General features: G+C 44.1%; 6 protein-coding genes, 1 long non-coding RNA gene and 1 pseudogene across 18 annotated transcripts; 4 read left to right on the top strand and 4 right to left on the bottom strand.

The window, feature by feature from the left end:
• Window positions 1-14,128: 14,128 nt before the first annotated feature.
• On the top strand, window positions 14,129-37,680 carry LOC112238473 (signal-transducing adaptor protein 2). 4 transcript variants are annotated; one of them, XM_024407197.2, is made up of 14 exons: window positions 14,129-14,570; window positions 25,012-25,083; window positions 25,226-25,345; window positions 25,432-25,488; window positions 31,844-31,995; window positions 32,091-32,222; window positions 32,453-32,522; window positions 33,277-33,379; window positions 33,546-33,647; window positions 33,994-34,065; window positions 34,173-34,250; window positions 36,349-36,492; window positions 36,628-36,711; window positions 37,292-37,680. In XM_024407197.2, the coding sequence occupies exons 1-13, from the start codon at window positions 14,478-14,480 to the stop codon at window positions 36,681-36,683; spliced, it is 1,251 nt and encodes a 416-aa protein (XP_024262965.1). In that variant the 5' UTR covers window positions 14,129-14,477; the 3' UTR covers window positions 36,684-36,711; window positions 37,292-37,680. The 4 variants fall into 4 exon arrangements, with proteins under 4 accessions (XP_024262965.1, XP_024262905.1, XP_024262850.1 ...); XM_024407137.2 differs by having other exon boundaries at window positions 37,266-37,680; XM_024407082.2 differs by having other exon boundaries at window positions 36,628-37,680.
• A 63-nt stretch (window positions 37,681-37,743) lies between these two features.
• Window positions 37,744-45,501, bottom strand: LOC112238378 (fibronectin type III and SPRY domain-containing protein 1). 2 transcript variants are annotated; one of them, XM_024406989.2, is made up of 12 exons: window positions 45,096-45,501; window positions 44,060-44,155; window positions 43,747-43,878; window positions 42,233-42,334; window positions 41,758-41,780; window positions 41,194-41,315; window positions 40,458-40,667; window positions 40,159-40,257; window positions 39,854-40,007; window positions 39,430-39,764; window positions 39,036-39,124; window positions 37,744-38,902 (listed from the first exon to the last, which is right to left on the bottom strand). In XM_024406989.2, exons 1-12 carry the CDS (start codon window positions 45,108-45,110, stop codon window positions 38,792-38,794), a joined length of 1,488 nt encoding a protein of 495 aa, XP_024262757.1. In that variant the 5' UTR covers window positions 45,111-45,501; the 3' UTR covers window positions 37,744-38,791. The 2 variants fall into 2 exon arrangements, with proteins under 2 accessions (XP_024262757.1, XP_042163837.1); XM_042307903.1 differs by lacking the exon at window positions 45,096-45,501 and adding an exon at window positions 44,986-45,083.
• Window positions 45,502-46,426: 925 nt separating this feature from the next.
• LOC112219684 lies at window positions 46,427-51,613 on the top strand. Of its 4 annotated transcripts, none has more exons than XM_024382323.2 (5): window positions 46,427-46,773; window positions 47,776-48,159; window positions 48,323-48,361; window positions 50,079-50,222; window positions 50,807-51,613. In XM_024382323.2, exons 1-5 carry the CDS (start codon window positions 46,731-46,733, stop codon window positions 51,091-51,093), a joined length of 897 nt encoding a protein of 298 aa, XP_024238091.1. In that variant the 5' UTR covers window positions 46,427-46,730; the 3' UTR covers window positions 51,094-51,613. The 4 variants fall into 4 exon arrangements, 3 of the variants coding, with proteins under 3 accessions (XP_024238091.1, XP_042163721.1, XP_024237246.1); XM_042307787.1 differs by having other exon boundaries at window positions 46,431-46,773; window positions 47,776-48,078; window positions 50,753-51,610; XR_002948955.2 differs by having other exon boundaries at window positions 46,432-46,773; window positions 47,776-48,098; window positions 50,753-51,610.
• A 484-nt stretch (window positions 51,614-52,097) lies between these two features.
• LOC121841156 lies at window positions 52,098-53,527 on the bottom strand. Its single transcript, XR_006080162.1, has 2 exons — window positions 53,378-53,527; window positions 52,098-52,342 (listed from the first exon to the last, which is right to left on the bottom strand). It is a non-coding gene; the product is annotated as an uncharacterized LOC121841156 (long non-coding RNA).
• A 98-nt stretch (window positions 53,528-53,625) lies between these two features.
• Window positions 53,626-84,272, top strand: si:ch211-129c21.1 (semaphorin-4E). 4 transcript variants are annotated; one of them, XM_024406685.2, is made up of 16 exons: window positions 53,643-53,751; window positions 59,850-60,053; window positions 75,375-75,760; window positions 75,970-76,112; window positions 76,324-76,386; window positions 78,244-78,342; window positions 79,632-79,731; window positions 80,101-80,211; window positions 80,493-80,644; window positions 80,834-81,006; window positions 81,276-81,432; window positions 81,571-81,793; window positions 82,225-82,337; window positions 82,723-82,895; window positions 82,977-83,029; window positions 83,140-84,272. In XM_024406685.2, exons 3-16 carry the CDS (start codon window positions 75,652-75,654, stop codon window positions 83,877-83,879), a joined length of 2,409 nt encoding a protein of 802 aa, XP_024262453.1. In that variant the 5' UTR covers window positions 53,643-53,751; window positions 59,850-60,053; window positions 75,375-75,651; the 3' UTR covers window positions 83,880-84,272. The 4 variants fall into 4 exon arrangements, with proteins under 4 accessions (XP_024262324.1, XP_024262453.1, XP_024262510.1 ...); XM_024406556.2 differs by lacking the exon at window positions 59,850-60,053 and having other exon boundaries at window positions 53,626-53,751; XM_024406742.2 differs by lacking the exons at window positions 53,643-53,751; window positions 59,850-60,053 and adding an exon at window positions 74,103-74,248.
• A 591-nt stretch (window positions 84,273-84,863) lies between these two features.
• Window positions 84,864-88,927, bottom strand: LOC112238225 (secretory carrier-associated membrane protein 4). 2 transcript variants are annotated; one of them, XM_024406892.2, is made up of 7 exons: window positions 88,806-88,927; window positions 88,253-88,280; window positions 87,788-87,916; window positions 86,947-87,103; window positions 86,747-86,796; window positions 86,374-86,474; window positions 84,864-86,216 (listed from the first exon to the last, which is right to left on the bottom strand). In XM_024406892.2, exons 2-7 carry the CDS (start codon window positions 88,260-88,262, stop codon window positions 86,034-86,036), a joined length of 630 nt encoding a protein of 209 aa, XP_024262660.1. In that variant the 5' UTR covers window positions 88,263-88,280; window positions 88,806-88,927; the 3' UTR covers window positions 84,864-86,033. The 2 variants fall into 2 exon arrangements, with proteins under 2 accessions (XP_024262660.1, XP_024262591.1); XM_024406823.2 differs by having other exon boundaries at window positions 86,374-86,491; window positions 86,747-86,848; window positions 88,806-88,913.
• Window positions 88,928-90,152: 1,225 nt separating this feature from the next.
• LOC112237836 lies at window positions 90,153-109,028 on the top strand (annotated as a pseudogene).
• Window positions 109,029-109,826: 798 nt separating this feature from the next.
• LOC112237743 (UBX domain-containing protein 6) lies at window positions 109,827-120,997 on the bottom strand. Its single transcript, XM_024406374.2, has 11 exons — window positions 120,794-120,997; window positions 119,671-119,828; window positions 116,605-116,669; window positions 116,372-116,494; window positions 116,095-116,192; window positions 114,871-114,946; window positions 114,083-114,167; window positions 113,712-113,931; window positions 112,921-113,051; window positions 111,382-111,530; window positions 109,827-111,263 (listed from the first exon to the last, which is right to left on the bottom strand). Exons 1-11 carry the CDS (start codon window positions 120,874-120,876, stop codon window positions 111,138-111,140), a joined length of 1,314 nt encoding a protein of 437 aa, XP_024262142.1. The 5' UTR covers window positions 120,877-120,997; the 3' UTR covers window positions 109,827-111,137.
• Between the last annotated feature and the right edge of the window lie 1,449 nt (window positions 120,998-122,446).

Raw genomic sequence — 122,446 nt, 5'->3', positions numbered from 1 at the left:
TATCTCAAAGTGCTGTACAGAAACCCAGCCTAAAACCCCAAACAGCGAGCAATGCAGGTGTAGAAGCACGGTGTCTAGGAAAAACTCCCTAGAAAGGCCAAAACCTAGGAAGAAACCTAGAGAGGAACCAGGCTATGAGGGGTGGCCAGTCCTCTTCTGGCTGTGCCGGGTGGAGATTATAACAGAACATGGCCAAGATGTTCATAAATGACCAGCATGGTCAAATAATAATAATCACAAGCAGAACAGTTGAAACTGGAGCAGCAGCACGGCCAGGTGGACTGGGAACAGCAAGGAGTCATCATGCCAGGTAGTCCTGAGGCATGGTTCTAGGGCTCAGCTCCTGCCAGAGAGAGAGAAAGAGAGAATTAGAGCATACTTAAATTCACACAGGACACCGGATAAGACAGGAGAAGTACTCCAGATATAACAAACTGACCCTAGCCCCCCGACACAAACTACTGCAGCATAAATACTGGAGGCTAAGCCAGGAGGGGTCAGGAGACACTGTGGCCCCATCCGATGATACCCCCGGACAGGGCCAAACAGGAGGGATATAACCCCACCCACTTTGCCAAAGCACAGCCCCCACACCACTAGAGGGATATCTTCAATCACCAACTTACCATCCTGAGACAAGGCTGAGTATAGCCCACAAAGTTCTCTGCCACGGCACAACCCAAGGGGGGCCGCCAACCCAGACAGGAAGATCACATCAGTGACTCAACCCACTCAAGTGACGCACCCCTCCTAGGGATGGCATGGAAGAGCACCAGTAAGCCAGTGACTCAGCCCCTGTAATATGGTTAGAGGCAGAGAATCCCAGTGGAAAGAGGGGAACCGGCCAGGCAGAGACAGCAAGGGCGGTTCGTTGCTCCAGAGCCTTTCCGTTCACCTTCACACTCCTGGGCCAGACTACTGTCACGCCCTGGTCAAAGTATTTTGTGTTTATCTTTATGTATTTGGTCAGGCCAGGGTGTGGCATGGGGTTTTTGTAATTGTGGTGTGTTTGTCTTGGGGTTTTGGTGGTTGTCACGAGTCCGACCGAGGGTGTTTCCTTTTCCCGGGCGGGTGGCGCTCGGCGGTCGTCGTCACCGGCCTATTAGCTGCCACTGATTGTTTTTCCTCCCCCTCCTTGTATGTTTAGTGGTAGCACCTGTGTAGGGTTAATTAGTTTGTCTTTATTAGACAGCCGGCCCGCCTGGTTGTTGTGCGGGATTATTTCTATGTAACCTTCGGCTCTGTTGTGTTTGGAACGTTACTTTTTGTGAGCACCCTGTGGTGTGTTAAGCGCTATTAAAAGACGCACAGCATTGAAATCTCTGTTTCCTGCATTTGACTCCACACCCACGACACCCGGAGCATTACAGAATCCCGCACCTATCAAATTGAATGGAGTCAGCAGGAGCAGCAGCCAACCCTCTCCCATCGATGGAGGAACGGGTTCTCCACCACACCACCGTCCTCCATCGGATCGGATCCGCGATGGATCAAGTGATGGAGAGAATGGACCGATGGGAGAGGAGTGGTCTCCTCTCTCCACCTTCGGCACCCACGGTTCCGGACTCTCCATCTCCCGACTCCAGCACCCTCCGTCTGACGCTACCGAAGGCTTATGATGGAGCTGCGGCGGGTTGCCAGGGGTTTCTGCTTCAGCTGGAGCTATACCTGGCCACCATCAGACCCACTCCCTCAGGAGCAGAGAGGGTGAGTGTCCTCATCTCCTGCCTCACGGGTCGTGCTCTGGAGTGGGCGAACGCAGTCTGGAATGGCCCAGACTCAGCGCGGGAGCACTACCCAGAGTTTTCCCGCCGCTTCCGTGCCGTGTTTGATCACCCTCTAGACGGCCGAGCGGTGGGAGAACGACTATTTCATCTCAGGCAGGAGAGGAGGAGCGCCCAGGATTACGCGCTGGAGTTCCGGACCTTGGCAGCCGGATCTGGGTGGAACGACAGGGCCCTCATGGACCACTACAGGTGTAGTCTCCGAGAGGACGTCCGCCGGGAGTTAGCGTGTCGGGACACCACTCTGTCACTGGATCAGCTGATTGACATGTCCATTCGACTGGATAATCTGCTGGCTGCCCGCGGGCGTTCAGAGAGGGTCCTGTGCATTCCACCACCCAGCCCCTCCGCTCCCATTCCGATGGAGTTGGGAGGGGCTGCGCCGAGGGGTACCGGAGGAGGAGGCCTTCCCTGCACCAACTGTGGTCGGAGAGGACACACGTCTGATCGGTGCTGGGGGGTCCGTCTGGGAGTAGAGATGGCAGGCGGAACGCTTCTCGGTCACCCCAGGTGAGTCAGCATCAAACTCACCCAGAACCCCTTGTTGGCCACATGTTTGTCTTAACCTTTTTCCTTCACTTTTTCCCTCTTCCCAGCATAGGGCGCTAGTCGATTCAGGCGCAGCTGGGAACTTTATGGATCGCGGACTCGCCCTTAAGTTAGGGGTTCCGCTGGTGCCGATAGATTCTCCCTTCCCCGTGCACTCCCTAGATAGCCGGCCATTAGGGTCAGGGATGGTCAGGGAGACCACGGTCCCACTGGACATGGTGACGCAGGGGAATCATAGGGAGCGTATCAGTTTCTTTATTATTGATTCGCCTGCGTTTCCAGTGGTGCTGGGGACTCCCTGGTTGGCCCGGCACAATCCTAAAATTTCGTGGAGACAGGGGTTCTCCAGGGGTGGTCAGAGGAGTGTTCTGGAAGGTGTTTGGGAGTTTCCATCGGTGCCACGTCGGTGGAGAGTCCAGACCAGGGTTCCACGGTGTGCATTCCCCCGAGTATGCCGATTTGGCAATCACTTTCAGTAAAGTGAAAGCGACTAAATTACCACCTTATCGACCGGGAAGGGATTGTACGATAGATCTCCAGGTAGACGCTGTGCTTCCCAAGAGTCACGTGTACCCGCTGTCCCAGGAGGAGACGTTGGCAATGGAGACATATGTCACGGAGTCGCTGGGACAGGGGTACATTCGGCCCTCCATTTCACCCATCTCCTCGAGTTTCTTTTTGTGAGGAAAAAGGAGGGAGGTTTGCGTCCGTGTATCGATTATAGAGGTCTAAACGCCATCACAGTGGGGTATAGTTACCCTCTACCTCTCATCGCTACGGCGGTGGAATCGTTCCACGGAGCGCAGTTCTTCACAAAACTGGATCTCAGGAGCGCGTATAGTCTGGTGCGTATTCGGAAGGGAGACGAGTGGAAAACCGCATTTAGTACTACATCAGGCCACTATGAGTACCTCGTCATGCCGTATGGGTTAAAAAATGCTCCAGCCGTTTTCAATCCTTTGTAGACGAGATTCTCAGGGACCTGTGCGGGCAGGGAGTGGTTGTTTATATCGATGACATTCTGATCTACTCGGCCACTCACACCGCGCATGTGTCTCTGGTGCGCAAAGTGCTTGGTAGACTGCTGGAGCATGACCTATACGTCAAGGCTGAGAAATGCGTGTTCTCTAAACGAGCCGTCTCTTTTCTGGGATATCGCATTTCCACCTCGGGGGTAGTGATGGAGGGTGACCGCATTAGTGCCGTGCGTAATTGGCCAACTCCGACCATGGTAAAGGAGGTGCAGCGGTTTTTGGGTTTTGCCAACTACTACCGGAGGTTTATCCGGGGTTTTGGCCAGGTAGCGGCTCCCATTACCTCACTGCTGAAGGGGGCCCGGTGCGTTTGCAGTGGTCAGCCGAGGCGGACGGAGCATTCAACAAGTTGAAGGCGCTGTTCACTGAGGCGCCCGTGTTGGCGCATCCGGACCCCTCTCTAGCATTCATAGTGGAGGTGGACGCGTCCGAGGCTGGGGTGGGTGCCGTGCTATCACAGCACTCGGGTACACCACCAAAACTCTGCCCCTGCGCTTTCTTCTCAAGGAAGCTCAGCCCAGCGGAGCGTAACTATGATGTGGGGGACCGGGAGTTGCTAGCGGTGGTTAAGGCACTGAAGGTGTGGAGACACTGGCTTGAGGGGGCTAAGCACCCCTTTCTCATCTGGACCGACCACCAGAATCTGGAGTATATTCGGGCAGCTAGGAGACTTAACCCACGTCAGGCAAGGTGGGCCATCTTCTTCACCCGGTTCCGGTTTACTTTGTCTTATAGACCGGGCTCCCAGAACGTAAAGGCTGACGCACTGTCCCGCCTTTACGACACGGAGGATGGGTCCACCGAACCAACTCCCATCCTTCCCGCCTCAAAGTTGGTAGCCCCAGTGGTATGGGAGGTGGACTCGGACATCGAGCGGGCGTTACGGGCTGAACCCGCGCCTCCTCAGTGTCCAGCGGGGCGAAGGTACGTGCCGCTTGGTGTTCGGGACAAACTGATTCGGTGGGCTCACGTCCTACCCTCCTCGGGTCACCCTGGGGTGACGAGGACAGTGGGGAGCCTTCGGGGAGGTATTGGTGGCCTACGTTGGCTAAAGACGTTAAGTCTCCTCCTGTTCAGTGTGCGCTCAGAGTAAGGCTCCTAGGCACCTTCCTAGAGGGAAGCTACAACCCCTCCCCGTTCCACAGCGGCCATGGTCACATCTGTCCATAGATTTCCTGACCGATCTTCCGCCGTCTCAGGGGAACACCACGGTTCTAGTGATTGTGGATCGGTTCTCTAAGTCCTGCCGTCTCCTCCCGTTGCCCGGTATCCCTACAGCCCTACAGACTGCGGAGGCGTTATTCACCCATGTCTTTCGGCACTACGGGGTGCCGGAGGACATCGTTTCTGATCGGGGCCCCCAATTCACGTCTCGGGTATGGAGAGCGTTCATGGAACGCTTGGGGGTCTCCGTCAGCCTGACCTCCGGTTATCACCCCGAGAGTAATGGGCAGGTGGAGAGAGTGAACCAGGAGGTGGGTAGGTTTCTGCGGTCGTATTGCCAGGATCGGCCAGGGGAGTGGGCACGATACATTCCCTGGGCTGAAATGGCTCAGAACTCACTACGCCACTCCTCTACTAACGTGTCCCCTTTTCAGTGTGTGTTGGGGTACCAGCCGGTCCTGGCACCATGGCATCCGAGCCAGACCGAGGCTCCTGCGGTGGAGGAATGGGTACAGCGCTCCAAGGAGACCTGGAGGGCCGTCCAGGACTCTCTACGACAAGCGAGTGGACGGCAGAAGAGGAGTGCTGACCGCCACCGCAGTGAGGCCCCCGTGTTTGTACCGGGGGACAGGGTCTGGCTCTCGACCCGAAACCTACCTCTCCGCTTGCCCTGCCGGAAGCTGGGTCCGCAGTGTGTAGGGCCCTTTAAAGTCCTGAGGAGAATAAACGTGTGTTATCGATTACAACTCCCTTCCTATTATCGTATTAACCCCTCGTTTCATGTGTCTCTCCTCAGGCCGGTGGTGGCTGGTCCCCTGCAGGACAGTGAGGTACCGGAGGTCCCTCCCCCTCTGGACATCGAGGGGACCCCGCGTACACGATCCGGGCCATTCTGGACTCAAGGCGCCGGGTGAGGGGCCTGCAGTACCTCGTGGACTGGGAGGGGTACGGTCCGGAGGAGAGGTGCTGGGTACCGGTGGGGGACATCTTGGATCCCTCCATGTTGAGGGATTTCCATCGCCTCCATCCGGATCGCCCTGCACTCGTCCTCCGGGGCGACCTCGAGGCCGGTGTCGGCGCGCTGCGGGAGCCGCGCGTCAGGGGGGGGGGTACTGTCACGAGTCCGACCGAGGGTGTTTCCTTTTCCCGGGCGGGTGGCGCTCGGCGGTCGTCGTCACCGGCCTATTAGCTGCCACTGATTGTTTTTCCTCCCCCTCCTTGTATGTTTAGTGGTAGCACCTGTGTAGGGTTAATTAGTTTGTCTTTATTAGACAGCTGGCCCGCCTGGTTGTTGTGCGGGATTATTTCTATGTAACCTTCGGCTCTGTTGTGTTTGGAACGTTACTTTTGTGAGCACCCTGTGGTGTGTTAAGCGCTATTAAAAGACGCACAGCATTGAAATCTCTGTTTCCTGCATTTGACTCCACACCCACGACACCCGGAGCATTACAGTGGTGGTATTGGGATTGTAGCTTAGTGGGTTATCTAGCAAAGTCTATGGCTGTCTGGAGTGGTTCTCAATCAGAGGCAGATGCTTATCGTTGTCTCTGATTGGGAACCATATTTAGGCAGCCATATTCTTTGAGTTTGTCGTGGGTGATTGTCCTTAGTGTCCTATGTGTACTCTCTGTTAGTTTGCACTAGATTTTCGGTTTCGTTTATTGTTTTTTGTAAGTTCGTGTTTCTTTGTTGTATTAAACATGGATCGCAATCGACACGCTGCAGTTTGGTCCGACTCTCCTTCATCACCACTAGAAAACCGTAACAGAATCACCCACCACCAACGGACCAAGCAGCGTGTTAACAGGCAGGAACCACAGGAGAGGCAACAGAGGCAGCAGCAGCAGGAGCAGCAGCAGCTGCAGTGGGAGAGGCTGCACCACCTGGAGAAATGGACATGGGAGGAAGAACTGGACGGTAAAGGACCCTGGGCTCAGCCTGGAGAATATCGCCGCCCCAAGGAAGAACTGGAGGCGGCGAAAGCTGAGAGGCGCAGATATGAGGAGGCAGCACGGCGTAGCGGATGGAAGCCTGAGAATCAGCCCCAAAAATTTCTTGGGGGGGGCTCAGGGAGAGTGTGGCAGAGTCAGGAGTCAGACCTGAGCCAACTCTCCCTGTTTATCGTGAGGAGCCAAGGAGGAGACCAGAACCAGAGACTGTGAAGGAGTTAATGGGGAAATTGGAGGAGAGAGAAATGAGGGAGTTGCTGTGTTGGTGCTTTTTGCATGGAATTCGCCCGACGGAACGTGTTGGGGATTTGATGGCACCTGGGTTAGCGCTCCATACTCGTCCTGAGGTGCGTGTTAGTCGGCTGGTGAAGTTGGTGCCAGCCTCACGCACCAGGCCTCCTGTGCACATCCCTAGCCTTGCACATCCTGTGCCAACACTGCTCTCAAGATCTCCAGTACGCCTTCACGGTCTAGCCCATCCTGTGCAACCTCCACACTCCAGTCCTCCGGTAGCAGCTCCCCGCACCAGGCTTCCTGTGCGTGTCCTCGATCCAGTACCACCAGTTCCAGCACCATGCACCAGGCCTTCAGTGTGCCTCGCCTGTTCAGCGCAGCCAGCGCTTTTCTCCTCTACAGCGCTGCCGGAGCCTCCCGCCTGTTTAGCGCAGCCAGAGCCTTTCTCCTCTACAGCGCTGCCGGAGCCTCCCGCCTGTTCAGCGCAGCCAGAGCCTTCCTCCTCTACAGCGCTGCCGGAGTCTCCCGCCTGTTCAGCGCAGCCAGAGCCTTCCTCCGACACAGTGCTGCAGGAGTCTCCCGCCTGTTCAGCGCAGCCAGAGCTGCCAGTCTGCATGAAGCAGCCAGAGCTGTCAGTCTGCATGAAGCAGCCAGTCTACATGAAGCAGCCCGAGCTGCCAGTCTGCATGAAGCAGCCAGTCTACATGGAGCAGCCAGAGCTGTCAGTCTGCATGGAGCTGCCAGTCTGCATGGAGCTGCCAGTCTGCATGGAGCTGCCAGTCTGCAAGGAGCTGCCAGTCTGCAAGGAGCTGCCAGTCTGCAAGGAGCTGCCAGTCTGCAAGGAGCTGTCAGTCTGCAAGGAGCTGTCAGTCTGCACGGAGCTGTCAGTCTGCAAGGAGCTGTCAGTCTGCAAGGAGCTGTCAGTCTGTAAGGAGCTGCCAGTCTGCAAGGAGCTGCCAGTCAGCACGGAGCCGCCAGAGCGGTCAGTCTGTAAGAAGCCGCCAGAGCTGTCAGCCTATATGGAGCAGCTAGTGCCGCCAGTCTGCCCAGCGCCGCCAGTGCCCCCAGTCTGCCCAGCACCGCCAGTCTGCCCAGCGTCACCAGTCTGCCCAGCGTCGCCAGTCTGCCCAGCGTCGTCAGTCTGCCCAGCGTCGTCAGTCTGCCCAGCGCCTGCCAGTCTGCCCAGCGCCAGTCCAGTCTGCCCAGCGCCGCCAGTCTGCCCAGCATCGCCAGTCTGCCCAGCGCCGCCAGTCTGCCCGCCGCCAGCTGCCCAGCGCAGTCTGCCCAGCGCCGCCAGTCTGCCCAGACAGATCTGCCAGTCAACCAGACTCTTCCAGATCTGCCAGTCAACCAGAATCTTCCAGATCTGCCAGTCAATCAGACTCTTCCAGATCCGCCAGTCAGCCGGGATCTGCCAGAACTGCCAGTCAACCAGGATCCGCCAGTCGACCAGGATCCGCCAGTCGGCCAGGATCCGCCAGTCGGCCAGGATCCGCCAGAACTGCCAGTCGGCCAGGATCCGCCAGTCTGCCAGGATCCGCCAGTCTGCCAGGATCAGTTAGATCCGCCATTCAGCCAGGATCCGCCAGTCTGCCAGGATCCGCCAGTCAGCCAGGATCCACCAGTCAGCCAGGATCCGCCAGTCTGCCAGGATCCACCAGTCAGCCAGGATCCGCCAGAAGTGCCAGTCAGCCAGGATCCGCCAGTCTGCCAGGATCCGCCAGTCAGCCAGGATCCACCAGTCAGCCAGGATCCGCCAGAACTGCCAGTCGGCCAGGATCCGCCAGTCTGCCAGGATCCGCCAGTCTGCCAGGATCCGCCAGTCTGCCAGGATCCGCCAGAACTGCCAGTCGGCCAGGATCTGCCAGGATCTGCCAGTCAGCCAGGATCTGCCAGTCTGCCAGGATCAGTTAGATCCGCCATTCAGCCAGGATCCGCCAGTCAGCCAGGATTCACCAGTCAGCCAGGATCCGCCAGTCTGCCAGGATCCACCAGTCAGCCAGGATCCGCCAGAAGTGCCAGTCAGCCAGGATCTGCCGGAACCACCAGCCAGCCAGGATCAAACAAGCTAAGCGCCAGTACAGAGACAAAGTAGAATCTCAATTCAACGGCTCAGACACAAGAGGTATGTGGCAGGGTCTACAGTCAATCACGGACTACAGGAAGAAACCCAGCCCAGTCACGGACCAGGATGTCTTGCTCCCAGGCAGACTAAATAACTTTTTTGCCCGCTTTGAGGACAATACAGTGCCACTGACACGGCCTGCAACGGAAACATGCGGTCTCTCCTTCACTGCAGCCGAAGTGAGTAAGACATTTAAACGTGTTAACCCTCGCAAGGCTGCAGGCCCAGACGGCATCCCCAGCCGCGCCCTCAGAGCATGCGCAGACCAGCTGGCCGGTGTGTTTACGGACATATTCAATCAATCCCTATACCAGTCTGCTGTTCCCACATGCTTCAAGAGGGCCACCATTGTTCCTGTTCCCAAGAAAGCTAAGGTAACTGAGCTAAACGACTACCGCCCTGTAGCACTCACATCCGTCATCATGAAGTGCTTTGAGAGACTAGTCAAGGACCATATCACCTCCACCCTACCTGACACCCTTGACCCACTCCAATTTGCTTACCGCCCAAATAGGTCCACAGACGATGCAATCTCAACCACACTGCACACTGCCCTAACCCATCTGGACAAGAGGAATACCTATGTGAGAATGCTGTTCATCGACTACAGCTCGGCATTCAACACCATAGTACCCTCCAAGCTCGTCATCAAGCTCGAGACCCTGGGTCTCGACCCCGCCCTGTGCAACTGGGTACTGGACTTCCTGACGGGCCGCCCCCAGGTGGTGAGGGTAGGCAACAACATCTCCTCCCCGCTGATCCTCAACACTGGGGCCCCACAAGGGTGCGTTCTGAGCCCTCTCCTGTACTCCCTGTTCACCCACGACTGCGTGGCCATGCACGCCTCCAACTCAATCATCAAGTTTGCGGACGACACAACAGTGGTAGGCTTGATCACCAACAACGACGAGACGGCCTACAGGGAGGAGGTGAGGGCCCTCGGAGTGTGGTGTCAGGAAAATAACCTCACACTCAACGTCAACAAAACTAAGGAGATGATTGTGGACTTCAGGAAACAGCAGAGGGAACACCCCCTATCCACATCGATGGAACAGTAGTGGAGAGGGTAGCAAGTTTTAAGTTCCTCGGCATACACATCACAGACAAACTGAATTGGTCCACTCACACAGACAGCATCGTGAGGAAGGCGCAGCAGTGCCTCTTCAACCTCAGGAGGCTGAAGAAATTTGGCTTGTCACCAAAAGCACTCACAAACTTCTACAGATGCACAATCAAGAGCATCCTGGCGGGCTGTATCACCACCTGGTATGGCAACTGCACCGCCCTCAACCGTAAGGCTCTCCAGAGGGTAGTGAGGTCTGCACAACGCATCACCGGGGGCAAACTACCTGCCCTCCAGGACACCTACACCACCCGATGCTACAGGAAGGCCATAAAGATCATCAAGGACATCAACCACCCGAGCCACTGCCTGTTCACCCCGCTGTCATCCAGAAGGCGAGGTCAGTACAGGTGCATCAAAGCTGGGACCGAGAGACTGAAAAACAGCTTCTATCTCAAGGCCATCAGACTGTTAAACAGCCACCACTAACATTGAGTGGCTACTGCCAACACACTGTCAATGACACTGACTCTACTCCAGCCACTTTAATCATGGGAATTGATGGGAAATGATGTAAATATATCACTAGCCACTTTAAACAATGCTATCTTATATAATGTTACTTACCCTACATTGTTCATCTCATATGCATACGTTGATACTGTACTCTATATCATCGACTGCATCCTTATGTAATACATGTATCACTAGCCACTTTAACTATGCCACTTGGTTTACATCCTTATCTCATATGTATATACTGTACTCGATATCATCTACTGTATCTTGCCTATGCTGCTCTGTACCATCACTCATTCATATATCCTTATGTACATATTCTTTATCCCCTTACACTGTGTATAAGACAGTAGTTTTTTTTGGAATTGTTAGATTACTTGCTTTTTATTACTGCATTGTCGGAACTAGAAGCACAAGCATTTCGCTACACTCGCATTAACATCTGCTAACCATGTGTATGTGACAAATAAAATTTGATTTGATTTGGTAGATCCATCAACCTGCCTGAGCTTCCTATCACTCCTGAGCTTCCTCTCACTCCTGAGCTTCCTCTCACTCCTGAGCTTCCTCTCGGTCCCGAGCTTCCCCTCGGTCCCGAGCTTCCCCTCGGTCCCGAGCTTCCCCTCGGTCCCGAGCTACCTCAGTCCAGTGGGGCCCGTTGTTAGGTTTCCTAGGCCAAGGTTAGCGGCGAGGGTCGCCACTCAAGGGACACTCAGGAGGTGGACTAAGACAATTATGGAGTGGGGTCCACGTCCAGCACCAGAGCCGCCACCACGGACAGATGCCCACCCAGACCCTCCCCTACAGGTTTAGGTTGTGCGTTCGGGAGTCCGCACCTTAGGGGGGTTCTGTCACGCCCTGGTCAAAGTATTTTGTGTTTATCTTTATGTATTTGGTCAGGCCAGGGTGTGGCATGGGGTTTTTGTAATTGTGGTGTGTTTGTCTTGGGGTTTTGGTGGTGGTATTGGGATTGTAGCTTAGTGGGTTATCTAGCAAAGTCTATGGCTGTCTGGAGTGGTTCTCAATCAGAGGCAGATGCTTATCGTTGTCTCTGATTGGGAACCATATTTAGGCAGCCATATTCTTTGAGTTTGTCATGGGTGATTGTCCTTAGTGTCCTATGTGTACTCTCTGTTAGTTTGCACTAGATAGGCTGTTTCGGTTTCGTTTATTGTTTTTTGTAAGTTCGTGTTTCTTTGTTGTATTAAACATGGATCGCAATCGACACGCTGCAGTTTGGTCCGACTCTCCTTCATCACCACTAGAAAACCGTAACAACTACACTCAATCATCTGACCCACTGAAGAGATGAGTCTTCAGTAAAGACTTAAAGGTTGAGACCGAGTTTGCATCTCTCACATGGGTAAGCAAACCATTCCATAAAAATGGAGCTGTATAGGAGAAAGCCCTGCCTCAAGCTGTTTGCTTAGAAATTCTAAGGACAATTAGGAGGCCTGCGTCTTGTGACCGTAGCGTACGTGTAAGTATGTATGGCAGGACCAAATCAGAGAGATGGGTAGGAGCAAGCCCATGTAATGCTTTGTAGGTTAGCATTGCCTTGACAGGAAGCCAGTGTAGGGAGACTAGCACTGGAGTAATATGATCAAATTTTTTGGTTCTAGTCAGGATTCTAGCAGCCGTATTTAGCACTAACTGAGGCTTATTTAGTGCTTTATCCAGGTAGCCGGAAAGTAGAGCATTGCAGTAGTCGAACCTAGAAGTAAAAAAAGCATGGATTAATTTTTCTGCATCATTTTTGGACAGAAAGTTTCTAATTTTTGCAATGTTACGTAGATGGAAAAAAGCTGTCCTTGAAACAATCTTGATATGTTCCTCAAAAGAGAGATCAGGGTCCAGAGTAACGCCAAGGTCCTTCACAGTTTTATTTGAGACGACTGTACAACCATTAAGATTAATTGTCAGATCTCTTTGTTTCTTGGGACCTAGAACAAGCATCTCTGTTTTGTCCGAGTTTAAAAGTAGAAAGTTTGCAGCCATCCACTTCCTTATGTCTGAAACACAGGCTTCTAGCGAGGGCAATTTGGGGCTTCACCAAGTTTCATTGAAATATACAGCTGTGTCATCCGCATAGCAATGAAAAGTAACATTATGTTTTTGAATGACATCCCCAAGAGGTAAAATATATAGTGAGAACAATAGTGGTCCTAAAATGGAACCTTGAGGAACACCGAAATGTACAGTTGATTTGTCAGAGGACAAACCATTCACAGAGACAAACTGATATCTTTCCGACAGATAAGATCTAAACCAGGCCTTTCCTCCTCACGATGTTCCTTCAGCTCTAAAAGAAGAAAATTAACCAAACAAATCAGGTGGAGGCCAGCAAAACCACCTACAAGTAAACCCTCACTGTGACAATAGGCCTAGGCTACTTATTGGCACCATACATTCGGTTTGGGCCTATTACATTTCCAAACTCGCACTCCACACTGCCCTTTCCCACCTGGACAAAAGGAACACCTATGTGAGAATGCTGTTCATTGACTACAGCTCAGCATTCAACACCACAGTGCCCACAAAGCTCATCACTAAGCTAAGGACCCTAGGACTAAACACCTCCCTCTGCAACTGGATCCTGGACATCCTTACAGGTCGCTCCCACATCTGTCACACTGATCCTCAACAGAGGCCCCTCAGGGGTGTACTCCCTGTTCACCCGCGACTGCGTAGCCAAGCACGACTCCATCATCATCATTACATTTGCTGACAACTAAACAGTGGTAGGCCTGATCACCAACAACAATGAGACAGCCTATAGGTTAGGAGATCACACTGCCAGGACAACAACCTCTCCCTCAACATGAGCAAGACAAAGGAGATGATCGTGGACTACAGAAAAAGGGGGGGGGCGAACACGCCCCCATTAACATCAACAGTGCTGTAGTGGAGTGGGTCGAGAGTTTCAAGTTCCTTGGTGTCCACATCACCAACAAACTATCATGGTCCAAACACACCAAGACAGTCGTGAAGAGGGCACAACAACACCTTTTCCCCCTCAGGAGACAGAGAGATATTTGGCATAGGTCCCCAGATCCTCAAAAATCTCTACAGCTGCACCATTGAGAGCATCCTGACCGGTTGCATCACTGCCAGGTATGGCAACTGCTTGGCATCCTACCATAAGGACCTACAGAGGGTAGTGCGTACCGCCCAGTACATCACTGGGGCCAAGCTTCATGCCATCCAGGACCTATATACTAGGTGGTGTCAGAGGAAGGCCCAAAAAAATGTCAAATACTACAGCCACCCAAGTAACTACAGCCACCCAAGTAAATGTACAAATTACCTCGACTAACCTGTACCCCTGCACATTGACTCGGTACAGGTAGCCCCTGTATATAGCCTCGTTATTGTTATTTTATTGTGTTACTTTTTAATTTATTTTTTACTTTCGTTTATTTCGTAAATATTTTATTTTCTCTATTTCTTGAACTGCATTGTTGATTAAGGGCTTGTAAGTAAGCATTTCGCGGTTGTATTCGGCGCATGTGACAAATCAAATTTTATTTGAATTCCAACCCTTTGACTGGGTGTAGAAAGTGAGAATACCCTGCAATTATGGTTTTTTTTGTTACGGTAGTTCCCGCACTCGCGGAAACGTTTTGTTAAAATGTCAGAGCCCGTCCTTACCTGGAAAATGTGTATGGCCCAATGTGTGAAATAGACCAAGGAGTGTTTAGCCTGTTGTGGGCGTGTTTGGAGACAGACACTTGCCTTGAGTCGAGTGTCACCTGCAGTCGCCTGCCTACTACAGATCAACGGAGAGTGCAATTACCAGCAAAAATAGTTTCCAGTCGAGAGGAATCTCAGATGATAATTGAGCAGAAAACAAAAGCTTTTCCAAATTTCACCTTGGACTACTAACCAAACCTTACGGTGCTACTCTGACAGGAACTCTCGCACTGAAAATATATATTTACAATTTCTCACTTTTTTTGAAGCCATTACTCCACCCAGGTGTTGTCAAATCACTCAACCAGGAGAGCAGGAAACTATTGTCCCCGTGCGTAAACTCTGCGTCCTTGCACGACACTGATGGCGACCCCCAAGCGAGCCAGACGACGGAGCAACCGTTTTACACACTGCTACTACGAAGGATACCTGGAGAAGAGATTATTCAACGACACGGTATAAGGATTTTGTGATAGATACATTTCGTCTATGTTTGTTGTCAGTAGCGGTGTGTGGTTAAAATCACTGGGGTAATTGCGTTGTTTGCTCTATGCCCTTTTAGTTCATACTCCGTGATATATAGGCAGGGCCGGATTTGGCACACTGTGACTAGCCTAATGATGAATATGAGGCCATAGGCTACTCACAGGGATGGTCGATGTGCTCATCGTGATAATAGACTATCTCAAGATGAGCTACTTTGAAAAACAGAGCTGCGGTTAGCTTCAAATTGGAGGTTGATGAAGATTTTTTTGTTGTTTCTACAGGCAGATTAGTCTTCTCTTTTCAGCAGTTAGGCATGTGCTTTTCAACCTACATTTTTCACAGCATTGTATTTTGAAATCTCCAAAAGACAAACTGACAGCTGCAACCAGCAATAGAAATATATTCCACATATGGCAGGACTGGCATACTTTGCTAGTGTACGGATCATGGCGCGCATACTGCCCACACAGCGGTCTTTCTGACTGTAGGCGTACCGGTAACTGCCAAAATAAAGGAAACACATGAGTAAACAAGAATATAAAGTACATGTTATGGTGGGGGGTGCCTTTTCCTGGCATGGTTTAGGTCCACTTGTAAGAATATTTTCAAAATTGGATTGAAGCTGTTCTGGCAGCTTGTGGTGGCTCAACACCCTTTTAAGACACTTGTTGGTGTTTCCTTCATTTTGGTAGATACCTGTATGTGCTTCATAAAACTTAATCCGCATATTTTTTTATAAACTATTGATCCTCTGTGGCTAAATTATGCTCTCTGGTGTATTTTGAAAATTGAGAGCATGGTTGTATAAAAAATTATAATAAAATAATAAAAAAAATGTCACAAATTGCTATACAGAAACCCAGCCTAAAACCCCAAACAGCAAGCAATGCAGATGTAGAAGCACGATGACTAGAAAAAACTCCCTAGAAAGGCAGGAACCTAGGAAGAAACCTAGAGAATCAGACTCTCAGAATGAGGGGTGGCCAGTCCTCTTCTGGCTGTGTGGGTTGAGATTATAACAGTACATGGCAAAGATGTTTAAACATTCATAGATGACCTGCATGATCAAATAATAATAATCACAGTGGTTGTAGAGGGTGCAACAGGTCAGCACCTCAGGAGTAAATGTCATTTGGCTTTTCATAGAAGAGCATTCAGAGTTAGAGACAGCAGGTGCGGTAGATAGAGTTGAAAACAGCAGGTCCAGGACAAGGTAGCACGTCCGGTGAACTGGTCAGGGTTCCATGACCAGGTGGACTGGGGACAGCAAGGAGTCATCAGGGCAGGTAGTCCTGAGCAATGGTTCAGGGCTCAGATCCTCTGGGAGGGGAGGGAGAGAGAGAGAATTAGAGGGAGCATACTTAAATTCACACAGGACAACGAATAAGACAGGAGAAGTACTCCAGATATAAGACTGACCCTAGCCCCCCGACACAAACTATTGCAGCATAAATACTAGCGGCTGAGACAGGAGGGGTCGTGAGACACTGTGACCCCGTCTGACGATACCCCCGGACAGGGCCAACCAGGCAGGATATAACCCCACCAACTTTGCCAAAGCACAGCTCCCATACCAACTAGAGGGATATCTTCAAACCACCAATTTACTACCCTGAGACAAGGCTGAGTATAGCCCACGAAGATCTCCCCCACGGCACAAACCCGAGAGGGACACCAAACCCGGACAGGAAGATCACATCAGTGGCTCAAGTGACGCACCCCTCCTAGGGACGGGATGGAAGAGCACAAGTGAGCTAGTGACTCAGCCCCTGTAATAGGGTGAGAGGCAGAGAATCTCGGTGGAGAGAGGGGAAACGGCCAGGCAGAGACAACAAGGGTGGTTCGTTAATCCAGTGCCTTTGCGTTCACCTTCACACCCCTGGGCCAGACTACAGTCGTAGCCAAAAGTTTTGAGAATGACACAAATATTCATTTTCAAAGTTTGCTGCTTCAGTGTCTTTAGATATTTTTGTCAGATGTTACTATGGAATACTGACTTATAATTACAAGCCTTTCATAAGTGTCAAAGGCTTTTATTGACAATTACATGAAGTTGATGCAAAGAGTCAATATTTGCAGTGTTGACCCTTCTTTTTCAAGACCTCTGCAATCCGCCTTGGCATGCTGTCAATTAACTTCTGGGCCACATCCTGACTGACGGCAGCCCATTCTTGCATAATCAATGCTTGGAGTTTGTCCGAATTTGTGGGTTTTTGTTTGTCCACCCGCCTCTTGAGGATTGACCACAAATTCTCAATGGGATTAAGGTCTGGAGAGTTTCCTGGTCATGGACCCAAAATATCGATGTTTTGTTCCCCGAGCCACTTAGTTATCACTTTTGCCTTATGGCAAGGTGCTCCATCATGCTGGAAAAGGCATGGTTCATCACCAAACTGTTCCTGGATGGTTGGGAGAAGTTGCTCTCAGAGGATGTGTTGGTACCATTCTTTATTCATGGCTGTGTTCTTAGGAAAAATTGTGAGTGAGCCCCACTCCCTTGGCTGAGAAGCAAACCCACACACGAATGGTCTCAGGGTGCTTTACTGTTGGCATGACACAGGACGGATGGTAGCACTCACCTTGTCTTTTTTCCGGATGCTCCAAACAATCGGAAAGGGGATTCATCAAAGAAAATGACTTTACTCCCGTCCTCAGCAGTCCAATCCCTGTACCTTTTGCAGAATATCAGTCTGTCCCTAATGTTTTTCCTGGAGAGAAGTGGCTTCTTTGCTGCCCTTCTTGACACCAGGCCATCCTCCAAAAGTCTTTGCCTGACTGTGCGTGCAGATGCACTCACACCTGCCTGCTGCCATTCCTGAGCCAGCTCTGTACTGGTGGTGCCCCGATCCGCAGCTGAATCAACTTTAGGAGACGGTCCTGGCGCTTGCTGGACTTTTCTCGGGCGCCCTAAAGCCTTCTTCACAACAATTGAACCACTCTCCCTGAAGTTCTTGATGATCTGATAAATGGATGATTTAGGTGCAATCTTACTAGCAGCAATATGCTTGCCTGTGAAGCCCTTTTTGTGCAAAGCAATGATGACTGCACATGTTGCCTTGCAAGTAACCATGGTTGACAGAGGAAGAACAGTGATTCCAATCACCACCCTCCTTTTGAAGCTTCCAGTCTGTTATTCAAACTCAATCAGCATGACAGAGTGATCTCCAGCCTTGTCTTCGTCAACACTCACACCTGCGTTAACGAGAGAATCAGTGACATGATGTCAGCTGGTCCTTTTGTGGCAGAGCTGAAATGCAGTGGATATGTTTTTTGGGGATTCAGTTAATTTGCATGGTAAAGAGGGACTTTGCAATTAATTGCAATTCATCTGATCACTCTTCATAACATTCTGGAGTATATGCAAATTGACACCATACAAACTGAGGAAGCAGACTCTGTAAAAATTAACATTCATGTCATTCTCAACTTTTGGCCACGACTGTACACTCAATCATATGAACTACCGAAGAGATGAGTCTTCAATAAATACTTAAAGGTCGACCGAGTCTGCGGGCCCAGCCCCTGACTCACACATTTGAACAGTCACATTTATTTATGATGCAGTTTATAATTTATTTTGTATAGGTAAGTTACCCACGTAAGCCCCCTACCTCCTCTCCTCCCCATCTGATGATGAGCAGAGTGACATCAGGCTGTCTACACTCATTGAGAGCAGCTCCTGAGTCTTCATGTGGTTTGCGGTTGCAGTGAAAAATTGTTTTTAATATACACTGCTCAAAAAAATAAAGGGAACACTAAAATAACACATCCTAGATCTGAATGAATGAAATATTCTTATTAAATACTTTTTTCTTTACATAGTTGAATGTGCTGACAACAAAATCACACAAATTATCAATGGAAATCAAATGTATCAACCCATGGAGGTCTGGATTTGGAGTCACACTCAAAATGAAAGTGGAAAAACACACTACAGGCTGATCCAACTTTGATCTAATGTCCTTAAAACAAGTCAAAATGAGGCTCAGTAGTGTGTGTGGCCTCCACGTGCCTGTATGACATCCCTACAATGCCTGGGCATGCTCCTGATGAGGTGGCGGATGGTCTCCTGAGGGATCTCCTCCCAGACCTGGACTAAAGCATCTGCCAACTCCTCGACAGTCTGTGGTGCAACGTGGCGTTGGTGGATGGAGCGAGACATGATGTCCCAGATGTGCTCAATTGGATTCAGGTCTGGGGAACGGGCGGGCCAGTCCATAGCATCAATGCCTTCCTCTTGCAGGAACTGCTGACACACTCCAGGCCACATGAGCTCTAGCATTGTCTTGCATTAGGAGGAACCCAGGACCAACCGCACCAGCATATGGTCTCACAAGGGGTCTGAGGATCTCATCTCGGTACCTAATGGCAGTCAGGCTACCTCTGGCGAGCACATGGAGGGCTGTGCGGCCCCCCAAAGAAATGCCACCCCAGACCATGACTGACCCACCGCCAAACCGGTCATGCTGGAGGATGTTGCAGGCAGCAGAACGTTCTCCATGGTGTCTCCAGACTGTCACGTCTGTCACGTGCTCAATGTGAACCTGCTTTCATCTGTGAAGAGCATAGGGCGCCAGTGGCGAATTTGCCAATCTTGGTGTTCTCTGGCAAATGAAAAACGTCCTGCACAGTGTTGGACTGTAAGCACAACCCCCACCTGTGGACGTCGGGCCCTCATACCACCCTCATGGAGTCTGTTTCTGACCGTTTGAGCAGACACATGCACATTTGTGGCCTGCTGGAGGTCATTTTGCAGGGCTCTGGCAGTGCTCCTCCTTGCACAAAGGCAGAGGTAGCGGTCCTGCTGCTGGGTTGTTGCCCTCCTACGGCCTCCTCCACGTCTCCTTATGTACTGGCCTGTCTCCTGGTAGCGCCTCCATGCTCTGGACACTACGCTGACAGACACAGCAAACCTTCTTGCCACAGCTCGCATTGATGTGCCGTCCTGGATGAGCTGCACTACCTGAGCCACTTGTGTGGGATGTAGACTCCGTCGCATGCTACTACTAGAGTGAAAGCACCGCCAGCATTCAAAAGTGACCTAAACATCAGCCAGAATGCATAGGAACTGAGAAGTGGTCTGTGGTCCCCACCTGCAGAACCACTCCTTTATTGGGGGTGTCTTGCTAATTGCCTATAATTTCCACCTGTTGTCTATTCCATTTGCACAACAGCATGTGAAATTTATTGTCAATCAGTGTTGCTTCCTAAGTGGACAGTTTGATTTCACAGAAGTGTGATTGACTTGGAGTTACATTGTGTTTAAGTGTTCCCTTTATTTTTTTGAGCAGTGTATATAAGGCTTGACTATGCCGTTCGGCCATCAGTCATCCATATATTTATATGTACATATTCTAATTAATTCCTTTACACTTGTGTGTATTAGGTAGTTGTGAAATTGTTAGTTTTCTTGTTAGATATTACTGCACGGTCGAAACTAGAAGCACAAGCATTTCGCTACACTTGCATTAACATCTGCTAACCATGTGAATGTGACCAATAAAATTTGATCAGAAATACAGTGTAGACATTGTTAATGTTGTAAATTACTATTGTAGCTGGAAACAGGTAATTTTTTTAATAGAATATCTACATAGGCGTACAGAGGCCCATTATCAGCAACCATCACTCCTGTGTTCCAATGGCATGTTGTGTTAGCTAATCCAAGTTTATAATTTTAAAAGGCTAATTGATCATTAGAAAACCCTTTTGCAATTATGTTAGCACAGCTGAAAACTGTTGTCCTGATTAAAGAAGCAGTAAAACTTGCCTTCTTTAGACTTGTTGAGTATCTGGAGCATCAGCATTTATGGGTTCGATTACAGGTTCAAAATGGCCAGAAACAAAGACTTTCTTCTGAAACTCGTCAGTCTATTCTTGTTCTGAGAAATGAAGGCTATTCTATGCTAGAAAAAATAGCCAAGAAACTGAAGATCTCGTACAATGCTGTGTACGACTCCCTTCACAGAACAGCGCAAACTGGCCCTAACCACAATAAAAAGAGGAGTGGATGGCCCCGGTGCACAACTGAGCAAGAGGACAAGTACATCAGTGTCTAGTTTGAGAAACAGACACCTCACAAGTCCTCAACTGGCAGCTTCATGAAATAGTACCCGCAAACACCAGTCTCAACGTCAACAGTGAAGAGGCGACTCCAGGATGCTGGCCTTCTAGGCAGAGTTGCAAAGAAAAAGCCATACCTCTGTCTAATGTCTGTGTTCTTTTGCCCACCTTAATCTTTTCTTGTTATTGTTCAGTCTGAAATATGGCTTTTTCTTTGCAACTCTGCCTAGAAGGCCAGCATCCCGGAGTCGCCTCTTCACTGTTGACGTTGAGACTGGACAGACTATTTTTATGCGCTTCAGCACTCGGCGGTCCCGTTCTATGAGCTTGTGTGGCCTACCACTTCGCGGCTGAGCGGTTGTTGCCCCTAGACATTTCCACTTCATAATAACAGCACTTACAGTTGACCGGGGCAGCTCTAGCAGGGCAGAGATTTGACGACCTGACTTGTTGGAAAGGTGGCATCCTATGATGGTGCCATGTTGAAAGTCACTGAGCTTTTCAGTGAGGCCATTCTACTGACAATGTTTGTCTATGGAGATTGCATAGCTGTGTGCTCAATTTTATACACCTGTCTGCAACAGGTGTGGCTGAAATAGGCAATTTCACTAATTTGAAGGCTTGTCCACATTTGTATATATATTTTTTAATTAAAAAAACCTGAATCAAATCTAATTTTATTTGTCACATGCGCCGAATATAACCGGTGTAGACCTTCCCGTGACATGCTTACTTACAAAGCCCTTAACCAACAATGTAGTTTTAAGAAAATAGATGTGAGAAAATATTTACAAAATAAATTAAATAAATATATTTTAAAAAGTAACACAATAACAATAACGAGGCTATGTACAGTGGGTACCTGTACCGAGTCAATTTGCGGGGGTACAGGTTAGTCATTTATATACTGCTGCTCTACTAATCATTAGATTGGGGGAGGAGAGGAGGTAGGGGGCCCACATGGGGAACTGGGGGGCCTGTCTTGATTGGGTAACTTATAAATACAACATTTAAATCATCTGCATAATAAATAAATGTGACTGGTCAATTGTGTGAGTTGGGCTGGGGTCCAAGAGGCAAAAAACATACAAATACCAACCACAGGAGCCCGCTCTCAATGTTCACAATACAGCAGAGAGCATCATTTAGCCACAGAGGATAAATAGTTTATAAAAAATAACTAAGTTTTATCACAAGCACATACAAGTATCTGCCAAAATAGTAATGTCTCTCCTTCACTGCAGCCGAGGTGAGTAAGACATTTAAACGTGTTAACCCTCGCAAGGCTGCAGGCCCAGATGGCATCCCCAGCCGCGCCCTCAGAGCATGCGCAGACCAGCTGGCCGGTGTGTTTACGGACATATTCAATCAATCCCTATACCAGTCTGCTGTTCCCACATGCTTCAAGAGGGCCACCATTGTTCCTGTTCCCAAGAAAGCTAAGGTAACTGAGCTAAACGACTACCGCCCCGTAGCACTCACTTCCGTCATCATGAAGTGCTTTGAGAGACTAGTCAAGGACCATATCACCTCCACCCTACCTGACACCCTAGACCCACTCCAATTTGCTTACCGCCCAAATAGGTCCACAGACGATGCAATCTCAACCACACTGCACACTGCCCTAACCCATCTGGACAAGAGGAATACCTATGTGAGAATGCTGTTCATCGACTACAGCTCGGCATTCAACACCATAGTACCCTCCAAGCTCGTCATCAAGCTCGAGACCCTGGGTCTCGACCCCGCCCTGTGCAACTGGGTACTGGACTTCCTGACGGGCCGCCCCAGGTGGTGAGGGTAGGCAACAACATCTCCCCCCGCTGATCCTCAACACTGGGGCCCCACAAGGGTGCGTTCTGAGCCCTCTCCTGTACTCCCTGTTCACCCACGACTGCGTGGCCACGCACGCCTCCAACTCAATCATCAAGTTTGCGGACGACACAACAGTGGTAGGCTTGATTACCAACAACGACGAGACGGCCTACAGGGAGGAGGTGAGGGCCCTCGGAGTGTGGTGTCAGGAAAATAACCTCACACTCAACGTCAACAAAACTAAGGAGATGATTGTGGACTTCAGGAAACAGCAGAGGGAACACCCCCTATCCACATCGATGGAACAGTAGTGGAGAGGGTAGCAAGTTTTAAGTTCCTCGGCATACACATCACAGACAAACTGAATTGGTCCACTCACACAGACAGCATCGTGAAGAAGGCGCAGCAGCACCTCTTCAACCTCAGGAGGCTGAAGAAATTCGGCTTGTCACCAAAAGCACTCACAAACTTCTACAGATGCACAATCGAGAGCATCCTGGCGGGCTGTATCACCGCCTTGTACGGCAACTGCTCCGCCCTCAACCGTAAGGCTCTCCAGAGGGTAGTGAGGTCTGCACAACGCATCACCGGGGGCAAACTACCTGCCCTCCAGGACACCTACACCACCCGATGTTACAGGAAGGCCATAAAGATCATCAAGGACATCAACCACCCGAGCCACTGCCTGTTCACCCCGCTATCATCCAGAAGGCGAGGTCAGTACAGGTGCATCAAAGCTGGGACCGAGAGACTGAAAAACAGCTTCTATCTCAAGGCCATCAGACTGTTAAACAGCCACCACTAACATTGAGTGGCTGCTGCCAACACACTGACACTGACACAACTCCAGCCACTTTAATAATGGGAATTGATGGGAAATGATGTAACTATATCACTAGCCACTTTAAACAATGCTACCTTATATAATGTTACCTACCCTACATTATTCATCTCATATGCATACGTATATACTGTACTCTATATCATCGACTGCATCCTTATGTAATACATGTATCACTAGCCACTTTAACTATGCCACTTTGTTTACATACTCATCTCATATGTATATACTGTACTCGATACCATCTACTGTATCTTGCCTATGCTGCTCTGTACCATCACTCATTCATATATCCTTATGTACATATTCTTTATCCCCTTACACTGTGTATAAGACAGTAGTTTTGGAATTGTTAGTTAGATTACTTGTTGGTTATTACTGCACTGTCGGAACTAGAAGCACAAGCATTTCGCTACACTCGCATTAACATCTGCTAACCATGTGTATGTGACAAATAAAATTTGATTGATTTGATTTAAAAAGGTGTTGGGCCACAAGCTGTCAGAACAGCTTCAATGCGCCTTGGCATAGATTCTACAAGTGGACCTAAACCATGCCAGGAAAATGCACTGCACACCATAACATATACTTTGGATTGAGTTTTTTTAACAGAAAAAGTTCAAAAATCACCGGAGAACATCTTTAAGATAAGACCAGGCTGTTGTGACAGATTAGATCGAGATATTGACCAACCTTTATTCTTCTCTTTGCAGACATGAGTTGACAGTGTTGAGGCTCTGCTCTGGGTCATTGGCATCGCGTGATAGTATACGGTTGTTTTATCAACAGAAGAAGCTGAAAGACATATGTTGTTTACCACCGTTTCATTATACATTTCACCAAATCTTTCCCAGTTTGTACTTTTTAGTTGCAGGATAAAACTGTCACAAAGGTAGGCTTGATGGGAACTAGGCTTTTTTAATTTGATTTATTTTACCTTTAACTAGGCAAGTCAGTTAAGAACACATTCTTAGTTTCAATGACAGCCTAGAAATGGTGGGTTAACTGCCTTGTTCAGGTGCAGAACGACAGATTTGTACCTTGTCTGCTCGGGGGTTTGAACTTGCAACCTTCCGGTTACTAGTCCACCGCTCTAACCACTAGGCTACCCTGCCGCCCCGAACTGGATTTGCATAAATTACTGGGTGATCAATTCTCAAAAATAATCGAATGTGTCACTTTGTGCTGAAAGCCACCTGCTTACCTCAATAACATTTACATTCGAGCCATATAGCGTACGCTCTTATCCAGAGCGACTTCCAATTAGTGCATTCATCTTAATATAGTTAGGTGAGACGACCACACATCACAGTCGTAGCAAGTACATTTCCCCTCAAAGTAGTTATCAGCAAAGTCAGTGCTAGTAGGAAAAATCAAGTGCATGTTTAATTTTAATTTTTGTGTCAAGAGAGTATAGACTGATGGCTCAAATGATGCACATTTTCCTTACTGAGAAACATACTGTGATTTCCATAACTGATTGGAACTAGCAAACCAGTTCAGTCAGCTCCAATGATTACTGTCAACACTCTTTATAATGTCAGTAGTCCAGCTGTTACACAACGGTATGACATGAACTATGGATAATGAGTTAAAGGTTATCTGAATCATAAATTATTGTCAATTGTCATTGTCTTGGGTATCTTTCACCATCTCTTTGTCAACAAGTCTTAAATCTGTCTGTCTGTCCAGGCATCTCGGAGACTATGGACATGCTTGTGTGGGAACACTCTTTTCTTCTTCAACAACACTAAAGACAACGATGTGAGTTACCTGAATGTAATGGGCAAGAGAAGGGGGCTATGATGGGACAGTGGTACATTAAATAGAGAAAAGAACAGTGGTGAATGTACTGCAGTTGGGGACAATCCAATATTTCACCTACTTGTGTGTGTGTTTTTAATAGTATGTTGAGAAACTGGATCTCAGTGACGTCATGTCCTTGACAGATGACTGCAGTGGAGACAGAAACCTGGAGGCAGCAGGATTCCTCCTGTACATGAAGGACGAAGAGATCCAAATCACTGTAAGGACATAGGGGACCGTTTTCATCGTCTTTATGCAACATTATTGTGTTTAATGGTTTGACTCCCTCCCTCCCTCTCTCTACAGGCCCCAAGTCTAGAGGCTCGAGAACTATGGAAAGGTTTCATCTATTGTGTAGTTGAGGTTAGTGAATCAGGATACAGTTCATTCACAACCATACCGCATATTTTCAGTATGATCGTTTTTCCTGCTAATACCTGGTCAGTAAACTGAGAATAATATCTTTATCTCTGCTCTGATTGCCCTGGTGAACAACAAACAATGATATCAAAAGCGAATTATGCTATCACAAAGGGACTTTTCCTTTTCCTGGCAGTGATTACAATAATACCTTTTTAAGCGTGACCTTCCTCCTCTCTATTTCTCTTCCTCCTCTCGCTCTTTCTCCTTCCTCCTCGCTCTCTCTTTTTCATCCTCTCTCTTTCCTCTTCTCCTTCCTCATCTCTCCTTCCTTCCTTCCTCCTCTTTCCTCCTCGCGCTCTCTCTCTCTCCCTTTCCTCCTCGCGCTCTCTCTTTCTCCCTTTTCTCCTCGCGCTCTCCCTTTTCTCCTCGCGCTCTCCCTTTTCTCCTCGCGCTCTCCCTTTTCTCCTTCCTCCTCTTTCTCCTTCTTTATCCTTCCTCTCTTTCTCCTTCTCTGTCCTTCCTCATCTGTTCTCCTTCCTTCTCCTCCTCTCTTTCTCCTTCTCTCCCTTCCTCCTCTCGCTCTTCCTCATCTTCTCCTCTCGCTCTCTCTCTTTTCTCCTCGCTCTCTCTCCTCCTTTTCTCCTCGCTCTCTTTCCTCCTCGCTCTCTTTCCTCCTCGCTCTCTCTTTCCTTCCTCTTTCCTCCTCGCTCTCTTTCCTCCTCGCTCTCTCTCTTTCCTCCTCGCTCTCTCTCTTTCCTCCTCGCTCTCTCTCTTTCCTCCTCTCGCTCTCTCTTTCCTCCTCTCGCTCTCTTTTCCTCCTCTCGCCCTCTCTTTCCTCCTCGCTCTCTCTTTCCTCCTCGCTCTCTCTTTCCTCCTCGCTCTCTCTTTCCTCCTCGCTCTCTCTTTCCTCCTCTCGCTCTCTTTCCTCCTCTCTCCTTCTTTATCCTTCCTCTTCTCACTTTCTCTTTCCTCCTCGCTCTCTCTTTCCTCCTCGCGCTCTCTCTTTCCTCCTCCTCGCTCTCTTTATCCTTCCTCTTCTCTTTCTCCTTTTCCCTCCTTCCTCCTCTCGCTCTCTCTTTCCTCCTCGCTCTCTCTTTCCTCCTCGCTCTCTCTTTCCTCCTCTCGCTCTCTCTTTCCTCCTCTCTCCTTCTTTATCCTTCCTCTTCTCACTTTCTCTTTCCTCCTCGCGCTCTCTCTTTCCTCCTCGCGCTCTCTCTTTCCTCCTCTCTCCTTCTTTATCCTTCCTCTTCTCTTTCTCCTTCTCCCTCCTTCCTCCTCTCGCTCCCTCTTTCCTCCTCTCGCTCTCTCTTTCCTCCTCTCGCTCTCTCTTTCCTCCTCTCGCTCTCTCTTTTCCTCCTCTCGCTCTCTCTTTCCTCCTCTCGCTCTCTCTTTCCTCCTCTCGCCCTCTCTTTCCTCCTCGCTCTCTCTTTCCTCCTCGCTCTCTCTTTCCTCCTCGCTCTCTCTTTCCTCCTCTCGCTCTCTCTTTCCTCCTCTCTCCTTCTTTATCCTTCCTCTTCTCGCTTTCTCTTTCTGCTCTCGCTTTCTCTTTCTCCTCTCGCTCTCTCTTTTCCTCCTCTCGCTCTCTCTTTCCTCCTCTCGCTCTCTCTTTCCTCCTCTCCTCCTCTCTTTTCCTCCTCGCTCTCTCTTTCCTCCTCGCTCTCTCTTTCCTCCTCTCGCTCTCTCTTTCCTCCTCTCTCCTTCTTTATCCTTCCTCTTCTCGCTTTCTCTTTCTGCTCTCGCTTTCTCTTTCTCCTTCGCTCTCTCTTTCCTCCTCTCGCTCTCTCTTTCCTCCTCTCGCTCTCTCTTTCCTCCTCTCGCTCTCTCTTTCCTCCTCTCGCTCTCTCTTTCCTCCTCGCGCTCTCTCTTTCCTCCTCGCGCTCTCTCTTTCCTCCTCTCTCCTTCTTTATCCTTGCTCTCCTTCCTCCTCTCGCTCTCTCTTTCCTTCTCGCTCTCTCTTTCCTCCTCGCTCTCTCTTTCCTCCTCGCTCTCTCTCTTTCCTCCTCGCGCTCTCTCTTTCCTCCTCGCGCTCTCTTTCCTCCTCGCGCTCTCTCTTTTTCCTCCTCGCTCTCTTTCCTCCTCCTCGCGCTCTCTCTTTCCTCCTCCTCATCTCTCTCTTTCCTCCTCGCTCTCTCTTTCCTCCTCGCGCTCTCTCTTTCCTCCTCGCGCTCTCTCTTTCCTCCTCGCTCTCTCTTTCCTCCTCGCTCTCTCTTTCCTCCTCGCGCTCTCTCTTTCCTCCTCGCTCTCTCTTTCCTCCTCGCGCTCTCGCTTTCCTCCTCTCGCTCTCGCTTTCCTCCTCGCGCTCTCGCTTTCCTCCTCGCGCTCTCGCTTTCCTCCTCGCGCTCTCTTTCCTCCTCTCTCCTTCTTTATCCTTGCTCTCCTTCCTCCTCGCTCTCTCTTTCCTCCTCTCGCTCTCTCTTTCCTCCTCTCGCTCTCTCTTTCCTCCTCTCGCTCTCTCTTTCCTCCTCTCTCCTTCTTTATCCTTCCTCTTCTCACTTTCTCTTTCCTCCTCCTCGCGCTCTCTCTTTCCTCCTCGCGCTCTCTCTTTCCTCCTCGCGCTCTCTTTATCCTTCCTCTTCTCTTTCTCCTTCTCCCTCCTTCCTCCTCTCGCTCCCTCTTTCCTCCTCTCGCTCTCTCTTTCCTCCTCTCGCTCTCTCTTTCCTCCTCTCGCTCTCTCTTTCCTCCTCTCGCTCTCTCTTTCCTCCTTTCTCGCCTCTCTCTTTCCTCCTCGCTCTCTCTTTTCTCCTCCTCTCTTTCCTCCTCGCTCTCTCTTTCCTCCTCTCGCTCTCTCTTTCCTCCTCTCTCCTTCTTTATCCTTCCTCTTCTCGCTTTCTCTTTCTGCTCTCGCTTTCTCTTTCTCCTCTCGCTCTCTCTTTCCTCCTCTCGCTCTCTCTTTCCTCCTCTCGCTCTCTCTTTCCTCCTCTCGCCCTCTCTTTCCTCCTCGCTCTCTCTTTCCTCCTCGCTCTCTCTTTCCTCCTCTCGCTCTCTCTTTCCTCCTCTCTCTCCTTCTTTATCCTTCCTCTTCTCCTTTCTCTTTCTGCTCTCGCTTTCTCTTTCTCCTCTCGCTCTCTCTTTCCTCCTCTCGCTCTCTCTTTCCTCCTCTCGCTCTCTCTTTCCTCCTCTCGCTCTCTCTTTCCTCCTCTCGCTCTCTCTTTCCTCCTCGCTCTCTCTCTTTCCTCCTCGCTCTCTCTTTCCTCCTCTCTCCTTCTTTATCCTTGCTCTCCTTCCTCCTCTCGCTCTCTCTTTCCTTCTCGCTCTCTCTTTCCTCCTCGCTCTCTCTTTCCTCCTCGCGCTCTCTCTTTCCTCCTCGCGCTCTCTCTTTCCTCCTCGCGCTCTCTTTCCTCCTCGCTCTCTCTCTTTCCTCCTCGCGCTCTCTCTTTCCTCCTCGCGCTCTCTCTTTCCTCCTTTCTCTCTCTTTCCTCCTCGCGCTCTCTCTTTCCTCCTCGCGCTCTCTCTTTCCTCCTCGCGCTCTCTCTTTTCCTCCTCGCGCTCTCTCTTTCCTCCTCGCGCTCTCGCTTTCCTCCTCGCGCTCTCGCTTTCCTCCTCGCTCTCCTCTGCTTTCCTCCTCGCGCTCTCGCTTTCCTCCTCGCTCTCTTTCCTCCTCTCTCCTTCTTTATCCTTGCTCTCCTTCCTCCTCGCTCTCTCTTTCCTCCTCTCGCTCTCTCTTTCCTCCTCTCTCTCTCTCTTTCTTTCTCCTCTCGCTCTCTCTTTCCTCCTCTCTCTTCTTTATCCTTCCTCCTCTCGCTCGCTCTTTCCTCCTCTCTCCTTCTTTATCCTTCCTCTTCTCTTTCTCCTCTCGCTCTCTCTTTCCTCCTCTCGCTCTCTTTCCTCCTTTCGCTCTGTCTTTCCTCCTCTCGCTCTGTCTTTCCTCCTCTCGCTCTGTCTTTCCTCCTCTCGCTCTGTCTTTCCTCCTCTCGCTCTCTCTTTTCCTCCTCTCGCTCTGTCTTTCCTCCTCTCGCTCTCTCTTTTTCCTCCTCTCGCTCTCTCTTTCCTCCTCTCGCTCTCTCTTTTCCTCCTTTCTCGCTCTCTCTTTCCTCCTCTCTCTCTCTCTTTCCTCCTCTCGCTTCTTTTCCTCCTCTCGCTCTCTTTCCTCCTCTCGCTCTCTCTTTTCCTCCTCTCGCTCTCTCTTTCCTCCTCTCGCTCTCTTTCCTCCTTTCGCTCTGTCTTTCCTCCTCTCGCTCTGTCTTTCCTCCTCTCGCTCTGTCTTTCCTCCTCTCGCTCTGTCTTTCCTCCTCTCGCTCTGTCTTTCCTCCTCTCGCTCTCTCTTTCCTCCTCTCGCTCTCTCTTTCCTCCTCTCGCTCTCTCTTTCCTCCTCTCTCTCTCCCTCTTTCCTCCTCTCGCTCTCTCTTTCCTCCTCTCTTCCTCTCTTTCCTCCTCTCTCGCTCTCTCTTTCCTCCTTTCTCGCTTTCTCTTTCCTCCTCTCTCTTTCCTCCTTTCCCTCTGCTTTCTCTTTTTTCTTTCCTCCTCTCGCTCTCTTTTCCTCCTCTCGCTCTCTCTTTCCTCCTCTCGCTTCTCTTTCCTTTCCTCCTCTATGTCTCTTTTTCCTCCTCTCTCGCTCTCTTTCCTCCTCTCGCTCTCTTTCCTCCTCTTTCTCCTCGCTCTCTTCTCTTTCCTTTCCTCTCGCTCTCTCTTTCCTCCTCTCGCTCTCTCTTTCCTCCTCTCGCTCTCTCTTTCCTCCTTTCCTCGCTCTCTTTCCTCCTCTCGCGCTCTCTCTTTCCTCCTCTCGCTCTCTCTTTCCTCCTCTCGCTCTCTTTCCTCCTCTCTTTTCCTCCTCTGCTCTCTCTTTCCTCCTCTCGCTCTCTCTTTCCTCCTCTCGCTCTCTTTCTTTCCTCCTCTCTCTTTCCTCCTCTCTCCTTCTTTATCCTTGCTCTCCTTCCTCCTCGCTCTCTCTTTCCTCCTCTCGCTCTCTCTTTTCCTCCTCTCGCTCTCTCTTTCCTCCTCTCTCTCTCTCTCTTTCCTCCTCTCGCTCTCTCTTTCCTCCTCTCTCCTTCTTTATCCTTCCTCCTCTCGCTCGCTCTTTCCTCCCTCTCTCTCCTTCTTTATCCTTCCTCTTCTCTTTCTCCTCTCGCTCTCTCTTTCCTCCTCTCGCTCTCTTTCCCTCCTTTCGCTCTGTCTTTCCTCCTCTCGCTCTGTCTTTCCTCCTCTCGCTCTGTCTTTCCTCCTCTCGCTCTGTCTTTCCTCCTCTCGCTCTCTCTTTCCTCCTCTCGCTCTCTCTTTCCTCCTCTCGCTCTGTCTTTCCTCCTCTCGCTCTCTCTTTCCTCCTCTCGCTCTCTCTTTCCTCCTCTCGCTCTCTCTTTCCTCCTCTCGCTCTCTCTTTCCTCCTCTCGCTTTCTCTCTTTTCCTCCTCTCGCTCTCTCTTTCCTCCTCTCGCGCTCTCTCTTTCCTCCTCTCGCTCTCTCTTTCCTCCTCGCGCTCTCTCTTTCCTCCTCCTCTCTCTTCTTTATCCTTGCTCTCTTTCCTCCTCTCGCTCTCTTTTTCCTCCTCTCGCTCTCTCTTTCCTCCTCTCTCCTTCTTTATCCTTGCTCTCCTTCCTCCTCTCGCTCTCTCTTTCCTCCTCTCGCTCTCTCTTTCCTCCTCTCGCTCTCTCTTTCCTCCTTTCGCTCTGTCTTTCCTCCTCTCGCTCTCTCTTTCCTCCTCTCTCGCTCTCTTTCCTCCTTTTCGCTCTCTTTCCTCTTCTCTTTCTCTTTCCTCCTCTCGCTCTCTCTTTCCTCTTCTCTTTCTCCTTCCTCCTCTTGCTCTCTTTCTTTCCTCCTCTTGCTCTCTCTTTCCTCCTCTCGCTCTCTCTTTCCTCCTCTCGCTCTCTCTTTCCTCTTCTCTTTCTCCTTCCTCCTCTCGCTCTCTTTCCTCCTCTCGCTCTGTCTTTCCTCCTCTCGCTCTGTCTTTCCTCCTCTCGCTCTGTCTTTCCTCCTCTCGCTCTGTCTTTCCTCCTCTCGCTCTGTCTTTCCTCCTCTCGCTCTCTCTTTCCTCCTCTCGCTCTCTCTTTCCTCCTCTCGCTCTCTCTTTTCCTCCTCTCGCTCTCTCTTTCCTCCTCTCGCTCTCTCTTTCCTCCTCTCGCTCTCTCTTTCCTCCTCTCGCTCTCTCTTTCCTCCTCTCGCTCTCTCTTTCCTCCTCTCGCTCTCTCTTTCCTCCTCTCGCGCTCTCTTTCCTCCTCTCGCGCTCTCTTTCCTCCTCTCTCTTCCTCTTAGTTCTTTTTATCTCTCTGCATTCACAGACAGTAAAATGTCAGTGTTTATTGGCATTGTATAATTATATATGTGGGGAATTTGATAGGATTATACAACACAGCTCAGCCAATGTGTTTCATGGTTTTTGGTCTAAATTACAGTATTAAACAGTCCCTGTGTGTCTCTCCCTCCAGCTGTCAGTACCCAGCTCACTCAACCTGCTGCCTGGCCAGATCCACATGATGAGGGAGACAGTGGAGACAGAGCGGGAGAGACGGAACAACCTGTCCCTTACCCTTGCTGCAGCATCCAGCTCCAACCTCAGTCTCGTTGAGGACATGCCTGCGTAAGCATACACTAAACTAATGGATTTTGCCTAACTCTGTATAGGCTTTGATTTCCTCTGTTCAGATGTGTTATATGTGGATGGTCTGTGTGCAGGTGTTACCAGCCAGTGTCTCGTATCGAGGCAGAGATTATGTTGGAGAGACACTCTGACCGTGGGAACCTGCTCTTGCGGCCCAGCAGGGACGGAGTCTCATTGGCTGTCACCACTCGACAGGACCTCAATGGGTATGCCCCCTTTCCCCTCAATTCCCGACAATGATATCTGCAGTACAGTCAAAGAAAATGCATGTCACATGATCATTTGATTAATAGTCCATGATAGGCCACACATGCTGAGTCACGTGAAGAGAACTGCATACTTATATGTTGATGTGACAGATTCCAGTAGATAGATTGATTATTACTTATAATTCATTAATGTGCCACTCCTTGATAACATATCTCTCTTCGGTCAGGTCTGTATTCAGACACTATCGCGTGGATAGGAAACATGACGGAGGATACACATTCGATGTAGAGACTCCAGTGAGTATTTCAAAGGGATTCCTGCTTCCTCCTTCCTAAATACACATGCTTGTCAACTGCCACACACAATATTTTAATGCAAAATAATACATTTAAAGAAAGTTATTTTCTTTATGGCAAATAACAATGTTGCACTTTTCCTCAATCTAAACTTATGAAAGTGAATTCTCGTTATGACCCTAGAGAGGCATTGAACCTCAGGTTAACTCAAAAGGAGGGCGTGATAAGGGAGACTGATGAAATATTCCACAGGTACTCACAGGACAATAAACCATAACAGATTGTCTTTGCCTGCCCCCGTTTTCTCCTGATTTACAGACAACTCAATCAGTATGATAATACATCTTCCCTTTATTGATCCTTTCTGAAGTGATGAGCGTGACAAGGCCTGAGTTCCGCTGTAGGCGATCTCTGAGATTTTAACTCTGATTGATTGCTGGAACAGTGTGTACTAAATGTTTCGCTAAATGAGTCATGTTGACTCAGTCTGTTTTCAGGCATAGGCTGCACTCACACAGGCAGACTGAATCTGATACCGGCCAATTCTGATATTTTTTCTACTAATTGGTCTTTTGACTAATCACATCAGATCTTTTCACAGCAGATCTTTTTCAGAGCTGATCTTATTGGTCAAAATACCAATTAGTGAAAACAAAGATCCGATTTGAGCTGCCTGTCTGAATGCAGCCATATTGACAGGCTGTTTTCAGCTGTGGTGTATGCAGTTTGTTAATGATATGGGTTCTGCCTGTAGATCCCCTGTGCCACACTGCATGGTGTCATCAACTGTCTTGTGGAGAAGACTAATGGAGCTCTGACACCCTTCATTATGGAGGGACCCTACGAAGAGAGCATCAGTAAGAAAGAGCACACACACCCCATTTACTACCATTTATTCTCTCGCTCTCTCTCTCTAATTCTCAGTTTTTCCCTGTGTTTCTGTTAATTGTCCATCTTAAGTTAAATATGGCTCTGGCTTATCAGTCGTGTTGGTCATAACATTAATACCCGCTGTCTATGCAGCGTTTGTTCAGGCAAATGAGGAGAGTGGAGAGAAGAGTCTGCAGTGCGCCCCCAGTACTCCCATGCCCCCTGTGCCAGTCCCTGCCCTCCCTCCCAAACCAGGTATACAGACCTCCCTTACTGGGACCTCCTTGACCCTGTTAACAATCACACACACCTTTACAATGGCACCATGTATCCTCTCTAACGAACTTTACAACTATAGCTCTCATTAAAATAAGGAATTGGCCGCTAACACACATTTTTGGACAGGTAGACAAGACCGGTAGTTCATTTGCATGGTGTTCGACTATATGATGTAAGACCATGGGAAAGGATCTGATCCTAGATCTACTTGGCAACTTCTTTCTCAAGCTTCAAATGATCAATATTTTGCCTTAGTAATGACCAGATTCAATGAGTTGTAATGGAAAGAGGACATAAAAGGAATATTGTGTTTTAATCCCAGGTCCAAGAGAGCGTGTGCCAACTCCAGAGTCTGAGTCAGATAGAGGGGAGATCCTTTACCTCAATGACACCCGTGAGTACTATCATTCCTCTGTCCCCTGCGCTCCATCTTCCAACACACTTCAGGTATGACTTCATTCCTCACCCTCTGTTGCTATTCCTGTTTGTGTGCTTTTCTAGAGCAAGAAAAGGAAGAAGGCACTGCAGTGCAGGCTGCTCACCCCCTTCAGCCTCCTCCCACACCTTTTCGTCTGCCAAGTGAGTCCCACTATCTTAAGACTACTGGTACTTTAGGAGAGATTGGGGGTGAGTTGAGACTCCTTTTTTTCTTGGAAACCATGCATTTTATAATTTGACCAAATATTTAGGAAGAGGTCATCATTTCATGGAGTCTGAAGGAAGAAACCACATGGACAATGTGGGAAGCAAGTTAGATCCAATAAACTGATTTTCACAAATTTTCCCAAAGATTTTTTGATGCTTGTATCAAAACAAAAGTATATCATTTTAAGATTGTTCTGTACTTTAGATTGGGTTTCTATAACCTACAATATGAGATCCTAAACCTAGCATGAAAGTGCATCCTTGTAGCTGTGTGGGCTAATATATTCCAAATATTTGCCATGGGGGGGGGGGGAGTTGAGGAATTGGAATGTCGAGCAAATTGAAGTGTCAAACCGATTTTCTACAATGCGATTTTCTGGATTTTTGTTTTAGATTCCGTCTCTCACAGTTGAAGTGTACCTATGATTTAAAAAAATACAGACCTCTACATGCTTTGTAAGTAGGAAACACTGCTAATTTTTCAGGTTATCAAATACTTGTTCTCCCCACTGTATGTAGGTACCCTATGGATGCAAAAGTATGTGGACACCCTTTCAAATTAGTGAATTCGGCTATTTCAGCCACACCCGTTGCTGACAGATGTATAAAATTGAGCACACAGCCATGCACTCCCCATAGACAAACATTGGCAGTAGAATGGCTTTCAACATGGCACCGTCATAAGATGCCAGCTTTCCAACAAGTCAGTTTGTCAAATTTCTGCCTTGCTAGAGCTGCCCCGGTTTACTGTAAGTGCTGTTATTGTGAAGTGGAAATGCCTTAGGGTAACAATGGCTCAGCCACAAAGTGGTAGGCCACACAAGCTCACAGAATGTGACTGCCAGGTGCTGAAGTATGTAACGTGTAAAAATGGTCTGTTCTCGGTTGCAACACTCACTACCAAGTTCCAAACTGCCTCTGGAAGCAACGTCAGCACAATAACTGTTCGTCGGGAGTTTCATGAAATGGGTTTCCATGGCCGAGCAGCCACACACAAGCTTAAGATCCCCATACACCATGCCAAGCGTCGGCTGGACTGGTGTAAAGCCCATTTCCACTGGAGCAGTGGAAATACGTTCTCTGGAGTGATGAATCCCGCTTCACCATCTGGCAGTCCAGCGGATGAATCTGGGTTTTGGTCATGTAATGTATCTTTGTTAGAAAGAATACTATATTTCCCTTGTCGTAGGGATGCTGAATCATGTAGATAATGTCTCCACTCTCCCCGACTACTCTAATAACCTCGGTCAATAACAAACTGAAAGGCATTTCATGAACTATTGGAGTAACAATGACTCAGCCACTTATAGCTGAGCTTACAGTTAGTCAACCTTCATCAGAGCATATCTCCACAAACAATAGTGGAACAGATAAAGCCATACAGCGAGCCAGAGGTAATTGCAAACACCTGATGTAATCTAAAGTACCCAAAAGGGCCACTAGATGTAATATCAGATAGAAATACAGGATAGAACAGAACGTTATAGATGTATTTCTACTAGAACAAACCACACGTACACAGGGAATGTGGTGTTAGCATAAGGAACCTATACTCTCAAGTAGAGGACAATAAAGCTGAAAAACAGCAAATGAAAGACAAGGAAAACATATAAAAGGGAAAGGGGGATACCTAATCAGTTGTACAACTGAATGCATTCAACTGAAATGTGTCTTCTGCATTTAACCCAACCCCCTGGATCAGAGGGGGGGCTGCCATAATCGACCTCCATGTCATCGGGAACAGTGGGTTAACTGCCTTGCTCAGGGGCAGGCACGACAGATTTTTACCTTGTCAGCTCAGGGATTCGATCCAGCAACCTTTCGGTACAACACTAAATACAATGTTTGTGCACAATTTTGACTTAAAATATCAAAGGGACGCGAAAGGGACTCGTTTTGTGGAACCACCCTTATTATGGTACTTTGTTTCATTGTTTTTTGTTGTTTCTTTTTTGGGTAGCTGCTTGTGTGACACTAAATCTTCCCTTTTGGAATTGATCAATCAATGAAAACATTCTCCCTTGTGTTGTAGAAGCTGAGAGGAAGACCCTGAAGCCACCACTGATGCCCCCTGTTCCGACACCTCGTACCTCCCCCAGCACCTCTACAGACACCCCTGACGCCAGGTTGAGACGCCTCGCTGTAAATTCTGTCCCACTAGACGTTGTGGCTCAGAGTAGGTCAACTGTTTTGGTTCTGTCTTTTCATTTAGAAGAGTTCCAACCATCTACAATATGATTATAAGAAGTAATTGCTCAGGGAACTCAAACCCCTAAATGCTGGTTTCTTGACTCTCTTGTCTTCCTTTCAGCCATATCTGCGGAGCTGAAACTGAAGTTGGAGAAGAGGTTGGCGCATCAACAGTGAACTCTCCTGGCAGCTATTCCATCTGCAGGTGAAAAAACCGACTACAACACTGGTCTCGCAACAAATTGGGAACACTCCCTCAACTCCCTACTACTGCCCTAAAGCTTGATTAAAATTGGCCCGACTAGGGCCAGTTAAGTGCTGTCGCTTATGTGAATTACACTTCAAAGAATGACGGATGGGTGCCGAATGCCGTTGGGTCAAATTCTCCCAGAGAATCTGTCTGTAGTCCCATTTATAGCTGGTGCTAACACGTACCCTTTGTCCTGATCTTGCCCACATTTTTAGACTGGTGTAGATGATTAAAAGACACATTGTAGTCAGGCATGCATTGTCTTGATATCAATCAAGTGTAAACAGATCTGGATGATCAAACAATTGAAATAATCATTATACCATCCTCTAGTGTTGTTGACAGTTAGAACCTTTGTCTTAAAATAAATACCTGTCAAATAATTTGCATACAGGGAATCTGGTCACATTTAAGACTGTGTAAACATGACAAACCTTGATCAGATAGTGATTGGATCATGAAACTCACATGTTAGCACAACGTGTAAACAAAGCTAATGTCTCTAACAGACCGACATGGGCTGTGTTTCCCTCAGTCTGGCCGCCTCCTACCCTGGGCTGCGTGCCTGGGTCTCTCCCGAGCTCGCTGTCAGCGCAGACTCTCAGAAGATGAATGCCTTATCGATTCCTCCATTCCTGGATCGTTTCATCCAAACCACACACTAGCAAATTAAGACTGTAAATCGGCATGTAAATGTCACATTATTCACGCCATGTATTTTTTTCTATAATCCAATAGGCCTACAGTATCAAATATTTGTCTATACCGGTCAGTGTTGTTTGGCTCTTAAGTTTTGTCTTCTGATATAACATTATCTTTACTGGGAGCATTATATTTGTGTCTCTGTTCTATGTCAGAAAAGTAATGAAGCCAATGTGTCCTGATTGAAATAAAACGAATTACAGGGATTATATCCTGTCTATATTCTTGTGAGAACAAATGTAGTAGTCTTTACTCTGGAAATGTACACAGTGAGACACACACAGGGCTGTCTTACTGCTTTATTAAACTCAGTGAGACAGATGCATACTGTAGTGGAAAAATGAAAGGGACATATTTACAATGTGAAATTTGTTCACCCATGAAATAAAGAAAAAAAGCATTGCAGGTTATATTCATATGATGCATACCATCAACATGACAAGAACGTAAGACTATTTAAAATAATAGCACACCAGCACTGAGTTTAAACATCAGGTGACATGAATAAGGAATGGTGTTAACATTGAACTAAACACTTTCAGCAACATCTCTTTATCCAGGGAGTCCCCACCCAGCTCATAAAATGGCTTAGCTTCTCACTGCAGGTGATTAAACGGTGACAAGTTAGGGACACACACATAACAGTACATTTCAAACCAACACACGCATATTCAGACCCATGCTCCCCCATACAAACACTTCTACAAAACAATCAGGTGTACTGTATTTCCAACTCTGTTTCCACTGGTCCCCAGACAGCTGCTGGCGATGTAGAATTCAATACATTCCTAGTGTTTATATCTTGATTATAAGCATGTCATTTTGCTACAAAGTTATTTGGGTTATACAGATAAATTAGGTGTTTCTGTACTGAGGAGCAACTAGCTAAATTATAGGCAGAGGATTCTGAACATTCAGTATTAATGACTACTGTACTACAACCAAGTTATATGGACTATTTGTTTCTCGTTGCATTGGGGTCTTTGACTGTTGCATTTAAATATGTGCCTAGTATGTGTGCCTAATATGTGCCTAGCTCCTAATATACTGGTAACTAGGTTTTTGTCATTTTGCCTTTAATTATGGATTTGAATTAAATGACTGATTCCGTTCTGCCTAAGTGAGTATACTGATGAGGGCACCTCTCTGGAAGGCACAGGGAGTGTAATGAGCTGACTTGGATGAGGCAGAGAAGAACCATCACCCCAGGCAAGCAGGCAGGCATGGTGTGTATGGTGGTGTTGGGATGAGCAGTGGGCAGCACTGGGCCAGTTTGAGCTCCTAGCACCACACAGCCTCAGTGGGGTAAAGTTCTGCTGTGGCCTGGATGGGTCTAGGTGAGGCTGGCGTTGGAGCTGCTGGTACCACTGTTCTTCCTCTGGCCACTCTGCACCACACTGGGCACCTGCAGACCCGTCTGCACCGAGAAACTCCCATTCCACACCTGCAGGGGTTCCACAGAACACAAACTTAACATATAAAGGTCTGTTTTCTCGAAGACAGTGGCCTAATTTCTTTCTGCTGTGACTTGCCTAGAGATAGTGACCCACAAAGTAAACAAAATCAAAGTTTCTCACCGAGAAGGCTGGTATGACAGGCTGAGTGAACTTGGTTCTAAAGGTGTGCATCAGCGTCTTGGTTCTGGCGTTGTAGAAGGACAGTGCTCCTGGATGGAGAGAAATGTAACTAAGGCAGCTAAAGATTTGATACAGCAGCATAGCAACAGAACACAGACAGAGTGCAGACGGGCTCAAGTGAACATGTTCATTTGATTACATTACCTAACCCACTCCTGATCCAATCCTTAATCCAGACCTATTTAATCCTATTTAATGAAGATTGGTCTTAAATACATCACTATGTACTGTTTGTCAGTCTCAGTTAAGTGGTCCCCCTGAAGATGTGGAAAAGCTGCTCCAGTGTAAGGTGGAGAGGAGATATATTTGAGGTGTATCTGGGGGTCTGTCTCACCCTCCTCGTAGTTGCAGTAGACCCCTATGCGGTCCGGGATGGGACAGTCCAGGGTGCGGGCCTTGTTGTTGTGCTTGGCTGTGAGGCTCTGGTGCAGCCAGTTGTTCAGGTGGATGCACCAAGAGGCGTTGCTCTTCCCCAGCTGGTCAAAGCGGCCCAGGTTCCGCAGGGCCAAGCCCACAGCGAACGCCTTGCTCTCCTTATCGAACCGCACCTCCCAGTACTGCTGGCCTGCGTCGATAAAGGTGTCTCCCAGTACAGTGTAGGACTCAGCCGTGAATCGGTCTCTGCCGACCCGAGCAGACGGCACTCTCTTCGGTGAATTCATGGCCGTCCTAGGAGAGGAGAAGAGGGAGAGTCAGAGGACGCCAAAGTTGAACCTCAACTTTCATGCACAAAGGATATGTCAGAAAGTGTTTCTGACCTGGCTGGGGAGTGCATGGGAGATTGGTTGGTTCTGTTCTTGTCCTTGCGAATGTCCTGGATGATCTTCCCCCCACAGCTGTCCCACTCCACACTGAGGTCTTCCACTTTCAGGTTCTGATGGGACGAGCCTGCATCCAGCTTGAACAGGAACGCTGCAGGGAGGAGTAGAGGGGTGGCGAGATAGAGACAGGCTTGATATTGATGTGCTGACTCATTGATTCTTATCACCTCAGAAGATATTTAGGACAAAAAGAGTACATGCATTCTCCCTCCTGAGTGGAGGACAATGTCCAGTTCACCCACCATGTGTCTCCAGTGTTACAAGCTCAGAGAACTCGCCTGCCACAGCCTTGTTACACGCCTTCACACGGAACGTCATGTAACGTGTGTCAAAGCGAAGCCCTGAAATCACATAACGGGTACTTGATAATCACAGTTGATCAATTTAAGTAAACTTATTACTCCTAGGCTACTGCATCTAAAGACAGGCCCTCCTCTTACTAGTTAACCCAAGCCATAACCCTAACCCTAGTTTCATGTCCACATCCCCGGCTCAACCCTAACCCTAGCTTTAACTCTAACCCGTAGCCTGACACGCTTACCTGTAAGGGTGTACTCTGTCTCTCGAATGCCCTCCACCACCATCCAGGGGTAGTCCTCCCGGGCGCGGGGCGGCCCCTCGTAGTTGGTGCGGCGATGCTCCAGGTCATAGTGATCTATCTTGGTGTCAGGCTCCGGCAGAGCCCACTGTACTGTCACCGTGTTGTCACAGACCTGGCACTCTGACACCAGAATCTCTGGGGTGGCAGGTACTGGGGAGAGAAATTGGGGCTTACGTCCTTCATACTGAGAGGGCTAGGTTTGGTCAACATGGGTGGTACCAAAAAGACATGGTCACAACAGTTAATTGAAATATAACTTCAGTAAAGAATGTTGCAAGCACAGAAATAAGGATGAATAGAACGAGCTTGGAACCTCTAACATTGGCAATTTGACTGGTAAACTCATGGGTACACTCATGAGGCAATAATTTCCATGGTAATGTAGAATGTTCATTCAAATTATGCTAACTTATGTGGCTCATGCAATTTGTAATGACATTTGAGTTGATTCAACAAATCACAGCACAGATTGCTGGTTACACTTCCTGCTTTTACTTCCTGCTTTGCTCCAATGGGTAAACTCATAATGGCCACTAGTCCACCCATTATACCATTATTGACTTGAATGGAGACAATGCCCATTCTATTCATTCTTATTTCTTTGGTTGTAAGAGCATTGTCCATTGCTGTTATTAAAGAGAAACCAATAAACAGACATAATGGGTTCCACACTGACCTGGGAGGAACTTGATTGCCTGCAGCATCTCCCGCTCTTGGGTGAAGTCCACCATCATGTGACTCATGCTGTCACTGGCTTTGGCTTTCAGTGACAAACGGAAGGCAGGGGCCATTGTCACACTGCTCTCCCCCAAACAAAGACACACAGAGTGAGACATGTCTCATTATTCAACCCACTGAAGGACTGACAGGACACGTGAGTGTTGTACTGTAATACTACTGTAACTAGTAATCACTTTACAGAGCTATAATAACATACTATTTTTCTAAAGTACCACACAAAAACATATTTGTGAATCATGAACGAACACACACGAAACGTCCAAAACTAAACTGACACAGCCAGAGAGGGGATAGATTGGAGCATGTGCCATGGGGGACTGACACATGTTTGGGACAGAGAGGGCAGGTGAGGTGAGAAAGAAGACTACAGAGTGGTGATTAAAAGGGTGTGCTACAGCGTGATTGTATGTAATCTATATTTTGTTGTAATGTGTGTGGGTGAGCAGATGGTTAGTGAGTTAAGAAGATACTTTGAGAAATGGAGAGCAATGAACAATACCTATCCTTAATGTCTTTGGCCGCCTGGAGAGAAGCAGACAGGGAAAGCAGAAGGGAAAGGAGGGGAGATATGGACCGAGAGAGAACTCAGTTTCAGCCACATCCTTACATTTGTGTTACACAGTAAACATACATCACAACGAAACACATCAGATCAACATACTGTACTGCTTTACAATAAAGGTACATAAAGATAAGAAACAGACAGTAACTGTGTAGCTCAGTTGGTAAAGCCTGGCGCTTGCAACGTTTCCTACAGGGGACCAGTCTGTAAAAGTACAAAAATGTATGCACTCACTACTGTAATTCATTCTGGATAAGAGCGTCTGCTAAATGACTAAAATGTCAAATGTAAATCAACACTTATGCCAATAAAACCATTATGGATATCCTCAAGCAAAATGCCAATGGCATCATTGCATAAGATATGGAAATGAAATTAGCTAGGTTGTGGAAGCTTTTCATCCAGCCGTTACCTGAGTGAAGTCGTCTGCTTCCGAGGAGCAGAGAGTCTGATTGGCTACCTCCAAAAGCTCCTCAGAGCTCTCCAGGGCTTTGGAGCACGCACTCAGCTGACTCTGAAAGAGAACCAGAGAGAGAGAGGGAACCAGAGAGAGAGAACCAGAGAGAGAGAGAACCAGAGAGAGAGAGAGAACCAGAGAAAGAGAACCAGAGAGAGAGAGAGAACCAGAGAGAGAGAGAACCAGAGAGAGAGAGAGCAAACCAGAGAAAGAGAACGAGAGAGAACCAGAGAGAGAGAACCAGAGACAGAGAGAGAGAGAGAGAGAGAAAATCAGAGAGAGCGAGCGAGAGAAAACCACAGAGAGAGATAGAGAACCAGAGAGAGAGAGAGAACCAGAGAGAGAGAGAGAGAACGATGACCATATTATGTATGATTATATTAGACACATATTTCCCTCAGATTACATAGACCCACAAACAATTAGAAAGCAAATCCAATTTTGATAAACTCCCATATCTATTGGGTGAAATACCACAGTGTGAAAACACAGCAGCAAGATGTGTGACCTGGGGCAACCAGTGAAGAACAAACACCATTGTAAATACAACCCATATTTATTTATTTTCCCTTTTATACTTTAAATACTTGCCCATTGATACAACACTGTATATACACATAATATGATATTTGACATTTCTTTATTCTTTTGGAACTTGTGTGAGTGTAATATTTAATGTTCACTTTTGATTGTTTATTTTACTTTTGTTTATCCATTTCACTTGCTTTGTCAATGTAAACATGTTTCCCATGCCAATAAAGGCCCTTGAATTGAATGGAATTTAGGGAGAACCAGAGAGAAAATAATATATTTAATCACAGTCCAGACAATGTTTCCTCCTAATGTAACAAGCGTCTTCTTTACTGTGTCATTGAGGTTTCTTTCCATCACAGGAAGAGTTATTTGAGTTGAATTGTCATGAGCCACTTTTTTTTCTTTCAATTAACCTACTGTAATTGGCTGTTCAGTATATCACTTTGGTTTCTACACTTCCCACTCACATAATCAAGCAGGATGCAATGTAGTTATGTTATCACAATGCAATGTAGTTATGTATAGCTGCCCATGCCGTTGCTTTGTCTGACTGACTGGCTAACTGACACTCAGATGCTGAGAGGTAAACAGGATTATACAGTACACAGACACAATAATCCTCTAGGAATACTAATGTTGTAGACCCCAACACACACAGTCTTTCATACTGTAGCAACATTTCTAAGCAACACTTCTAAGCAACACTGAATCACTATGCACATGGCTTTACTCACAAAAAAGTTATCCCGATTCTAAACCTGAGAATGAGTCATGCTAAACTGATCATAAGTCGATCCTATGATCGGATAGCCTGGGAAGTCATAAAAATGTTTCAATGCTGAATGTTAATGACTGAAATCTTAAAAGATCAAGAAATGCAAAGCAAAAGCCTGTAAAATCCTTATCCAGTAAAAGCCCAATAAAGATGAACTGACCTGTAGCTCATAGGTGTGGCTGGCCCTCTCCTGTTTGATCCTGGTGACCATACTGTCTTTCAGCTCATCCAGTACTGAGTGGAGGGAGCTGAACTCTGTCTCCAGGTCCTCCTGGACACGGCTGGAGTTCCCCTGCAGGGGCCAATAGGGAAGGAATCAGTTCACTGATAGACTCTCTGACCATCCAGTCAGACAGACTAGTACGGCATGTACACTATGCCAAGTTCATAAAACCATGGTGTCGCACACATGCTGCAATCTTGCTTCAGACTGTAACCTAATGTTAGACCTGCCCAGATGGTGTGTACAATACCTCCAGGTTCTCCAGGCTCTGTTTCAGACAGCAGATGAAGTTTGTGATCTCATCATTCTTCAGGGCCAGGGTAGTGGTGATCTTACGCAGTGATTCCTGCAGATTGTAACACAAAGTTAAAAGTAGCCAAGTATCTGCCTAAGAATAATCTGTATCGCATTAGGACACTGGAACAAGTTCTCAATTATAGAATAGAAAACAGTAGAATATTTCATGAAATACCTTGCTTCAGGATTACACAGATCACCCTCATTACAATAGCCTACATTCAAATTAGTAAGGGTGAATCAAATGGTCAGTACTTGGTCATCTGCATTTCTTGGGAGTAAATTTCCACTTCTGTGTAAACTGTGACCAGGGCGGGCATCTTGCTACTTGACCGGAAGTATGCGCATCCATAATGTAATAATGCGTCTCCAGTTGTTGGGTTTAACTCCTCATAAAGCCTACACTAGGCACCCCATCTCTGAAGCAGCCAAACACACACATTGAATTAATGATACTGCATTAAAAAAGATCCAGGCAAATTATGTCAACAGTCCAGTCCCAACCTGTCAGTTCAGTTCATACACTCCAAGAAGCATTTGATATGCTCTTTGATGCGATAGGCTATGCGCCAGGCCCAAATCATAGGGATAATGGGACACTCTCTGCACCCACCTGTTTATTATCGCAACCTAGATCTCTGTAGAGCGATACAAAATAAAAACAAACAGTTGTGAATGTGTCGTGGACTGGTATGCATTTACAAGTTTAATCAATAAACACTATTCTGGGACCTGTCACGGCAAGGCGTAGTTTTCTCGAAAACGAATGCTCAGAGTAGTAATTGGTTGAGGGACTGCAAACCTTGCTGTCGACGTGCCTCCATAAAATACGCCTTGTCTTTTAAATCAATTACAAGATGTAACCATTCAAGGTCTTACAATGATGTAAGACATCAACAAAGTTCCGGTCCTCCGCGCTACTCCTCCTTTCTTTGTACGCCCTGCGACCGCCGCAAACACAAAACACCTGTTCGGTCGGTTGTTCCTACCTTCTGATCTCCCATCTTGCTGTTCCAATGAACCAGTTCCGGTGTATCAGGAATTATAAATACTGTTCTTTCGCGTCTACTCTTTTCGATGTATTTGGAGCACACTGACTACTGGTCTGGTACTGATGCTGCTGGAGTGCATTGCATCTCCTGTCCAACGTTTAGGGCCGTCTTGTGTTTTGCGCAGATGCAGTAGAAGGGAAATCTGGGTAGTGTGGTTTTAATATGAACCATATTACGTAATCGTTAGTATAATCTGTTTCCATTCAGGTAGGTATTCTTTCCTTTGTAAATGAAAAGCAATTAGGTCATCACCAGAAAATAAATTAGAATGATGATTCAATCATGTCAATGTGGAGCTATATGGGGCCCTCCGCATTGTTAACAAATTTGAGGCGAACGGCAGTACAGAGGTAGATTTGGCTTCCTCAAGCCACGGAGGTTTCTCAATTGCGTCACATCCTCCACATGGAGCATTTCGGACCAAGCATTGATTAGTTTAGTCAAAAAGATATCTCAGACAGCACTTGCCCGATTTTGATTCAACTTTGGTGAATGGTGCGTCTTGCCATAGAGATCCGGCATTTACAAAATTACAAGGCTTGGCCCAAGGAAGCTATAGTAATTCACCGTGAAAACAACAACAATAATTCACCATGCCATTGGATTTATGTTGAAAGTTAGGTGAAAAAAAGACGAAACTCCCTTGATGACTTTTTGCAAATCCAATCAGTTTTCCTTGTTGCTTCAACTTCATAACATTTAATTTTTGTTGTTGAAATGACATGGAAACAACGATGATTCAAACAATTTTTGAGCCACAGGAGTTTGGTTGCACCTTAATTCAGGAGGACGGGCTCGTGGTAAAGTCTGGAGTGGAATTATATCAAACACATGGTTTCTATGTGTTTGATGCCATTCCATTTGCTCCATTCCAGCCATTATTATGAGCAGTCCTCCCCTCAGCAGCCCCCACTGTTTTGCACAGTGAGCTGTATGTGGTTGACCCCTTTCTTCTTCCTACCACAAAAAGTAAAAGACAAAATATGTCTATCAATGTTAAGGTAGTATCACATTCTACACATTCTGGGTTAACTTTATGGTTGTCTATGTATACTACTTGCATTACTTAATTTTTCATGCTGCTATATAAACAACTTTCATCATAAACTTTAGAGCTTTGTATTGTTTTGCCACAGGAAGTCACACGGATATTCTCGGGAACGTTGACTGTAGTGACAAAGTGTGTTAACACATTTGGACCAAAACCCACAAGCTCTCGAAGCCCCTTCAATTTCTCTGAGCCACATTTGCAATTTGACCACACAGACTTACTCATTGAGAGGTGGCATATGCCCTTACACTACAGTGCACAAAGTACCAACCTCTGAGGACACCTGTGACTGCAGAACAACTTTTAGCACAGCAGAAGTTTTTATGTATGTAGTCTACCAGTCTGTGTGGTTATTTGTGCAGCCGCCACACCTCACCCCTTATGTCTGGTTTCAGAATACGGTAAATGTTATGCACCTCCTTCCACCCACAGATAGAGTCCTTCCTCATCTCACTCAGGAAGGTACTGTTGCTATGATGTGCAGGAAGACAGAGTGAGAAGCCAACTTTTGAGCCCATGAAATGGACATCTGGAACAAAGTGATCAACTTGCTGTTTCTTATAGGTAGGGTTACTACTTCTTGCTATACAACACATGCATGGTTAAACAATATAACCATGAAAACATTTGCATTTGCTTTTTGGAATTGCATTTTTCATAGCCCCTTGATTTTCATTGGGTTGTATACTGACTGACAAACTGCATGCACATGTCTGGTTGACCTCCTATTGTGACAATGCCTTCATAATAAAAGCAATACCATTACAATGTAGGTCTCGTGGAAGGGTAAATAAGAGGTCTTAACTGTATACTGACATATATGGTTTGCGCATTTGAGTGACAACATTGGACAAACAGGTCCCCAATAAAAGTACTGTACTGTACATGGGGTGAACAAAACATTAGGAACACCTGCTCTTTCCATGACATACACTGACCAGGTGAATCCAGGTGAAAGCTATGATCTCTTATTGATGTCACTTGTTAAATCCACTTCAATCAGTGTAGATGAAGGGGAGAAGATAGATTAAAGAAGGATATTTAAGCCTTAAGACATGGATTGTGCATGTGTGCCATTCAGAGGGTGAATGGGTAAGACATAATGTAATGTAAGTGCCTTTGAACGGGGTATGGTAGTAGATGCCAGGCACACCGGGTTGTGTGTGTCAAGAACTGCAACGCTGCTGAGTTTTTCACAGTTTCCCGAGTGTATCAAGAATGGTCCACCACCCAAAGGACATCCAGCCAACTTGACACAACTGTGGGAAGCACTGGAGTCAACATGGGCCAGCATCGGAATGCGGAATGCTTTCGATACCTTGTAGAAGCCATGCCCCGACGAATTGAGGCTGTTCTGAGGGCAAAAGGGGGTGCAACTCAATATAAGGAAGGTGTTCCTTGTGTTTTGTACACTGTGTATGTTCAGTTATTGCATGTGCAACATGATGCAATTATGGTTCTCCATTGTCTTACTCTGCTTTCCCCCTAGTCTGAATTCATTGAACTTCTCTTTGTTTCTAAAAAACAAAACAAATCGCTTGTGTTTTATATTACCCTCCCCCTTAGCACTCATGGCAACAGTGACGTCTGCTCTCAGCGCTGTGATCACGGAACCACCCCAAAGGACAGTGGAAGCTCCTCTTGGTTCCTCTCTGATCCTCATCTGCAGTTTTGAGCCCCAGACTAGTGCCTGGGTGAGGTGGTATTTCAACATAAACCAATCATGCAGTGATTCTAGTTCCAGTCAACTTTCCTCCCATAAGATATCGGTCAACAAGACTGTGGAGCAGAATGATGGAGGTCATGTCCTTCAGGAGTCTGGGAGAGCTTGGTCAAGACTGACTGTGAGAGATGTCCGGTACAATGACAGTGGGTGGTACTTCTGCCAGGTATTGGCAGATATCCCTTACCTTAGAAACAGTAACAGCAATGAAACTCAAGTTATTATTAGTAAGTACAAAATAAAATTTTCATCTGATACATCCTCCTCCCTTCAGCATATACATTTATGCACTGTGGTTATAATGGTAATATTTATCATACAACAGTAGCATCATTGGCAGCACTGCTAATATACAGTATATATTTTTAACTCGTGTTCTTTATAATGCAGCTGGCAAGACGACAGAAAGTACCCCTCCATTGATGACAGGTAAATCCTCAAACTTCAACCATAGACATTCTCTACATTTTAGACATTTAGCAGATGCTCTTATTCAGAGCAAATTACAGGAGCAATTAGAGTTAAGTGTAGAATAATAGTGAAGACATCAAAACTAATGAAATAACACATATGGGATCATGTAGTAACCAAAAAAGTGTTAAACAAATCAAAATATGTTTTAGATTCTTCAACATAGCCACCCCCTTTGCCTTGATGACAGCTTTGCACACTCTTGGCATTCCCTCAACCAGCTTCACCTGGAATGCTTTCCCAACAGTCTTGAAGGAGTTCCTATATATGCTGAGCACTTGTTTGCTGCTTTTCCTTCACTCTGCCGTCCAACTCATCCCAAACCATCTCAATTGGGTTGAGGTCGGGTGATTGTGGAGGCCAGGTCATCTGATGCAGCACTTCATCACTCTCCTTCTTGGTCAAATAGCCCTTACACAGCCTGGACGTGTGTTGGGTCATTGTCCTGTTGAAAAACAAATTATAGTCCCACTAAGCGCAAACCAGATGGGATGGCATATCGCTGCAGAATGCTGTGGTAGCCATGCTGGTTAAGTGTGCCTTGAATTCTAAATACATTACTGACAGTGTCATCAGCAAAGCACTATCTCATCTCCTCCTCCATGCTTCACGGTGGGAACCACACATGTGGATATCATCCATTCACCTACTCTGCGTCTCACAAAGACACGGAGGTTGGAACCAAAAATCTCAAATTTTGACTCATCACATCAATAGACAGATTTCCTCTGGTCTAATGCCTGTTGCTAGTGTTTCTTGGCCCAAGCAAGTCTCTTCTTCTTATTGGTGTCCTTTATTAATGGTTTCTTTGCAGTAATTCGACCATGAAGGCCTGATTCACGCAGTCTCCTCTGAAGAGTTGATGTTGAGATGTGCCTGTTACTTGAACTGTGAAGCATTTATTTGGGCTGCAATTTCTGAGGTGCAGTTAACTCTAACGAATGTATCCTTTGCAGCAGAGGTAACTCTGGGTCTTCCGTTCCTGTGGTGGTCCTCATGAGAGCCAGTTTCATCATAGCGCTTGGTGGTTTTTGCAACTGCACTTGAAGAAACTTTCAAAGTTCTTGAAATGTTTCATATTGACTGACCTTCATGTCTTAAAGTAATGATGGACTGTCGTTTTCCTTTGCTTATTTGAGCTGTTCTTGTCATAATATGGACTGGGTCTTTTACCAAATAAGGCTATCATCTGCATACCACCCCTACCTTGTCACAACACAACTGATTGGCTCAAACGCATTAAGAAGGAAAGAAATTCCATTAACTTTTAACAAGGCACACCTGTTAATTGTAAAGCGTTCCACGTGACTATCTCATGAAGCTGGTTGAGAGAATGCCAAGAGTGTGCAAAGCTGTCATCAAGGCAAAGAGTGGCTACTTTGAACACTTGTTTGGTTACTACATGATTCCATGTGTGTAATTTTATAGTTTTGATGTCTTTACTATTATTTTACAATTTAGAAAATAGTAAAAATATCCAAACTTTTGACTGGTAGTGCATATATGTTTGTCCGCGTGTACAGTACGTGTGTGCCTGCATGCATGTGTGGTTGTATCAATATTTTTCAAAATGACAATGTTGATTTCCATACATTTTACAACTGTTTACAAAATAAATAAAAGTGTCTCTTTGAAGAAATCAATGACATTTTCCCCTTGATCTCCCTCCAACCAGTAACTCGGTCTACCCACTCCAATGAGGGTTTGCTTCTAGGCTGGAAGCTGTGGGTAGCAGTGGGAGCAGCAAGTGCCATACTGGTTTCACTGCTAGTGGTCATCTGGATCTTACTACAACGAAGGAGAAGCATAATACAAAGAGGTACAAAGATGTTTGTGCTATAAAAATGTATTTAGCCAGTAGTATACATACTTTTAACTGTATTAATCTTAAACCAGATCTTGTGACATTCTATGGCAGAGAAGAGCAGTTTGTAGAGGTAGAGGACGATCAAAGCATATGAAACAGACCAAAGAAAATGAAAGAAAGCTCTGTAATAAAGATAAATAGCATAGCGCTGAGAGAGTGAGAAAGCAGTGAAAAAAACCCAGCAATCCCTGTGCACTCATTTATAGAGCAGCTCGTATGCTGAAAGACAGGACTGCCTGTCTCACGGTCCTAAGAGTGTGCTGAATGAGAGAACAGGTGATATGTGGTTAACAGCTCAGAAAATGACATGTGGCGGTGTACATCAGATTCCATGTGGTTACAGCCTCTTTCTTTGCAGCTTCTCGTCTGTGCCTTGTCCTTTCTGCCCAGTGTACGACCTTCTTGGGAGTTCAGGCTGATGTAATTGTTTCTGTGACAATTACTGTGGAGTAAATTGTTTAGTTTTTCTTGTGTGTTTCTAGAGAATCCTATCTATACCAATATGCCTGCAATAAAACAACCCTCTCCGCGTCCAGGACTACAGATGGACAAACAGAAGATTTCTCCCACTTTAAAATATATCAGGACCCCAACTCCAGCCAGAACCCACGACAACAAACACATCAGGATCCCAATTCCACACAGGGCAAATGACGACAAACACCTCACCGAGATCTCAACTCCACCCAGGGCCCTTAACAACAAACCCCTCACCGAGACCCCGAATCCACCTAGAGCCCATGATGGCAAACATCTTCCAACTCCTGCCAGGGCACATGACCTCAGGACCCCAACTCCATCCAGGGCCCATGACAGCAAATAAAGCTTAAAACCTTGACTTTTTATGATTCATATTTCCTATCCTGAATCTTTCAACAAATCAAACTCTCAGCAAGTAATTTAATCCTGTAAGTGTAGTGCAACTCTGTCCTATCTTACAGAGCTATCACTTCAGTATTGTTTTTGGTTGCTGTTAATTAATTTTCCAGCAGATGGCATGCTATGTCAGCCTACTAAATTAGGATAAATTATCATTGTCTAAATATTATTCTCAGGGTCATTTAAAAAGTTACCCCAGTTCAGTAAAGCATCATTTAGTAATAAGGAAAATAAGTGCTATTTTCTGGAAGGTAATTTGTATAGGTAGCCTTTGTAAAAAAGACTTTGAGCAACACATATTGGGCTTGAAACACATATCTATAGCTGTTTATAGTGCATTCATAAAATTCCATATTTCAATCTTTTCTTGTAATGGTAGCGCAAAAATTGTGAACCAATAAAGTATGTGACTGGCAATTGTGCTATAAATTTACACAAAATCGGATACATACATCAAGTTCATTTTATACAATGTCTTTAAAATGATAGTCTACCAGACAACCAGTTCAAATGTTATAATCCCAATTATAAACTGGGTGGTTCGAGCCCTGAATGCTAATTGGCTGAAAGTCGTAGTATATCAGACCGTATACCATGGGTATGACAAAAATGTATTTTTATGCTCTAATTATGTTGGTAACGAGTTTATAATAGCAATAGGCACCTCGGGGGTTTGTGTTATTGGCCAATATACCACGACTAATAGCTGTGTCCAGGCACTCCACGTTGCGTTGTGTATAAGAACAGCCCTTAGCCGTGGTATATTGGCCAAATATCACACCCACTCAGACCTTATTACTTAAATAACAGTGCCAACATTTTCAGTCAAATGAACATTAAAGATTAGTGGAATCTGAGTGGGTAGCTGGACAGGTAGGATGACTGACAGTGAAGGTGAACAGGTGGTCACAGGTCAGGTGACAGGAAAGGATGAGACTGAGGCAGGAATTAAATTTAACCATAAAAATGTATATTTACTGGGTAGTCTGTGGTGGATTCATGGACGCAGAGACCGTCTGGATTAGACGGAGCTAAGGAAGAGAAAGCAACCAGATCGGGTGATGGCGATTTCCTCCTTTTATGAAGTTGAGATCTGTCGGCCATTTCCACCTGACCTAATTAAAGCACCCCTGGCCCAGCTGAGCAAGTGGCCATGAATTAAAGGATTCTTCCATCAACTCCATGGGCCTTCTCTACAGAACAAATAAAATGTATCTGTCAATCAATGTTCAACATTCAAAAATAGAAAAGCACATTGAATTAGAAATTAGAATACTAGAATGTTCATGACATTTTTAATGATGGGATAAAATATTTATGATGGAATAAAGGTCAGCCATTTTGGTCAGGGAGTTGGTCAACCATGGTTTGCCAGTGCTGTGATAAGATAGTGTAAAATAATGAATTTGAAGAAAGTATCTGCAGTGTATGTTTGGTAGATAGAATAATTCCTCTGAAACTGGCTGGCTATAAATAAATTTCTCTTATTAACTGCCAATATGTCAACATTCGAGTCAAACAATTCAGTCAATCCACAATTCAGTCAATCCATTCAGACTGGCTGAAATCAGTTAATGATAGGATTTAGCTACACAAGTTGTAAATGCAACAGGTTCTGATATTGTATCATACAATAACACTTACAGCTTTCCAAGATAATGAATGTCTACATTTGTGTTATCTGTTTACATATATATTAGAGGCTATTTATATAGAAAATAAGTATACAACCCATATGACAATATTTTAGGTTCACACTAATTCAAATTAGACTGGTTTGGTTGTCTCCCTCAACAATATAGCTGCCATTTTCACACCATTCTGGAGGCTCTGACTAGAGGGAATATAACTACAGTGACTTTTTCGTAGCAGGTTAGAATAATTAACGTGGGAGGTTACGATACTTAGGTTAAGGTCAAGAAAAGGGTTAGGGGTAGGGCAGAGAGGAAGTGTCGAAGCAAGAGGGGTAACTAGGCCCAAAATCTGTCTTCTCCAGCAGGTGGCTTTTTTTCTGCTCACCAAGCGATGAGTTTTTGTATTGAGGTCAATGAGAGAGTGTCGACATTGGTAAACAAAACAGATAGATACGTGTTAAGAGTGTACTGATACAATTAGGACACTTGACATTCCGGCAACTTTGAGATAAAACACTTTAAATCGGAAATGTGCCTGTTGTTCACATGCATATCTGCCCTCTCTTTGGCTAGAATGGTCACACCTGATCTTACCTCCTCCCGACTGCCTTCCATTATTGAAAACATTTATTTTCATTGTTAAAGCGGCCACTTGCGTGGTCAATATAAAGTATAATCGCTGCGACGAAAAGTCTACCAGTCATGGCCGTATTCCCTCAAATCACAATCCATTCTGGAATTTTTGAGGGTTTAATTAATTCTAGTAATTTAATAGGATCTCTATGGTCACGTGTTACTCAGCCAGTCGCAGCAGCCAGGTACTTGGTGGAGCCAGTTTGCATGGATTATCGCGCTCACTAGCCAGTACACGTAACAGGTAGAGCCGTAAAATCATATGGAATCAAATCAAATATACTTTGGATACATTTCTAACGGTGTAGACTAAAAAGAAATACCACTACAGCCAGGTAAGTAGTGTATTGGTATTTCAACTTGCGCAAGGAGCATTCACTGTTGAGTTGTTCTTCATGGGTGAGGTCAGTCATAAACAAGTGAAGCCCGCTAGTAAACTAACTAGCCAGCCACCTTTAGTAGCAGGTAGGGTGGTGGGACAAGACTACATTCGGCATGCACTCTTTGTAGTGAACACCTTTGATTAGTTTTAAGGTGTAGTGTTAGTCATAAATACATCCTCGATATTAGCCCTATTAAAGTAAATAGTTATCGCAAGTTATTTTGATAACTCACCTTTTGCCCACCAGTAATTCATTTCCGTTATTTATCAGAATCAGAAATGTTCTATGTTACAGGTCTCATGACTCGTATTAATTAACACACCCAGAGTTCCCCCAGAAAGTATTCACACCCCTTGACTTTTTACACATTTTGTTGTGTTGAGTTTAAAATTGATTAAATTGAGATTTTGTGTTACTGGCTTACAAAAAATGTCTATAATGTCAGTGAAATTATGTTTTTAAAAGTGTTAAGCTGAAACCCTTTGGTATGGCAAGCCTAAAAAATTTCAGGAGCATACATGTGCTTAACAAGTAACATAAGTTGCATGGAGTCACTCTGTGCAAAACCGTAACAGGTTAACATGATTGTTGAATGACTACCTCATGTCTGTATCCCACACATACAATTATCTGTATGGTTCCTCAGTCAAGCAGTGGATTTGAAACACAGATACAACCACAAAGACCAGAGATGTTTTCGACTGCCTCGAAAAGAAAGGCACCTTTTTTATTTTATTTGGGGTTAAAAAAATAAAAGCAAAAAAACATAAGCAGACATTGAGTATCTCTTTGAGCATGGCGAAGTTATTAACTACACGTTGAATGGCGTATCAGTACACCCAGTCATTACAAAGATACAGGTGTCCTTCCTAACTCAGTTGCCAGAGAGGAAGGAAACTGCTCAGGGATTTCACCATTAGGCCAATAGTGACTTTAAAACAGTTATACAGTTTAATGGCTGTGATAGGGGAACACTGAGGATGTATCAACAACATTGCAATTACTCCACAATACTAACATAAATTACAGAGTGAAAAAAAGGAAGCCTGTACAGAATAAAAGTATTAAAAAACACGCATCTTGTTTGCAATAAGGTACTAAAGTAAAACTGCAACGAAATTAACTTAACGTTTCAAGACAAAGTTCATGTTTGGGGCAAACATCCTTGAATACCACTTAATATTTTAAAGTGTGGTGGCTGCATCATGTTATGGGTATGCTTGTCATCGGCAAGGACTAGGAAGTTTTTATTTATTCATAAAAAGAAACCGAATGGAGCTAAGCATGGACAAAATCCTAAAGGAAAACCTGGTTGTCTGCTTTCCAACAGACACTGGGAGACAAATTCACCTTTCAGCAGGTTAGTAACCTAAACCACAAGGCCAAATATACACTGGAGTTTCATACCAAGATGACATTGAATGTCACTGAGTTGCCGAGTTACAGTTTTGACTTAAATTGGCTTGGAAATCTATGGCAAGGCTTAAATGGCTGTCAAGCGATAATCAATCGCCAACTTGACAGAGCTTGAAGAAATTAAAAAGAATAATGTGCAAATATTGTACAATCCAGGTGTGCAAAGCTCTTGGAGACCCAGAAAGACTCAGCTGTAATCACTGCCAAAGGTGATTCTAACATGAATTGACTCAGGGTTGTGAATACTTATTTAAATGAGATGTTTCTGTATTTCATTTTCAATAAATTAGCAAACATTTCTAAAAACAGATTTTCACTTTGTCATTATGGGGTATTGTGTGTGTGCAGATGGGTGGGGGAATATATATTTAATCCATTTTGAATTTAGGTTGTAACACAACAAAATGTGGAATAAGTCCAGGGGTATGAATACTTTCTGAAGGCACTGTACTATAGACATAGTCCAGGTGTATGGTTGAATGAGCAGGTGAATCACAGTCAAGTCAGAAACATTGACCAGATATCCTAAAGGTAATCATACAAAGGCTCTGAACTGTAAGATGAGTGCTTTCACTCATAGATGGAACCTCTTTTTGACTATTCTCCCAAAGATGTCAACACAGACTGACTTTAAAAAGCTGAACAATAGGCTATATTTAACATTTATTCAAAGATGTTATGCTTTGTGATGGGGAATTGGGTTCCCAATGTGCATGTTGTGTATTGACACACAGCTGTTGTGGTAACATGATGTCAAATCCCAGTGCAATTGGTACATGTCAACTCTAGGTCTAGTGCTTTTATGAGCCTCGGAATTGGATAAGGACGTGCTAAGTTGTGTCCCAGATGTCTGTCTTTACTTGCAGCCTGTGAGAAAGACCCGATCATGTAACAGAGCCATATGAGTGAGAGGTGCTTTGGCATGCAGCCGGGAGAAGGGAATTATAATTATTATATTCAGCCGAAGGGCACAACGGCCACTAGCCACAAAAGGCATGGATTTTTTTTTAGGGGGCATTATGGCCGCCACACAAAGAATGCAGCCAGGAAATTTGAGTCATTATCAAGTGCTTGCCAAATTGTGAACGAGAGACTTAAGTGTGTACAGCCTGCGCAAAAAAACAAAGCAGAGTTCATGCCTTTCATGTGGTTAAAACTTCTTATGGCTGAGATCCCGCTAACAGGATCGATATGACAACAGCCAGTGAAAGTGCAGGGTGCCAAATTCAAACAGAAATCTCATAATTAAAATTCCTCAAATATACAAGAATTTTACACCATTTTAAAGATACACTTCTTGTTAATCCCACCACAGTGTCCGATTTCAAATAGGCTTTACGGCGAAAGCACCACAAACGATTGTTAGGTGAGTGCCTATTCACAGAAAAACACAGTCATTTTCCCAGCCAAAGAGAGGAGTCACAAAAAGCAGAAATAGAGAAATTAATCACTAACCTTTGATCTTCATCAGATGACACTCATAAGACTTTATGTTACATGTATTGTGTATGTTTTGTTTGATAAAGTTCATATTTATATTAAAAAATCACAGTATACATTGGTGCGTTATGTTCAGTAGTTCCAAAAACATGTTATACATGGAACTTTAGGTAAACTTCTCCTTAATGCAACCCCTGCATCAAATTTCAAAAAAGCTTTACCGAAAAAGCAAACCATGCTATAATCTGAGTACTGTGCTCAGAGACAAAAACAAGCCAAACAGATATCAGCCATGTTGTGCAGTCAACAGAAGTCAGAAATAGCATTATAAATATTCACTTACCTTTGATGATCATCTGAATGCACTCCCTGGAATCCCAGTTCCGCAATAAATGTTTGATTTTGTTCGATAAATTATGAACTTTATGTCCAAATACCTCCTTTTTGTTAGTGCGTTTGGTAAACAAATCCAAACTCATGACACGCGTGCAAGTCCAGCGGAAAATATGGACAAAAAGTCAAAAAAGTTATATTACAGGTCGTAGAAACATGTCAAACGAAGTATAGAATCAATCTTTAGGATGTTTTTAAGTTCTTGGTGACAGGGGGCAGTATTTTCACGTCCGGATGAAATGCATGCCCAACTTCAACTGCTTGCTACTCATCCCCAGAAGATAAGAAATGCATATTATTAGTAGATTTGGATAGAAAACACTCTGAAGTGTCTAAAACTGTTTGAATCATGTCTGTGAGTATAACAGAACTTATGTAGCAGGCAAAACCCAGAGGACAAACCATTCAGATTTTTTTTTTTTAAGTCACTCTCATTTCACAAATAATTTCAAAAAACCTTAAAGTTGTATTACAAAAGTAGTTTGAAATGTTTTGGCAAAGTTTACAGGTAACTTTTGAGATATTTTGTAGTCACGTTGCGCAAGTTGGAACCGGTGTTTTTCTGGATCAAACGTGCCAAATAAATGGACATTTTGGATATATATTAACGGAATTAAAAAGGACCATTTGTGATGTTTATGGAACATATTGGAGTGCCAACAAAAGAAGCTCGTCAAAGGTAAGGCATGAATTATATTTTTATTTCTGCGTTTTGTGTCGCGCCTGCAGAGTTGAAATATGCTTTTCTCTCTTTGTTTACAGAGGTGCTATCCTCAGATAATAGCATTGTTTGCTTTCACCGAAAAGCCTTTTTGAAATCTGACATGTTGGCTGGATTCACAACAAGTGTAGCTTTAATTTGCTTTAATTATAGTAATTTATTTGTATTTGGCGCTCTGCATTTTCCCTGGCTTTTGGCCAGGGAGGTTAACATAAATCTTCAATAATGTTCCAACCGGAGAATTCCTTTGTATGTAGAAATGCAATGGAACAGAGCTAACTATCACGTGAGCGTGTGAGACTGAGCCTGTGGCTCTCTGCCAGACCTCTGACTCAGTCCCCTCTCAATCACCCCCACTTAACAGTAAAAGCATCAAACAAGGTTCTAAAGACTGTTGACATCTAGTTGAATCCTTAGAAGTGCAATATGACCAATATCCCACTGTATTTTCAATGGTAATGAGTTGAAAACCTACAAACCTCAGATTTCCCACTTCCTGGTTGGATTTTTTTCTCAGGTTTTTGCCTGCCATATGAGTTCTGTTATACTCAGACATCATTCAAACAGTGTTTTCTATCTAAATATACTAATAATATGCATATCTTAGCTTCTGGGACTGAGTAGCAGGCAGTTTACTCTGGGCACCTTATTCATCCAAGCTACTCAATACTGCCCCCAGCCATAAGAAGTTTTAAGTATCCCCATTAGCTGCTGCCAAGGAAGCAGATACTCTTCCTGGGGTTAAGCCAGTTTATATACAATTTAAAATAATACATGACATTACATCTCATAACACTTTTCACCACACATTGTGTTCCCTCAGGATACTACTCTACTACCACATATCTACAACACAAAAGCCATGTGTGTATAGTGTGTGTGTGTGTCTCTTCAGTCCCTACTGTTCCATAAGGTGTATTTCTATCTGTTTCTTAAATGTGATTTTAATGCTTGCATGAGTTACTTGATGTGGAATAGAATTCCATATAGTCATGGTGATATATAGTACTGTGTGCCTCCCATTGTCTGTTCTGGACTTGGACTGTGAAGAGACATCTGGTGGCATGTCTTGTGGGGTATGCATGGGTGTCCGAGCTGTTTGCTTGTAGTTTTAAACAGACAGCTCAGTGCATGGAACGTTTCAATACTTCTCACAAAAACAAGTAGTGATGAAGTCAATCTCTCCTCCACTTTGAGCCATGAGAGATTTACATGCATATTATTGTTAGCTCGCCATGTGCATTTAAGGGCCAGTCGTGCTGCCCTGTTCTGAGCCAATTGTAGTTTTCGGAGGTCCCTCTTTGTGGCACCTGACCACACGACTGAACAGTAGTCCAGGTGCAAAACTAGAGCCTGTAGGACCTGCATTGTTGATAGTGTTGTTAAAGGCAAAGCAGTGCTTTATTATGGACAGACTTCACATTTTAGATGTTATATCAACATGTTTTGACCATGACAGTGTCATGACGTTGGCCTGTGGGTATTATGACCCCCCCCCCCATAAATAACTTTCTCCCTTTCCTCACTTGACTCTACTGATTGTTAAACATAGAGAGTCAGGGAGCATCAAAAGGTGGGGGAGATGAACCATATTTAGGTAATCCAACCAGTTGAAAATATGTGTTGGTACTTAATGAATATGATGTCAGTTCGGTTGTCATCTGAGACATTCTTATTAAAGATAGGATGACAAACTGTATCCTGGAAAGTCTACACATTATAGTTATCAGATACACATGGAATTTTTGTGCAATTTAAATGTTTAAATATGAAACTATTTGTGAAAAGATTAAATGAAATTTTAACTTCCAAATGAGAGAATTTGGTTTTCATAAGGGTAAAGCTCTGCTCACTCAGGGGCCCGCCCATGTGAAGAGACATTGGTTGTAAAACTATGAAACATGCCCTCTCTCCTACCACTATATAAAGCCCTTGACGAAAATGTAACCTCCGGTTCCGAGGACGTGAGGACGATGGTCCCACGTTAAAAGGACGAACATGTCAACTACAGATCTAAACACACCTCAGAGTGAGCTTTGGTTTGTGAATGGTATGAACTTTGAACTCTTACTCACTACAGAAGTGATACCTCCTAGCCATTTTGTTAGCAGCAGCCGCTGTAAACGTGGGCTAGGAAAGGACGGACGACGGATCCAGTCTAACACACAACGTCGATACTACAACGAGCCAGTTTACTACCAGAGACATTCTTCCGAGGACAGGAAGATCTCTGTTGGGCAACACGGCCAGCATCTAAGACCAACCTACCGAAGCGCAGCTCAGAGTAAATATTTATTGCATTTTCCTTTTCCAAATGTGCGGTAATTTAGATTGCATAAGATACTGTATTTACGATAGCATACCTTCTCCCTTTGTTCCTCAGGCTTCCCGCTCTTTCACTCAAACCCAACCCCCTTTCCTTTGTGTAACCAGCCGTCACATGTCGGCTCCGTCCACCAGGGACGTTTTCTGTATGACATCATTTGCATCATTTGTATATGTAATTCTGTGTGATTATTTAGTAAATAAATAATTAAACCAACGTTTGTATTGCTGATTCAACTTGTTAGCCAGGGTTCGTGAAGATTTCTGAAAGTTGTAAATTCTTGGTTGAGACTGAAATAAGGTGACGATTAATATTGACTGCTATTGATGTAAAATATTACTAGGTCTTTAAGAGTTTATTCGGAAGATAACAGCTCTATAAACATTCTTTCGTGGTGTCCCGACTTTCTAGTTAATTACAGTGACATGATTAGCTTAATCAGGTAATATTATTTACAGAGAAAGGATTTTATAGAATAGCATGTCATATCACTTAATCCGGCATAGCCAAAGACACGACAACAGTTTACAATCCAGGGTTAGTCCAAGCAGTTTAGTCACCTCAACTTGCTCAGTCTTCACATTTATTTATTACAATATTTAGTGAAGGTTTATTGAAGGATTTGTCCCAAATGCAATGCTTAGTTTGAAATATTTATGACTAACTTATTCCTTGCCACCCATTCAGAACCTAACTTCAGCTCTTTAAGGGTTGCAGTAATTTCATTCGCTGTAGTAGCTGACGTGTTGACTCATCCTCATGCATACACACTGGTTTTACGCATGGCCAGTGGCATGTCATTAGTAAAGATTGAAAAAAAAGTAAGAGGAAGCGGTGTAAGGCATTGCAGTGCTGAGGCACCACTACATCCTTGGGTTTGATCCCAGGCTGTGTCACAGATGGCCGTGATCGGGAGCCCCACGGTGTGGCGCACAATTAGCCCAGCTTCGTCCGGGTTAGGGGAGGGTCTGGCTCGGGAGATTTCCTTGGCTCATCGTGCTCTAGTGACACCTTGTGGCGGGCCGGGCGCCTGCAAGCTGATTTCGGTCATCAGTTGGATGGTGTTTCCTCTGACTCATTGGTGAGGTTGGCTTCCGGGGTTAAGCAACCAGTGTGTCAAGAAGCAGTGCGGCTTAGCAGGTCATGTTTTGGAGGATGCATGGCTCTCAATCTTCGCCTCCCGATTCTGTTGGAGAGTTGCAGCGATGAGACTACCGATTTAGATATTCCAAAATTGGGTAGAAAAAGGAGGTAAAAAATAAAAAGGGGACTTGTTAGCTGCTCTGTGGAATTCCTGATTTCTACCTGTATTATGTTGGAATGGCTACCATTTAAAGAACACACCCTCTGTGTTCTGTTAGACCGGTAACTCTTTATCCACAATATAGCAGGGGGTGTAAAGCCATAACACCATTTTTTTCCATCAGCAGACTATGATCGATAATATCAAAAGCCGCACTGAAGTCTAACAAAACATATCCCACAATCATTTTATCATAAATTTCTCTCAGCCAAGTGCTGTGCTTGTTGAATGTCCTTCCCTAGAAGCGTGCTGAAAGTCTGTTTTATCAATTTGTTTTCAGTAAAATGCTATATGGTCAACAACAACAAAAACTTTACTAAGGGTTGGTAACAGGCTGATTTTGGTTGACTATTTGAGCCAGTAAAGGGGGATTTACTATTCTTGGGGAGCGGAATTACTTTTGATCCCTCCTGGACTGAGGGAACACACTTTATAGTAAGCTTAGATTGAAGATATGGCAAATGGGAGTGGCAATATCATCTGCTGTTATCCTCAGTAATTTTCCATCCAGGTTATCAGACCCTGGTCGTTTGTCATTATTGATGGACAACCATTTTTTTCCACCTCTTCCACACTCCCTTTATGGTACAGTTGCTCTAAATGAGAATGTGTTCTCAGTCAACTTACCTGGTCAAATAAATAACATTTCAGAATTGCAATGTTTGTCTTTCATAATTTGATCAGTTATACTTGGATGTATAGTGTCAGCGTTTGCTAATATTGCCAAAGAAAAAAATCATTAAAGTAATTGGCAATGTCAGTGGGTTTTGTGATGAATGAGCCATCTGATTCAATGAGTGATGGAGCTGAGTTTATCTATTTGCCCAGAAATTTATTTAAGGTGTTCCAAAGGTTTTTACTATAATTCTTTTGTCTTTTATCTTTGTTTGATAGTGTACTTTCTTAATCTTTATATTCAGTTTAGTCACATGACTTCTCAATTTACAATACATTTGCCAATCGGTTCTGCAGCAAGACATATTTGCCATTTCTTTTTGCCTCATCCCTCTTAACCATAACATTTTTCAAGTCCCCATCAATCCATTGGGATTTACGTTTTTTGTTGTAATTTCCTTAATGGATGCATGCTTATTAGTAACTGGACACACTTATGAAATGGCTTATTCAAGTGAAGCGTTTGATTGCTCCTCATTACACACCACAGACCAAACATTTTTTACATCAACAACATAAGAATCACTACAAAACTTATTGTATGACCTCTTATACACTATATTATATGACCTCTTATACACTATATTAGTCTTTGGAACTTTGGTTTTCCTATGTATGGCTACTATATTGTGATCACTACATCCAATGGATTTGGATACTGCATTAAAGTTCATTTCTGCAGCATTAGTAAAGATGTGATCAATACATGTTGATGATTTCATTCCTGTGCTGTTTGTAACTACCCTGGTAGGTTGATTGATAACCTAAACCAGATTTCGGGCACTAGTTACACTTTGAAGCTTTTTCTTGAGTGGGCAGCTTGATGAAATCCAGAAAATATTGAAATCACCCAGAAAATATCTCTCTTGATGGCACATACATTATCAATAATTTCACACACATTATCCAGATACTGACTGTTAGCACTTGATGGTCAATAGCAGCTTCTCACAAGAATGGGCTTTAGGTGAGGCAGGTGAAGCTGTAGCCACATTACTTCAACTGTAGTTAACATGAGATCCTCTCTAAGCTTCACAGGAATATGGTTCTGAATATAAATGGCATCACCTCCACCATTGGCATTTGTCTTTTCTGTAGATGTTATAGCCATGCATTGCTACCACTGTATCATCAAAGGTATTATCTAAATGTGTTTCAGAGATGACAATATGAATGTAATCTGTTACTAGCAAATGAGTGATTTCATTAACCTTGTTTTTTAAGCTACATATGTTAAGTTAGCACTTTTCTGGGATGCTTGATAGTTTTCATTGGTTTACTGGGAAGCTTAGTAGAGGTAGACATGCTCATGTTATTTATGTTAGTGCAGGGTGAGCTGCACACAGTGGACTTCCTACTAGGGCACACCGCCTCAGTGATAACAGTATAACTCTGCTTCATAGGGACATGATTACTGCATACAATAGCTGTAGGATCAGCAGAGGCATTCGGGGGAGTTGGAGGGACATATGAGGTTACTTACATTGTCTTCCAAAGCCCCTGGGATAATGTACATTTGTTCAAGCATTATGACAACTCAGTGAACAAATGGTATGAATTAATGGATCTGGGCTTGGGTCATTGATAAGTCATTGTCTCAATGCTGTGAAATGCTTATGATGCTGTGAAAGGATCCAGGAACCCAAATGATTTGGGTGGATCCCATCCTCCTTATAAAACAAGCTTTGTTTCCAGAAGGTATCAAAATTGTAAAACGTTACACCCGCAGAGCTGCAATAGTCACGTAGCCAGTTATGGAGGGCTAAGAGTCTGCTGAAATGTTCAATGCCACGATTAAGGGAGGGCCCAGTGCCAGATATTGTGGAGCGTTTTGTTAGTGTAAAGCAGAGACCCAATAAGTTCTTTAAAATTGATCTTCAGCTGTTCTGAGCTGCCTTTTGATAATGTCATTCAATCCCACATTAACTATGATAGACTCAATTTCCTGATGCAGTTTTAAAATGTTTGGGAGCAGCTTATTAAGGTCCTCTGCTCCTGGATAGCACAACATTTTTGCTCCAGGGACTGAGACATTTCTCACCATTGAACTGCCCAGTACAACGGCGTGCGACGGGGATGGAGAAATCTGCCCATTCATACCCCTCACACAATTTGTGGAACCTTTCACAGGCCCAAGAGAAGCAGGATAGCATACGCCCGCAGCTCCTGGCAATGGGTCCAGACCTCTCACAGCAGGCAGTGCCCCATCAGGTCCAGAGAGCGGGAAAGGAGCCGAACTCTACGACAAAGCCGTTGCTAGAGTCAGTGTAGCTGGAGTCAGCACAGCCATCGCAGTCCCAGCGACGAAGGCGCAGGTAGATCATACACCAGGGTGGCGACGCTATTCCTCATGTCAATCTGCTCTGGACCTGTCGCAGACACTCCAGTCCGCTTAGCAGCATGATGCTGCCTTTGGTTTCAAATCAAGTGCTGATTTGAAACAATCCTCTTGCTGTTCTCAGTCTACTCCAATTACAAGATGGAGGAGAAGCCGATGGAGATGACTTCCTTGGCTGGTAAGTTCCAGGTAGCACAGGCCGTTCGGATAGGGATAGATGACAAGGAGGGGATACATCCATCAAGCCCGAGCGGCATCCAGCCACAGGAGTTGAGAACGAGGACCTTCCAATTAGCTTTTTCCCCATAAGTTTGTGCAGAATTGAAATTTACTTGCTAAGGATGGCCAACTCATTCCTGTAATCCTCCGCAAACAATTGCCGCATTGATACTCTGGATTGTCAATATTGTCCCGGACAAGAGCGTAATAAACACAGCTAGCTTCTACGCGCTGGAAATGTTCATTAGCTATTCCAGGCAAAGCGGGCTCCATTGCAACCTAGCTAGCTAGTCGGTAGCAGGTGTTGACACAAACGCTTATGAACAAAATAAAACTTCATAAACAACCGGTCGAGGCGCAGGAGTTTGTGACAGGTTGCCTGTTTATACTGAAGTCATTGTATATAAAATATGTTTTACACAAATATGTTTTTTTGTTATAGCCTAATATGAAGTCCCCAGTGGCTGATCTCAACAAACAACCCTGGTCCTTGACAAGGAAGCCATTCACAGAAAGAAAGTTTTGCAATGAATTGTATTATTCCAGCTAATTGACTTTCTCACCCTAAAAACAAATCTGGTGGCCTATTGTCATTTTGATACAATTTATTCATCTGAGCTAGTGAAAACAACCTAGTCCTGAACTGTGTGTGTGTGTTCCACGGAATGGTGTTTTACAACAGTGGCTATGACACAAGGAGTGTCGGATGTGACCTCCCTCCCATAGACAGTTTCCTGTTCATACCCAGCCCCATGGAACACACGGTCACTGCCATTTACTGTGCTGGTTAATCAGTTATAGTACAACAACTTCTTTATGCAGAGCAGTAGCCTACAGATTAGGAGAGTGCATTTTAGCTCAAGTCAAATGTAGAGGCACTACTAAGTCTCAGGCCTGTAGGCCTATTCTCAGACCATCTGCACCAAATCCAGATGATAATATTGGAGTGGATGGTCAGTGCAAGTTTGTTTTGGGGGCTGCCATATCAGGTATTCTGCAAAGTACACATTGCCTTCTGACATTACACACTGCCCTTTGCCTGCTGTAGTGGAGCTCTACTCATTGAACTATGCCAGTGGTTGAACCTAATATCTGCGTTAAACATATCTTCATAACATAAGAGTCCTGAACTGTTTAGAGAGCATGGCGCACTGTATGATCGCCTCCACCTCTCTTCTCACTCAGACTTTCCTGGTATTTACAGGTAGCCTTTGAACCCTTTCCCACTTTTCTCCCTCTAGGCCGATAGATAATGACATTTGTTAAGTGTCAACACGATCTATCGATCTATCAAAAAGTTTTGGGATTACTAAAATGTGTTACATACCTGTGGTCGATCGATCGCAGGTATGTTACACATTTTAGTCTATCAGGGCATGCTAGCAGATAGCTTCTGGGGATGTAGATAAAGGGCATCCTTGCCAAAATCCCATAATATGCCTTTAACACCTGCCAAATGCGGGTAGAATGTTATGGTGTCAAATCTGATCCAAAAGTTGAATGAGCACGAGATGAAACATCATTGCGCGAGCAAACACTGAGTCGAGAGAGAAGAAAATGGTCGAGCGAGCAAGGAGAGGACCGGTCCCGCGAGTGCACAGGCCAGTCGTGCGCAAATTTAAATTTAATAGCTTGCAAGTGTGACTTTGAGCGAGCAGAACATCATTTTCACAGATTAAAAATGTCTTAAACAGTACATGTAGAACTGTAAGCAAAGAAACGTGATTAATTTATTTGAACACATTAAATTGTCCACCAGCAATAGTCACTTGTCATTGTCAAGTTCTCAATCTCTCAAATTGCTCTCTCCCAAGTCTAGGCACCTTTTGGGTTTGGATATCCGGCTGATGTGGGAGTGATGGACAAATTCCTGCCATTGGCCAGTCCAGTGTTGTGATTACTATTATGAACCTTTTATTTGCGATGCACTGCACAAAATGAAAAGCAGACAGTCAGCTCTAGAAAACACCATAAAACAAGTCCACTAATTGGAGGCAGGATCCAATATGTGACTCGTTTCAGGAAACTAGGCGTATGTTGCGCATCACTAATTCACATGAGCGCCATTTGAACGTAACCTTTATTTTTATCAAAATGCGTTTTTTGGCAGAAATGCCTTCTGGAACATGTGAACTTTCATGTGCCTTAATAACAAATGTGTATGCCATTTAGTAAATGCAATTACGAGCCTAGTTGATTTAGCCATGGAAAAAGACAGCAACCTTCCCGCTAGCCATGATTGGCTAAGATAATGAGTAGGCTGGACATCCTGAGCGACGAGTTCGGATTGGTGTGTCATGTAGCACACTTCTGTCTATAATATGAGCTAGTCAGTATGTGTAGGTAATCCTTTCTAACGCGACTTTAAAAAAAAAAGATATCACGTAGTAGAACTGCATAAGGGTTGCTCTTCACTTTCTGGAGAGCCGAGATTTGAAATCAGTGGATTTAGAGTATGATAGCTGAGGAGATGAGGAAAATTCTAGCGTTTGTCTGCATATTTGCAGTCGAGAGCCGAAAAGGGAACACAGAAGGCCGTTTGTATAAAACACCTGTCCAGATTGCATCTTCAAACTAAGGGTAACCATGGCATCCGTGACAGAGAGGGAGAGTCTAGCTAGCTCCATTTTCTGATATTACAGGTTACAAATTTTGTCCATTTTCATGTCCATTTTCAAGTTAAAGTGTACTGTTAGTAGGATGGACAGTAGAACGAGTCAAAATTCACCCGAGTGAGCCCATAGCAAATTAATGGAATCTAATGTTCGCAGAGCCTGTTTTGAGTGATGCTTAGAATTCCATTTAGCCTAAATGGCACAAAATAATGTATCCCTTTTTATTTTACCACTACAATCTGTTCGTCGGATGAAACTGGAAAAAAAACAACTTGTGTAGAAAGTAACATCCGCACCTCGATGGTGTCAACTGTGCTTATGTCTGTGTAATGAGAAGGTAGGGAAAAATGAAAAACTTCTGACTTTTTATGGCCTTGTGATCGGTGACAACTGAGCTCGCTGCCCAGATTTACATAATTACAAAGATGAGATTCTCCTGATTTGAAAATGGTGTCCGACTTAAAAAAATATAAATATACACATTGTGAGATATTTGGCGAAATAAAACGGCATGCCTCTCCATAGAAAAATAATGGGGGGAGCTCAACGTTTAAAGGGCAAAAATTATTTTGGGGCTAACATTTGATGACGAACGAGCTCGCAGCCCAGGCTTACATAATTAGAAAATGGTGTCCGACTTTTAAAAAATTGGAATATACACATTGCGAAATATTTGGCAAAATAGACGACATACCTGTATTTCCCCTATATGAACAGGACAACCTCGAGTTCCATGAGTAATATTTTGTTGTTTACATTTTAACTACCAGCAACGTGGGCAGGTCTCATTGCCAACAATAGCGAAGCAGACATTGTGACGTAGAACAATGGGCTGGGAATAGAATGTTCGGAAGGCGAGTTGGTGCCACGGTGCTCAATAGGCGCTGGCAGGGTAAAAAATGCCCTAAAATAAGGCCTGTTTTTTCATGATTACTTCAAAACTACAGCAAGCAGCTGGGAAATATAGTCATATTATGCAACCGGGCTCCACAGTGGATGCAATGAACTAGTTTCTACGTTAGATAACTAACATTGAACCTGGTTGGTTAGCTACCTGCAGATTCATGCCGGGTAGTAATGTTATGAGTTGGGATTATGGTTTATTGTTTAGCTAGTTGGCTACATGTCTAAACAAAAGACTCCACAATGCAAGTCACTATTTTAATAGAATGTTTGTCAATGCGACAACTGTCGAGAGCCAGGGCGAATTTACCAGCTACGTCTACTCCAATTTCAGAGCACTCTCGTCTGAGTGTGCCAGAGCGCAGAATAACTGACTAATTTATGAACGTTCATCACCCGTTGAGTATGGGCGGTGTCAGTAAATGTTGGCAAAAAAGCGTAATTACATGTTTACCAGCAGTACAGTTACAATCACCAATGCACTGGATAACATAACAGCCTAACCAGCTCTGCTAGGGTGACTAAAATGGTCAGAGTGAGCTGTTCCCTCATTTGTGTCTGGAAGTAGTAGCTAGCAAGCTAGCCAACGTTAGCTCGGGTGCTTGACCGCTGCATTTAGGGCAGAACGCTCAGATTAACTCTACACCCAGAGCACACTCTGGCACTCCAGAGTGCCGGTGTGCGACTTCATTAGAACGTGCGTTGAAGATGTCGTTCCCATAGCAACGATTAAAACATTCCCTAACCAGAAACCGTGGATTGATGGCAGCATTCGTGTGAAACTGAAGGCGCGAACTACTGCTTTTAATCAGGGCAAGGTGTCTGGTAACATGACTGAATACAAACAGTGCAGCTATTCCCTCCGCAAGGCTATCAAACAAGCTAAGCGCCAGTACAGAGACAAAGTAGAATCTCAATTCAACGGCTCAGACACGAGGCATGTGGCAGGGTCTACAGTCAATCACGGACTACAGGAAGAAACCCAGCCCAGTCACAGACCAGGATGTCTTGCTCCCAGGCAGACTAAATAACTTTTTGCCCGCTTTGAGGACAATACAGTGCCACTGACACGGCCTGCAACAAAAACATGCGGTCTCTCCTTCACTGCAGCCGAAGTGAGTAAGACATTTAAACGTGTTAACCCTCGCAAGGCTGCAGGCCCAGACGGCATCCCCAGCCGCGCCCTCAGAGCATGCGCAGACCAGCAGGCCGGTGTGTTTATGGACATATTCAATCAATCCCTATACCAGTCTGCTGTTCCCACATGCTTCAAGAGGGCCACCATTGTTCCTGTTCCCAAGAAAGCTAAGGTAACTGAGCTAAACGACTACCGCCCCGTAGCACTCACATCCGTCATCATGAAGTGCTTTGAGAGACTAGTCAAGGACCATATCACCTCCACCCTACCTGACACCCTAGACCCACTCCAATTTGCTTACCGCCCAAATAGGTCCACAGACGATGCAATCTCAACCACACTGCACACTGCCCTAACCCATCTGGACAAGAGGAATACCTATGTGAGAATGCTGTTCATCGACTACAGCTCGGCATTCAACACCATAGTACCCTCCAAGCTCGTCATCAAGCTCGAGACCCTGGGTCTCGACCCCGCCCTGTGCAACTGGGTACTGGACTTCCTGACGGGCAGCCCCCAGGTGGTGAGGGTAGGCAACAACATCTCCTCCCCGCTGATCCTCAACACTGGGGCCCCACAAGGGGCTGGAGAGCCCTCTCCTGAGCCCTCTCCTGTACTCCCTGTTCACCCACGACTGCGTGGCCACGCACGCCTCCAACTCAATCATCAAGTTTGCGGACGACACAACAGTGGCAGGCTTGATTACCAACAACGACGAGACGGCCTACAGGGAGGAGGTGAGGGCCCTCGGAGTGTGGTGTCAGGAAAATAACCTCACACTCAACGTCAACAAAACTAAGGAGATGATTGTGGACTTCAGGAAACAGCAGAGGGAACACCCCCCATCCACATCGATGGAACAGTAGTGGAGAGGGTAGCAAGTTTTAAGTTCCTCGGCATACACATCACAGACAAACTGAATTGGTCCACTCACACAGACAGCATCGTGAGGAAGGCGCAGCAGCGCCTCTTCAACCTCAGGAGGCTGAAGAAATTCGGCTTGTCACCAAAAGCACTCACAAACTTCTACAGATGCACAATCGAGAGCATCCTGGCGGGCTGTATCACCGCCTGGTATGGCAACTGCATCGCCCTCAACCGTAAGGCTCTCCAGAGGGTAGTGAGGTCTGCACAACGCATCACCGGGGGCAAACTACCTGCCCTCCAGGACGCCTACACCACCCGATGCTACAGGAAGGCCATAAAGATCATCAAGGACATCAACCACCCGAGCCACTGCCTGTTCACCCCGCTGTCATCCAGAAGGCGAGGTCAGTACAGGTGCATCAAAGCTGGGACCGAGAGACTGAAAAACAGCTTCTATCTCAAGGCTATCAGACTGTTAAACAGCCACCACTACCATTGAGTGGCTACTGCCAACACACTGTCAATGACACTGACTCTACTCCAGCCACTTTAATAATGGGAATTTTTTTGGAATTGTTAGTTAGATTACTTGTTCGTTATTACTGCATTGTCGGAACTAGAAGCACAAGCATTTCGCTACACTCGCATTAACATCTGCTAACCATGTGTATGTGACAAATAAAATTTGATTTGATTTTGATTGATTTGATTTAAATTTACAACCACACCTGTATTATAAGCCAGCCTTTAGTCTTGAAGTCTTTGGTTGTTTAGTACATAGCACATATGAATCACATATGAATCCGTAAAGAGATGGGTGGGGCTAAAGTTTAAGAGGGTGTGAAAGATGCTGAATGGGTGTAGACAAAGAAGAGCTCTCCAGTACGTACCAGAATATTCAAGGGCCATTTTCTCAAAATCAAGGTTTATCAACTTTCAAAGCAGAATTACTTTCCCATTGTTCCTCAACTGTAGTGTATGATATACAAGAGTCTCTACTGTTTATCCAAGGTAAAAAAATATTTATTTGGAGGGTTAAGCCCAGGGAAGGACACACACACACAGCACATTGGGGATTTTGAATTATATGACGACACAAAGGAGAGAACCTACTACCTTCATCCAGTACATAACTAGTCCCAAATAATAAAATGTAAACTCAACAGCTAAACTCAGATTAACATGTCTGAATCATCTTTGACCAAAATACATTTGCATGTATAGGAATGACTGAAATGGTGCTGCCACAAATATACAGACAAAAAAATACAACGCAGAATTTCCACAGATCCATCCACATATAGTATGAACACTATAAGCAGCAGGTAGCCTAGTGGTTAAGAGCGTTGGGCCAGTAACTGAAAGGTCGCTGGTTCGAATCCAGAGCTGACAATGTGAAAAATCTGAGCGAGGTACTAATTTCTCCTGTAAATCGCACTGGATAAGGTCCTTGCCGCCATAGGCGAAACCAAAAAATGTCGCCTCCCCACCCACAAAACTAGAATTGTCCCAGTATCAAAATGATGTTGAAAAGACATTGAAGTTAGGTTAAATTTAGTTTCTGAATTAAAGGTGAAAAGGTATTTTCCGTATGTTTCAAAAGGCGTTGGAGTCTGTCCGCGCTTACTGAGGTGTAACCTACAGTGTTGTCCGAAATTGAACTTTTTAAGCTTTGAATATCAGCTACCCAACTTTATCAGGAGTTATCATGAGCCTATTTGCAATGTGTTTGCACAGCGGGAAATGCAAAATTATTTTATTTTTCACTATAATCAGCTTGCCAAAAATTGATGGATACAAACTTGAAACCACTGATCATGACAATGGGGTGAAACTCCTGGACAACAGTTATTCTCCATTTTGCTTTGATCTGACCTGTTTTTCGGATATGTTTGTTAACATGAGAGCAATTATTTTTTTGATTGAGCTCCATTTAAGTTAGGCTATTTGATCGGAGAAACCTGCATGATGTAAACGGTGTCCGTCTCATTACATTGTCATACATTTAATCATTTAATCTCCAGCCTGTAGTAGGTTTAAGAAAAGGCCACATGCTCTTTCTACCATATCCTATATCTGCTTCATGATTTATGTTACTTAGATTTTTTTTACAGAACGTTGGTGGAGCGCTGCAGAGATGTCTCTCTCCAACAGCACTCTGGAGAAGCGCACTGGGAATGGACAAGCAAAATATTTTGTGCCCCTGCCTTAGACAAAGTGGGCACTACTATTCAAAGTGCGGCATCAGCGCTCACCGAAAAAGCCCATATGCAACTGGGTGAGAGACTTTTTTTAGCAGAATTATGTGAGGTTTTATGTGTTGTTTGAGGTGCTTCTTGGTCAGTTTAGCTCAGAAAATGCCCCCTCTCAATCTTTTGCCAAAGGCGGCCGCTTAATCCGGCCTAATGAGCGGGCTGGCCGTGCACACACGTCTCTGGCCCTCCCCACCACTCACGCAGTCAGCAACAGCCAGCCTCAGTTAGCAGCATGTGTTAGAAATTAGATATGTAGACGGGCGAGTCGGTCAAGGATCGATTCAGACAAGGTGGTAAATTGTATGACAAGCGACAGTTTATTCAGAGTGAAGATATCTAGAACAGCGTAATTACGGCTCCTCCGCTAGTTCGTACGGAACTGCAGGCAAAGAGACCGTTACAATCAGTACACCACTTATATATAGAACAGAAAGTAGGTTGATTCTGGAAGATCGGATCTTTGGATTGGTTCAGCTGGGGTGTAGTCTGTAGTCTTCCGCCATTGGCTCAGTTGTCTGTCCGTCATCGTAGAATCCTCTTCGGGCACACAATGTTCAGCTACAAAGGAGATTATGTGTGTGCGCTGGTTTTGGCAGTTAGTGTAATGCGGGAGCTATCCTGTAGGGGACCCCACAGGCTTTACTTTAAGTTGTAGCCCTGTATTAGCAATAGGTTGGTCACCTGCATAAGAAATAGCATTTCTCTACACATGTCACAGTGAAATATATTTGTTTTAAGAGAAATGCCATGGCGGCCGCGGGGGAATTTAGAAGTAGCCCAAAAACCTGCAACCCGCGACCAATACATTTTCACCCGCGACCAATACATTTTCACCCGCAACATCGTTATCAAAATTGCCCAATTTGCGAGAAATGCTCGGACATGGCAACCCTGGTGGTCAGCCTCTGTTACTCAGGTCAGATTCTAACAGGCACAAGTGATTACTTGAGTGGCCCTGTTACAGCGATAACCTGAAAGGGGCAGCGGTGAGTTTGATAAAATCAAATGTGATATTTTAGAAAAAAGACTTATCACAAAGTATTTAATTTAATTGAGCAATATACCATATTACTTCTTGCCAGTAATACAGTCATTGTTTTAAAAACATTACTAAGCATGTTCATCTTTTTAAAAATATTTTTTGTGTGTGTAATTAAAAATATTTTTTTTAGCTGGTTAAAAATCTGAGTGGCTGGTAGATAAATAAAATAAAAATCTACCTACCACAGTGGCTGGTAGACAAAGTTGATGTTAGGTCCTGTAGCCTACTCTCAACACATGCTATTTATGTAGGTGGATTGCATCAATTATGGAGCTCTAGATTGCTTTTGACTCTTTCATGCATGATGAGATCAGTGAATGTATTGAATTAGGTTTGTTCAATTGTACAGATTTATATAACTTGGCCTTTGCGTTGTTCTCATTTGTTTGTTGTATAGATCTTCAAGCTAGTTTTGCTGGCTGTACTGGAAAAAATTGCATTGCTTCAACACTTTATAAAATAACACCATTGGATTTCACACCATTGTGTTTCTCACATACTTCATGCTCCATTTGAAAACGCACCTAAAGGTGAGGATGATTATGTGAATGGGTGTGGCTTAGGTGTCATAAAAAGCTTTATGAATCTAAAGACTGAATAGTGAAACTTCACTCAAGGGCCAGTGACATCATTTGACGACATGTGTTTTGTATTGACACTCAATGTGTGGTGGGGGTGGCTGGTGTGTTGTGTTCCTTTTCCGTTCTGGAGGGGGGATTTTAAATCATTGCAAACATCTTGGGGCATTGCAGTGATTCCAGGACATTTATTTCAGGTGTTTGTTCTTTGGACCTATGTGTAAGTAAATATTTTCCACCCTGAAATTACAAACAAAGTATCTATTATTATAGAATAGATAGGAGTGTGCCTTAATTAAGAAATAGGCTACATTGTTGTGCTTGGTAGATTGTAGTTATAGACTATGTCTTTGTTTCACCCTCCCACCATCACATAAAAACATGGTAAAACGGGCAACTACAGTGCTCTGTACTATTAATCTTGGCATACCTGCTTGTCTTCACTGCTTGGAAATATCTGTCAAACACAGAAATATCCCCCCCCCCAGTCATTCTAACCCAACTGTATTGCAGCCCCCCCCGGGCTTGAGGCGTAAACTGTGTGACATACCTGCTCTGCCAACAGTTGAGCACTCCCTTGCATGCACCAGCTCGTTTCTGTGTTTTTAAGTAACAACAAGGATCCAGTATGTCAGTTTCAAGGGGTGCTTTCACAAAAGGTGTGGAGTAGTACTCACCTAGTCTGCCCAACTTTTTGAGTTTCCCTGGATATTATCAGACTCTTTCAGCAGGTAAGGAGCTGAGGGAAAGCTCACTTTTTAAACAATCTAATGGACTTTTCTTTTGAGTTCTTTCAACAGTATTTCTGTGTTTTTTGAACTTTGAAAGAAAGAAACCCTCAGTGTTTTGTGTTGCCTGTCAGATGTGGTCCTTGGTTTTTCTTGTGAGTGTGACCTTGCTGGGTTAAACTGTACAGGCCCTATTTTAGTCTAATGGGGCCCTGTGTTTGTCCTAGTCAGATCTTATGGTTTGGAAAAACTCAGTGCTCTTGTCATAGCAGCAGAAGGAGCTAGATAATTAAAACTAGTGAATTACAGGGAACTCAGTGTTCTATTAGATTATCATTGTGATCTGCATGCATGCCCCAACCTGAGCAAATTCCCAGCTGCTTGTGTCCTGTTAATCAAAATGGAGCAGCACACACCCAGGTCCTTATCAGTGGGGATGGACAGACAGGAAGGGAGAGTAAGGGAGGTTGGGATTTCTTCATATGAATTTCATACAGGCAGTTGTTTCTCCCTTTCAGTTAGTTTGATCATAAAATCAGCATTATCTATTTTATTTTCTTCAGAGGGCATGAAGTATTCTATGTTGTCTCACTCACTCATGTATTATGTACTCCCTAGATGAGAGCTTCTGGACCAACATAAAGATCCCCTGCATCGGGAAGGCTGAGCTGGCAGTACCTTACTGGGACAGCATGGATTCTATACTGAGCTACAGAAGAGATAGCAGCAGCGACAAACATTTATGTTGGAGGCTGACACCAACATAGCCATTGAACATCGGAATACTAAGACTGGAGTCTCTCTAGAGACTGCTGTCCTTGATCGACAGTGCGTTATGGTGTGAGCAGGACTAAGCAGCGCTCCCACACATCCCCTCCCACCTGGGCACCAAGCCATGTCTCCTCTCTCTGCCCTGGGTGTTTTCTGTGGATTGTTCCTTCCTATGTGTCTCGGTGAATACAACACTCACAGTTGTATCCCACGGAAGAGTGTCCTCTACCAGGGTAAGCCCTTCTGTCTCCTCTCCTGCTTTCACATAACAGTGCAGTAAACTGCATCTGTTTCCTCAAATACTAAAAAGTTAGCTAATTGACATGTCTGTTTTGCTTCATTTATAACTTGTGTGTGTGTAATATATATATATGAGATCTCACACACACACACCGTTTGATACTTCATTTTCATTGAGTTGTCTAATGCTTTCCTGTTTTAGACAATCTGAAACTGTTCCGAGAGGAAGGGATTTGGAACTACTCCACTATGTTGGTTCGAGAGGATCTGGGCCTGCTGCTGCTCGGGGCTCGAGAGGCTGTCTATGCCCTGGACATCAATGATATCTCCATCAAGAAGTCTGGGGTAGGGACCTCTGTTTATTACGGCTATTCAGTTATTGTGTTTACTTATAAGTTATCCTGTGTTATTTGCCTACATGATTTGAATACATCACAAATGGACTGCAATAAAAATGTCTGCTGTACCTTCTTTGTGGTGACCTAATACCAATGCCTTGGAACCATAAAACCATTACCAAGTACAGACTTTGATGTGCAGCTCTCTGTTGTGTCAGGTGTATTGGCGGGTCACTGAGGAGAAACAGAGGGAGTGCACATACAAAGGGAAACACGCCGAAGTAAGTGGCTCCATCAATCACAAAACAATTCTCCCCACAGACAGCTGTGAAGTGGTATGCTGCCAGTTGTTTATGAAGACACTCAATGAAGACAAAACAAACAACCAGATGCACAGTTGAAGTTGGAAGTTTACATACACCTTAGCCAAATACGTTTAAACTCAGTTTTTCACCATTTCTGACATTTAATCCTGTCTTAGGTCAGTTAGGATCACCACTTTATTTTGAGAATGTGAAATGTCAGAATAATAGTAGAGAATGATTTCTTTCATCACATTCCCAGTGGGTCAGAAGTTTACATACACTCAATTAGTATTTGGTAGCATTAAATTGGGTCAAACGTTTTGGGAAGCCTTCCACAATAAGTTGGGTGAATTTTGGCCCATTCCTCCTTGACAGAGCTGGTGTAACTGAGTCAGGTTTGTAGGCCTCCTTGCTCGCACACGCTTTTTCAGTTCTGCCCACAAATTTCCTATAGGATTGAGGTCAGGGCTTTGTGATGGCCACTCCAATACCTTGACTTTGTTGTCCTTAAGCCATTTTGCCACAACTTTGGAAGTATGCTTGGGGTCATTGTCCATCTGGAAGACTCATTTGTGACCAAGCTTTAACTTCCTGACTGATGTTTTGAGATGTTGCTTCAACATATCCACATAATTTTTGTTCCTCATGATGGCATCTATTTTGTGAAGTGCACCAGTCCCTCCTGCAGCAAAGCACCCCCACAACATGATGCTGCCACCCCCATGCTTCATGGTTGGGATGGTGTTCTTCGGCTTGCAAGCCTCCCCCTTTTTCCTCCAAACATAAAGATGGTCATTACTGCCAAACAGTTGTATTTTTGTTTCATCAGACCAGAGGACATTTCTCCAAAAAGTACGATCTGTCCCCCATGTGCAGTTGCAAACCGTAGTCTGGCTTTTTTATGGCGGTTTTGGAGCAGTGGCTTCTTCCTTGCTGAGCGGCCTTTCAGGTTATGTCGATATAGGACTCTTTTTTTTTACATTGGATACAGATACTTTTATACCTGTGAAGATGCTAGAGGAAACAAGATCCTTTGCTGCTGTTCTGGGATTGATTTACACTTTTCGCACCAAAGTACTATCATCTCTGAGACAAAACGCGTCTCCTTCCTCAGCGGTATGACGGATGATGGAACACTTAAACAACACAATGTAACTCCAAGTCAATCACACTTCTGTGAAATCAAACTGTCCACTTAGGAAGCAACACTGATTAACAATACATTTCACATGCTGTTTTGCAAATGGAATAGACAACAGGTGGAAATTATAGGCAATTAGCAAGACACCCCCAATAATGGAGTGGTTCTGCAGGTGGTGACCACAGACCACTTCTCAGTTCCTATGCTTCCTGGTTGATGTTTTGGTCACTTGAATGCTGGCGGTGCTTTCACTCTAGTGGTAGCATGAGACGGAGTCTACAACCCACACAAGTGGCTCAGGTAGTGCAGCTCATCCAGGATGGCACATCAATGCGAGCTGTGGCAAGAAGGTTTGCTGTGTCTGTCAGCGTAGTGTCCAGAGCATGGAGGCGCTACCAGGAGACAGGCCAGTACATAAGGAGACGTGGAGGAGGCCGTAGGAGGGCAACAACCCAGCAGCAGGACCGCTACCTCCGCCTTTGTGCAAGGAGGAGCAGGAGGAGCACTGCCAGAGCCCTGCAAAATGACCTCCAGCAGGCCACAAATGTGCATGTGTCTGCTCAAACGATCAGAAACAGACTCCATGAGGGTGGTATGAGGGCCCGACGTCCACGGGGGGTTGTGCTTACAGCTGTATATTACTATACATTACTATACCAACCTCGACATTTCTCATTCCTGTCCTGTTGCAGATCGAATGCCGTAACTACATCCGGACCCTGCATAAAGTGGATGACAGCACAATGTATGTGTGCGGGACAAATGCTTTCAGCCCCACCTGTGATTACATGGTAATTATAAACTGGGTGGTTCGAGCCCTGAATGCTGATTGGCTGACAGCCGTGGTATATTTAAGCAATAAGGCACCTTGGGGGTTTGTGGTATATGGCCAATATATCACAGCTAATTGCTGTTCTTATACACGATGCAACGTGGAGTGCTAGGACACAGCCATTTGCCATGGTATATTGGCCATATACCACAAACCCCAGAGGTGCCTTATTGCTATTATAAACTGGTTACCAAAGTAATTAGAGCAGTAAAAATAAATGTTTTGTCATACACATGGTATACGGTCTGATACACCACAGATGTCAGCCAATCTGCATTGAGGGCTGGAACCACCCAGTTTATAATAGATCGTATACCACGGGTAAGACATTTTATTTTTACTGCTCTAATTACGTTGGTAACCAGTTTATAATAGTAATAAGGAACCTTGGGGGTTTGTGGTATATGACCAATATACACCACGGCGTTGCATCATGCCTAAGAACAGCCCTTAGTGTTGTATAGTGTGGGGTGGCAGTTATTCTAGTGGTTAGTGTTTGTGCCAGTAACGAAAGGTTGCTAGATCGAATCCCCGAGCTGGCAAGGTAAAAATCTGTCGTTCTGCCCCTGAACAAGGATGTTAACTCACTGTTCCCTGGTAAATAAGAATTTGTTCTTAACTGACTTGCCTAGTTAAATAAAATCTAAATATTGGCAATATACCACACCCCCTTGGGGCTTATTGCTTCATTATAAACTGAGTGGTTCCAGCCCTGAGTGCTAATTGGCTGACAGCCGTGGTATATCAGACTGTATATCATGGGTATGACAACATGTATTTTTACTGCCCTAATTACGTTGGTAACCAGTTTATGATAGCAATAAGGCACCTTGGTGGTTTGTGGTATATGGCCAATATACCATGGCTAAGGGCTGTATCCAGGCACTCTGCGTTGTGTGTAAGAACAGCCTTTAGCCGTGCCATATACCACAACACTTTGTGCCTTATTGCATAGGTATAGCTTGACCTGAACAGGACAGCTAGGACATCTCGGTGTAAGAACAGCTCTGTTGTTTGAAACTATCATGTGACTGCTGTAGTCAGGCAGTTGTCACACTGAATATTTACTGTGAGTGTGAAATGTATGCATACTACAGACACCTGCACTCTTTATATCTACTGTTAGTGGCTGAGTGTAACTCATTTTGCCCTTTGGAGTTTAGTATAAAGTATATTCCTACCTCTCTCTCACTGAAACAGCTGTGAATGAATACATCTAAATAGTTGCTTTGTTTGTGACTCTGACAGACGTACTCTGAAGGACAGCTGAGACTAGAAGAAGCGCAGGAGGAGGGAAAAGGGAAATGCCCCTTTGATCCCTTCCAGAAATACTCCTCCATCATGGTCGGTATGTACTGTGACTGTCTGTCTCTAGTTATCTGCTCTCACACAAGGACAGAGCAGTGCACCCAGTGAAGTTCAAAGTTCATCAACTGCAAAGTGGGGTTGTGCTATAAGTGCTGCCATGGGACTTGTTTGTAAAGTGAGGGGGTTGGGTCTTTGAATTGAACAGTTTAAAAATATATATATTTTTAATTTTTTTGCTTTTTGGCTGAATGTGTTGCTAGTAGCTTGATTTACCAGTGGTACAATGAAAGAGATTGCACATGTAATTTTCTAAATGAGTTTTGTTTGACTAATATTTACAATATTATTTACTTTGCTAGAAGATCAATTTTCCTCTGTTGTGATTCTTGTCATGTCTCTGGTCTGCCAGGGAATGACCTCTACTCTGCTACCTCCATCAACTTCCTGGGCTCTGAGCCTGTGGTTCTCCGCAGCTCCTCCTCTGCGCTTCGCACTGAGTTCAAGAGCTCCTGGCTCAACGGTCACCTCACCCTCTCTGTTCATACTTGTGTTATAAACTTGTATACTACTATACACCATGCCTTATGGTGCACACGTGAATAGTATATATATCTACTAACACTTGAATATGAAGTTAAAATGGCTAAATGTATCCATAGCATTTTACATCTTTGCCTTGAGTAATAGCCTAGATCCTATAGGTCCCTGTGTTTTGAATTATGAAACTGAACTTCAACTGCTGCTGTTAAACAGGTCCTGACAGGTAGCGTAATAAGTGCTCATTATGGTTTATGATTTCAGAGCCCAACTTTGTATACATGGACCTTGTCCCCGAGAGCAATAACAACCCAGAGGGGGATGATGATAAGGTTTACCTGTTCTTCAGCGAGAATGCCATGGAGTATGACTTCTACAACAAGCTCACCGTGTCAAGAGTTGCTCGTGTCTGCAAGGTAGCAACTTGCTCCAAATGTACTTTCAGCTGCAAGAAGTTTCATTGTCCCATACATGGGTTTTTAAATATAAAGGACAGTATGTGTACCCTGTTTAAACAGTGCAGGTGTATAATGTGTGCATGTGTCCTCTCTCCAGAAGTATTCACTTGTTTGACTAGAACCAATGTTGTCTCTCACACTGTGTAGGGGGATATGGGTGGGCAGCGGACGCTCCAGAGGAAGTGGACGTCATTCCTGAAGGCTCGCCTGGACTGCTCTCTGCCAGAGCCCAGCCTGCCATATATTGTACAGGATGTCTTCCTGCTCAAAAACGATGACTGGCGCAAAAGTGTTTTCTACGCAGTGTTCACTCCCCAGTCGTGAGTAGTCTGTAGAATCCAGTGGTTTTAGAGTTGACAACATTGTTTCAGTGGGAAATGGACTGTTTCTAATCTGCGTGATATTCTGACTCGGTTGCTTTAAGCACATGTTTACCATAATCATTCCTGACCAGGAAAAACCCCAGGCGGGCTAACTCTAACTAGGGCCTAGGGTATTTCCCACTTGTTCAGGAAAAACATAGGGCCCTAAACATGATATACTTCAGGTTTGAAAACATCAAACATGTTTTTCTGACTGTCTGCAATAGGAGCTCGTCCGACATGTCTGCAGTGTGTGCGTACAGTGTGTCGGCCATCGGAGACGTGTTTGATAAGGGGAAGTTTAAGACGCCAGTGACTGTGGAGACTTCCCATGTGAAGTGGGTCATGTACAGTGGAGAGGTGCCCACCCCAAGACCTGGAGCTGTATGTCCCATTTTAATATAATTGTGAAGATCTAAATGGTTTAGGGCCAAAAAAAGGAAAGTATCTACTTTTTTTACAGTTCAGCTACTAACTCAGTAATAAATGTATTATTACCACTCATAAATCTATTTTTTTCAGTGCATTAACAACGCAGCACGGACCCTTGGGATGGAGCGCTCCCTGGACCTGCCAGATAAGACCCTGCAGTTCATCAGGGACCGGCCCCTCATGGACGATGCCGTGCACCCGCTGACCGGCCGTCCGCTGCTGGTCAAAAGGGGAGACCTGTTCACACGCCTGGTGGTGGACAGCGTGCTAGCTCTGGATGGGGAGAGATACGCAGTCATGTTCATTGGCACAGGTACTGAACAGAACACACACATCCCCAAAACAGACTTGTTCTTCTGACTCCCGCCTGAACAGCTAATCAAAAGGCTACCCAGACTATTTGCATTGCCCCCCCTCCCCTTTTTAACCCTGCTGCTTTTCTGTTTATTATCTATGCATAGTCACTAACTCTACCTACATGTTCATATTACCTCGACTAACCGGTGCCCCCGCACATTGACTCTGTACCGGTACCCCCTGTATATAGCCTTGCTATTGTTGTTTTACTGCTGCTCTTTAATTATTTGTGACTTTTATTTCTTATTTTTTATTTTTTACTTAAACCTCATTGTTGGTTAAGGGCTTGTAAGTAAGTGTTTCACTGTAAGGTGGTTACCTGTTGTCTTCGGCGCATTTGACTTGAATAGATCTGGCAATGACATGGGCGTCCTTCTCTCCCCACAGAGAACGGCTATGTGCAGAAGGCAGTGAACTATGCTGGCGAGATGTTCATCATTGAAGAGATACAACTGTACCAGACCCCAGAGGCTATCAGGACCCTGCGTCTCTCCAGCACGGTAACAATCACCCAGTCAATCAATTAAAACTTGATTTTAAATAGCTCTTTTAAACAAATTTGTTACCGAGTACTTATCAGCCCCTCTGGTTTAAACTCCCAATCAAGGTGCAGCACCATTTTACAAAACATACCAACTTTTTATTGATATCCATATGGTCGTTCATATGTCAACATAAGGATTTAACTAGATCAATGTCAGTTTGTTGTCTCCTGGCATTTCTGCAGACAGATGGTTACTCATTTACTATTTATTTCCTTAGCACTTACAATCGAGCATTCAAGGAGAATGGCACCTGGTCATTGCCGTTACTAACCATGGGTGAAGTAGGCTCATTGAGCTGCTGACACTCATGTGGTATTGGTTTGTGTTCTTGTTTCCCCAGGGTCAGCTGTATGCAGGCTCTGAGTATGGAGCTGTGCAGATGCCTCTGAGTGAATGTGGCCGTTATGAGTCTTGTCTGGACTGTGTCTTAGCCAGAGACCCTTACTGTGGCTGGGACCTCTCCACTGGCCTCTGCTCTGCTGTGGCCAGCTCACCCTTTGCCTCAGTCCCCACGTACGATCCAACACACACATACCTTTCTAGTAATGTGATTTAGAATTTCAGTATACCATATTTATAGTCTTTCTTTTTCAGGAACATGATTCAAAGTCTAAAAGATGGTGACATCTCACAATGTCCGAAATCAGGTAAATGGATTTCAATATTTAATTGTTCAGGGCCCAGCACACTATCAACAAATGACAGTAGTCCAGTCCAACTGTAGTTACTACTTACTTTGTTTGTGTGTGTATTGCAGAGACGATGAAGCCAGAGAACTACACCTTAGTTCCTGGCAACAACATCAAGCTGCCGTGCCAGCCTGACTCCAACCTGGCACAGGTACAGTGGCTCTTCTCAGGGCAACTGCTGCTGTCTGATACCAAGTACTACATCTACAATGGGGGTATCCTCATCCTCAATGCCTCCGCCGCCAACACCGGCCAGTACACCTGTGAGTCTGTTGAGCAGGTGAACAGCCGACCGTACACCAAGACTATGGCAGTCTATCAACTGTTGCCCCACACTAACCTAGATGAAGAGAGTGAGACGATGACAGAGTCCCCCCATAGTCACAGTACCCCATTACCAGAGCTCCTGGAGGTAACAGAGAAGCCAAAGGCTTTGGATCCCCTTCCCCCCCCTGAGTCACAGTGTGAAGACGGCAGGGTGGTAGGCCTGCAGGTGGTGGTGGCGCTCCTCTCTCTGATGGTGGTTGGTCTAGTAGCCTGGAGTCTGTATAAAGGATGCTTTAGAAACAGATTCTCAGAGAACTCAAGCGCTGGCCAGGTGAAAAGGCCGTCGGATGACTACATGCAAATTCAAAACAATATAACTTCAGAGTTCAAGCTGCTGGGACCTACACCCAGTCTCAGTGCTAACAAGAATCAAAATGCTATCATAGCCTTCAAAGGGAATGGGGAACACCACTTCTCTCCTGGAAGCAATATTTCCACTGTGGATGGTTTGGGGTACATTGATGATGAGTCAGAGATCTGACCATCAGTGTTCACCGCTCTCTCACCAGGCAGCTGATTTAAGACACTAGCGCAATGACAAGCTCTGTACACTGAACTTGTTTTGGAATTGTCCTTAACATTTTCCCACCACTACATCTCCCTAGATTGAATTTATTTTGTTTAGTCATTGCATAAGGCGAATACATTGTACATCCCTTTGTTAAATATTATTTTGTATTGTCATGTATATTGCAAATATTTATTTATATTCATGTAATATCTAAAGTAAATAAGCCCATAATACTAATGTGGTGTACATAGTTAAGATCTACAAATATTCTAAGCATTTCATTCTACGGACCAGTAATGATTACTCCAAACCTTTTAAGTAGATCAAAACAGCCATGGACCAAATACAAACAATTGAACACTCTCTTGACTTAGGTCGTGTTTAAAATGTCTCTCAGAACCAACTGAATTATAGCAACATGTTTTCTCTTCTTTTTCACCAGCAGCACTTTGTCATTACACTGTGTTGCTTCACATTTCATGTAAAATAAGTAATTTAGAGATCAATGTTTTGAGTTAAAGGCAGCTATCATTATCGTAACTCAATCAACAGTTCATATTGTCAAAACCACAGCTTTCATTTTGGTCATTCCTATTAGGAATTGTATCATTACTTCACCAGTCAAGAGGTTGTTTTCATTTCTCATTAGATTCCAACACATTATTTAGTTAATCTGACCGGTGGGAATTCTGCTGTCACCTCCATGTAACAATAATATCAAGGGGTTTACCTGCCCAAGGGGTATATTTAAGTGTTGGGTACTCTAGCAACTGATGTAATGTCACTTATTTCACTGGAACATTTTTTTCTATTATATAATGATGGACAAATATGGTGGGCTGTGTTGGCCCAGCCAGCCATTGTCATGTATGGGTATGGAGTTTTGTACTGTATATTATTGGAAAGGATACACTAAAACATAATTGTCGATGAAAAAGCTGAATAACACCACAGTCAGGTCTGAAATATATTTTTTAGGTTTGTCACTGCAGCAACACATTTGATGCATTTAAGAATATATTCTCAGTATGACAAGCATTAGACAAGCTAAAAAAAAATCTGCATAAACCTCATGGCAGTTTACCCTGGAGAGGGACACTTGAATATGAAATATATATAATTTGTATACTCAGTGGCTGCCGCTCTCCCAGACCTATTGTAAACAAGGCTCCAGTCTGGAACGAGTTGTGATGCAGCATTAAGAGTGCTGCCACAACAGGGCACACACAAAAAAATAGCTCAGTGCACCACACAGGATGAGTGAGGGGAGAAAAAGGCTCTGGTTGAATGAGAAGGATACAGTATTCCTTGGAGAAGTCTTCAAGCAATACAGTGGCAAATGTCTCATTGGCTCAGTTACACTGAAACATGTAGCAGTACTTAAGGCGACATTCAGGCAAACCATTTTCTACATGCACGTACGATTAAGGCGGGTTTAGTTTTCAGAAACAAGGCAAAAGCAGATCAAGAAGGTATAAACCAGAAACACTTGGTGCAGTGATAAATAAATAAAAACCGTGCACTATATAAACTCCCATATCTCCAGCTGCAAGAGGAGAACCCTGATCCTTCATTCATGTCCAGTAGCATCAAAGCTAAGTTGATTTCATGGAGTACAGTCATAACTTGAATTGGTAAGAATTGATCACTGAATATGGCTGCCAAAATGAATCCAAAGACAACTTTGGAATCACCTTGCTTCTTTTGTCTCATATTTTAAAGATAAGGCAAAAGCCTTTGACGTAGCAATTTTCTTAGTCTCATTGTTGCTACAGTACATAAACCATTTTAGAAGATACCTTTTTACTTGAAGGATCAGATTCATATTGTGGAACATACTAAATGTAAACAGGTGCAATGGAATGGATCATATTTTGAATATCCATCAAATCTTTTCAACAATAAGGATGATATGCTTTTCCCTCAAAGATAAACAGTATAATAGTAGCCTCTATCAATCTTAAAGTACTGCTGAATAAAATCAGCTGATTCTCTTAAAATTCCAGCTCTGCATTTCATATTGTTAAAAGTGAGATTGTACTGGTATGGTGTGCTGGACAAGTGTTCATCCAGCCTGCCTGCCATGGAGAAAGTGCTGTCTCCATCTAGAGTCCACTTAGGGTATCACCAGGGGCCATTGTCGGGGTAGCTTGGCACATCAGCAGGGTATTGGGGAAGGCTTGGGCCAGTTTCAGTGACAGCATTGAAGCCGGCCTCTCTCACGGGAGCGCTCTTCCAGAGTCCAGAGGTCCACTCTTCCTGTGCACGCTCAAAGCTGCCCCCTCCACCACGGTACAGCCTGTGAACCTGATGGGAACAGAGCAGACAAACCAACCAGTCATGCTAGTTTATTCTCTTTATCTGCCTACAATGAGTGTATTGTCAAAATGGCTGAGTATTTTTCTTATTTGTGTGTGTGTTTCCATGTGCTTGTGCATTTTTCAGGTGTGTTTGTTGGACTCACTCTGATGAGAATCAGTCCCATTAACACAGTCACTAGAGTGAAGAGCAGAGCCGAGAATAGCATGACTACAGCAGAACCCACGTTGTTTCTGAAAAACAGCACTGTCGCGATCCAACCACTTTAGAGGTTCCTCCGTGGTGGAGCAGTGGGGTTAGTATTTGTTAATGGCATGAATTACAAACTTGAGTTTTTCACCAATCATAGCATGACACAATGCAGTGAGTAAAATGAAGGTGATTGATAATCTACAGGATCTTTATTGCTAAGCTGTGAAGATTTTTCTATATTCTTGAGGTGAAATAATTGACAAGCCATTCAGATAGCAGCCAGTCATAAACAGTGCCTTCCAGACTGATTAAATATTTCTACTCACCAAGCACCCCAACCAGAGAAGCCCACAGTCTGAATGAGAGCGAGAACACACTGCAGAAAGAAGATGAAGAAGAAGGCCATGAAGTTGAAAGAACTGTCAGCCCTAGGAAAGAGAAAGGGAGATATGGAGTCAGTTAAGAAAAGGTATTTGGAGTGCGAAATTATGGATGTTCGCATTAATGTTTGTTGAATGGACCTTACCGGAAGGCCTTGTAGAGAGGTCTAAACCAGCAGGTGTAGCTACACGGACTGAAGAGGAGAAGCCAGAGAAGGGAAAGGCCAAAATTGGCTCCATCCCCCCCCCCTGCCCACCAAGCTATGCATGACACCACGTTCACACACAGTGTGACTGAATACACTACAGAATGAGAGAGACAGGAAGAAAAATGTAAAATTGGCCTTGCTTGAGTGCATCAAACTGAATGCTGGCAACTGCCGACTGACTGAAGATCTATAAATCACCCGTCGTCATAAATAACGACTCATTATTATTTGTAGATCAGTCAGTCACAATGTAGCACTATAACGGTTTAGTGGGAGCTTCATGAAATGGGTTTCCATGGCCAAGCAGCCACACACAAGCTTAAGATCACCATGCGCAATGCCAAGCATTGTCTGGAGTAGTGTTTTGATGTGAAAAACCTGCACAGAGCCCTGACCTCAACCCCTTCTAACAACTTTGGGATGAATTGGAAAGCCGACTGCGAGCCAGGCCTAATCGCCCAACATCAGTGCCTGACCTCCCTATTGCCTTGTTGCTGAATCGAAGCAAGTCTCCGCAGCAATGTTCCAACATCTAGTGGTAAACCTTCCCAGAAGAGTGGAGGCTGTTATAGCAGCAAAAGGGGGACCAACTCCATATTAATGCCCATGATTTTGGAATGAGATGTTCGAAGAGCAGGTATCCACATACTTTAGGCCATGTAGTGTACATTGCGGGTTTGATACTCTCAAACCCGGCCATTCTCTCAGCTTGGAATGAAGTTACTGCCCAGTTCCCACAGTAGGACTATGTAACTCAAATGTCTTTGGTGTAACTCACACATCCAGAGGTTGTAGACCCGGCGTACCAGCTGTCGGTGCGGGGCTGGGATCTCCTCCTCCACATTCTGATAAAAGCAGGGCTTGATTCTCAGGAACTGAGGCAGTGGGGGAAAGTTGTTGACCCGCTCTGAAAACAGGAAACAGATTATTACATGTGGGAGAATGGGATGTCAGTGCAGAAATTTCACAACAAAAAATTTAATACGGTGACATTTTAGGACTCTTAGGAACATGACAAAATGGTAATGCACAATAGTGAAAGTGTTCAGTGTTATTAGTTGATCCTTATGTCTACAATCAATAATTGAACTGAGTATGTCATGGCTAATTTAATTTAAAAAATGGTGTCACTTATGATCTCATGAGCATGCATTACTTGTTGCAGGTACATGTTATGTTTCATTACGAACATAATTGAATTGTTTACTTAAAGACATCAATTGCAAAATATTTAGATACAAACCTGTCATCATGAAATCCTGTGTCCTTTCCTGCAACATAACAAATAATTGGCATACTTTACATCTCAAACATTCAAAGAGAAAGTAACAATATTTATATGGGAACTTGCAGTATGATTCACATCTAATCAACAACAACAAAATTATATCAAGATAATGACAAAATTGACATGAATGAGATCTGGGTATGCTAGGAGGTACCGATCATTTTCTAGTAAACTCGTGATAAACCAATGACTGTATATGATAACCCCCGTTTAAAAGATAAGCCTACCCTTAACCACTTTGTAAAACAGAAGAAAGCTAGTTATGTTTTTCGGAAAACATTAGACCCCACGTGAAATAAAATGCCTGACTACAGTAATGTTAGCTAGATAGCTAACGGCTAGCAACGTTAAAGTGATGGGACAGATAGTTATACAAATCTTTGATGATGGTTTGTTAGCGAATTATCACAGAAAGGTCAGCTGATGAGTTGATACAGGCATATAGTTGTTAGCAGATTCAATATTAAATAAATATATTAACGTAGTTTCTTGTTTTTCTAGCACCTACCTGAAAACCGCTTACTCCAGCTCGTTTGGGGATGCGTCGTCAACTAAGACTCAAGTTCCGTGGAAGCCACAGCAATGCATTGAGGGAGTGGTAGTTCTACAAAGGTCGCAGAAAGACAAATTGGAATACAATTTTTCGATTGTTAAACTACAGATCCCTTAAACGATAGAGGGCGTAGACAGGAGACGTGTGACTACAATACCAGCGCCATCTATGCTACAGAGAGGGATGATTATTGTCCCGCACAAGAGAACAGCTATTTTATGACAATTAATTATCTTGTCAGGCTGTACAGTGCAGTATTATGTTCAATGCACACAATATGCTGACTGTAACGGTGATATCCCACAGTCAAAGTCCTAATATTTGTTTAAACTCCACATAGTTATGTTCTGTGGCTGTCACTGATTAGGCTGATACTCCATTTCATGGGTGCACAATCCATGTCAGGCTGTAGAGTGCAATATGAATGTCTAATACACACAATTGACTGACTGGGGTGGTGATTTTCCAAAGTCAGTCCCACAATAAGAGCTAAGAAGATAATAGATGTGTAAACATTTGAAAATTGTGTTCTGTGGGTATCACTGAAAAGTAGTGAACTACATGTAGTTCAACTAGTAAATTCATTTAATTTTGCTTTAGCTTGTTGGTAGTTGAACTTAATTCAAATCTTTGTAGTGTTTTCAGTAGTTAGCAAAAAAGTTATAACATAGTGGTGTAGCTAACAATTGGAACTACACACTACTTATTTAGCTAAAATAATATAAAATATGGTTAAGTTGGCGAGAATTTCCTGTCCTTTTCAACATCAGGCCTGCCTAATTCTCACTTGAAACATAGTTATAGTGTTTAATAGGATAATTACACAGCCCAGAGTGATCTGTTTTCGCAATTTGTAGTCTATAAACATTTCAGATTTAGGTGTGATCATTTTTCACAAAAAGTAGTTTGGATGTTGTGAACTACTTTTTCAAAGTATATTTAGTTATGTAAACTACATGTTTCTTAAGGGTCGCTTTAGTGTAGCTTAACTTCTTCCAGTGTGAAGTAATTGGCAGCTACCTCCCTGATCTTGAGTATTACATAATACACTCCTTTCTAAATAATGTGATTTATTCTGCCAAACAAAATCAAACAGATTCCACTATTGTTACTCATGCTAATGTTGTTTACGACAAATTGGTGGGAGGGAGTTCTTGAAGTTTGTAGGAGTGGAAGTTCGTTTTTGTGAAGTTATTTTTGTTTTGTTTTAGTTAAGTTAACTCTACTTAATCGTATGGAGTTTCCTTTTGTCACCCCATACAGTTGGTGGCGACAATGCTCCAGAAATATTGGATCCAAATCTCCGTGAAACCCCACGGACGAAGAAGAGTTCTGGCCAATCAGCAAAGTATTCTGAGGAGAGCGACATACTCCCGCCAAATCTGACTGATGACAAGCGCGAGGCAGCAAGGAGTTCCAAAGGGATCGAGTGTGAGATGCGGAAAGAGTAACATGTAGCTACTTAGTCTTAAAAAATAGTAAAACACAGTCAATTGTATATAATATTTTGCAGAATAACAGTGTTACTCTGGAAGACCTGTCAATATTGCGACATCATATGGTTTTGTTATATTGCCACTGTTTTCCGCACAAGGATATCAAAAGTGAAGGAAGTTTCGGATGGTGATGCTGGCGGCGGAAGATCCATCCGTGGACGGGCATTTAGCATCCACTCCACGGAGGAGAGGTAGCGATGATATTTATATTTTAACCTTTCAAATGTTTTTGGAATTTAATTATATACTTTTAAATTATTATTTATCTTTCAGTTTGCCTATGGCCACATAGTCAACACAAACTTCTGCCTTAATACATTTGCTAGCTACTATAACTAGCTAACGTTAACACGACAGTAAGGTTAACTACTACGTTAGTTACTGTACAGTACACTAACGTTAACTGTTATAGTAGATAGCTAACGTTAGCGAATTAACGTTTTTATTAGCCAACCCCTCTCAACATTTCCAAGTATGTAGTGAAGTGTAAAATGTGGGTTTATGTACGCTTGAAGTTCACCTAGCTTGTATAGCTAACTATATTATCAATATTTTCTGAAATGAATCTAATTTTACTGTAACTTAGTTAGCTAACGTTATTCTTTATAGTTAACTATTCATCAGCCAGCTAACTAAGCAAGTTAGAATTGGTGTCAACCTTGTAGCCTGCTGCTTGCCCATGGCCTTCAGCTAACTAACGTTAGCTATCAAGCTAATGTGCACCGAAATGATTGAACAGTGTATTGGTAGTTTTGCTCACCACTTGTTGATAACAGTTAACGTTAGTCGGAAAATATAATTTCGGTTAGACATTGAGTTACAACACTGCCCGCTCGACAGCTAGAACCATTGACAATGGTTCATTTAATGGTCAATGACATTGTACTGCTGCATTTACTCATAAAGTAAAAGTGCATTGTAAAACAAAGTCCATCTAACGTTAGCTATGAGTGATGAGGGGGGATGGTTGTGGGATTGTCATCTTATCTCCCTCACTTTGTTTTGGTTACAGGTATGGGTGGCAATCAAACCTAGCAATGCCAACAATAAGCTTGTTTGGGTTACTTTAACAAACGGAATTTGTTTATTTTACTTTGAGGCTAACCCTGTTCTCACCACCGTTAAAGCTGTGAGTGTAGCCACAGCCGGGCTTTTACACTTGGCTTATATTCACCGAATGGCGGGAGAGAAAAGCAAACACCTCGCTTTACTTAGCCGATGACTTGTGCCATCCTCTCCTAGGTTTTTTTTATTTGTGATCCACCGACTTGATTCGGTATTATGTAGCAAAATGAAATTGTGTTTTTTACATTGGATAAAAGTAGACTCAGAGCTACACAATTGTATATCATACACTGCATATTAGAAACAATGGGAAGGTAATTATGCTTTGAAAGTTGATAAACCCCACCTTTTTGAGAAAATGTTACTTAAATGTTTTGGTAAACCTACTGGAGAGCTCTTTAGTTTGAGTTATGTGAAAGAAGTGCTATAACCCCCAAACACATCTTGTTAAGTGGATGGGTCTCTACAGAAGGTGTAAACAGTACAGTGTAATGGTTACTTGCATAGTAGCAATATCAAAAAAAGATAGTGTCAATATAAAGGAGGGGAAAAAAGGGCCAATGCCAGTAGAGAAAGAACATAATAATATACCGTATGAACAAAAACATCAACATTATCAGTGATACTGTTGAAAGATGAGGTAGTTATATGTATACAATCAGGGGTAAAGTGGCTGAGCAGCAGGATAAAAAAAAAAAAATAGATAGTAGCAGCAATGTATGGTGTGTGTGTTAGGAGAGTCATGTGAATGTCCATAGAGGCACTGCAGATAGTGCTGATGACTGGGAACTCACTAACATTAGGCTTTAACTAGCAATGCAAATTGCTTTCTGAGATAATATTACTACACAGACCATACACTTAACGTTAATGTTAGCTAGCTAGCAAGCCAGCCACCTAACTTTAGCTAGCCAGCTAACAGTAAGCTTTGACTTACAATGAAAACAACTTTCTGACAATTTGAAACGTATAGTATCTGAAACTGTAGCTAGACTCTTACCCATATACATCGATGAATGCTTCACGGCAGACTGCAACCCCTTTCATTAAGTAAGACGTCCTGTGTCGTTTCCGTTTTGTTTGTACAGCTCGCTTGCTTGGCCCATAATCAAGTCACTCTGGTTCACACTGCAATGCCATAAGATTCATCTGATATTTCTCCCTCTGTTTCAGATGCCATGGTTGCCCTTAGTTTGAAGATGTAATCCAAAGACGGGTGTTTTATACAACAGCCTTCTGTGTTCTCTTAATAACGACTCCCTCTGCATTTGCAAACAAATGCCAGAATTATATTAATCTCTATCATACTCTGATTCTACCAAACATTTAACTGATTTCAAAACTCTTTCAACTTTTTCCGTGACAACACTTGATCACCGTTTCTTCCCCATCACTGTCATTAGAAGACTACAATGTCTTTGATGAAAATGTTTTTTTACCTAAATCAGGGATTTCCTAATCGTCTGATTCATTTTCAGTCAGAGTCAGCATGGTACGATCGTCCTCCTGAAAGTAGTCCATCACAACTTTTGCCCTTTGTCGATAGTGCCTGATAAATTCAGGGCAGCAATGTTGTTGAGAGCATTAGCAGCCCATTTGCTGTTCTCCATCGCTAATGTTATATCTTTTGGAAAAAAACTGCAGTAGAAAGGATTATCTACACATAACGAGCAGCTCATTTTATAGACAGAAGATGCTACACGGCAGACCAATCCTAAACTCTCTCGGCATGTCCGGCCCACTCATTATCTCAGCCGATCATGGCTAGCGAGAAGGCTGCTGTCTTTTTATGTGGCTAAACCAACTAGGCCCGTACTTTAACAACTTTATTTGCATTTACAGATGGCATACAGGTTTGTTATTAAGGCATGTTAAAGTTCAAATCTTCCAGAAGGCATTTCTGCCAAAAAACACATTTTGATAATAATAAAAAAATCAATAAACGTTTAAATGCCTTTCCTGTGAAGTCGTGACTTGCGATGATATGCCCAGTTTCCTGAAACGAGTCACATTTGATTTAACATTATATTTGAATTGAAGTGGCAGTCCATTTACTTGATAAGTATGTGCTAAGTCTAACTTAGCCGTTTCCTAATTGACTGACATGTATTTATTATTTAATTCCTTAAATAACCTGGATGCATTTGTTAAACTAACCATATGAGTAAACTAAGGACTAGCCTATAGCATGAATACAATTGAGTGGGGGGGGATAAAGCAGTTAGTGTTTAAGTCATACAGTGTTGTGACTGTTTGTGTGGTTTGAACATATGAAGGTACTGCACATAATGTTTTTTTCCTGTGACAGAGTTGTGCAGCAATTAAAGTGACGCAACTTGTTTGCAACTGGAAATATTTCTGTATCGCAAAACAGTCTGTTTGAGGACTGAAGGATTGCTTGTGGGATTGTTGTTATCTTATCTCCCTCACATTGTTTTGGTTACAGGTATGGATGGCAAAGTCAAACCCAGCAATGCCAATAAGAAGCTTGTTCAGGGTAAGTGAACCTCAGGTGTTTTGAATGCATATTACCTCCATATACTATTTGCCAGATTTCTGCTTGACCGATGTCACAACTTCCCTTTACCTGGCAATAGATAACAGTAAAACTCCAGCCAACATGTTTAAAAAGGTCAAAGGTGATGCAAAATCTTGGAAATGTATGTTTTTAAACTAGTACTTTGTGTTTTAAGTTGTAATTGTGGCTGAAATGTTGTGTGCTGCTATTTTGGCCAGGTCTCTCTTGTATAATAGATTTTTAATCTCAATGAGACTAACCTGGTAAAATAAACAATTATATGCTTTTATTTTGCTAAAGGAGAATGATACATCATAACATAATGCTATCAAACTATAAAAAAATATATTCAGAGATTCTAATTTAGTAAATTATATTACAATTAATACAATTCTTTAATTTAGTGTCTTTGCTTTCATTGTTTTCCCAAATACTTTTAAAGATAAATTGGATATAGTCCAACTTGAAAATCGGTGATAATAAATTGTATTTTCTCCTCAGCCCGCCTTCCATTTAAGCGTCTGAACCCAGAGCTCAAAGAGACCAGTGAACCAAAAAGAACTTGTGCCCTTCCCTGCCCAGAGTCTGGGCTCTCAGATGGGGAGAATGAATCTGAAATTTCCCCGCTACCCATGCGTCACGGACCAGCATTGGTTAACGGCCGCGGACCCCTGGATGGATTCATGAGTCACAGCAGCCAAACTTCCCCTGCCAAAATAATAGTTGTTCTCACTGAGGACTTCGATTCAAATGACCCTCTAAAACAGCAACCTGCCACACCCATTTCTGCCTTGTGTCCTCCCACAAAAAACAACCACCAAAGCAAAACCCTGAGTGCTGTAACGGCCACCAAAACAGACCACACTGCCAAAACAGGGCAATTAGACTGCAAGGTGGGGGATGAACAGGATGGGGAGGAGGAACAGGAAGGGGAGGACACTGCATCAATCTCACAGCTAGATACAACACAGGGATCTGACATAGAGGAAGAGTCAGTCAACCCTGATATGTCCAGTCATGGGAATGGGTCCATGCTGTCTCCTTCATCCACCAGCTCTCTGTCAGCGGCCGAGAGCTCCCCAGAGGCTGTCAGGATGGAGAACAATCGTACTGTCACGGTGAGTACCGACTCGCAAATCAGATTCAATAATCATTCAATGTCTGTCATCAGGGATCTTTGTGTAAATGTACACAGCAGAAAGCTTTTAAATTAATACGTGATCTATCTTACCTTCTCTCTTTCCAGGAGCCACATTCCACCCCTAAAATAGAGCAGAAAACAGTGAAAAGACTCTCTATAAAGGTATAATGAGCTGTGATTGCTTCTGTATTTCACTGCTAAGTGGCATAATTTTGCATCCCAATTACTTTTTAAATATCTACATCAAAAAACTCAGCTTCAGATAAGTATATTTCCTCTCTTCATAGAGTTTGCAGGAGCAAGCGGAAAGGCTACACCAGCGCCAAGAGAGAGAGCGCCAGCGGGAGGAGGCTAAAGTGGTTAAAGAGAAGAAAAAAGAGGAGGCTCGCAAATTGAAAGAGGAGAGAGAGAGGGAAAGAAAGGAGAAAAGGGAGAAAGAAGAGTGTGAAAAAAGAGGGAGAAAAGAAAAAGAGGAAAAGGAAAAAGCAGAGAAATTAAGAGCGAAAGAGGAGCATCGCAAATCAAAGCAAGAGTGAGTGTTGCTTGATCGAAAACCACCTAGAGCTACAGATCTGAAATGTCTTGTTACTTTTATATTGACTTGACTGGAAACATTTGATTGAATGTTTTTTTTAAATTAAAGCAAATATAATCCTTGCAATTGAATTAAACGTGATATAATTTCCCCCAGGGCAAAACTTGAAGGCAAGAGAAAGAAAGAGGAGGAGAAACGTTTGAAAGAAGAGAAGGATGTGAGTTGAAAAGGGATGTTCCTATTTTTTAAAACTGGAGTCTAATGTCTGACATTTGACGGTTGACAATTGCCATGTCATTGTAACCGACCTGATAATACATCTGAAAATGTTCTATTCAGAGGCTCAAAGCAGAGAAAGCAGAGATAACAAGATTCCTACAGAAACCGAAGACTCCTCAGCAGGCCACAAAGGTAAGATAACTCTGACTGGATTGAAAAAGAAAACATAATCTTAATCATAAAATAGTGGCATGTTAATTTAATCTGTTACTTTCCTTCCTTCTCTCCCTCCCACCTCAGACCCTTGTGTCTGCCTGTGGAAAGTTTGCTCCATTTGAGATAAAGGAGCACATGGGTCTGGCGCCGCTGACACGGGTCCAGTGTGAGGAGGCAGTCCTGGATGAACTGGACCGGTACCTGGCTAAGCCTGATGGAAGCCTGCACGGCCTGAGGGACTGGACCAGAAATGAGCCCCGCAGATCAGGCCCAACCAAGCCCAGAAGCACAGACTCTATGAGGTGAGACCATCACACCCTAAAAATCAATTGTTGCGTGGCCATGATGGCAACAATAGGTGCTTTGAATTGCTGAACTCTTGACATTTTGTGAAACTACAAAGAATCTGCGATTTCCTACAGTAAAGAGGCTGTTTCTACATTGAAAAAAATACATAAAGGCAACATGTAAAGTGTTGGCTTCACGAGCTGTAAAAATATCCCAGAAATGTTATATATGCACAAAAACCTTATTTCTCTCATTTTGTGCACAAATGTGTTTACCTCCCTGTTTGAGCAAGATCAAATAATCCATCCACATGAAGGGTGAGGCATATCAACAAGCTGAATAAACAGCATGATCATTACACAGGTGCACCTTGTGCTGGGGACAATAAGAGGTCGACGGATTATGATTTTCCAACGCCGATACCGGTTATTGGAGGCCCAAATAAAGCCGATGCCAATTAAAAAATAAATTCAATAAAAACATGTATGTGTAATAATGACAATTGCAACAATACCGAATGAACACCTATTTTAACTTAATATAATACATTAATAAAATCAATTTAGCCTCAATACAGTGGGGCAAAAAAGTATTTAGTCAGCCACCAATTGTGCAAGTTCTCCCACAAAGAAATATGAGAGGCCTGTAATTTTCATCATAGGTACACTTCAACTATGACAGACAAAATGGGGGGGGGGAAATCCAGAAAATCACATTGTAGGATTTTTAATGAATTTATTTGCAAATTATGGTGGAAAATAAGTATTTGGTCAATAACAAAAATTTATCTCAATACTTTGTTATATACCCTTTGTTGGCAATGGCAGAGGTCAAATGTTTTCTGTAAGTCTTCACAAGGTTTTCACACACTGTTGCTGGTATTTTGGCCCATTCTTCCATGCATATCTCCTCTAGAGCAATGATGTTTTGGAGCTGTTGCTGGGCAACACGGACTTTCAACTCCCTCCAAAGATTTTCTATGGGGTTGAGATCTGGAGACTGGCTAGGCCACTCTAGGACCTTGAAATGGTTCTTACAAAGCCACTCCTTCGTTGCCCGGGTGGTGTGTTTGGGATCATTGTCATGCTGAAAGACCCAGCCACGTTTCATCTTCAATGCCCTTGCTGATGGAAGGAGGTTTTCACTCAAAATCTCACGATACATGGCCCCATTCATTCTTTCCTTTACACGGGTCAGTCGTCCTGGTCCCTTTGCAGAAAAACAGCCCCAAAGCATGATGTTTCCACTCCCATGCTTCACAGTAGGTATGGTGTTCTTTGGATGCAACTCAGCATTCTTTGTCCTCCAAACCTGACGAGTTGAGGTTTTACCAAAAAGTTCTATTTTGGTTTCATATGACATTCTCCCAATCTTCTTCTGGATCATCCAAATGCTCTCTAGCAAACTTCAGACGGGCCTGGACATGTACTGGCTTAAGCAGGGGGACACGTCTGGCACTGCAGGATTTGAGTCCCTGGCGGCGTAGTGTGTTACTGATGGTAGGCTTTGTTACTTTGGCCCCAGCTCTCTGCAGGTCATTCACTAGGTCCCCCCGTGTGGTTCTGGGATTTTTGCTCACCGTTCTTGTGATCATTTTGACCCCACGGGGTGAGATCTTGCGTGGAGCCCCAGATCGAGGGAGATTATCAGTGGTCTTGTATGTCTTCCATTTCCTAATAATTGCTCCCACCGTTGATTTCTTCAAACCAAGCTGCTTACCTATTGCAGATTCAGTCTTCCCAGCCTGGTGCAGGTCTACAATTTTGTTTCTGGTGTCCTTTGACAGCTCTTTGGTCTTGGCCATAGTGGAGTTTGGAGTGTGACTGTTTGAGGTGGTGGACAGGTGTCTTTTATACTGATAACACGTTCAAACAGGTGCCATTAATACAGGTAACGAGTGGAGGACAGAGGAGCCTCTTAAAGAAGAAGTTACAGGTCTGTGAGAGCCAGATATCTTGCTTGTTTGTAGGTGACCAAATACTTATTTTCCACCATATTTTGCAAATAAATTCATTAAAAATCCTACAATGTGATTTTTTTCTTTTTTCTCATTGTGTCTGTCATAGTTGAAGTGTACCTATGATGAAAATTACAGGCCTCTCATCTTGTTAAGTGGGAGAACTGGAACAATTGGTGGCTGACTAAATATATTTTTTCCCCCACTGAAGCATGTTCAATTTGTTTTAAATAATGCAAAAACAAAGTGTTGGAGAAGAAAGTAAAAGTGCAATATGTGCCATGTAAAAAAGCTAACGTTTTAGTTCCTTGCTCAGAACATGAGAACATATGAAAGCCGGTGGTTCCTTTTAACATGAGACTTCAATATTCCAAGGTAAGAGGTTTTAGGTTGTCGTTATTATAGGAATTATAGGACTATTTCTCTCTATACGATTTGTATTTCATATACCTTTGACTATTGGATGTTATTTTTGGCACTTTATTATTGCCAGTGTAACAGTATAGCTTCCGTCCCTCTCCTCGCCCCTACCTGGGCTCGAACCAGGAACACATCGACAACAGCCACCCTCGAAGCAGCGTTACCCATGCAGAGCAAGGGGAACAACTACTCCAAGTCTCAGAGCGAGTGATGTTTGAAACGCTATTAGCGCGCACCCCGCTAACTAGCTAGCCATTTCACATCGGTTACACCAGCCTAATCTCGGGAGTTGATAGGCTTGAAGTCATAAACAGCTCAATGCTTGAAGCACAGCGAAGAGCTGCTGGCAAAACGCACAAAAGTGCTGTTTGAATGAATGCTTACGAGCCTGCTGGTGCCTACCATCGTTCAGTCAGACTGCTCTATCAAATCATAGACTTAGTTATAACATAATAACACACAGAAATACGAGCCGTAGGTCATTAAAATGGTAGAATCCGGAAAGTATCATTTCGACAACAAATGTTTATTCTTTCAGTGAAATGCGGAACCGTTCCGTATTTTATCTAACGGACGACATCCCAATGTCTAAATATTGCTGTTACATTGTACAACCTTCAATGTTATGTCATAATTATGTCAATTCTTGCAAATTAACTACGGTCTTTGTTAGGAATAAATGGACTTCACACAGTTCGCAATGAGCCAGGCGGCCCAAACGGCTTCATATACCCTGACTGCTTGCGCGGAATGCAAGAGAAATTACACAATTTCCCTAGTTATAAGAAATTCATGTTAGCAGGCAATATGCAGGTTTAAAAATATATATACTTGTGTATTGATTTTAAAGAAAGGCATTGATGTTTATGATTAGGTACAAATGCGCTTGTTAAATCATCACCCGTTTGTCGAAGTAGGCTGTGATTCAATGAGAAATTAACAAGCACCGCATCGATTATATGCAACGCAGGACACGCTAGAAAGCTACACATGGTTGATGATATACTAGTTTAACTTGTGATTATGTTAAGATAAGTTTAATGCTAGCTAGCAACTTACCTTGGCTTCTTGTTGCCCTCCCGTAACAGGTAGGCAGTCTGCCATGCAGGCTCCTCGTGGAGTGCAATGTAAGGCAGGTGGTTAGAGAGTTGGACTAGTAACCGGAAGGTTGCAAAAACAAATCCCTGAGCTGACAAGGTAAAAATCTGTCGTTCTGCCCCTGAACAAGGCAGTTAACCCACCGTTTCTAGGCCGTCATTGAAACTAAGAATGTGTTCTTAACTGACTTGCCTAGTTAAATAAAGGTGTAAAAAAAATATTTAAAAAAAACTGCAAATCGGTGTCCAAAAATACCGATTACCGATTGTTATGAAAACTTGAAGTCGGCCCTAATTAATCTGTCGACCTCTACTCTAAAGGGTGCAGTTTTGTCACACAATACAATGCCACCGATGTTTTGGGGGAGTCACCTGTGGGATCTTTAGACCAGCCACCCGGACAGCTGATGAAACTGTGGATTTGCACATCCAAGGAATTTCTGCACAAACTGTCATAAACTGTCTCAGGGATGCTCATCTGCATGCACCAGGGTCTTGACCTGACTGCAGTTTAGCGTCGTAACCGACTTCAGTGGACAAATGTTCACCTTCAATGGCCACTGTGACACTGGAGAAGTGTGCTCTTCACGGATTAATCCCGGTTTCAATCGTACAGGGCGGATGACAGGCAAGCGTGTACGGCGTCGTGTGGGAGAGGGGTTTGCTGATGTCAACATTGTGAACAGAATGCACCATGATGCGGTTATATGGTATGGGAAGGCATTAGCTACGGACAACAAACACAATTGCATTTTATTGATGGCAATTTGAATGCACAGATACCGTGACTAGATCCTGAGGCCCATTGTCGTGTCATTCATCTGCTGCCATCACCTCATGTTTCAACATGGTAATGCACGGCCCCGTGTTGCAAGGATCTGTACACAATGCCTGGAAGCTGAAAATGGCCCAGTTCTTCCATGGCCTGCATACTCACCAGACGTATCACCCATTGAGTATGTTTGGGATGCTCTGGATCGACATGTACGACAGCGTGTTCCAGTTCCCGACAATATTCAGCAACTTCGCACAGCCATTGAAGAGGAATGGGGCAACATTCCACAGGCCACTATCAGTCTGATCAACTTTATGCAAAGGAGATGTGTTGCGCTGCATGAGGGAAATAGTGGTTACACCAGCTGCTGACAGGTTCTCTGATCCACGCCCCTACCTTTTTTAAGGGATGTGACCAACAGATTCATATCTGTATTGTCAGTAATGTAAAATTCATAGATTAGGGCCTAATGAATTTTCCAATTGACTGATTTCCTTAAATGGACTTACTCCGTATAGTCTTTGAAATCGTTGCATGTTGCGATTTTATATTTTTGTTCAGTGCATGTACACTCCTATAGTCTTTGGCCCTCTCTGTTCTCTGCATAGGGAGTGTATAGTGATAGTTCAGGGGCCTAAACCGGACGGTGTGCCTGACCGGCAGCGCTACGGCCGCATGAAGCTCCTTCAGTTCCGTGAGAACTACCGGCCTGCCTACTGGGGCACGTGGAGTAAAAAGAGCCCACACATCTCCCCACGTTACCCTCTCAGACAGGACAAGGTAAGACTTCCCTCATTCTCTGACCATGATCCTTGAAGCCTTTCACTTCTTTACATCTTAGTTTCTGACATATTGCTCTCACTAACCCTGCCATATCCAATTTGTCAAGTGGTGCCATGAGTGAAGAATGTGTTCTGGGGGTGATATCAGTTGCACTGTGACTTCCATGTTTGACGGGTTTCTATGTATGACTAAAGTTTGTGTGTTCTCACTAGGTCCTGTTGGATTATGAAGTAGACAGTGATGAGGAGTGGGAGGAGGAGGAGCCAGGAGAGTCCCTGTCACATAGTGAAGGGGTAGGTCTCTCTTCAATACTCTTCTGTCACAGCTTTTGATGCTCTGCTGTTCTGTTTGATATCAAGATTTGCTCGTTGTTGTAGCTGAATCGTTACTGTTGGTTGTGAGGGTCTAAAGGGAGGGGCAACTTTTTTTGGAGGGGGCGGACTCTGTCAGTCTCAACTTACTGTTAAGAGTTAGAATACACATGGTGCAATTTTGAAATTTGTTTGAGTCAGCAGTCACTTAATTAGCCCATGTCAGCAATTTTTTTACATTTATTGTTAAGTTAGCTATCTAAATGTGTAGTAAGCATGGTCGACTTACCAACCGGGGTGGGGTCCATTGATCATCAGTTATCATGTAAAAAAAAAAAGAAATGCTAACAATTGCCTCCACTCTATGGCAAAATGTGTAGAATTGCTGTAAAACTGCTAATTTGTCTGTCCGCCCAATTGCAAAATGAGTAGAATTGCATGAAATGAGTTATAAAATTGCAGTCTTTTTTTCCTCCCCATGGCAAAATGTGTAGAATTTCAGGAGATGATAAACCTAGAGAAAAAAATACCTTGGCTGTCAATTAGGTGGGCCGTTAAAATATTTTGCTCACAAGGTTGGGGGGATGTTTGTGGGTACGCAGACCCACTGCGGCCCCCACCCCAATCAATGTTGCCTATCCCTGACTAAACAGACTCTTGTTTTTGCAGGAGGACAATGATGAGGGAGGTGAAAATGATGATGACGATGAGGATGGTTTCTTTGTACCCCATGGTTACCTATCAGATGGCGAGGGGGCATTGGAGGAGGAAGAGGTAGGTTAAATTGCCCCTACAATCTGTATGCATGCCTCATTCATTTTCTTTACTGTTCTTTTCCGGTGGTCTGGTATGACTAATAATGGATATAATGTAAGTACTTAGTGCTTTAGTGGGCCTCCCGAGTGGCGCAGCGGTCTAAGGTGTCATTATAGACTCAGGTTTGATCCCGGACTGTGTCACAACCAGCCGTGATCAGAAGTCCCTTAGGGTTGCGCACAATTGGCCCAGTGTCGTTAGGGGAGGGTTTGGTTGGTGGGGCTTGGTTCATCGCGCTCGTCAGTTGAACAGTGTATGTTGAGCACTCACCTTAATTGCTCCTATCTCTGTGACGTGATTCCAGGAGGGTGGCGACCCAGAGAAGCAGAAGGTTCGTCAGAAGCTGAAAGCCCGGGAGTGGGACGAGCTGATGGCCAAGAAGAAGGTAAAGGTGCTGGAGGCGGTGGTGAGAGGCTGTGTATGGGAGGGAGATGGTCCTCCTCTGGAGCTATTCCAGCAATTCGCTGTGTGCCTGGTAGAACCCCTGCCAAAGCCGGAGCCCACCACCCCAGAGGACTACGCACAGAAACTAAAACAGAAACTACAAGAAGATGAGCAACGTGAGTACATTCTTATGTCTGGGGGAACATGCAGATATACAGAGTTCATTGTGTGTGTTGTCATTTCGAGAGACTTACAGGAGCATTTAGGTTTAAGTGCTTTGCTCAAGGGCACATCGGTAGATTGTTTTTGCGTAGTTGGCACAGGGATTCGAACCAGCAAACTTTAGGTTACTGGTCCAACGCCCTTAAACACTAGGCTCTCTCCAATATTCATGTCCATTTCGACCTCAGCCTTAGTCTTGCCACCGTTAAGTGGTAGTGATCATCTGAGTCATTGACTGACTGAAGCGGGATGAAATGTAGTTCATGGTTTGGATGGAAAACCTGTGACTGTGTTTGTCTTTGATGCTTATCTGAGTTCTTACAGAATAATGTAAATGAGTAATTTGGTTGAGCCATGTGTTGTTTGAATAGTGTCACTATTGTCTGATTTTCCTTGAGTAGCCAAACTGTAATGACCTGTGCCTTTACTGACTTTAGCAAGCATGCACTTGTATTTACACAAAAATCTGTGTTTTGATTGTGGAGATGGACTTAACACCCAAGACCAACATGCGATTTATCTGCACTCATGCCGCATCGAGAGCGAGCTAAATCAAACACCAACTATTTCGCCTCATGTGTGGAGTTGCAGAAAAGAGAGACCACATATGCCAATGTGGTTGTTTTTATAAAAATCGAGTTATGTTTCGCCAAGAAAACATACCTGTTTGTCATCAGGAAAATGTAAACGGTTATGAAGGGAGACTTTCAAAACTGGATTGAGTGAAGTAGCAGAAAATGTGCTTAATGATTATGAGCTCTGTCTGTATGCAATTACTTGGGCCTATAAAACATGAGCATGGAGAGCTACACAGGTTTGCTAAATTACTATATATATTTGTCTAATATTTAGTCTATTTACTTAAATGTGTAGCTCTCTGTTGTAAACAATTGACTGTCCTCTCAGACAAAATTTAGCTGGAATTGTGCCGTGCAGAATTTAACCAAATTGGTGATTGGTTGACTATATGACACAGGCTTATGTCTTGTCTTTTTTCAGTTGCATTGTGCAGAATATCAGATCTTTCAACAGTTGTAGTGTTTAACCTCACCAGATCTTATCATATTGACCGCAAAAAAGACTCATTGGAATGCAATGAATGTCAATTCTGATAAAAATGTATGTGAAGTCTGAAATACGGTACAAATTTACATTTTTTTTTGTAAATGGGTCAGTAAACCTGAAAAGGGGCTGAAATACCAGGCGGTGTCAGAGGAAGGCGGAAAGCCCTTAAAATTGTCAGACTCCAGCCTCCCTAGTCATAGACTGTTCTCTCTGCTACCGCACGGCAAGCGGTACTGGAGTGCCAAGTCTAGGTCCAAGAGGCTTCTAAACAGCTTCTACCCCCAAGCCATAAGACTCCTGAACCTCTAATCAAATGGCTACCCAGACTATACTATTTGCATTGCCCTTCCCCTCTGCATACCACTGCCACTCTCTGTTGTCATCTATACATGGTTACTTTGATAACTCTACCTACATGTACATGCTACCTCAACTGGCCAGTGCCCCCACACATTGACTCTGTACCGGCCCCCCCATATATATATTATTTTTTGCTGCTGCTCTTTAATGGCTTGTTACTTTTATCACTTATTCTTATCCATATTTTTTGTGAAACTGCACTGTTGGTTAGGGGCTCGTAAGTAAGCATTTCACTGTAAGGTCTACACCTGTTTTATTCTGCGCATGTGACTAATACAATTTGATTTGACATACAGGATTGTTCCAGGAATAGTGGGAGGTATTGTCACCATAACACATGGTCAATTTACTAGACTACAATGTTCATTGCAATCAGCCGACGCAATAAAATCAGCCGACGCAATTTTATACACATGAACACACAGGCTTCAAATAAGCACATCAAATTCAATAGAGTAAATTGACATTGCGTCAGTAATACTCTATCGTTTATTTTTTTTAGTCCCCCAAAGTTGGACTTTTGTTGCCTTTTGGAGGGTTCATGTCTCATTCGTGGGAGCTAAGCCCCGCGGCTCCCCTGTAATTTACCTTGTGCTTGCTTCAGTCATTGATTGCTGTCCAGACTGCAAGGGAGACTAGACTCTAGTCTAAACTAGAGACAATCAAAGATCTGTATCGTTTTCAGACGAGCTTTATATGCTGCGTCTGAGTCACTCAGTATTTACTGTGCCAACAGTGAACAGGTCTTTATGGCTGACCTGAGTTGCTCTGTAGCAGCCTGAGGAAGTATATGATCATATTGGATGCAGCCTTTTGCCCAAACTTTGTATGAATAGGCCTAGATGTAGAATGTGTTTTCAAACACCTTCCCATAACCCCTACCATATCTTCAGTGCTGTCCCAGTTGCTGCCACTGCTCCATGGAAATGTGAACAGCAATAAGGTGATCATCACAGAGTTCCAGGAGTTTTGTCGCCAGAAATTGACCTCTACTATTTCCAGCCCCCAGAACTCGGGAGACATTCCCACCAGGTAACTTTAAACCTGATTTACTAAACATTAGCTATTTTACATAATGAGTAAATCATATATGGTCACTATTAAACTCATATTATGAACTGGGTGGTTCAAGCCCTGAATGCTGTTTTGGCTAACAGCCATGGTATATCAGACCGTATTCCATGGGTATGACAACATTTATTTTTTACTTCTTTAATTATGTTGGTAACCAGTTTACAATAGCAATAAGGCACCTCTGGGGTTTGTGATATATGGCCAATTTACCACGGCTAAGGGCTGTATCCAGGCACTCCACGTTGCGTTGTGCTTAAGATTAGCCCTTAGCTGTGGTATATGGCCATATACAGTGCATTGTGAAAGTATTGAGACCCCTTGACATTACAGCCTCACTCTAAAATGTATTAAATAAAAACTTTCTTATCAATCTACACATAATAACTCACAATTACAAAGCGAAAACAGGTTTTTGTAATATTTGACAAATGTATATACTTATTTACGTAAGTATTCAGACCCTTTGCTATGAGACTTGAAATTGAGCTCGGGTGCATCCTGTTTCCATTGATCATCCTCGATGTTTCTACAACGGTTGTAGTCCACCTGATAAATTCAATTGATTGGACATGATTTGGAAAGGCACACACCTGTCTATGTAAGCTCCCACAGTTGACAGTGCATGTCAGAGCAAAACCCAAGACATGAGGTTGAAGGAATTGTCTGTAGAGCTCTGAGACAGGATTTTATCGAGGCACAGATCTGGGGAAGGGTACCAAAAAATGTCTGCAGCATTGAAGGTCCCCAAGAACATGGTCCCCAAGATGGAGTGGCCTCCATCACTCTTAAATGGAAGAAGTTTGGAACCACCAAGATTGGCCAAACTGAGCAATCGTGGGGGGGCGGCTTGGGTTAGGGAGGTGACCTGAGAACCCGATGGACACTCTAACAGAGTTCCTCTGTGGAGATGGGAGAACCTTCCAGAATGACAAAACATCTCTGCAGCACTCCACCAATCAGGCCTTTATGGTAGAGGGGCCAGACGGAAGCCATTCCTCAGTAAAAGGAATATGACAGGCCCCTTGGAGGCACATAAAGGACACTCAGACCATGAGAAACAAGATTCTCTGGTCTGATAAAAGCAAGCTTGAACTCTTTGGCCTGAATGCCAAGCTTCACGTCTGGAGGAAACCTGGCACCATCCCTATGGTGAAGTGTGGTGGCAGCATCATGGTGTGGGGATGTTTTTCAGCGGCAGGGACTGTGTAACTTGTCAGGATTGAGGGAAAGATGAACAGAGCAAAGTACAGAGAGATCCTTAATGAAAACCTTCTCCAGAGGGCTCAGGACCTCAGACTGGGGTGAAGGTTCACCTTCCAACAGGACAATGACCCTAAGAACATAGCCAAGACAACTCAGGAGTGGCTTTGGGACAAGTATCTGAATGTCCTTGAGTGGTGTCTCAGCCAGAGCCCGGAAATGAGCCCGATCAAACATCTCTGGAGAGACCTGAAAATAGCTGTGCAGTGACGCTCCCCATCCAACATGACAGAGCTTGAGAGGATCTGCTTAGAAGAATGGGAGAAACTCCCCAAATACCCCAAAAGACTAAAGGCTTTTATTGCTGCCAAAGGTCCTTCAACAAAGTACTGTGTAAAGGGTCTAAATACTTATGTAAATGTGATCTTTCTGGGGGTTTTATAAATAAAATTTCCAAACATTCTTAACTTGTTTTTGATTTGTCATTATGGGGTATTGTGTGTAGATGGGGGGGGACACACACACAATTTAATCTATTTTAAAACAAGGCTGTAACGCAACAAAGTGGAAAGTCTAGGGGTCTGAATACTTTCCGAATGCACTGTACCACACCCCCTCGGCCTTATTGCAAGTGCAAATGCTATATAAAAGCTGATTTTTTTTTTTTCTTAACTGAGATGGTCTTTTGCCTTAGGATCCGTCTGAAGCGCCTTATCAAGGGAAATGCCATGTATGAGAAGCGCTCGGCCTACAGACGCTGCTGCTGGTACATACACACAGAGGTCCTGGCTCGCTTCAGCCAGGAGGCTCTCCCTGTGCCCTGCCAGTGGAACTACCTCACCTCTGGGGCCCATGTGTCCCGTGAAGAAGCCTCGGCGGCCACAGGCTCACAGGGCAACTCCCCAACCACCCCACAGACCTCCACCACCTCCTCCTCCTCCAACAAAAGGAAGAGTGCCGGCAGCATGTCTATCACCAAGTTCATGAAGAAGGCTGCCGACCCTGAGCAGGTATGACAGTCTGATAAACTATGCATATGAAGTCCTTTTGCTCAGATCCTATTGCTAAGATGACTGTGTATCAGATTTTCATGAGCACTCCTTTGTTCCAGGCTCATGAGATGGATGGGTTCCAGGCAGACACAGAGGAGGATGAGGATGAAACAGACTGCGTCATAATCCGTACACAGAAAGGTGAGACCTCAAAATAACTTTCCTGACAGATTGATGGACACGTTGTATTTGGTTTCCCGAGATAAGTAAGAAGGGAGGTATTGTCAGTGACACTAAATATGTCTTCCCCTGCAGGATCTTCCAGAAAGGATACCTCCCCCACAGAGAATGAGCACACAGAAAAAATTGAGGTGACCTCCCTCTGATACGACTGCTCTCCCCCTGCTCCGGCCCATTCCCACCCCGGCCACCACCTAAGAACTGCCCCCTGACTCTGGGGGTGTGTACCCAGTGTCAAATAGAATCAGGTCTTCAATCAAGATAACATTCTGTAGTGGCACACATGCCACCCACACAGTATTACTTCTCACTCTGCTCCACTAAGTACCAGACATCTGCATGTAAAAATGAAAGTGTCTGACTGAGAAACTTATTAGGACATGGTTTATTTTAGTCCAATGCTCAACCATTTTATTACTTGGTTTAGTTGGAGTGTCAGACATGTTTATATGGATGTCTTTGCTTGGTGAGGAGTGGAAGGTGGCTGAGTCAACTCTGCTACTATGGTAGATTGGGTGGCCGTTCTAGTAGTTGCAGTGTGCTGGCCCATGTGTCCTCCTTTTAATACATATATACAGTACCAGTCAAGTTTGGAGACACCTACTCATTCAAAGATTTTTCTTTATTTTTACTATTTTATACATTTCATAGTTTGGCTATCACATATGGAATCATGTAGAAAACCAATTCAAAATGTTATGAGATTCTTCAAAGTAGCCACCTGTTGCTTTGCACACTTTTGGCATTTTATCAACCAGCTTCATGAGTGCTTTTCCAACAGTCTTGAAGGAGTTCCCACATATACTGAGCACTTGTTAGCTGCTTTTCCTTCACTCTGCAGTCCAACTCAACCAAATTGAGATGGGTGGAATGAGGTCGGGTGATTGTGGGGGCTAGGTCGTCTGATGCAGCACTCCATCACTCTGCTTTTTGGTCAAATAGCCCTTACACAGCCTGGCGGTGTGTTGGATTGATTAACAAATTATATTCCCACTAAGAGCAAACCAGATGGGATGGTGAATCGCTCCAGAATGCTGTGGTAACCATGCTAGTTAAGTGTGCCTTGAATTCTAAATAAATTACAGACAGTGTCAGTACCATCACACCTCCTCCATGCTTCACGGTGGGAACCACACATGCAGCGATCATCCATTCACATACTCTGTGTCTCAAAGATGTTGGTTGGAACCAAAAATCTGAAATTTGGACTGATCAGACTAAAGGACAGATTTCCACTGCTCGTGTTTCTTGGCACAAGCAAGTCTTATTGGTGTCTTTTAGTAGTGATTTCTTTGCAGCAACTCAACAGTTGATGTTAAGATGTGTCTGTTACTTGAACTGTGAAACATTTCTGAGGCTGGTAACCCCAAAGAACTTGTCCTCTGCAGCAGAGGTAATTCTGGGTCTTCCTGTGGTTTTATGAGAGCCAGTTTATTCATAGCGCTTGATGGTTTTTGGAGCTGCACTTGAAGAAACTTTCAAAGTTCTTAATTTTCCAGATTGACTGGACTATCATTTCTCTTTGCTTATTTGAGCTATCTTCTGTATACCACCCTACCTTGTCACAACACAACTGATTGGCTCAAACGCATTAAGGAAAGAAGTTCCACACACCTGTTAATTGAAATGCATTCCAGGTGACTACCTCATGAAGCTGGTTGAGAGAATACCAAGCATGTGCAAAGCTGTCAAGGCACAGGGTGGCTTCTTTGAAGAATATCAAATATTTTCATTTGATTACATGTGTTATTTCATAGTACGATGAAACACACCCTGGAATGTGTGTATATGCATTTGTTAAAAAAAAAAAAAATACTTGACCTGGTTGAATTGTTTAAATGTACTGCACTTTTATGCCTTGTTCCCCTTCCTTATCTGGATACCTTTATCAACATCCCACCACTCAACCCTGTATGGTTTCAATATGGCAGGTACTGTTTCAGGCTGCTAAACAGTGCTTTGTGTTCTTAATAATGGTTTAGAGGTGGAACAGGTAATGGCCGCCCATTATTAAAAACATTGCCAATGAAAGGCAAATGGCAGAGACAGAATGCTTTCCTGTCCCAGTGTTCAGGTATAATTAAAGGTCTCACTTTGTCTTTAAATAAAGCAATATTTAAATGTTAACATGCTATTATGTGAATATACTGACGAAAGAAAACGCATGATTCAGCTTTGATACTTAGCATTACCTTCATTATAGCGATTCCTAAACAAGGTTAGGAAACATTTAGATCAACAGAGACCAGCTTTGCTAATCGCTGTGATGAGAACTAGTGTTGCTGTTCATGTCTGAACTTAAACATTGGAGAAGTTATGGCTGCCTGTGTGCAGTGCACAGGTTACACAGATGCTGTGAGGAGAGGTAGATTGTCATCCCAGGCAGCACTGGATCAAGACTTGGGGACAAACCTCAGCTCATTGTTGGTCTCAAGTGTTGATTAGATACAGTACACACCGCCACTATCAAACAGATTACCATGTTGCTGACAACTTAGAGAAATCGAATGAAAGTAGCCAAGTAGTAACTGCTTTGACAAAACCCTTTTGCCCTCCTATTCAATGACAAATGGAGCTTCTAACATCAGCTCTGTCCAGTAACCTTTTGAAGGTATAATTTGACATGTTTGCTGCTGCAACCTTAAAGTGCTACTAATCTCAAATACAATATTACAGGCTCCATCTGAAATAAAATGGCTTAACCAATAACTATTATACATTGTAGTCCACAGCTGGTCTGGCTCACAAAAAACAGCTACTGAATCCTAACCACTAGACAAGCAGTGTGGTCCACCACTCACATGTAAAGCTAGAACTGTATCTGAATATTTGTAAAAGCAGGATTTATGTTGGAGCAGAGCAGAATGGAGTCTCATACCATGCTAAGGTGACTGATTGCCTAACCGTAGGTGTAAGGGAGCCATTTCACAGTCCTCATCCTACATTCAGGGTACAATACAAATAACACTGAATGGCCTTTGTCTCCTCTCCCCTATCTCTCATCCTTTAATGGATTAGTAGTTATTTCTGCAGCCTTAAAATGTGGTTTGGGGATGAATGTGTCATCTCCAACCTGGGAGGGGTAGGAGACCAGGGACAAACACCGCTTCTGCTCAGCTAAGGGTCTGAATATTCTCCAGTAGCTCTGGCTTGAGGAGTGCAGAGCGCTTTCCACCGCCAGCTGCAATGTCCGCTTGAACTGCGGCATCCCAGGAAAACGTCAGCAGAACCGCAGGGACCTCCAAGAGAGACAGACACTAGTCAGAACCTTCCCTTTGTACAACAAAAGTAAATGGATGGAATTGTTTATTTTGCCTGCCATTTACATTTGTGACAATACTGTGTGTCTCTGCTTACCAGGCTACATTGATTCAGGGCCACCTCTTGGTCCTCCTGGAGTTTGTGTCCTCCAGGTGCCACCAGCTCAAAGGGCTGCCAGCCATCTACCAGGGAGTCCCGCACAAACTGGAAGAGCACAGACACCTTGTCCCAGGCCAGGAAAGTACCTGAAGGGCATAATGTGTGATAAGAGAGCCATTAGTCAGCCAATACAAGTTTAGTAAAGGTAAGAGGATACAACTATAAGAAGATGTAATATACAGTTGAAGTCGGAAGTTAACTTTCAGTTTCACAATTTCTGACATTTAAACCTAGTAGAAATTCCCTGTCTTAGGTCAGTTAGGATCGCCACTTTATTTTAAGAATGTGAAATGTCAGAATAACAGCAGAGTGATTTATTTCAGCTTTTATTTCTTTCACATTCCCAGTGGGTCAGAAGTTTACATACACTAATTAGTATTTGGTAGCATTGCCTTTAAATTGTTTAACTTGGGTCAAATATTTTAGGTAGCCTTCCACAATAAGTTGGGTGAATTTTGGCCCATTCCTCCTGACAGAACTGGTGTAACAGTCAGGTTTGTAGGCCTCCTTGCTGACACACACTTTTTCAGTTCTTTCCACACATTTTCTATGGGATTGAGGTCAGGGCTTTGATGGCCACTCCAATGTCCTTAAGCCATTTTGACGACAACTTTGAAAGTATGCTTGGGGTCATTGTGCATTTGGAAGACCCATTTGTGACCAAGCTTTAGCTTCCTGACTGATGTTGCTTCAATATATCCACATAATTTTTGTTCCTCATGATGTCATCTATTTTGTGAAGTGCACCAGTCCCTCCTGCAGCAAAGCACCCCCGTGCTTCAAGGTTGGGATGGTGTCCTTCAGCTTGCAAGCCTCCACCCTTTTTCCTCCTGTTTATATTTGCATACTATTGTTTGTTCAGATGAACGTGGTAGCTTCTGGAATTTGGAAATTGCTCAGGACGAACCAGACTTGTGCAGGTCTACAATTTTTTCTGATTTCTTTTGATTTTCCTATGTCAAGCAAAGAGGCACTGAGTTTGAAGGTAGGCCTTGAAATACTTCCACAGGTACACCGCCAATTGACTCAAGTGATATCAATTAGCCTATCAGAAGCTTCTAAAGCCATGACATAATTTTCTGTAATTTTCCAAGCTGTTTAAAGGCACAGTCAACTTAGTGTATGTAAACTTCTGACCCACTGGAATTGTGATAGTGAAATAATCTGTCTGTAAACAATTGTTGGAAAAATTTCTTGTCATGCACAAAGTAGATGTCCTAACCGACTTGCCAAAACTATAGATTGTTAACAAGTCATTTGTGGAGTGGTTGAAAAACTAGTTTTAATGACTCCAACCAAAATGTAAACTTCTGGCTTCAACTGTATGTTGAGAGACTTCAACACTGCAATCAAATTGAGAGGTTACTGCAAAATATACATACAAATGACTATCCATGTCAACGAGCTTCTTTGCTCATATCTTGTTTATACATCTGCTTATCACATTAAAGTAGGTGTTTGTTGGCAGATACAGACCCTGCAGTATGTTTCCATCAGGCAGTCGTACTCTCAGCAGGGTGTAATTGTACTTCCTCCTCTCCCTCTGCTCCTCTCTCTCCCGCATGGCCTTGGTACGCAGCATAGTGTTCTTGTCCACCACCTCATTCCTGAATACCACACAACCACCAAGAATGCACCTTAACACAAAAGTCATAACTGGAAAAACCCCCCAACAAGAATACACATGTGCACTAACCAAGTGAACCCTACTAACACTAATACAGTAATCATTTTATACAATAGAAATCACTCCCATTTCCTGGTTGCTAATATTCTAATCCTTTCCGTTTGTGACTAAACAAGTATAGTGTAGAGCAGTGGTCACCAACTGGTTGATCGTGACCGAGTGGTCAATCATCAAACATTTCTGTAGAAAAGCCAACGATAAAGGCTTGTGTTCCTTTTTTTCTTCATGTTGCGCTGTTGGTGGTAGGTACACTTGATTCGCAAGACTTGTGCACCGGGTAGGCAAAGTGTTCTCATTTTCAACCATTCCATTCGTCTGAAAAGACAAACTTGGCGGACCGGGAGATCTGTGGCTAAATCAAGTGAGCATACTGCGCTGGCTAATCGAATAGCTCAAATCACCGTGCCTACCTACAGCTTACATAACCCCTGCCACAGCAAAGAAATAGCGCACATAGAACAAGTCTACCGTTTCTTAGACTTGCTTTCAATGGGAATGACAGATCTATAGCACACATTTCTATGAATTTGACCAGGTTGCTTAAAAAGTGACATTGCAACTTTAAAGAATGAGTCCATACTTTTGCTGCTGCTCCCTCTTGAGCTCTTCTGCAGTGAGGTTGTAGAACTCTGGGGGAAGTTCGAAGCGCATGGCGTTGGGGGAGGGTCTGAAGGCCTGGGGCTGGCGGTCCAGCTGGGCTCTGACTGGCTCTCCCCTCTGCAGCCGGTCCCTACTCTCCTTCATCACCTCCAGGGATTCTGGATCATGCTCCATCAGCACCAGGAACTCCTCGCTCTCCTCTGGGAAAGGAAGACAATCAGCTAATCAATTCCCCAAATGCAATCCAACCACTTACCCCTGGTACCCCCTATAGTACAGTACGCCTCTGCAGAAGCATACTAGGCCACACAGACAATAGGAAGCATAGACTGTGCATTTGAATGGGTTTACCTTGTCCTTCCACATCCAACATGATGCTCTGAAAGCCCATAGCTTCCAAGAACTCCCGACTACCCTCCACAGTCTTCACCTTTTCCTACAGAGAGAGAGAGATCAGACAGCGAGAAAGAGACCAGTGAATGGACCACATCGACCGAAAACATTGAGTCTCACATTACCCTCCACATGTCCCAAATACAGTGGTGGGAAAAAGTACCCAAGTCTCATACTTGAGTAAAAGTATAGATACTGTACCTAAATAGAAAATGACTAAAGTAAAATTGAAATTCACCCAGTAAAATACTACTTGACTAAAAGTCTAAAAGTATTTGCTTTTAAATACACTTAAGTATCAAAAGTAAATGAAATTGCTCAAATATACTTAAGTATCAAAAATAAAAGTATAAATAATTTAAAATTCCTTATATAAAGCAAAGCAGACGGCACCATTTTCTTGTTTAAAAAACAACTTACGAATAGCCAAGGGCACAATCGTACACTTGGACTTTATTTATAAAAGATGCATGTGTTTAGTGAGTGCAACAGACCAGAGGCAGTAGGGATGACCACGTGTTCTCTTGATAAGTGTGTGAATGACAATTTTCCTGTCCAGCTAAGCATTCAAAATGTAATGAGTACTTTTGGTTGACATGGAAAATGTGTGGAGAAAATTCAATCTTTTCTTTAGGAATGTAGTGATGTAAAAGTTGTAAAGAAATATATAAATAGTAAAGTACAGATTTTTAAAAAACTACGTAAATAGTACTCGAAAGTATTTTTACACCACTGCTCAAATATACCTGGAACACCTTGTTGCTGAGTTTGATCTTCCTGTACTTCTCCTCTGTTGGGTTCTTACAGATGTTTTCAATGTACCTGACAAGATGGGGGGAAAATGATGGGGTGTCAAGACACTCATTGTGTGAATTCTTGTCAATGTACACTCAGTGGCCAGTTTGTTCAGTACACCACCCCGTTCACACAAATGGTTCGCTCCTACAGACAGTAAGTCACGTGGCCTGCTATATAAAGAAACTTTGAGCGTGATATGCGCGCCAGATCCTGCATCTCAAATGGATGGCCCCCAGGGCTTTTCACATAGTGTCTAGGGTTTACAGAGAATGGTGTGGAAAAAAAATAAACATCCAGTCAGCAGCAATCCTGTGGGCGAAAACAACTTGATGAAAGGTCAAGGAGCATGGAAATAATTGTGCAAGCTAACAGGCGGGCCACAAACAGGAAAATAACGGCGAAGTACAACAGTGGTGTGCAGAACAACATCTAGGTCACAACTTGTCATGGATGGGCTATTGCAGCAGATAACCACACTGAGTTCAACTCCTATCAGCTAAAAACAAAAAGAAGTGGCACCAGTGGGTACGCGATCACCAACACTGGACAATTGCGGAGTGTATAAACGTTGCCTGGTCCGACAGATCCCGGTTCCTGTTGCATCATGCTGATTGCAGAGTCAGGATTTGTCATAAGTAGCATGAGTCCGTGGCCCCATCCTATCAACGGTATAGGCTGGTGGTGGTGTAATGGTGTGGAGAATGTTTTCCTGGCACACAATAGGTCCCTTGATACCAATTGAGCAACGGTTCCATGCCCCAAAGAATTCAGGTTGTTCTGGAGGCAAAGGTGGGTCCAACCCGGTACTAAATGGGTGTACCAAAAAAAAAAGCGGGCCACTGAGTGTATATCACACATTCTAAACGGGGTGTTTCAAAACCTGAATGCTGATTGGCTGACAGTCGTGGTATATCAGACCGTATACCACGGGTATGACAAAACATTTGTTTTACTGCTCTAATTAAGTTGGTAACCAGTTTATAATGGCAATAAAGCACCCCTGGAGTTTGTGATATGGCCAATATACCACAGCTAAGGGCTGTGTCCAGGCACTCCGCATTGCGTCGTGCTTAAGAACAGCCCTTAGCCGTAGTATATTGGTCATATACTACACACCCAAGTACCTTATTGCTTAATTATAGGACAGTTCCATCCCCCTCCATGTTTCTCACTTGCTTATGATGTCCACTGCAGCCTTGACTTTCTCCCTGTCCTTGTTGAAGGTATGAACCATCATAATGGAAGCCTCCACTGCATCCTCTTCAAACCGCTGTTGGACAAGACGAGGTTAATCATGTGTAGTCAAGACCATACTAATCAAAGGATAGTTTGTGGCAAATTAGTGCTAAGACTTTTACATCAATACTTCATATCAAAATCAGATCATGATAATTATGCAATCATGATATCATATATGACTTTAAAAATGAGAATCACTTCCGGACCTACCATGAAAATGGCCGCTTTAATGTGCACATCTCTCTCGCTCTTAGTTAAGGTGGCTCCAGTAAGCGGGCAAGTGAAATACACACCTGTTACTGAGAGAAATCCCAGATCCTTAACATTGGAGCCCTGTAAAAGATTACATATACTAGGGATAAATGACAGACAACTCAATGGCACAAATAATTTATTTGTGAGCAACAGTAAAGGAAAGTTAATTGATTTAATGTCTTCCTTGCCTCAACAGCAGCTGTCTTTTCCTTCTCAGCTACTGCTGCAGCTTCTGCCTCAAGCTCTCTTTTCACTGTGAAAAATGATTAAAGACCATTACCCACAACCCAATTCTTTATTTCTGACTGCTGCTGTGAAACACCTGCACAGTCTTGACATCAGTCATTTAGCAGCAGTTCTTGGATGCATACATGACCAGTCAAAAGTTTTAGAACACCTACTCATTCAGTTTCTTTATTTTACTAATTTCTACATTGTAGAATAATAGTGAAGACACAAACTATGAAATAACACATATGGAATCATGTAGTAAACAAAAAGTTTTAAACAATTCAAAATCCATTTTATATTTGAGATTCTTCAAACTAGCCACTCTTTGCCTTGATAGCTTTGCAGAAGCTTGGCATTCTCTCAACCAGCTTCATGGGGTAGTCACCTGGAATGCATTTCAATTAACAGGTGTGCCTTGTTAAAAGTACATTTGTGGAATTTCTTTCCTTAATGCGTTTGAGCCAATCAGTTGTGTTGTGACAAGTTAGGGGTGGTACAGAAGATAGCCCTTTTGGTAAAATACCAGGTCCATATTACGGCAAGAACAGCTCAAATAAGCAAAGAGAAAAAAACAGTCCATCATTACTTTAAGACATGAAGGTCAGTCAATACGGAACATTTCAAGAACTTTGAAAGTTTCTTCAGGTGCAGTCGCAAAATCCATCAAGCGCTATGATGAAACTGGCTCTCATGAGGACCGCCACAGGAATAGAAGACAGAAGCAGAGTTACCTCTGCTGCAGAGGATAAGTTCATTAGAGTTACCAGCCTCAGAAATTGCAGCCCAAATAAATGCTTCACAGAGTTCAAGTAACAGACATCTCAACATCAACTGTTCAGAGGAGACTGTGTGAGTCAGGCCTTCAGGGTCAAATCGCTGCAAAGAAACCACTACTAAAGAACACCCTGCCTTTCTAAGGTCTTTGAAAGCCAAGTTAACAAAACAGATCACCGACCATTTCAAATCCCACCGTACCTTCTCTGCTACGCAATCTGGCTTCTGAGCTGGTCATGGGTGCACCTCAGCCACACTCAAGGTCCTAAACAATATTATAACCGCCATCGATAAAAGACAATACTGTGCAGCTGTATTCATCGACCTGGCCAAGGCTTTCGACTCTGTCAATCACTGCATTCTTAACGGCAGACTCAACAGCCTTGGTTTCTCAAATTACTGCCTCGCCTGGTTCACCAATTACTTCTCTGATAGAGTTCAGTGTGTCAAATCGGAGGGCATGTTGTCCGGACCTCTGGCAGTCTATGGGGGTGCCACGGGGTTCAATTCTTGGGCTGACTTTTCTCTGTATACATCAACGATGTCGCTTTTGCTGCTGGTGATTCTCTAATCCACCTCTACGCAGACGAAACCATTCTGTAAACTTCTGGCCCTTCTTTGGACACTGTTAACAAACCTCCAGACGAGCTTCAATGCGATACAAGTCTCCTTCTGTTGCCTCCAACTGCTCTTAAATGCAAATAAAACTAAATTCATGCTCTTCAGCCGATCACTGCCCACACCTACCCGCCCTTCCAGCATCACTACTCTGGACAGTTCTGACTTTGTATTTGTCCACATATTCTAATACCTAGGTGTCTGGTTAGACTGTAAACTCTCCTTCCAGACTCATTAAGCATCTCCAATCCAAAATTAAATCTAGAATCGGCTTCCTATTTCGTAACAAAACATCCTTCACTCATGCTGCCAAACATACCCTTGTAAAACTGACTATCCTACCGATCCTCGACTTTGGCGGTGTCATTTACAAAATAACCTCCAACACTCTACTCAGCAATTTGAATGCAGTCTATCACAATGCTGTCCGTTTTGTCAACAAAGCCTCATATACTACTCACCACTGCAACCTGTATGCTCTCGTTGGCTGACCCTCGCTTCATATTCGTCGACAAACCCACTGGCTCCAGTTTGCTCCTTTGCACCCCAGTATTTGTACTTGCACATTCATCTTCTGCACTTCTATCACTCCAGTGTTTAATTGCTAAATTGTAATTATTTCACCACTATGGCCTATTTGCCTTACCTCCAAAATCTTACTTAATTTGCACACACTGTATATTGACTTTTTCTATTGTGTTACTGACTGTATGTTTTTTTATTCCATGTGTACCTCAGTGTTGTTTGTGTCGCACTGCTTTGCTTTATCTTGGCCAGGTCACAGTTGTAAATGAGAAATTGTTCTCAACTGGCCTACCTAGTTAAAAAACAGTGGAATAAAAAAATAAGAAGAAGAGACTTGCTTGGGCCAAGAAAGATGAGCAATGGATTTTAGACCGGTGGAAATTGGTCCTTTGGTCTGGAGTCCAAATTTGAGATTTTTGGTTCCAACTGCTGTGTCTTTGTGAGATGCAGTGTTTGTGAACGGATGATCTCCGCTTGTGTATTTCCCACCGTAAAGCATGGAGGTGGTGGTGTTATGGTGTGGGGGTGCTTTGCTGGTGACACTGATTTAGAATTCGAGGCACAGAATCAACATGGCTACCACAGCATTCTGGAGTGATATGCCATCGTATCTGGTTTGGGCTTAGTGGGACTATCATTTGTTTTTCAACAGGACAATGACCCCTCTCGGCTGTGTAAGGGCTATTTCATGAAGGAGAGTGATGGAGTGCTGAATCAAATTACCTGACTGCCACAATCCCCCAACCAAATTGAGATGTTTTGGGTGAGTTGGACCGCAGAGTGACAGAAAAGTAGCCAACAAGTGCTCAGCATATGTGGAAACTCCTCCAAGAACGTTGGAAAAGCATTCCAGGTGAATCTGGTTGAGAGAATGCCAAGAGTGTGCAAAACTGTCATCAAGGCAAAGGTTGGCTGCTTTGAAGAATCCAAAATATATTTTGATTTGTTTATCGCTTTTTTGGTTACTACATTATTCTGTGTGTTATTCATAGTTTTGAGGTCTTCACTATTATTCTACACTGTAGAAAATAGTAAAAATAAAGAAAAATCCTTGAATGAGTAGGTGTTCTAAAACTTTTGACCGGTAGTGTAGGTATCTAGCTCACCCTGGAGCCGGATGACATCCTGTGAGGTTTGTACCCGTGGGCGTGGCTGCCCCTCGATCCTGGCTAAGGCTGCAGCCCCTGCCTTCTGAGCTCCTTCAGTAGGAGCAGCATAACATGGCTTGGCAGGGCCACTGCTCTGCACCACTTGGGGCTTGGTGCTGCAGGGGACAGATTCAACATTTAACTGCAAGATGTGACGTATAAAGTTATATAGCCATCTGTACTCACAAGGGGTAGCACCCTAGTCTTTGATCATGACTCTCAGTTCCATTACATTAGACAAAAGAGTCATTGGACGAAGATGTCTTCTATATGGGCCCCTTTGCTCAGTCTGAACATTAACACCCGTCGCTTGCTGTACGGTTTTGTAAACATAACACACTTACATTTTTCATAAGCAACAAATAATTTAAGAAAAAGTTCAAATAAGGGTTTCCCAACTCGTTTGACGTTTTGGTTTTTGCCCTAACACGACACAGCTGATTCAAGTAATCAACTAATCATGAAGCTTTGATAATTTGAATCAGCTGTGTAGTGTTAGGGCAAAAACCAAAACGTGCACTGAGTTTGGGAATCGCTGGGATAAATTGATAAACATTTATTAGGGTTAGTGTTCCCACACGGCCATATCTCCATGTTACATCGCTTGTTAACGGAAGACCAGAGGCGACCACCTGTGCTAATTAGCGTGCTCTGACACCTGTGTAAGCTTAACTCAGGAAGTGTTGTTTCGTTGGAGGCACCCATAGCTGTATGGATCTGCGTAAAATTCCTACAGTAAAAGTAAAATAAATAAATATATATGTTTAAATATTATTACTCGGTGACGAAAGATTAGGGTCATATGTTTCGAAAGCCTTATCGTAAGAGATGATTGACCAGTCTTAACTTGAAACTGTCGGGAAAACTAGGGAGAAGGCAGAATGCCGACTGGAATTTGAGAACTAGGTTCACCCTGTCCTGAACATTAGAAAAGTAAACAACGGAGCCCATCCAAATAACGGGTGACGCCAAGGCCCGGTGAAGGCAACTCTACGAATTGGACATACCATAAAACTGTGAATTATATTAACTAAACTGACAACAGCATAGCAGCTATCGTTAGCTCGCAAAGTTTGTTTACCTAGCGTCTTCTGTGAGTTTCTTTCCTGGCCCAGCTGACTTGAATTTTAAATCTTTCTTCATATCATCGAAAAATTTCTTCATTGTTTACTGTTTATCACAGTAAAATAGCCTGGGAATACAGCATAGGTGAATAGGTGCACTGAGGTGAGAAAGCTTAGTAAAATGTCCATCAAAATGCAAGGGAGGAAGTGGACCGGAAACGGGTGTGTCATTTATTAGTGGTAAATTGTGTACATCAGCCTCTGGTGGTCTGGAGGATGTACAATCATGATGCTGTGTTCCAACGAAATACATTAATCCTGAAATTAATAATTGACAAAAATAAGTATCATAAAATAAAGGAACTAGTATTAAGAGTTAGCTTAGCACAAAGTAAAACGTATTTTGTAAACGTTTTAGATGCTTATTTTAAACCTACATGAACTGGAGGTAGACATTTTTAAATGGTCTCCAATACCAGTGTAACATTCAATTAAACGCGTGTTAGAACTGGAAAAATAAACTTGGACGCCGAACACTTATCGTGAGCATTTCTGATATCGTTCATTACGATATCCCAAGTGGCGACGTGGTCTAACACACGTGGTATCACAACCGGCGTGATCCGGAGTCCCATAGGGCGGCACACAATTGTCCCAGCGTCGTCCAGGTTTGGCCGGGGGACCGTCATTGTAAATAAGAATTTGTTCTCAATTGATTTGCTTTGTTAAATAAAAAATAACTAGCCTATACTAGAGAAATTTAAGTACATTTTTGTAACCTTTATTTGACTAGGCAAATCAGTTAACTGGTCAACATAGCAGCACCGACCTGTAGCAGGTGCTCCAGCAGGTATATTTCACTGGTCCCACCCCCAAAGCCAATTCCTCCTTGGGCTGCCTTTCCTTCCAGTTCTCTGCTGCAAATGACTGGAACAAACTGCAAAAATCACTGAAGCTGGAGACTCATATCTCCCTCATTAGCTTTAAGCACCAGCTGTCCGAGCAGCTCACAGATCACTGCACCTGTACATAGCCCATCTGTAAATAGCCAATCCAACTACCTCATCCCCATACTGTTATTTATTTGGCTCCTTTGCACCCCAGTATCTCTACTTGCACATTCATCTTCTGCACATCTGTCACTCCAGTGTTTAATTGCTATATTGTAATTATGTCGCCACTATGGCCTATTTTTTTTGCCTTCCCTCCCTTATCCTTCCTCATTTGCACTCACTGTATATAGACTTTTTCTATTGTATTATTGACTTTATGTTTGTTTATTCCATGTGTAACTCTGTGTTGTTGTTTGTGTCGCACTGCTTTGCTTTATCTTGGCCAGGTCGCAGTTGTAAACGAGAACTTGTTCTCAACTAGCCTACCTGGTTAAATAAAGGTTAAATTAAAAAAATTAAGTTAAGAACAAATTCTTAATTTACAATGACGACCTACCCTAACCCGGACGACACTGGGACAATTGTGTGCCACCCTATGGGACTTCAGATCATGCCGCTTGTGATACAGCCCGGGATTGGACCAGGGTCTGTAGTGACACCTCTAGCACTGAGGATGTCGCAGATGGGGCAGTGAAACCCCCTCCTAATAAAATCCCTATCTTCTTCTTTGGGACCCATGAAACAAATAAAAATAAATACAAAATATCATCCAGCTCT

Source organism: Oncorhynchus tshawytscha, linkage group LG01, assembly GCF_018296145.1.
Source record: "Oncorhynchus tshawytscha isolate Ot180627B linkage group LG01, Otsh_v2.0, whole genome shotgun sequence".
NCBI classification, from domain to species: domain Eukaryota; kingdom Metazoa; phylum Chordata; class Actinopteri; order Salmoniformes; family Salmonidae; genus Oncorhynchus; species Oncorhynchus tshawytscha.
This window is presented reverse-complemented; position numbering and strand designations above follow the sequence as displayed.

Bases quoted from the DNA above. Each gene is read 5' to 3' on its own strand.
- LOC112238473 (XM_024407197.2), top strand. From the start codon at position 14,478: ATGGCGACCCCCAAGCGAGCCAGACGACGGAGCAACCGTTTTACACAC. The intron at 25,084-25,225 runs GTGAGTTACCTG...TGTTTTTAATAG, and splicing joins ACAACACTAAAGACAACGAT to TATGTTGAGAAACTGGATCT. The intron at 25,489-31,843 runs GTTAGTGAATCA...CTCTCCCTCCAG, and splicing joins TCATCTATTGTGTAGTTGAG to CTGTCAGTACCCAGCTCACT.
- LOC112238378 (XM_024406989.2), bottom strand. The intron at 43,879-44,059 runs GTATTGTACACA...TGGCCCCTGCAG, and splicing joins AGAGCCTGGAGAACCTGGAG to GGGAACTCCAGCCGTGTCCA. The intron at 40,008-40,158 runs GTGGGTGAACTG...TCCTCCCTGCAG, and splicing joins TGTAACACTGGAGACACATG to CGTTCCTGTTCAAGCTGGAT.
- LOC112219684 (XM_024381478.2), top strand. From the start codon at position 46,731: ATGGACATCTGGAACAAAGTGATCAACTTGCTGTTTCTTATAG. The intron at 48,362-50,078 runs GTAAATCCTCAA...CCCTCCAACCAG, and splicing joins TACCCCTCCATTGATGACAG to TAACTCGGTCTACCCACTCC. The intron at 50,223-50,752 runs GTACAAAGATGT...GTGTGTTTCTAG, and splicing joins GAGAAGCATAATACAAAGAG to AGAATCCTATCTATACCAAT.
- si:ch211-129c21.1 (XM_024406556.2), top strand. From the start codon at position 75,652: ATGTCTCCTCTCTCTGCCCTGGGTGTTTTCTGTGGATTGTTCCTTCCT. The intron at 79,732-80,100 runs GTATGTACTGTG...CTGGTCTGCCAG, and splicing joins ATACTCCTCCATCATGGTCG to GGAATGACCTCTACTCTGCT. The intron at 80,645-80,833 runs GTAGCAACTTGC...CACACTGTGTAG, and splicing joins GAGTTGCTCGTGTCTGCAAG to GGGGATATGGGTGGGCAGCG.
- LOC112238225 (XM_024406823.2), bottom strand. The intron at 87,104-87,787 runs GTGAGTTACACC...CTCATTCTGTAG, and splicing joins GGTCTACAACCTCTGGATGT to TGTATTCAGTCACACTGTGT. The intron at 86,492-86,746 runs GTGAGTAGAAAT...GAACCTCTAAAG, and splicing joins TTCTCTGGTTGGGGTGCTTG to TGGTTGGATCGCGACAGTGC.
- LOC112237743 (XM_024406374.2), bottom strand. From the start codon at position 120,876: ATGAAGAAATTTTTCGATGATATGAAGAAAGATTTAAAATTCAAGTCA. The intron at 114,947-116,094 runs GTGAGAAACATG...CCATCTTGTCAG, and splicing joins GCAGTGGACATCATAAGCAA to GTACATTGAAAACATCTGTA. The intron at 111,531-112,920 runs GTCTGTATCTGC...TATGCCCTTCAG, and splicing joins TGATGGAAACATACTGCAGG to GTACTTTCCTGGCCTGGGAC.